At 32.0% G+C, this 144,179-nt stretch overlaps 7 protein-coding genes across 13 annotated transcripts in view; 3 read left to right on the plus strand and 4 right to left on the minus strand.

The window, feature by feature from the left end:
• Window positions 1–1,513: 1,513 nt before the first annotated feature.
• Window positions 1,514–26,404, plus strand: LOC111698142 (monocarboxylate transporter 12-B-like). Its single transcript, XM_023468398.1, is given in 29 exon segments — window positions 1,514–1,827; window positions 2,155–2,203; window positions 2,630–2,705; window positions 2,938–3,046; window positions 6,315–6,346; window positions 9,119–9,162; window positions 9,386–9,465; window positions 9,715–9,782; window positions 10,170–10,229; window positions 10,478–10,531; window positions 11,323–11,389; window positions 11,988–12,040; window positions 12,997–13,062; window positions 14,842–14,931; window positions 15,417–15,474; window positions 16,715–16,779; window positions 17,284–17,384; window positions 18,199–18,279; window positions 18,811–18,889; window positions 19,385–19,476; window positions 20,414–20,752; window positions 20,899–20,941; window positions 21,144–21,186; window positions 21,926–22,041; window positions 22,499–22,639; window positions 24,000–24,115; window positions 25,139–25,256; window positions 25,472–25,592; window positions 25,790–26,404. Coding segments are annotated over 29 exon segments (2,484 nt in total). The 5' UTR covers window positions 1,514–1,774; the 3' UTR covers window positions 25,860–26,404.
• Window positions 21,053–53,628, plus strand: LOC111698141 (thioredoxin domain-containing protein 5). 2 transcript variants are annotated; one of them, XM_023468395.1, is made up of 15 exons: window positions 21,053–21,064; window positions 36,006–36,012; window positions 41,409–41,528; window positions 42,088–42,189; window positions 42,984–43,088; window positions 45,053–45,166; window positions 45,987–46,099; window positions 46,884–46,932; window positions 47,416–47,490; window positions 48,334–48,423; window positions 48,878–49,030; window positions 50,088–50,160; window positions 50,489–50,546; window positions 51,580–51,646; window positions 53,133–53,628. In XM_023468395.1, exons 3-15 carry the CDS (start codon window positions 41,418–41,420, stop codon window positions 53,238–53,240), a joined length of 1,218 nt encoding a protein of 405 aa, XP_023324163.1. In that variant the 5' UTR covers window positions 21,053–21,064; window positions 36,006–36,012; window positions 41,409–41,417; the 3' UTR covers window positions 53,241–53,628. The 2 variants fall into 2 exon arrangements, with proteins under 2 accessions (XP_023324163.1, XP_023324165.1); XM_023468397.1 differs by lacking the exons at window positions 21,053–21,064; window positions 36,006–36,012 and adding exons at window positions 32,300–32,313; window positions 39,379–39,383.
• A 1,286-nt stretch (window positions 53,629–54,914) lies between these two features.
• Window positions 54,915–60,675, minus strand: LOC111698140 (keratin, type II cytoskeletal 8). 3 transcript variants are annotated; one of them, XM_023468394.1, is made up of 27 exons: window positions 60,590–60,675; window positions 60,357–60,422; window positions 59,842–59,889; window positions 59,612–59,770; window positions 59,449–59,538; window positions 59,298–59,393; window positions 59,145–59,220; window positions 58,936–59,027; window positions 58,827–58,877; window positions 58,599–58,760; window positions 58,451–58,534; window positions 58,311–58,394; window positions 58,171–58,249; window positions 57,956–58,109; window positions 57,782–57,889; window positions 57,607–57,697; window positions 57,434–57,501; window positions 57,244–57,376; window positions 57,060–57,184; window positions 56,893–56,979; window positions 56,747–56,822; window positions 56,475–56,675; window positions 56,355–56,414; window positions 56,163–56,276; window positions 55,884–56,104; window positions 55,267–55,334; window positions 54,915–55,188 (listed from the first exon to the last, which is right to left on the minus strand). In XM_023468394.1, exons 1-26 carry the CDS (start codon window positions 60,644–60,646, stop codon window positions 55,271–55,273), a joined length of 2,646 nt encoding a protein of 881 aa, XP_023324162.1. In that variant the 5' UTR covers window positions 60,647–60,675; the 3' UTR covers window positions 54,915–55,188; window positions 55,267–55,270. The 3 variants fall into 3 exon arrangements, with proteins under 3 accessions (XP_023324162.1, XP_023324160.1, XP_023324161.1); XM_023468392.1 differs by having other exon boundaries at window positions 54,917–55,188; window positions 55,267–55,338; XM_023468393.1 differs by having other exon boundaries at window positions 54,919–55,188; window positions 55,267–55,338; window positions 57,956–58,081; window positions 58,200–58,249.
• Window positions 60,676–64,902: 4,227 nt separating this feature from the next.
• Window positions 64,903–73,144, minus strand: LOC111698136 (probable peroxisomal acyl-coenzyme A oxidase 1). Its single transcript, XM_023468389.1, has 13 exons — window positions 73,126–73,144; window positions 70,945–71,040; window positions 70,519–70,611; window positions 70,365–70,438; window positions 69,750–69,803; window positions 69,460–69,580; window positions 68,510–68,602; window positions 67,663–67,791; window positions 67,156–67,254; window positions 66,569–66,690; window positions 65,814–65,909; window positions 65,232–65,337; window positions 64,903–65,112 (listed from the first exon to the last, which is right to left on the minus strand). The coding sequence occupies exons 2-13, from the start codon at window positions 71,023–71,025 to the stop codon at window positions 64,903–64,905; spliced, it is 1,278 nt and encodes a 425-aa protein (XP_023324157.1). The 5' UTR covers window positions 71,026–71,040; window positions 73,126–73,144.
• A 1,000-nt stretch (window positions 73,145–74,144) lies between these two features.
• Window positions 74,145–91,235, minus strand: LOC111698149 (SET and MYND domain-containing protein 4). Of its 2 annotated transcripts, none has more exons than XM_023468409.1 (27): window positions 91,181–91,235; window positions 90,825–90,846; window positions 90,681–90,703; window positions 90,381–90,449; window positions 89,488–89,549; window positions 88,852–88,926; window positions 87,793–87,963; window positions 86,316–86,423; window positions 86,117–86,233; window positions 85,177–85,273; window positions 84,677–84,761; window positions 83,932–84,031; window positions 82,565–82,634; window positions 82,234–82,306; window positions 81,448–81,524; window positions 80,810–80,866; window positions 79,920–80,038; window positions 79,635–79,722; window positions 79,506–79,522; window positions 79,347–79,443; window positions 76,875–76,941; window positions 76,216–76,276; window positions 76,040–76,124; window positions 75,342–75,386; window positions 75,071–75,108; window positions 74,920–74,956; window positions 74,145–74,664 (listed from the first exon to the last, which is right to left on the minus strand). In XM_023468409.1, the coding sequence occupies exons 1-27, from the start codon at window positions 91,214–91,216 to the stop codon at window positions 74,596–74,598; spliced, it is 1,965 nt and encodes a 654-aa protein (XP_023324177.1). In that variant the 5' UTR covers window positions 91,217–91,235; the 3' UTR covers window positions 74,145–74,595. The 2 variants fall into 2 exon arrangements, with proteins under 2 accessions (XP_023324177.1, XP_023324175.1); XM_023468407.1 differs by having other exon boundaries at window positions 79,635–79,717; window positions 79,915–80,038.
• A 4,324-nt stretch (window positions 91,236–95,559) lies between these two features.
• On the plus strand, window positions 95,560–117,545 carry LOC111698137 (uncharacterized). Its single transcript, XM_023468390.1, has 20 exons — window positions 95,560–96,025; window positions 96,335–96,384; window positions 97,836–97,892; window positions 100,070–100,139; window positions 102,245–102,334; window positions 102,847–102,906; window positions 104,460–104,522; window positions 105,413–105,452; window positions 107,654–107,717; window positions 108,221–108,311; window positions 108,861–108,998; window positions 109,090–109,209; window positions 112,382–112,473; window positions 113,897–113,959; window positions 114,035–114,071; window positions 114,385–114,452; window positions 114,984–115,054; window positions 116,015–116,094; window positions 116,628–116,767; window positions 117,483–117,545. The coding sequence occupies exons 5-20, from the start codon at window positions 102,319–102,321 to the stop codon at window positions 117,543–117,545; spliced, it is 1,206 nt and encodes a 401-aa protein (XP_023324158.1). The 5' UTR covers window positions 95,560–96,025; window positions 96,335–96,384; window positions 97,836–97,892; window positions 100,070–100,139; window positions 102,245–102,318.
• Window positions 117,546–123,420: 5,875 nt separating this feature from the next.
• The window catches only part of LOC111698143 (homeobox protein otx5-A), a 34,953-nt gene continuing 14,194 nt past the window's right edge, over window positions 123,421–144,179 (minus strand). The window contains exons 1-8 of one of the 3 annotated variants that reach the window (XM_023468401.1): window positions 130,839–130,924; window positions 126,122–126,326; window positions 125,966–126,050; window positions 125,736–125,802; window positions 125,217–125,660; window positions 124,715–124,810; window positions 124,130–124,231; window positions 123,421–123,877 (exon numbers count right to left, since the gene is read on the minus strand). In XM_023468401.1, the coding sequence (XP_023324169.1) occupies window positions 123,869–123,877; window positions 124,130–124,231; window positions 124,715–124,810; window positions 125,217–125,660; window positions 125,736–125,802; window positions 125,966–126,050; window positions 126,122–126,317 (999 nt within the window). In that variant the 5' untranslated portion in view covers window positions 126,318–126,326; window positions 130,839–130,924 and the 3' untranslated portion in view covers window positions 123,421–123,868. Of the gene's footprint in view, window positions 123,878–124,129; window positions 124,232–124,714; window positions 124,811–125,216; window positions 125,661–125,735; window positions 125,803–125,965; window positions 126,051–126,121; window positions 126,327–126,949; window positions 127,255–130,838; window positions 130,925–144,179 lie in introns of those variants that run through there. The other 2 variants (XM_023468399.1, XM_023468400.1) reach the window with 2 other exon arrangements.

Here is a 144,179-nt window from a genome sequence, read left to right on the forward strand (position 1 = left end):
AGCCCGCTGTGAATGAAATGTCTCTCGCCCCTCCCTGGTCCATTGTGCACAATTGAGCAAAGTGATTTAGAGGTTAAATACTTGACTTAGGGGTATTCAGGAGTAATTAAAGAATAAATACATGCAAAAAAAGGCGAAATATGAAAATAAAAATTTTGCATTTGTTTAATGCAAATATATTTCGAAAAAAAACTTCCAAGATTTAAAAATCATAAAGGAAAAATTCCTTCGACCTTCGATTTACATTTTTTTGGAAATGTAAACTTTTCCAACAATTCTGAATTCTGTAAAAGGGCAATTGCATGCTTTTATTAGGGTGGAAAAAAATAAAAACTATGTTTTGATATTGGTATTTAAAGATACGTGAGAATTTACTGAATACCGTCTATTTGTTTTTGTTTCGAAATCAAAAAATTATTTAATCTAATTTGTATTTGTATTGCTTCTAACATGATCAATCTGGTTTTGTATTGCTTTTAACACGATCAATCTGGTTTTGTATTGCTTCTAACACGATCAATCTGGTTTTGTATTGCTTCTAACACGATCAATCTGGTTTTGTATTGCTTCTAAAGGAATAGGGTTAAATTTTCCCTCAGACCCTTGGAATTTACCTTAAATCTTTTAAATTAAAAATTAACAAATCTGTGGCTAAGCGCCATCCCATTCAAAGGATTTCAAAACTAGGGGACATATAAATCGGATAGAAATATGCTTCCAGATATGTTTTAAGTCGTTTTTAAGTCGTTTTGTCGAAAAGAACAGATTTTCTTTTAATGATATAAGTTTCTTTATTTATAAACATGGATTTAAATATCTAAAGTTAGAAAATCTAAAGTTTTTGATTTCTTTATTGTTAAATTTCTAAAATATTTGTTTTACTGATGTTAAATTGCAATCAATAATTTGAAATTAACACTTATCCAAAAAAAACAGATATGTACTGGTTTGAATAATAGTCTTCCCCCCCCCCCAACCCCCACTCTTTTTAACATAGTATAAAATGTTGATAGATATTTATACATTGGAATTTCATTAGCTGCTGTTTTATTTCATCTAACACTTAAATGCAAATTGGTTAAAATACAGTTAAGATAGCTAGGAATGTATTTAAAAACACTCTCTTAGATCTAAAAGAAATAAAATCACCTTTTTAAAACCCTTTTAAAAATGTTCATCAAAACTCAGCCCCCTTCCTTTAAATTCCTTTAATTTTGGATAGTCGCATTCCCATGGTTTCATTTTCTAATTCATATTTGCAATCAAAGCAAATAATTAAATTGCAACCTACGTGCAGTTGTAGAAATTGTTTTTGCAGAAAATGCGCGAACGATGCATAAGCGCACACAATCAAACCACCAATAAACATGGCCGGCCTTTGTGCCGGACCGTATAACAATAACAATTTTAAATAAACAGGACAGGTTTCATTGAACACATGTCAAGCTTTCAGTGCAATATCTAACTTAATCTTATAAAAATTTTATGTTAATACTCTTTACTTTTCAGATAAATTGCATATGCAAAAAAACTGCAAGGTTCAAGCGTCTTAAATTTGTTTTAAGAATTTGAATTTATGCAAAGTAGACGATCTAACTCCAAGATTTAAAAATATTCTGACACCGTTTCTTGTGATATATTGTCACCAGAGCATCAGAGGAATCTAAAATGGCGGGGATTGGAAATGAGAAAAATGCGGGAGAATAAAGTTTGATTTGGTTTGGGAAAATGTGATTAATTGAAATGATATTACGTGGCGTTACGCGGAGAAAACATGGCGGCGGTCAGAATTCGCCAGAAAATGAGCAGCATTGGAATAGACGAAAGGAAACTTATCTCAACATTTTATTATATTAAATCCTTTGAATTATTTCAAGTTAAAGCCTTGTTAAGATCTAATTCACAGATTAATATTTAGGAACAAGTTTGGTCGACATGTTTTTCTTCGTCCCGGATTCTTTAAGAAATTTTTTTTGTCTCCACTTTAAATTCTTCTTGAAAAAAAACTAATTGACTTTTGATGTTTATTCCTACCTACGATATTTTAAAGTGTTTCATATAAAAAGCTTAAAATTTAGGATTACCAATTTTTAACGAAAAAAATCCCCAAATATTTGTGAGAACCCCTGAGATAAGGATTTGTTTCCCACACAGGAAAATGCTGAGATCTCAGTCTATGCCACATGTCATTGATATAAAAACGGTTATTTTTTTTAAGTTATTTTCAACAATATATTTTATAAAAGACCCCTTTTACTTATTTAAATGTTATTTGTATTAAGTAGAAAATTCTTGAAAATCTTTTGCGTAAAAAATACTAAAATTTGGGCTTATAAAGATCTAGAAAAAAGGGTTAAAACCTGTTTAAAAGGGACTATCCCTCTCCCCCCCTTGTCCTTTCTCTCCTATAATGATACATGAGAAACTATCTGTAATTAATCAAGCTGCAGGTTAATTTAATGGGAGGTTATTAAATCAAGCTAATTAATGGTAATTAATACTTTCAATCTGATTGGTGCAATTAATACCAAATACTTTTCTATGCAAATTTTCACCACATCTCAGGGAAAATATAACTAGTTTTGGATTCAAAATAGATGTAGAATTCTGTATTAGTACTATACTGCAGAAGCTGCGTCTGTTTAAACAGGACAGCACTGTCTCCCAGGACAGTAACTCTGGATACAAGGATAGCGGAATAGAAGGAAATCACGTCCTCAATATATGTCATTTTTATTATTTTTTCTTTCCGTCCTCTTTTTCTCAAATTCAATTTCTTCAAGAATTTTTTTAATTGTTATTAAATCCCCTCCCCCTTTTTTTTGAGTTTTTAAGTGCATATCTATATATTTATATAAAGTTGTAATCTCTGTATTGAGATTTACGGAATTTATATCATAATTGTTTTTTTAAGCCATAGAGTACGAATTTATACAGATGGAGCCCTAGATAGTCAGATTGGTAGTCAGCTAGGCAGTAACTTTGATATTCAGGCCGAATTTCCTTCACTTCCAAGCAGTCATGCACTTCAGCAGGACTACCCTAGGCAAAATCATGTAGAAATTACAAATCAGTTAATTAGATTTGAAATCTTTTAATTTCCTTGAAACGCAAATATGTTCGACAACATAAAAGTGAAACACACACAGCATTATCGCAGTGAAAAGATATCAAAAGCTTTTTTCTCAATTATCAATTAGTATATTTATTATTTTAAAAACTGATTATTTCCAATTGTGGTTTCTCTACAAAGTGACTTCATTAAAACGTATTTGGATTATCATCATTGCACACTTTTCAACCTAGAAAAACGACAATATCTTCGAAATCTTCCACATTAAAAAAATGCGTGTAACTATTTGTTTTTCAACTATAACACCAAATAGTCATCTATGATATAGATTTCTTAGATTTTGTCTTTCTATTTCTCACTGTATGTGGGCCTCACTGTATTTGAATAAAAAAGCGGGTTTTTCACACAATTTTGGAAATTAACAAACCCGACCCGAATTGTATTTATTCATTGGCGTCTGTTGTAAGAGGGGAGGGGGGGGGAGGGGTGATTCCACTTTTATTCATTTATTCGGTCTGAAAATATGCATGAAGTTAAACACAACTTTCGGGGTTTCTTTTTTCATTAAAATATACAAGTAACACTTTTTAGAAGAATTGTATTCCAATCAAGCTATACATGCTACACACTCAAATATTCCTATCTAATCCTCATATCTTTTCAACCAGATGGCGTACATCTTTCATATTTAAAACTTGCATTATTTCATCTAAAACAGACTTTTTGAATCGGGTTGCAAAGATATAGGGATTAGAAAATCTTGTGTTGTGGTAAAAACAATTTCTTTCTTCTTTAAATTATTATTACGGCAACATTATAAAACAAACGGTGTCCCTAAATACATTTGATTGGCAATAATATATTTTTATTTTCATTTTTTTTTAATGGGGGGTAACGAGGAAAAGGGAGGGGAGGGAAAGACAGTGACAACGGAGAAGGAAAAGAAGGGAAGGGGAGGGACGGAGAGGGTGGAATATGGAGGGAGGGGGCTGTAGGGGAAGGGAAGGGAGGGGGGAGGGGCGGAGAGGGTGGAATGGTGAGGGAGGGGGGTGTATGGGAAGAGAAGGGAGGGGGAAATTCCATATGTTTTGCCCTCTTTGCATCCTGTGTCTTGGGGCTTTTTCTATTTCATATCTTTCTGTATCTTAACTTCTTTTTGAATATTTCTTCTCGGGTTTTAAACACGATTATAAACTGAAATACCTGAAATAACCTTGCATGATGTAATTCTTTTTACATTTAACTTTTTATGTTTTAATAACGATTAAAATACGTGTTGGTTTCTTTTAACCTGTTCATGATATACTGTCAACTGACCTTGCTACTTTAGAACTGAATTTTTACTTCTTTTTTTAAGAATGTTAAACACCGTATACTTGATGCAGTATTGCAGTATATCGTGTACCGTGGAGTAAACATACGCTAAACAATAACATCCTGCAAGGAACTTAAAATGTCTTTTTAAATCAGATTTGCTCAAAGTTAAATTCATAAAGATACCCTTTAAACCTGTTTTTGGTCAATAATGTGGAAGATATCATCGTTTTTCTAACTTGAAAAATTCTCAAAATGTCCTCAATTGTTTCTGTAACCTCATGCTCAAGTCACTTTAAAATAACCAATTTTTGTAAAGAAATCATGAATATCTCTTAACGGGATCAGATTAAGCTTTTATAAAGGGCACTGTTGAGAATCAGACATGGAGGCAGAAGGATTTTACTAGCTCTCATAATAGTCAAAAGTTTCATACATTGATACGATTATTTTTAGCTTTTAATTTTTCATCCCGTATAACTGTCCTCATTTTATAACAGTTTTAGAAAAATAGTTTAGCTTTCAACTTTAATTTGGAAAGAACTTTACATATGTTATTTTCTTTTGCGGATGACAGTTATCCTACAGATATTGCAAAAACAAAAAATCAAAAACCTTTTTCATTTATATGCTGTTTGGCTTTCTGAATGTATACTTTATTGTTCTAAATTTTTTCGTTCCACAAGATAATTTTTAGTTATTTCAAATGTCTATTTCTTTACATATTTGCATTTATCTATTTCTAGATAAATAGATTCCTATTCAAATATACACTTTTCCATTTACTTTTTACAAGAATATTTCTTAAAGAGATTGTTTACGAGTTTGTTAAAGAATCAATCAAAACTTTTTAGCATACTTTTAAGTGTAACTTTCTCTAAAAAATGTCATAAACGATTAAGAACCTTGTAAACAATGTTAGAACCTGAGACTGCGGATTTTCCAGAAATTAAAACCGTGGATTTCTATAGCAACACAATTTTTGAAAAGGGCGCAATAAAAGTAGTCTTCGTTCATTCTTTTATTCAGGAGTTTCTAATCGGTATGACTGATTTACAAAGGATGAGACTCCATGCCCCTGTAAACTTGTTTCTTCTTTGTCAAATCATTTAAGTTTACCCTTAAAAAATATACTTAAAGGGAGTGACCGGCTATGTAAGGTAATTGAACTGAGTATGCAGTGTTGTCGAAAACTTCTTTAGGATTCATTTGAGACATATTTCACTTTTTAAAGATCTGTAAATCCTGAGTTTGAGCGCAAATTCGACGTTCAAAACTCCTGATTTTGGGGTGGATACGCTTTCAGAATTAGTTTTTTTTTTAAATTATTATTAAATTACTCTCTCGCAGTAAACAGAATGGAGTCTCTATATCAACTAATGTATTTGAGGTTTATATGTTTCAAGTTAAAGTTAATAAAAGTAATTACAATTCCTACATTGTTATCTATATCACATGATTAAGACAATCATGTTACGTATTTACAGCACAGTTAATATAGGCGCAATTAAGATGTACGTCATTATGTATCCTATGATTAAGCTAATAATGCTACGTATTGATTTAAAGGGTAGTTAAAATGAATAATGGGTTTTATGTAGAAGTTTACAAACGTAGATAATTAACAATATACAATGTAGTCCAGGTTACAGAATATTGTGTTACCCGATATTTATTACAGGCATAGGATAAAATTCTATCTTCATTTCGTCATAATTAAAGAGTTTCAGGTTGTCATTAAAGAGTTTCAGGTTGTCATTAAAGAGTTTCTGGTTGTCATTAAAGTCTCATCATTTGTGGATAACCCTGAATCTCTTAACTCTTTCGAGGCTTATTTTCACAATAATAACAATAATGAGTTAGAAAATTCAAAATTTAAGATATTTGAAAATGTTATCCTTATTTTTCTTAACATGATTTTTATTAGTGGTGATGATCTACCCAATGAACAGCACTCAGGAATTAAATCAATCAATTAGTCACTCAATCAATATTAAATCGCTAAATCAATTAATCAATTGATAAATCAATTAATCAATATATCGAAAAATCAAATAATGAATCAGAAAATCAGGCAATCAATCAATCAATTAATAAAACAATCGATCAATAATTCCATAAATCGATCTACCAATAAATGATTTGATAAATAAAAGAATCAATTAGTTTAATCATTTCTCAAGTGGTTCAATCATAATTCAATATGTACGCCAAATTTGGTTGTCTTGAAAGTGATGTCTGGTCAAATCAAAATAAGAGCTTTACAGTCGTCGTCGTATATATCCATACAATGAAGACGACTTTCTATTTGAATTTTGATTTTTTACCAAGCTATAAAACAGCTTAGATACTTAAAAAATGGAAACCAGGAGAGGCTGTCAGTGTCAATTTACAGAAGCTTTTAATGTTTACTTTTTAACTTATTAACTTATAAAAGCTTGTTATAAAACCTAAATCTAAATAGAAAAGTCGTCTTATTTGTATTGATGTATTCGCCAAACAATTTATTTAAACGTTTTATTTGTTTCGCCAAAACCTAGAGATATTTTCTAAAACGTTGTCTTGTCACGTCAAAAGCGAAAGATATATAATATTTCGAACGTTGTATAGTCAAAAATTTATCCACAATGAGATGAATTTAAATTTTCGAATTTTCTNAAAGAGATTGGCATGTTAAATCCTATTCTCGTTTTTATTAAAACACAAATACAAAAAAAACCAAGGTGATCCAAAATATCGAAAGCATAATATTACTTGTCTTTCAGTTTTTTTATGAGTGCAATAAACAAAGAAAACCCCTTTTTTAAACTGCAAGTTAAAGATTTTTGATATAACCCTGTTAGAGGAAGTTTATCTATCATCAGTTTAAATATGTTTAAGGAGTATGTCTGTCAATTTGTTTTTATTAAGATCTAGGATTCTTAATTTGTTTAGTTGATTTATATATGTTTAGATATTTCAGTTAAATCTTTGCAATTTAAGAAACTGCTTCTCAATCCCTACTTGGTATTTCTAAATTAGATAAACTTACAACTTTTAGAATGTATCCCCATTAGGGTTGTTAATTGTTTTTGAAAAAAGCGATTTCGTTTCTGAAAAAAACAATCGTTTTTGAAAACGAACCGCTCGTTTTTAACTTTCAAAAAACGATCGTTTTTAAAAATACCTGAATGTTTTCGGATTTTCTGACCAAAAATGTATTTTCTCTTTAAAAGGTCGTTAAAGAGGGTTGTCGTTAACGGTCTTTAACGAAGGATCGTCGTTAACGGTCGTTAACGAAGGGTTGTTTTAAAAAACTATCGTTTTTAAAAACTATAGTTTTTTAACGAAAAACGTTCGTTTTTAAAAGACTATATTTTTTTTTAGTTGTTTCCAAAACGAAACGATTGTTTTTTTAAATGGAAACAATCCATCCCTAATCCCTACTTAGCGTGTTTTCTTTCTTCTTCTTCCTTCAATCTCCATATAACCCCTACCCCTTCTATAATCTTCCTATAACCTCCTCCCTTCCTTCAATCTCCCTATAACCCCTCCCCATTCTATAATCTCTTATGGAGGGGGATAGGTGTCAACGACTAAAAAGAAAAGTTACAGCTTTGAGGACAACTTTTACAAGAAAAGAGAAACAAAAGATGGGAATCCTAGAATTTTGCATTTTATTTAAAGGAAAGGGGGGGAGGGCGGAAGGAATTGGGTTGGTGAAAAGGTAAAGAGTGAAAGAAAAAGGGGAATCGGGAAACCGAGGAAATGGGGAGGTGCTAAAAGAGCAAAAAGGAAGAATTAATTAAATGGATTGATTTTTTACTTGTCTTAACACGGACTAAAAATATTTTTAAAAAAATGTTATCTTAGTTTTTATATTATCAAATTGGATTGGATTAGTTTTTATTTTGTTTATATCATCTGCCCAAGTGAGAGTGGAACGCGTAACACTGTGAATTTTTTGTTTTCAAAATGCAAACGGTGATTAATATGCAGCATATTGGGAAATTGGACAGATATTTATATTGGGATTGATAAATATTAGGTTTTGCCCATGATTGATAGATTTTTTTTTTTAATACAATTAGAAAGTGATCTTGATCTGTTTAAAAAAAGTTTTTTAAATTTTTTGGATAAAAGGATAATTAGAACAAGAATCATTTGATATTGATTGAATAGATTGATTATTATTAACAAATTATCTTATTGTTTAATTTGATAAAATTTTTTACTGTTGATCAAATTTTCACTCATACATTATTAGATAATTCAAGCTTCTAAAATACATTATTAGATAATTCAAGCTTCTAAAATACATTATTAGATAATTCAAGCTTCTAAAATACATTATTAGATAATTCAAGCTTCTAAAATACATTATTAGATAATTCAAGCTTCTAAAATACATTATTAGATAATTCAAGCTTCTAAAATAAGTTTTTAAATATTTTTTTTATCAAACTATTTTTTTTTGATAAATTGATGGAATTAATTAATTGTTTTTAAAAAAGTGATTTTAATTTGATATAATATTTTTGATTGATTGGTTTATCGAGCAATCGATTAATTGAATAATTGATCTCTTAATTGATTGTCTGTTTCATCGGCTAATGGATTTAATGACGAAATAAAACATTGATAATTTTAGGAATTATTTATTATTCAATTGGTTGATTGATTTCTTAATTGATTTATCATTTGATTGGTAAAATAGATAATTTATAAATGTTTGATTGATTGATTGGTCAGTATGTACCTGCGACGATGCAGATCATAATCGGCAGCCTGATCAGGAAAATAGCAAAAACGTTAAATTAATCAATTATTAATGGGACTGTATGCGTAATCATATGTGACCCTCCATTTACATGGTTCGAGGTATATCCGACAACAATATATTCTGAAAAATTTGTCTTATTAAGTATGAATTTGATTTATCCATATTTTCAAAATTCAAAATCTAAAAAAAAGATTTAAATTAAGATATATTTAACAAGAAAACGTTGCTATACACAGGTAAAAGTGATCATCTCTAAATCAGGAAACTCTCTTGTGCTCGGCGCCACTGCTGCAGATCAAAAAATTAAAGAATTCAGGCAACACACAGTATCTAAACATATTTTAGTGTCTACACATCCAGGGAAATTGTACATCAACTCTTGAGACCGGGCCGTTATTGATGTAGATCTTAACATTAAGGCCCATATGGATTCTTAAAGGTACAACTTCCAAGCTACACTGTATTTCGGCCCACCAAACCAAACTTCCTCAGATTTAAATTCCAAAATACGGTTCTTTTTCAATAAAAATGGTATGAACTGTACATGAAACTGTGTATGTACAAGGACCCTGAAACAACACTACTATCCTGAGGGGGGATGGGGCTGGGTAGTGGTGATCACAGCAACTCTAGGCAAATTCAATTTAAACAATGTTTTTGGTTTAAATTCCGAAAAGGTATTGATTAACAGACGTATAATATATAATTAACAAGTTTTAAAATAAAACATTATCCTTTTTAAAAAAAGTTTTCATACTTCCTTTCTTTTTTCGACTTTTCAAAGTAATTTTGAGTGATTTCCTTTGTAACTGCATGGCAGTGTTTTTGCCCTAATATTTTTCGCTTTTTCATTCTTAATTTGAATTTTTATTTTATATTGATAAAATATTAAAAAGGGACTGTCCATAAAATTTCTTTTTTGCTCAGATAAAGGTGTACTGTTTCAAAATGGAGGAACACTTGTAAATATGGCAGCAGTCCCTTTAAAGAAAATGAAGGATTGAATTTGCTTTGTTTTAGTACAAACATTAGGATACGGAGTACAGATTGGACTAGCAGTGCTTTTCATTAGACATCTAGGAAAACTTTTCAAACAATTTTCGATTCTTTTCTGAAAATAAAAAAAGACTTTTACCCATTTATGATTTAGTAAACCCAAACCAAAAAGTATGCAACATTAGTTTCACCTTTAATCAAGTATTTAAAACATTTAAAGACGTTGAAATCACTTTTAACCATTGGCAGTTCAAATGTTTTTCTGGAAAATCTCATAATAAATAAATAATAAATAAATAAATAAAATTGAAAAAAGGAAGTTTATATTTTAGGTCGAATACCAAATTATCTAGTTCCTCTTTCATTAATCTGGAATCCTTCCACAGGTCACGAGCTGCAGAACTGTACAACAAACTGTACAACCCCCCCCCCCGGTTTATTACATGTAATCACATATAAACATNGTTATGTATACATATATGAAGCAATTCGTAGTTATGTATACATATATGAAGCAATTCGTAGTTATGTATACATATATGAAGCAATTCGTAGTTATGTATACATATATGAAGCAATTCGTAGTTATGTATACATATATGAAGCAATTCGTAGTTATGTATACATATATGAAGCAATTCGTAGTTATGTGTACATATATGAAGCAATTCGTAGTTATGTATACATATATGAAGTAATTCGTAGTTATGTATTCATATATAAAGCAATTTGTAGTTATGTATACATATAGGAAGCAATTCGTAGTTATGTATTCATATATGAAGCAATTCGTACACATCGTACGCAAAGGCCAAAGATCAGCCCAATGCTGTACGGTAAAAGAATACAACTCCGGTTCATTTAAAGTATAACCATACCGCCTTATAAGTACACACTAAACAGTTTACGAATTGAAAACGGTACATAACACTAACTGAATCATTCCCTTGTAGAGAGAGATTAATTTGAGCAAGGTACAGGGGACTAATCCATTACCATTGTTAACAATTGTGTACTGCAGTTTCGGGGAGAAATGTAAACAAATACGGCTCTAAAACTCTCCTTATATGCTTTCCAGAAACTGCAGTACTTTAACTGTAAACCAGCTGAGATCCTGACGTAATCCTGGGATAATATAATTAAATCAAGTTCTAATTGTTTTTTATTTCTATTTCAGGTTGGTTGGGAGCTTTATCTACTTGTACCTCACTATTCATTTCTCCTGTCACATTTGCTTTCTGCAGGTAGGAGGCATTCAGGGCATCCATCTTCTATTTCAACTTCTAGATATTGCTCTGCAAGGTTATAATTCAAGGAAAGTTTATTGTGCGGTTGCGTATACTCTGCGTACATATTGAAACCAGTTATCTCTGGGCGGAATTTGTAAACAAGAATAGATGCATCAGTTTCGTTTAGTATTCGAGGAGGTTAAAAGCATTAAATTTTTATAATTTTGATAATTCACATAATCGTTTCCTATGACCAGAATATTTCATCGATTTTTTATTTGAAAGATGGATCCCTTGTCAGGCTTCGACATCCGTCTTGTGTTTACATTGCCGCCCAGAGACTGCAGTATACTGCAGTACAAAAGATGCGTACACCTCTGAAATGTCTTTCCTTGCATTTTAACCTTGTTGCTCTATATGTGAGAAATTTTTCTTCATACATTATAAAACAATAACCAAAAAAAAAATCGGAGGATATAATATATATTCAGATGTTTTGTATAATTTTGTCACTAAAACTGTTTAAATTATCAATAGCAGCAAAGAAAACCAAAAGAAGTAAAAAGTTTTTCTAAATATCATTATTAATAAAATAATTATCATTATCTGGTAGGAGGAAATCTACAAGGTTAACTGCAGTGATGGGTGGACTAGTTACTGCATTAGGCAAAATTCATTATTTTTCAAAAGATGTCAAAATTAGTTTTTGAAAATCTTATCATTGATATTTCAAACTTTGTAGACAATTTCATAGAAAAGTAGTTTTAATTTATGAAAACAAATTTTTTTACTTTTGGGGAAAAGTAACAGGGGTAAGTGTATTTTTGATTGATTATGGTGTTGTAATCGATCATTGATTAGATTTCAAATGTTTCTTTTTTCTTTGGGTTTAAAAACAAGGAATTGTTTACCACTTAAAAAAGGTTTTAATCAAAACTTGCTGATGGCTAATTTGTAGCGATTATTTATAGTGATAGTGTAATTTTAATATCTTAAAAGTTTAAATCATCTGTATTTAAAAATTTGGAATTTATGTTAATAATTCTAGACTTAATCTTTATTTCAAACTTTATACCTCACGATCTTAATGTTTAACATATCATAACAGTTTTAAGTATAAATCTATGGTTTATTACAAGAGATGTACATNTTCTTCTTCTTCTTCTTCTTCTTCTTCTTCTTCTTCTTCTTCTTCTTCTTCTTCTTCTTCTTCTTCTTCTTCTTCTTCTTCTTCTTCTTCTTCTTCTTCTTCTGCCTAGAAAAAGAAAAGAGGGTCATGGTATAAAATATGTTGGCTAGATCTCCAGTTGTTTTCCAATATCAATTTGTATTCAACTTCCTTCACTATTATTTATCCTTTAATATCATCTCAGCGTTTCAAGTTTTTTTATTTACATTTTGATCCTTGTCGCCTTCAATGTCTGTTGTTTAAAAAATTAGTCTCTTGGAGCGCTCTGAACAATGTTGAAGCCGATTTTTTTTTTAATAATAAAAGGCAACATTTTTTTGGGCAACATTTTAATATTGACCATCCAAAAATATATGATAATCACTATAGAAAGATGGATCTATTATCTTTTACTATTATTATTTATTAATTTGAAAAATAATGATTTTATCAGGTTGCTTGTTCACATCATTTGCAAGTCAATTTCATCAATTGTTTTTTAGTTACGGACTAATTGTAGGTAAGTGTACTGTTCATTATTTTACGGAACAGTTTGTTATAAATACGCTTTACTGTACTGTACTGTTATTTCTTGAACTGTTCTGTACTATAGTGTACTGTACTTTACTGTACTGTCCTGTACTGTACTGTACTGTACTGTACTGTACTGTACTGTACTGTCCTGTCCTGTCCTGTACTGTACTGTACTGTACTGTACTGTACGGTACTGTACTGTACTGTACTGTACTGTACTGTACTGTACTGTACTGTACTGTACTGTACTGTACTGTACTGTACTGTACTGTACTGTACTGTACTGTACTGTACTGTAACTGTCCTGTACTGTACTGTACTGTACTGTAATGTACTGTACTGTACTGTACTGTACTGTACTGTACTGTACTGTACTGTACTGTACTGTACTGTACTGTACTGTAATGTACTGTACTGTACATTCCATGTAAAACACAAATTCTTGAAATTTTGAGTAATTTACTGCAAACCGTTAACCTGTTATGTTTAGGATGGATTTAATAAAAATCAAACAAATGAAATTAAAATGTCATCACTCAAAAATTTGGTTACAAATCGAGACCAGTCCTTTTATAATATTGTTACTAAAGGTGACATTATTTTCACATCAATCATTCTCAGAACACAGAATAATCATCTTCATATCAGTATTCTGATTCATTCTGTCATATCATTCTTCATTCATTGTCCTTCTTCTTTCTTCTTCATTCCTCATCCTTCTTTATTCCTTATCCTTCTTCATTCCTTATCCTTCTTCAATCCTCATCCTTCTCCATTCCTTATCCTTCTTCATTCCGTATCCTTCTTTATTCCTCATCTTTTTTATTCCTCATCCTTCTTTAATCCTCATCCTTCTCCATTCCTTATCCTTCTTCATTCCTTATTCTTCTTTATTCCTCATCTTTTTTAATTCCTCATCCTTCTTCAGTCCTCATCCTTCTTCATTTATCATCCTTCTTCAATTCTCATCCTTCTTCATTCCTTATCTTTCTTCATTCCACATACTTCTGCATTATTTATCCTTCTTCATTCATCATCATTCTTCATTACTCAATCCTTCTTCATCTTTCTTTATACCTCATCCTTCTCCATTCCTCAAAATCTTCTTCATCCCTCATTCTTCTAAAGTTCATCATCCTTCTTCATTTCTTCTTCATTCCTTCTTCCTTCTTCATTTTTTATATAAAAAAAGTAATTTTCAAGCCTGACCTGCATTATAGTGCATAGTTGTTATAAAGAATTTTTCCTCCTTTTCTTCCTTTTAATTCGCATATTGTCTAATCTGTGTGGTGCAGTGATGAATAATAAAGATCTATCCTATGCATATTAGAGACGAAAAACTAAGTTTATGCATGTTTAAGATGACGGATAGGGGTTGTAAGAAGTAGGAGCACAACCTGTCATGGAAAATACATTTTGCATTGATATACCTGTACATGTTAATCTTTAAGTATTGTACATGGAAATGTAATTAAGGTGTATTCTGAATTTCAAATATATAATTATTATTGATGGCATTTTTTAAATTTTTTTGTTTATGATTTGATCATTTGAGAAAAATGTTGTTTTTGATACATTCTTTTGAAAATTAAAATTTTTGCCAAAAAACATGTAGTTTTACTTTTCCTCCGATGATATAGTACCTCCGATGTATAGTATTCACCACTGACCAACCCTCCGATGAAAATGTTTTCCCTCCGTCGGTGGCCGCTGGGAATTTTTCCATCAAATATGATATTAAAAAAAAATATTTTTTTTCTTCTAGGAATAGGAGTAGGGTTGATAAGAGATACCTCTACTATTATGGTCGGACAATATTTTAAAAGAAGGAGAAACATGGTTGAAATATTAGTAGGTAGGAGAACAAAATATTTTGTACAAAATGATAAAATTTGTTTTGAAACAATTTTTTTTGGAAATACCAATCAGTAAAACATAATAAAATTTAGTGTTTTAATGCAAAATGATTTTTTAAAGTTTTGTTATACATGAACACTGAAAATAACCATTATTTCCCGTTCATGTCATGTGACCCTCTTTTAAACGAGTTCCATAACCGATTCACAACTGTTTTACTTCATCTGATCGAAAATATTAATGATATTGTTGTTTTCTAGCTCGAGCAGAATTTAATTCTGACAGTTTCCCCCATAGTTTCTACAAATCCAAATTTCACTTTTATAGAGAAACCATAATTCAAAACAATTAATTCTCAAACAGAAAAACTTCTTCTTGATCTGGCAAAGTTTTTTAATGGTGATGTTGTGAATAAGACATGTCACTCTATTAAATAGAAGGTGACATAAAACTAAGGTTGGAATTTAAATAACCTTTATTTAGTTTCCGGAAGTGGAATCGGTCTGAGTACAATGTCATTGTTTTTAAGAGGAGCAATCAGGTAAAAATTGTAAGAATAGATATATGTACAGTGTACGTAACTGTACAGTATGTTCATTTATTGTACCTCTATTATTATTATGCATTGTCTACAATGTGCTAGAAAAAAAACTGTCTCTAACTAAAATATATTTATCCAGAGCTGAAAACTTAAGAATTGTGGATATCGAAATCAATCAATGCGTGATCTCCTCTTTTTCTTATCTCCAGATTAAATAAGACTTGTTCTCCTCTTGTTCTTAATCTCCAGATTAATTCACCGATTAGGATTAAGGATATCCCATTCTAAAGTTTTTAGCTCAGTTTTCTTTTACTCTAAAGTTTAATTCGTCTGCTCACTGGTCCTCTAAATCTTAGGCTATCTGCTGCGTTTATCTACAAATTACGCTAAGGGAACCCATCAACAAAATTAGAAAGAGTCTATTGTATTGAACCAAGATAGCAGCCGCAAGATGGCGGGAAAATATCGCGTAATGGCGGATATAAAAAGCGAGCATGTTAGTTAGAATTATTCAGCAACTCACATTCATGAGTTCGCACCTTGTACGGCAGTTGTAAAGGGTAGTTATGAGTAGGGGGGTGGTCATGGATTTTTTTATTCTTTCGTCTATAAAAATATGTACGACGTCAAGACCGGAAATGTTTATATGAACAGTTCCACGCCCCACCGGTGTACATTCGAATATCCGAATGGGCCAACCTTTGCAGTCCTACTTTGGACTGTACCGACAATTTACAATTTCTAAAGCGCGGTTCACACAGTAATCAGAAAACAGAGAAATGATTGTTGTCTTTCTTGTATCTTATCTAATGAAATGATGTTGGAATTTACATGATCTTTTTTCTTCCAAAATACTAACTGTAATTTGTTAATTTATGAATATAAGTTACTTATATGTTTTGAAGATCCTTTGAGATCCGTTACTACAATTCTTGCTAAACAAAAACAAGTTTATTCTATGGGTTTCTATTTAATTCGATGTGCAATATATATATATATATATATACACAAATAAAATACATAACTAGTATTAAGATTAAAATAAAACAAAATTTAAATATACATTTTTATAGCAAGGAGCAATCTATAAAAGCTACCTATAAATTTCTGATATGAAAATACGCCATTATTTTTTTAATTGTTTGTTTCGTTCCATAATATTCATTTCTGTGAAAGAACGATCGTTCTTCAGGAAAGACGCCCAGCTCTATATCCAGTATTCAAAAATATTTTATTTAAGGGAGATTGGTTGGAGAATAGGATTACAAACTGTTACAGGGGTCGTATTCCTCACTTTTATTCTAGGTAAATATGTTTAATCTCTTCAAACTAAATTATAATAATTCATTACAAAATCAAACCTTCTTATTGAAGGGAAAAATCTTTTAAACAGTGTTTAAACTCAAACAGGATGAAAAGACATACTTAGCTAATTCATTTGATATATCAATAAATGATAGCATTGAAACTAAATTTATAACAGCCAAAATGTATTTAGTCTTTATTACAAACTCAAAATTATGGATCTTCTTCGCTGGATTAAATAAATTATGTTGGAAATATAAAAGGTTTACATCATGGGGTTTCGAAGGTATAGGGAGGGATTAGAAAATTGATTTTGTGGCAAAGTCTTAATTCCTTTATTGTGATTTTTATATTTAATGGTTTTCAGGTGAATTATTTATGTTTTATTGTTTATTAAAATGTTGTTTAAGAGTCTCCTAAGAAACTAAACATAAATGTTACAATTGTTACACTTTAAAAATCTAACATTTTAGAAGCTTTTTTTTGGAAATCTAAATAAACTAGGAATGTTTTACCGGTCTGCCACCCTTTACCACCCACAGAGAAGAGCAATTCTTCACTTAAAAAACCAAAAACGAAAAATCAAAGATAAAAACAAAAAGCAGGTAACAACAGAGTTTAAATAAATAAATTTATATTTTTTTTACATTGAATTGAACTACAAACAATCCTCCACCCTCCACAACGCACACATAGTTTCCTTTTCTCCACTTTGTTCCCCCTTTTGTCCCTGATTTGAAATCTACAAGCTGAGTTGTGTCTGATTTGTCCAAACATGCCAGGCTCCAGCGCCATATTTGGAAACAGCTGACATTACTCAATTAAATGGGTAAACGCGTCGCGGATTTTAGTCAAGTAAAATGTCGTCTTTCATTCTACAGTTAATACATTCTACAATTTTACACGTTAAAGTTATCAATATATGTTAATCATACAAATTTAGAGACGACATTTTTAATTTTAGTTTGTCTGTCTCGAGTTACAGACTATTCTAGCCTGCAATTCAGTGAGTTGACTTTGGAATGGCTGACGTTTTTTGATCCAAATATGAAGGGACGCTTAACTACTTCAAAAAAATTCTAGTCATGGTCTAAAATATTATATAATACTATTTTATACTATTTTTTCAAGGATTTTCAGGATTTTACGAAAATCGGAATTTTTTTTTTGAATGACACATGTTTGTAATTCTGGGCATCAAATATCCTTCCCATGGGATTATGTAAGTTGCCTCAAAAATGTTGTGCCCGAACTGTGTAGCCGTTCAGACTTTTATTGGACACAAACGGACAGACAGACAGACAATCAAAGTATGTGTATATATATATATATGGATGAAAGATAAGTTTTTAATAATGTTAAGTCAATTTATCATTATTTGTGATTTTATGTTTACAATCAACTAATCAATTTTAGGAGGAGAAACCACCATTCTTCGACACTTCTTGTCTCAAGAGCAGAACAGTTCAGATCCTTCTAGGCAGATTTACAATCAATCAAATAATAATTGATCAATAAATAATCGATCAATAAAATAATTGATCCATCAAGAAGTAAAATCAATAAAATATTAAAAATGTTAATAAAAATAAACATCAAGTAAAAAATCAAAATTATCGATTACAGATGCAAACCTTTACTAGATTCAAATCAATATTTTCAAAGCTTGCGATTTTTTATCTTTTACTGAACTTGTAAAACCTAAATACTTTTAAAAACTCATTCAATTTCATGAATATAAACATATTAACTAAGGAATTCAACGGAAGGATGAGAAATACGTCTTTTAACTTTTTTTAATATTAAATATAAACATTGCATAAATGTTTCACATGCAGTTCCTCATCAACTTTTGACCCCATTTGACCTTAATGCAATATCAATTTTTGTATTTCTCAATTCTATTTTTTTTGTTGAAGTTTAATGTATATATAAAAGCATAAAACCATGCGAATGCTAAAAGCTTTTAATGCGTTGAAATGTTAAATCAACAATATTTAATTTTAAAATGCAAAAAGTTTCCAAAAATACTAATTTTTATTTAAGGCGCATCAAGCGAGCCAGGAAGGGTTAATTGAAACACAAATTTTACTGTTGCAAACATATCTTGGTAAGCATATTATTTAATAAGTTTCAACTGAATACAGTGAGGCCTATAAAACTGAGTAAGTGTAATAGGAAGACGACATTTAATCATATGTTTCATGTGCATTTAATGTTTTAATAAAACAAATAGTATAACCTGAAGGTTCAAAATGCTGAAACGGGTCTGATGATAACCATTGTAAACTGCAGAATTGCTGTGTTACATGCTTCATGTTCGTTCAGCCGACTTTTCTAAATCATACCTTGTGTCTAAAAGTCGTCTTCCTATTTCACATTTTTAAGAGTACCATTACGTAAGGCATGTCTTATTCTTCAGTGAGAAATAAAAAATTTGTGGAATTCCAACTCATTTCTTCAATTTTGAGGAAATTGTTATTCCTCATTATTCCTACAAATGTCACGGTCCCTAGATAGTGGGATAAAAAGTTTCCAAAGTAAATAATTAGGAATTCTTCTCCCGGTTTTCTAGATTTTTATTCATACATTTTGCATATTAAAGGATTGGCCTGGGTGGTTGGATGCTTTCTTCTTGGTTCTCTAGTTGTTCAAAAATCAACTGATTGTAGGATAGGCAGACAGTATCTTTGTCAGGTATATACTGTACCGTGCAGTGCACTATAGGATAGGCAGACAGTACCTTTGTCAGGTATGTCAGGTATATACTGTACTGTGCAGTAAACTATAGGATAGGCAGACAGTACCTTTGTCAGGTATATACTGTACTGTGCAGTACACTATAGGATAGGCAGACAGTACCTTGTCAGGTATATACTGTACTGTGCAGTACACTATAGGATAGGCAGACAGTACCTTTGTCAGGTATATAATGTACTGTGCAGTACACTATAGGATATGCAGACAGTACCTTTGTCAGGTATATACTGTACGGTAAAGTACACTATAGGATAGGAAGACAATACCTTTGTCAGGTATACACTGTACTGAACAGTACACCATAGGATAGGGAGACAGTACCTTTGTCAGGTATAAACTGTACTGTGCAGTGCACTATAGGATAGGCAGACAGTACCTTTGTCAGGTATATACTGTACTGTACAATACACTATAGGATAGGCAGACTTTGTCAGGTATATACTGTACTGTGCAGTACACTATAGGATAGGCAGACAGTACTTTACAGTACACTATAGGATAGACAGACTTTGTCAGGTATATACTGTCCTATGAAGCACATTATAGAATAGCCTTTGGCAGGTGTGCTGTACAATGAATACTTTACACTGAACACCTAGTACAATCTATATGCTGTGTACTCTTTTAACTGTACACTCTGTACGTTTTACACGCTGTACGCTGTACACTGTACTTTTTTACCCTTAACGTTTTACTTGACACTGTACTGTGTACAGTGTGCATTCATTACAATCCATACACACTTTGAACTGTACATTGCAGTGTACTTTCTTTACAATCTATAATGCACTGCACTTTATTTACCTTGCCATGCACTCTAAACTTTTTACACATTTTAAAAATAACATATCTTTAAGCTAACTATATATTGTAGGCGTGTATCCTAATCTGTGGAATCTGTATCCTGGCTTTAACAGCAGTAGAAGGATATAATGGATATGTTATATTTGTCTGGGTGTACGGAGTCTTTTTAGGAAATTAAATCAACATTTTTTATATCTATTTAAAAAAATTTAGAAATTATGGAATTTTTATAAAACTAAAGACCCAAGCTTAAAAGTTTCTGATTTAACTTATCTTTAACCAAAGTTTTCAACATTACAAATATTACAAAATGTTGCCTAAATCAGGTGGTTATCACTATTCTTTAAAAATGTACGTGTTTGAAAAAGTAAGAGCAAGAAACTTTGGCAGGGCGTGGGGGTATATTCAGGTAACAATGTTAACAATCATAATAATAACTATTCACAGTTTAAAATTGTTAATGTCTTAAATGGCAAGGATTTTGATAATTTTAAAATTATGCCTGAAAATCTTGACATAAAATTTTAAAACACTTTTTTTAAAGCTTTGTTTTAGTTTTCCCAGGCCTTACCGATTGGAATTGGGATCCCAATATCAGGTTGGATAACATTCATTATTAAAAGTTTATTCTTTTGTAAAATTTTTATTTTATTTTTTTAGCTTTAGTTTTTATTTAACTTTGAATCTAAACATTTTAAATGTTGACTTTTTTGATTCAGTTGTTATAACTTTTAGCCTAAAAAAAGTGATTTCAAGTTAAAAATTAAATAAATGTTTAAACTTTTAAATTTTTTATCTAGGCTACATCAATATAGGATGTGGAGGGAAGGCCGGATACTATTTCAGGAATCATTTTGAAATTAAAAAGTCTAACATTTTATTTTTTCAAAGGAAAATTTATTACTCTCTATGACTTCCCTCAAAAAACCGATGATTCAATGAAAATCTGAAACTAACGATTTTAAATTGATAATGTACCAAAAACAACAAATTAAATTGATAATTGAGGATTTTAAATATCAAAATTCTTAAATTTTAGATTCTAAAATTGTCTTTTATCACTTTTATAGTGAAACTTTTATAATCACATTTTTATAATCTAATTTAACAGATAGAAAGTTAATTCATTTGTTCATTTCGTTCATTCACTCATTAACTTTTAAATCAATTCATGAATTTGATTTTTGAAATGTCATTGATGCCCATTCCAAACTTTGCCTGATGCATTCGCTTTTCTGCATCATCATCAAATTAGATCCTGCATGAATTCATTTTACTGAATATTGCATCAAATCATCATCATAAAAGAATGTTTGATTTATAGACAGTGGTTTCAAACAAAACTGTTTCTCTAAAAAGTATTCAAAAACAAATTTCGTTAGAATGGAAAAAATGTGCTATTTATTTATCTATTTATTTTGAGGTAAAAATTCCACTTAAAGAATAGTTTTTTAATAATTTAATCGGCCTTTACTGTAAAATCCTCTCATTGATTTTTAAGAAGACTAAGATTTTTCAGCAACTTAAAATTTAATTTTTTTTAAATCCTTTTACACTGAATTTGTTAAAATGATCTGAATTCTAGTGCTAGTTGTGTTCTGTTAGGAAGTTTTGCTTTGTTCCTAATTGACGTACATAAACGCAGGCTTAGGAAACGTCATAGGCATAGGCATAGAACACTTCATGGAACAGAATCAGGTTTACTATTCATTCTTTCTTTATTCATCATTTTATTTATTGGTCTATGTTGTTGTTTCGTATCTAACTTATTCAAACTTACATCTATGCATAGATAGTATTATCTAATACAATCTATGTTGTTGTCTCGTATCTAACTTATTCAAACTTACATCTATGCATAGATAGTATTATCTAATAGTATTATCTAATACAATTTATGAATCTATTCATATTAATTTTTCTATAAATCTAATTTATTTTATTTTCTAATCATCTAATTATATATCCATCTAATAATCTTTACATACAAATTATCAATTTATTTAGTTACCTATTTTTTAGCCTATCTATCTATCCATCCATATATCCCTACATCTATCTATCTATCTGTCTATCTAGCTATCTATCTATCTTTCTTTCTATTTATCTACCTATCTATCTATCTAACTAACTATCTATCTATCTATCTATCTAGAGCTAATCTCTGAGCGGACCAATGAGACGTCAATACACTCTGCTCCAGATAGAAAAATATCCTTCCCCGAAGACGAGGAATATATTCAGCCCCTTGGTATAGGGTTCCTAGCTAGCCAGAACTCATTAGATGATTTATTAGGTGATTATTCATTCATTTATTCATTCATTCTTTCATTCATCCTTTCCTTATATATTCAACCCCTTGGTATAGGGTTCCTAGCTAGCCAGAACTCATTAGATAATTTATTAGGTGATTATTTATTCATTCATTCATTTATCCTGCCTTTCATCCTTCCATTCACCCTTAAATCTTAATAAATTCTTCTGTTATAAGAACCAGAAATTATTCTTTCTTTTTATTACGAGCGAAGGCTGTTTTTTAACTTGATTTATATCACTGTTGGTACTGAAATATTTTTAGAATTTTCCCAGAGGCTTTCCCATGTTCAACTTCCAAAGTGACAACTACCAAGTGGGAACTTCCCAAATGTGCATTTTCCCAAGAAGCAACTTTCCAAAGGTTATGTTAGGCCTTTTGAGGCGCCGCAGGCTGCAATTGGGACCGATCGCTTGGGTTAGGAGATGGACTAGGGAAGTTACCTTTTGGGAAAATGCACATTTTGGAAGTACCTAACATCACGAAAATGATCAAAATAAGACGACTTTCCTTCCCCTGTTTACTGGTTCTCCCTGTACCTCTGATTGTATGGTGCTTAAAAATGATTGTGAAAAATTACATGTATTCTTCTCTAAATACTTTGTTTGGACTTCAACATAAATTCTTTAAACTAAAAGTGCAAGTCAGGGTTTATAAACATTTGGACATCTACTTGTAAAGATTGCCATAAGAAAAATATTAAAATAAAACTTATTAGTAAGAATTTTTCTTTTTCTTTTATCTTTAATTTTTTAATCCACGACCCCCCCCCCCCCCGGCCTTTCAGCAATCTCCCCGCAAGTCCGTATAAAGCCCCCATTAAGGTTTAAGATCATTCTAAAAGCGATGTTATGAACTGCATCCACATTAATTCAATGCATTTCAAATACCAAGCAGTCACCCAGTCGGATGCATATTTTGTTCAATCAATCCCTCCGTCCATTTATTTAATCTATTTCTGTGATTTAAATTCTTCACTTTCACACCAATATATTTATTTTAAAAACATTTTACTGGCGATTAAAAATGATTTAACTAGAGCAATAATTACACTGTAAGTGTAATTTCACGTGACCTTCAAACTAAAGAATTTAACGGCTCTCTACACTGAGATCTCTGTCCTCGATGATTAGTCAAAGGTTTAAAGGGTACCATTGCAACTCTGGGATGTTCCTTTAAATGGAAAGTCGCGTGAAATTACGCTTAGTCCCTTTAAATTCAAAATTTATGTCACGGTATACCGGTGTAAATGATTGGTTGAAAATAAAAGTCATGAGAAATCTTGAAAGATCATAAGGATCATATTGAATATATTTATTTTATATAAATTTAATTTTATTAGATTTGAAGAAACCTGAGTTGACTTGTATCTCTGAGGAGGGTATAGCTGATATGGATATTCCTGATAACCTTCTTGATGAACTAGATTTCCTGGATAACATTACTTCATGTGCTAAGGTATAACCTCCTTGATGAACTAGATTTCCTGGATAACATTACTTCATGTGCTAAGGTATCACCTCCTTGATGAACTAGATTTCCTGGATAATATTACTTCATGTGCTAAGGTATAACCTCCTTGATGAACTAGATTTCCTGGATAACATTACTTCATGTGCTAAGGTATAACCTCCTTGATGAACTAGATTTCCTGGAAAACATTACTTCATGTGCTAAGGTACAGACTACATCCCCTTTAAGGGGCTGTACGTGTAATTTCATGTGAACCTCATGCAATGTATGATAAATGTTTATAACTTTTATAAATGATTGTTTTCGATTGCGGATTCTCTACATGAGTGACTTGCATGTTTCTCTTATTAGAAGTTATAAAGGCCGAAATTATCAGAATTAAACACTTCTCTTTTAAACTTAGCAAAACGATATTATCTTGATCAGATAAAAGTGTTAAGGGTACCGTAGTGATTCGGGCATTGAAATCTTTGCATGAAGGATCACTTTAAATTACTCTACAGTCTCTTTGAGGATGATCCTCCTCGGTCTTACCGCCAGCAGTGCACCGAAGGAATTCCTCCTGCAGTGAATTAAAACAAGGCTAGGTTTGATATCTTCAAGAAGAGGAGTTAAGTACTGCTTCTTAGAAAATCATCAAATATAAGATCGCAAAAGTTTTCTGACCCAAGTGTACTAAATCAAGTTGTTCTAAAATATATGTTGGTAAAGCTAAAAATCTATTTAAATGGTTCTAATTCAAAGCTTGTATTACCTTTAAGAGGTTACAAAGGAATCTCATATTGTAAAAGTGCATTTTCTAAAAGTGTTATTGGATGTTGCAAAATGTTCATCTAGATAATGCATTATGCAAAATTTTCACCAAACCGAATTGACCATTTTTTTAATTTTTGTCTTTCATCATTTGGAAAAAAAAAATTTGTGCACAAAATTGTAAAACAAATTTTAAAGAATGTAACATTTTGAAGAAACGGAACGGCTCCAGAAAAAAACTGATCTTTATTTTAGGTTGAGAACTGTGTCATGCTGAGTGAGTATGAACAGAATTTGATCATGGATATGGAAGGACCGGTCAGGAAATCTAGAAAATGGTCACTTGTCAAGCAACCCAGCAGCCTTTTTCAAGGTATCTTTTTTCACCTTTGAAAAATAAAAGTTAAAGTTTATCTAGAAATCCCCGTAGAAGCACAGAATGAGCAGTATGGGCTTAGAAGTTTTGGATTTTTGCATGACAAAATTTTAGCTGAAATGAAAGGGAAGGGCCATACGATTTAAATTTAGTATTTATAACCCCTTTTAATATTCGCGAGTACTCCCTTTAATGTTTATATATTTTATCAGGACGGGCACTGGAAACCTTAACTGAAGATGTTGCCGTGAACCATTCTCTACCGCCAAATATTAACCCAGTTCCAATTCTTGAACGAAGACGATCTGGACTTAGAGAAGTTCCGAAGTTTAGGTAATGCGGCATTCTGGAAAATTTATTTGTTTTCACATATCTTTGAAAATGGTGGATTAGAATTGCTTAAAATCAGAGAGAAATTATTCATTACTCCAACAGACACAAAAACTGCATTTGGATAAAGGCAAAGCTACTTAACCATAAGTTTAGACGCTCTCATGTTTAGGGATCATTAAATAATTTGGAAATTTCAGAAATGGACCTTGGCAGCTGCTTCCAGGAGCTAACAGAATGATTACTACAATAGATGAAGCCTCAGGGTAGCTTCATAGCGTTAGCGCAAAATAAATATTTACTGCAGCTGTGTGTTGAATAGACAAGGGATAAGGGGCAGCAGCAACAATATTTATCAGTGCATTGTCTTCATGCTGTTACTGCTGCTAGTGGCATATGGGCGAAGAAAAGTGGTGCTGACACTATCCATTGATGCCGTATGGATTAGAATGCAATGTAATGCACTCAGGAACAGTGATACCACCTTTTGATGTACTGTTGCCATGCGCGCCGGTACAGATGGGTTCATGTGTTTCATTGTGTAGTCTAGTCTTTTATGTACGAGTGAATGTACAATTACAATGTAATATTGAATCCTTGTACCGGATCGGATCACACAAAAATTAGAGCTCTGTAATATCTTAAACAGTGGAAGGGAAGCCGCATCTACCACAGTGACTTTAGCTGTAGAATAAAATAGGAAATACAATACTTAATGGAGCAATCAGTAGCTTTAATCAACATAAATCATAATGAGCTGCATCAGTAATAAACCGGTCTTTCTAATACCAGAAAATGCTCGAAGAATTATTCAATTTTTACCGCATTTGCCATATTCTAAAGATACTCTTTTTGCGCATAAAAAAGTAAAGATTGCATTATAAAGCTTTCATAATTGTTTTCTATTTTCAACAGTATAAAAACTAATTTTAGACAAATATTTTGTGCCGAATTTAATAAAGATTAATGTTCAGCATAATCCAAAAATATAGTGAAACCTTTCTGGTGAAAAAAAGCATTTAAAAATGTGTGTAGAATTATTTTGATTTTTTACTGTTCATCTGTGATATTTGTAAACATTAAAACTAGTCAATAAAAAATGAAAAAAAATTTAATTACTCCATATGGAGAGAGAGAGACCTTCTCGACAAAATGTTCATACATTCCTTTGAGCAACAGGTTTTCAAGATAGATTAAAAGTAATAAAAGTAAGTATATGACTTTTGAATCTAAATTCTAATAAATCAAATTATTTATTTATTCAAAAATACCTTTCGAACATTTGATTTGATATGTTCCTTTTTTTCTAAAGTTTTCTGTGAAGCAATGAAAAAAACTTCTGTCTCATTTATAATAACTATATATTATTTGATAGAATTTTGAAAAGATACAAGGTTACCCACAAAGGATGAGACTTCAGAGACGACTGTACGGAATTAAAACTGTCTGTTTCTCTGGAACTGAAACTTGTTTCTTTCTTCGCGAAATCATTAAAAAGCCATTAACAGACTTTCTTTAACTTTTAAGGCAGAAGACTTAGTTAAACCTTGGATTCGTCATTGTTATTATTAAGGTCGTCTTTACAGTCATATTCTTTGTGGGTAACCCTGAAGGTGTTCGTTTTAACGTGCACAAACCCTCGGTTGAACATGTGTATATGAGATGTAATATTGCTATCTGATCATTTCTTTATACAATCCTTACATCAGAGATATCTTGTCCATCATCTAACTATCTATTTATTTAATTATTTATTTATTTATTATTTATCTTTACATCATCTTTACAGAGATATCTAGTTTATCTATCTATCTACCTATTTATTTAATTATCTATTAATTTATTTATCTATTAATCTTTATATCATCCTTACAGAGATATCTAGTTTGTCTATATATCTATCTATCAATTTATTAATCTTCATATCTATTTATATATTTGTATATCTATCTTTCTATCTATCTTTATATCTAAATATCTTTCTATCTATCTCTATATATCTATCCATCTATATATCTATCTATCTATCTTTCTATCTACCTATCTGTCTATCTATCTATCTATCTATCTATCTATCTATCTATCTATCTATCTATCTATCTATCTATCTATTTATCTATCTATCTATCTGTCTTTCTATAACTACGTACAAAACCTATGGGTCCTCAAACCTAACTACGCTTTAAAACAACTATGTAAAACTTGTAATTACGTTCATTAATTTAACCTCTACCATAGAACTCAAAATATACCTTAGTTGGAATAATACTCTTGATTAGGTTATTAGAGTAATCCATCCTTGTTTAGTAAACAAGACGGATCTGAGTTGTAACTTTATCTTGGTGGATAGATTTAGACTAGTAGAATACAGAAAGTGTTGTATCTGTATTGATACATGCTAAGGTATTATTGTAGACCAGTCAATTCTACAGTAGTTTGTAAATTCTAAAGTCCTATCCAGATTGAAAATGACAGAGTATATTGAGAGAACGAGAGAGATCTAGATCAGTCTGTTCCTAGGCAATACAGACAAAGTTATTGCTGTAGACCTGAGTTCTACAGAGGTTGTATCTGGATTGATACCAACCGAGTATATTGAGAGAACGAGAGAGATCTAGATCAGTCTGTTCCTAGGCAATACAGACAAAGTTATTGCTGTAACCTGAGTTCTACAGAGGTTGTATCTGGATTGATTGATACTGACTTTAGAAACTTCTTGGGTAAACCTGCAGTATGTTGTACATTATTAACTATTTATGTTGTAGACTTATACATAATGACATTATTTATTGAAACTGTGTTTCAATTGAATATGTAACATGATTAGATTAAATCATGTGACATACTTAAATTATGCTATTAACATATGTGGAGAAAGCTTAACTACATTATATCTATTCTCACTTATCTTATAAATATGTACATTAAACTTTAACCATGCAGTAAATATGTAATATAATTGTCTTAATCATGTGATAAAGATCAGCAATTGTAATTATGTCAATTCATGTTAACTTGTGACATGAGATATTAAAAAAAGTTTAGTTTATAGAGTAACTTAGACTGTTTACAGCGAGAGAGTAAACCTGAAACCCTGTTTTAATATGCAGGTGGGATTGTCCCAGGGAGTAAGGAATAGAAGGGAGATATAACTGACTCGGTTCACCCTACCATATGATTATACATGCTTTGCAGACGAGTACTCCATTTGTATAAGAAGTATTTGTCTGATGTACAATGTACATTTACTGCGGATACAATAACCTATTCTGAACATTTCATATACAAATGAAGTACTCGTCTGCAAAGCATGTATAATCCTATGGTAGGGCGAACCGCGTCAGTTATATCTCCCTTCTATTCCCTACTCCCTGGAGTGCCCCCATCATTTGGGATCGATATATAGTTTGTTGAAAGCTAGGCTTTTGTCCCAGTGCGGCAATTAAAGCACTGGACTAATAGATTGTTGGATAGGTATGCTAGTGTCCCTGTATAGCATTTAGAGCCTGGATTAATAGCTTGTTGGATAGTTTTCCTTGTGTCCCAGTGTGGCATTTAGAGCCAGGTGGGTTGTGTCCTGGTTGACTCTGATAGCCGACGGGTTGTGTCAGGATGAGCCAGGTGGGTTGTGTCCTGGTTGAACTATTAGCTTGTTAGATAGCTACGCTTGTGTCCCAGTGTGGCATTTAGAGCCAGTTGGCTTGTGTCCTGGTTGACTATGATAGCCGACGGGTTGTGCCATGATAAATATGTTAGAGAACTTGTTAGGGAGTAGGTGTTTACTATATATATATACCTGAACCGTTCAGTTAAGCAACATTTATATATATATATATGTATATACTATATATATATATATATATATATATATCTTATTATTTATCTTTATATCATCTGTCTATCTATCTTATTATATATCTATCTATCTAACTAACTATCTATCTATCTATCTATCTACAACTCTTCATTAATGGTAGCTTGCAATGAATCTATGTGCTACATTTGCTTGTCTTATTCTTTTTCTACATACATTTAATCTATTTGTAACTCAATTTTTAAGAATTAATTCATCTCAATTCAAAAAATTAAAATCAAGTTGATTTAAAGTGAACAGAGTAATTTCTTAACAAGCTTTTTTCATAATATCTCCCTTTAAACCAATTCTTTAAGAATAAATGAAAAAAAGCGTGGTTTCATTGTTTAAAATGTTGCAAGAAGATGATTTCTAAAATAGTTCCGACACATTAATATCTTTATTGTTTTCTAGATAAGTTTAAATAAGGGGAACCAAGGCATAAGTAGAAAAAGAGAAAAAAATTTACATTAAAAATCACAAAGTACAGGGTGCCCCAAAAAATAATGGAATTGAGTGACGGCTTAGTGATCGTCTTTGTTAAAAATAACATTTTAATAATATTTTTTAAGTTGAAAATTCAATAATTTTTTAATTGTGGCTTTTCCAGTTTTTTTAGTGTCGGAATTTATGAAACAAGACGGTTTATTTATCTATTGTTACTCAGATAGAGGTTTAAAGGGTACCATTGTGAATAATACATGTCAATTAGGATCACTATCCCTTTACCCCCCCCCCCCCCTTACCTCTCCCTCCCCAGGAAACAAATGAACAAGCTCAGACTGTCATCAGATTGATTACAACTTCGTGCCTGAATCATTATCAATTAAATGATGTAAGATGAGAGATAATCTGTTTAAAACATCATACAAACCGTTCAAAATAAATAAAACACAAGTAAATAAAATGAGTAAAAGTTTAAGAATTTAAAAATAAAGCAGTAATATACAATTGATTAGTGTTTATTAAATGTATTGAAACTTATCAGAAGTTGTCTCATATTAAGTTTGTTTGTCATAACTTAAAATTTGTTTTAAAAGGCTGTTGATAGAGAACCTCTGATCTATTTATAAGGGTTCTATCAGAAAGGAAATGAGTTTTGGCCACTAACTCCCATTTATCTTTGCAACCTGATGTCGTAGACCTTTGAAATTTCAAACAACGAATTCTGCATTTCATGTTAAGATGCAGAGGCTCAAGTATTGTGTCTGTGAGGCTCATGGCGGCGGGGGGGTCCCTCCCTTGTTTAACGTGACACCGGGGGGTCCACGGGGTTGAGGGGAGAAAAAACTGATCCCACGTGGTGCTAGTGATTACTGGAGTTCTCACCTTGCCAGCACTTGAAGGATTTGTACAGAAATTATGCCAAAACACAAAAATACCCACAAAGAATAAATCTTTAATGAAGACCTAAACTATTTTAATTAAACATTAAAAACGATAAGTTCGGCTTTATATCGTAAATATAGTCTTTTTAATAGTTATGAAATAAAGGGACTGTAAAGGAAAATGAAAGGGTGGTATAGGCTGAAACCTGAGAATCTCAAGAGTTGAACGATATATATGACATGTATCTGATGTTCCTGTCTCGAGAAATTGATATCAAACTGTGTCAAAATTATACCAAAATGTATATAATTTAGAAGTACATTTATTGCATATCTTTTATTTTAAATGCTAATTTTTAGCCACCAGACATCTTAAAGGAACCCTACCCTCTCTCCAACCTTTCGAAATCTAATTCTTGTGAAAGTTTCCAAGTTAAATTTTGTATTAAAAGACTGATTATAATTTTATAATTTTAATTTTGCATTTCAATAGATAGCATGGGTCTGAATAATTTTGTATGTCCATATCCGGTCGAAAAATTCAAACAATTCCAAATCTATTGTAATAAAATAATCAGATTAAGAAATTACTTAAATTTTTATAAAATTACTTTTTTATTAGGTTTCAATGTGTATTTTGTGCTATCTATCTATCTATCTTTAACCCTATCCCTGCTGGGGTACTTGAAAACCAGGATACGCTGGGGNTCTATCTATCTATCTTTAAAAAAATCCACCAATAGGAGAAAGTTGGCGGCGATATCTAATCTAACTAGTAATCATACTGAGGTGATCAAGTCATGAAACAATTTGTAAAGCTTTGAATCTTCATGAAAAAACAAATCTCAAAAAATAAAGAGGATTATCCCCAATTATCCCTGACTGATGTATACTTTTTAAAAATGTGGAACTGACATCTACTTTATTTAATTCATGAGAATTGGATCATAATCAACACAGTATTTCAAATTTGTGAAGTAACATATATGTTACAAAGTTCTAAAATGTTACAAATACTTTAAATTTAAAAAAAATCTTTTCTAATACAAAAAGGAAACGACAATAATATTGCAATTCCTCCAGATGTTGATTGTTGACTAATACGGTTCCATGTCCATTTCTTGTAGTTTCTGAACAGTGAACAAATCTAAACCTACATTGTTTAAAATGACATATTGACAGTGAGAGGAAGATAGCAAAATGAACTGAGAGTGTTTTTGCTAAATCTAACACCTTGACATTGTCCCCCTCCCCACCCCCTCCTTAGCTCTATGACATACATTGGAGTTGGACAGACATTTTTTTGCAATTTGTATTCATAATTGATAATGGTCAACATTTATAGTGTATATTGTAAGAATCTTTATAATTCATAGATTCCAAGTTTTAAGCATATATATTCATTTTAAAAAATTTCCATGAATTCAAAAATAATGTTTTGTAGGCTTTTGATGTGGCACTTGCAAGAGGATAATGCCGGGCCCGGACTAGGTTTAATTTTTTTAAAGCTCAAATTTTTCCCTCCTCCCCTTGATTCAATTTTGTATATGCTCTATGTTTTAACCCCGTAAAAAAAGATCATTAAAAAACGGCAACTTGGTTAAGAACAGATTAAACCCATTAACTGAATTGAAAGGAACGAACGCGTCTATTTGATGAGCGCCTGCTCGTTCCGTTAATTATCAAATTATTAACAAACGCAAAAAAAAAGTTCGAACGTGCCCAGTCATATTTTTATCAGTGCTTGGATATTGCTAAGAAAATAGTGTCTTGTAAGCGCGTTCTTAGTTTCTGACTTACATGCATCTTGTAGAAATAAAGTCTTTGGTTTAATAAGAAGCGCAGAGATGTATGATGTTGTCAACAAGAAAGGGAAGCTTTTCAGATCAGAGTCCGTTTTAGGTTGGACACATTTTTCAGGATTAGATATATTTTAGACTGAAAATTTTCTAGGATTAGACATATTTTAGTCTGGACATTTTTAAGGATTAGACATACTTCAGACAAAGTGCAAAGGGTTATGCTGTAAAGACTTTATTTAAACACACTCTCAGACAACAATGGAAAAAAAATCTTTGATGTTAATTCTCTTGCCCTGAAAATATTACTCAAATTATTTAATATCCACAAAATTGATAAACACAATTTCTGGTTCAATACGCTCAGGTAATAAAAGTGAGAAATTTCCCCAAGTTCTCCAGATATCCCAGATATGGTGACTTGCTTAGAAGAATTTCCGGAAAATTTCTCATGAACAGGTTCTAGTGACTGATCCCTCTGAAATTCTCGAGAAATTCTCCGGAGTTGATCCCAATTTGAGAGATGTATTGGGGACCAGAGTTTTGTGACTCAGTTTCGAAAAATTCCTAAGATTTTCTCGGGAATATTTCTCCAGAAATTTGTGAGAAATTCTCAAGACTTGGTCAACAATTTCTTAGGAATATTTATCTGGAAATTCCTGAGAAATTCTCAGAACTCCATTACCCATTTTACAGAATTTTTAAGTTCCGTTGTTCTCCTAAAGATTTTCTGAGCTTCCCTTTTATTATACACTGCCCTAACTAGATCTTTTCTTCTTTGAATCTTTATTGATGAAAAATGATAATTAACTTTAGAACCATCTGTTGAAATTTCTTTTTGAAAAGAGTATTAAATTCTTCATTAGTTCTCGATAATTCAGTTGTCTGAAAATACAAAATACAAAACAACTTCAGTAAGATCAAAAGCAACTATAACATTCTGACTCTGAAATTGGTTAAACTTAAAAAAAGTTGAAGGGGCAATATGTTAGTTATTAAGATGTTCACTACTATTAGGCCGAAGTCCTGGTTAGTGATTTTACTCACGAATATGCGGAGAATATCTCAAGATAATCCTGAGGAACTCTTGAGAAAATCTTGGCAATAATTCCTAAGAAATTCCCTGGAATTGGTTCTAAAGAACTTTTCTCAAGAAATTCTTAAGAATTTCCCCAAATTTGGTCGACATTTTCTCCAGTTATTCTCCAAAATTGGTAATAAATCCCAAGAAATTTCTTAGATAGGGTTAAGAGAAATTCCTTGGAATGTGCTACAAGAAATTCCTCGGAATGGGTTCCAAGAAATTCCTCGGAATGAATGCAAGAAATTCCTCAGAATTGGTTCTGATATATTCCCAGGAAATATTCACAAGAAAATCTTCAGTCCCGTCCAAACCCCTGTCACTGTATGGTATTCATCCCAATTCTCAATGGAAAGATTGCTGGAAATCTCCGCTGATTCCGAGGAAAGATTCCTGGAAATTTCCGCGGATTTTCCGCAAAATTGTTACCTGGGCGGGGGATGACATTAAGTTTGTAGTCTTTAGTTATACAAACTGGAACTGGAATTGTGGAAAAAAAACCGATTTTTTTGCCTTTGTTTTCCCAAAATTTTATATATATATATATATATATATAAATTTGAGCGAAGAGCTTTATTATATAGCTGATATGTAAAACATAGTAATAACATTACAATATATAGTAGTTTTGATTTGAATCAGAAGTAACCTTTTGTTATTGTATACAGTTGTAGTAAATGAAAATAAAGGATTTTAAAAGCCACAAACGACGAACATGCTTAGGTAGGAATACTTTTCGTATTGTATGCTTATGATGCATGTGTATTGTAGGGATGGGTAACTTTACTAAAGAATGGTATGTTTTAAAAATTAACAACGGAAGTTTTTGTCAATGAATGGAAAAAAATGTCCACTTTTTTACTATTTTTCTGAGCTAAACTTACCTAGAATAAACTATTTTTTTTATTTAAACCCAAAAACCTTTTTTAGAGATAGAAGTTAACTTTTGTTGACTCTTATTAAAGAAATTGAATGCCTATTTGAACAAAACACACATTACCATAATTTTCAAATTTAGGATCGCAACTAAGCCTATCTTACTTCTCTAAGATGTTCCTAAAAGCTGGAACACTCAATTCTCTTTAATTATGATACAATGCATTGTGCATCATTTGTGAATTTCAAGCATTTTTGTTGTAGATTGGAATTGGACCAACGAATAAGAAAATGTTCACTGTTCAAAACACAAAATTTAATAAACAGGAGAGCCAGAAAACTCTGGAATAGGAAGACAATTAATTAAGACTTCAGGGGTCAATCGTTAACCCCCCCCCCCCCTAACTCTCAAATCAAACCATTAGGTCACGTGATCAGTTCCATCTATCAACCATAGGCCACAGTAAACACTTTCCATACAATAAAGTTATAATAAACCACGAAACATTCAACAAAAAAATCACACTTTTGTTCCCATTTGATTGTTATACAATTACAATCTGCTCATGTTATCTATATCGTGTGTTAGGTAAGGTTGGATTATATCTGGGCCAAGCGCGCTGTGGCCATTAATATGGGCCGAACATTGCAGCTATTTAACACTTTGTTGTTGAAGTTTGCTAACATTTTCAAAACTCTCAAGATCATTAATTCAGGATTAGTCTTTGTTACCCAATTACAATCCAATTACAACCTGCCCATGTTATCTATGTAGGTGGGTAAGGCTTCTTCTGCGAGGCTGGTCGTGGTTTCGTGAATTCTTTTTAAAAATATATTTCGGTTGTAGGCCAAAATTTGACCTGGGGCCCTACTCTCAGAAAATAGCGACGTCAGTTTTAACTTCTGACGGTACAATAGTTTTGACTTTTAACGATGCACAAAAAATGTTGCCGTCTTCCTATTTCAGTTTTCTGGTTCTCACTGAAATAAAATAAATTAAATCTAACAATACAAATTAAAGAAAAAATATTAAGTAAGCAAATCTCAGTTAACAGATTGAAATCCATTCTGAGACCAAAAATAACTTATTTATCGATAGTTTGGAGGTTTTTTTGGCTTAGGTTTCATTTCTGATAAACTTTTTCTTGTAAATATATCTAAAAAATTAAAAACAACGTTTATTAGATATATATTTTAACTTTATAAATCAATATGCGAAGGAAAGTTTGAGTTTTGATCATAGCGGGCCTCAGAAACATCTTTAATCTGCCAGATAGACTTATATTGTTTTAAAATCACAAAAATGTTGATATTATCAGTATTTTTAAGTAGGTGAAAACTCTTCTTTAACAAACTGAACCGTTAACAAACATTCCAGTTAACAAATGTGATAAATATCTTCCATTAACACGGTTAGAACATCTAAATCATTTACAAATACGTTAGATTGAGGAAAGAGAAAAAAGTTAAGTGTACTAGCTAAAAGTTTTTAAAAAATTAAAGCGTGCCCAGCTCTATGCATGTGTAAAGAATGGCTAGAATGGATCTATTATTTCTTGAATGATTTAATGGTTGAGGACAAGAGTGTGGGGACAAGTAGTAATACAATGATAAATTGTTTAGACACGTGGGAGGAATGTTTTACTGTGAAAATATTTGCCACGCTGCACATTCAAAATTTGATAAATCGTCTTTGTTATTTTTTAACTCGAATTCTAAAGTGGATAACCTGAAACTTTTAATACACCATTATAGATCTGCTCTGCTTATCTAAACGTTCGTTACTTTATCCAAATCAAAAATTAGTAAATAAGAAATATTAAGATTGTACACAACCTATTGTAAATTTTGATATTATTTTAATGCCTGAATTCGACGGATATCACTTCGTTTGATTAAATTAAACTTTTTATTTATGATTGGTAAACGCATGAACTGCGCCTATTAAAATGTCATAAAACTTTGATTTTAGAATTTGAAATGTCTTTTAGAATTGACGACCAAATGTGACATTAAAGAACAGTGGAATAGAATTAGCTTATAGGGATTGCAGGTGTAATTCTAAGTTATGTATGATTCATAATTGACCCATTAAATATTTTACTGATCAATAATGTTGAAGATATCATAGTTTAAAGAGCATGTGAAGGTTTAATTTAAACATTTTCTTCGTTGTCTCTGTAGTGAAAAGTACTGAAATCATCAATTTTCAAGAACATGAATATTTTATTCTTATCATGCAAAGCTTTTAAGATAAATTTTGTAAAGAATAATTCTATATCTAGAGAAATCAGTGAAATACAAATATTTCTAATTTTAACAAATAATGGTTTCAATTTAAAAAAAAAACAATTTAACATTTTTTAATAATTAAAATGTTAAAACATATGATTGATTGAGTTAGGGGGAGGGCAGTGTAGTCTATGGGATTGGAGTCGTGTATATTATTCATCTATGACTTTAAAATCATGTTCTTCTTTAACGTTCATCTTTAACCTTAAAGGGACTGTTGAATAATTTCTAGTTAAATTTATTTTTTACAAATAAATTTAAACTTTTTCCGGAAGAAAGTAATAGATTTAAGCCTAAAGAATGTTCTGCTTTTCTAAATAAATATTCTGAACTATTTGCGGATTGTCCCTTCAAATATTTGCTTTTCATTGATGAGCGGAAATATTTAGTGTTCAGTTCTTTGTTTTAATATTTCCTTTGTTGGTTTAACAGTAGATAAATTGTTATCCTCAAAGCAAATTGTGAAAGAGTGGTAGGAAGGGGGGGGGGACATAATCATAACTGCTCTGAAATAAAAGTATACAGGCACGTGGGGGTTGGACCAAAAATTTAAAAAATAAGGTCTTGAAGAGAAGTTTACAACATTAAGGGTTACCAACAAAGGATGAGAAAGTAAATTATAAATATGAGCTGAAACTCTTAATTCATATGACGATTCACGATTGAATATAATATTTTAATGGCTTATTTAATGATTTGACAAAGAGAAACAAGTTTACAATTGCAGGGAATCATGAATATTGAGTACTGTTGTGTAGTATGGAGTTCCTCTTTAACCATAGCTCAGGGTGAGGCCCTAGAAAGGGTTCAGAAGGTGTCCCTAAAAGTTATTCTATAAAAAAAAAAAATATAGAAATATATTTTAATTATGCCTTATTCTCTGCAACTTTCTAGATGCCTTAATGGCATTGATATTCCATTAATTACATTACAGCACTTTTAACGAAGTTATAATGAGAGAAATTTTATCTCCACTTTTTGCAACTGATCTATATACTAATGTTGATTTGTTTTTTGAATACGGTTGTTAGGAAGAAGATTTTCCCTTTAAGAACTGTCGACCTAATAAAGATATTTTTCCACCCTTAAAGAGATAAAAATTCTTCGAAATTTCTTTATTGTCTCCGCATTTTCGCATTTCCGCTAGTCACTTTTATAGGATTACGCAAGAATCGTACATACGTATTGTACTTAGTAAAACAAGAAAATTACAGTATACAAACAGAGTAAACTTATCCCTCTTCACTGTTCATCTTGCGGAGACATTATACACATCTTTGCAGTCTTTTACCTTTTTAATAAAATAAATTCTAACAGACATAATATTTTGGCTTTTAAAATTAGGTATTACAATGCTAATTCATAACAAATTTGATATCGAATTCGTCACTGAATTCCCGTGTTTATTAGGACACCAAAGTATGTGATTGTAGTTGTATTGAACGTATAAAGTGTTGTGTTGAAAAATGAAAATTAAGAAAAAGTATTTATCGATTAAGAATATATGACGGACCCATTTTAAATAATAATTCTCAAACCTACATTTTAATGTGAATTTACATTTTGTAAAGATGTAATTAGTATTCAAAATATGAATATAATTACGCTTGAAAATACCGCTTGGCATACAAGATACAAAACAACATGACAATTGAATCTTCAACAAAAATATATTTTGATCAAAACAAACATAGGACCAAAAAGTAAACAAAAACATACTTTCATAGGAAACAATAACTGCGGACGTTAACAGCCTCCCCCCCCCCTCACCCTGCAACTTTAGCTCTGTCGATCAACCATTCATGTTTTGTAACTCCCCCCTCCCCCAGTCCTCTATATTATATCTATAGTTTTATTCAGGTGTTCAAAACAAGACTACATTCTTAAGGTTTACTTTTCTCATAAATGCTTTTTTAACACAAATTTTGTAATAAATCTTCTTTACTTTATAATTTAATGGTCAAATCTTGTAAAATAAAATAAAATATAATTTAATGGTCAAATCTTGTAAAATAAAATAAAATATAATTTAATGGTCAAATCTTGTAAAATAAAATAAAATATAATTTAATGGTCAAATCTTGTAAAATNTTTGTGAAGGTCAAATCTTGTAAAATAGAATAAAATATAATTTAATGGTCAAATCTTGCAAAATAAAATAAAATATAATTTAATGGTCAAATCTTGTAAAATAAAATAAAATATAATTTAATGGTCAAATCGATGATGTTTTCATTTTTATCTTTAAATGTGCAAAATCTGAAAAAATGAAATTCACTCTGACGGAGGTAAAAATATGAATTTCTAGTTTAATTTTTCAAAGATAATCTTTGCCAGAAAAAAAGCAGATCTGAATATCCTACTTCCATCATCAAGATCACCTAGCCTTTATCTCTAGAACATGATACCTTATTTACTTGCATACAGAATTGTACGAATTTGCAGCAAACCAGAACTTAGGGAATCAACATTCTTAAAACTAAGGGATTTTCTTTTCAGCAGGGATTATAATTCATCAATTTTCGACTCCATGTTATGGTCCGAGCCAAATCTATACCAGAAAAGTTGCTTCAGAGAAAGTGGAGAAAAAGGAGAAACCAGATCGAGTTATAAACTTATAATCTCTATCTCATTTAATTTACAACTGCCTTGTATCTCCTCCATCATACAGAAACATTGCAGAGAACCATTGTATACAGGATCCTTGGATGAAGGAGTTTTTTCAAAATCCACCTTTGGTTGCCTATAGGATTGAGACCTCTTAATCAGATATCTTTCCAGGAAAGATATAATGCGTAATCCACTCTTTTTCTTAATATCGAGACTTACCTAATCTTGTACTTGTATCCTGAAAAGTGTATAAAATTCAACCAATCAGAGTCGCGAATATGAAGCCGATAAATTTGAAATTTTGCGCGCCATTTAAGATTATATACAGAAATGGGAGGAACTCTCTAATTTAGAAAAACCGGGTTTTTATCTTTCTCTGCTATATCCAAGAAAGAACGGTTTAAGATTAAGTAAGATTAAGTAATCAGCTGATTAAGGATATCTTATTTTAAAGTTTTCAGTTCAGGAAAGGTATAATGATTTCAACTATCATGCAAGAATTTAATGATATAATTTGTTTTTTGTATTGTACTGACTAACAATTTAAATCTATATTTACTAAATGTTCCTTGTTTAGATTATGTCTTAATTTATTAAACCATTTTTTGTGTGCAAAATAAACTTTAATAATTAATAATAATGTTCCAAAAAATGTGTCGCACATCTGTGAATTCAGGGGCACCCTAGGGGGGGGGGCAAAATAAACGTTTAAAGATCAAGATTATTAAGAATTAAATTTTAATGAAGGTAAGACATTTTTCATTTTTTAAAATATAGTGTCAACATATAATATACATATATATATATACTAGAAATTCAAGGCGCTTCGCGCCCTTCTTTCTAGCCTAGAATAAAAGAAAAAACGCTCTTACTCGATCACTCAGTTTTAAATTTACTCTGGCCTGGTGAATGGTGATTGGATTTTGACAATTAGGATAAATGTTTCATGTGAATTACACTAGTTCCAGTCTCACCATTACCTGGGGATTACAGATTTCCACAAAAAAATTCATTTTAAAACTTTTTTAGTTAAATATAGTGCAATTTTTCGGTTATGGGCGCCCTTTGAACTTTAAGAGTATAAATGCAGTTACATGGTCCATCATTTTTACTACAGTTTATAATGTTTTAAAAAATTAGATATTTTTAGAGGAAAATTGAATTTATTTTTGGGGAAAATAAATTTAGCAGTTAACATAAAAAGGAATAGCTATTATTTCAATTTAAAACTTAAGAATGATGTTATATTAAAGGTGAAATATCGATTGCACTGATGATCGATAGGACTAACGTAGATGATCGTACTAAAATTCAATCGGACTCTTCGGACTAACGCAATCAATTTGAATATAGCATCTTATTAATAAACATTCGGAATTTAAAAGACGACATTTAGTTTAAAAGTGACGTGTCTCTTTCCGCCGGCACAGGTTTTCATTGGTCCAGATAACAGGGCCATCGACTCGCACTTTTAATATAACATAAATTTTAAAATACACTCAATTTTAGTATATTTAAAATCAATTTTTAAATTACGAAAAGTTAAAGTTTTTTTCTTATCTTTCTCTTTTAGCGTCGCATGAGTGGCCCTAGATTATCAGGAATGAACCGAATGACGAGCGATTTCTCCGAACATTTTTACATTTTAGGCTTTAGAGTTTAGTGAATTTTAAAAGGGGGTCTGTCCTAGTATACGATTTTTGGACCCCCCCCCCCTCCTATCAATTTTGCACATGACCATTTATTTTTCAGCAAATTTATTATTTATTTTTTTGTTATTTAGGGTTAGGTTAGGTTAAAATACTTTCTGGGCCGAGCGCTGCGGCTAGGATGGGCTAGGGGGCCGAGCGCTGCGGCCACAGGTTNTTTGTTTAGTATGGTCCAAAATCTTTTCTCTAGGACAGACCCAATTTAATTCGTTCTTATCAATTGGGTTTTACCTTTTTAAGTCGATTGTGGTGTTGACTTTTGTTAATTTTCAGACAAGCAATGTTGCCGAGATGGTTATGTTTGGTCGTTGTTTGTGTTCTTGGTGTTCGGAGCGAGGAGGAGGAAGCGATGAGCGCCCTGGATTTAGGAGAGTCCAATTTTAAAGATGAGGTATGGAAATTTTTGAAGCTTTTATTTTAGATTTCAAATTTACCAAATTGGGTAGGTCCTTTAACCGTTTTATTAAAAAATTTTCCTATCTTTCATTTTACTTTGCAATATTTTTAACTATAAAAATGGACTATCCATGGTCCATAAGAACGATCGTGTCAATACGTTCGTTTTTGGGTCTGTTCTAGAGAACGAATATAATTCAAAAACAAGTTTATTTCCAATATTTCGNCCTGGATATTGGGGAAATTAATAATTTTGATGCCTTGGGGGAATGAATAAATAAATGGACATCCCTTGTTGATATTTATAATTACCAAAAAATCATTCATTGTCCCTAATACAGCTAGTAAACCGTTCATTACACCTGGGGATAAGTAATTTTCAAATGGCGGGGGGGATTTTAAATAAGAAACTGATCCTTGGTTGGGCTAAAACAAATTACTACTACCTAATAGGCTTATGACAATTAAAGGCCAGATTATTTATCTCCCAGGCTAGCAATCCCCACCCCCAATCTTAGTTTACTCCTTTTGTTGACAACATGATTTTTGTTCAGGTTGGGTCAGGTCCTCATTTTATAATGTTCTTTGCACCTTGGTGTGGACACTGTAAGAGATTAGCCCCAACATGGGAGGAACTAGCGGTTAAATATAACCAGGTGTGTTTGTTAAATTAATATTTATCTTAAAAAATTAAGAAACAAAAACATGCTAACCAGGATAGGGTTAATGAAATGCTATTATCCCTAAAATTTTATATTTAACTAGTGCTTAGGATCCATTTAATTTTTTTGCGGATGCGGATTCTGATCCGCAAACAGGTCATGAACATTGTTTAAGGATCTACTGATTTTCTGAACAAAACAGAATTTTGTATTATTTTTTTTCTTGTTATTTTATTTTAAAACTTAATGAACCATTCAGTAATTTTAAGTAATCTCTTTTTTTAACAGTTCAGATTTGGAGTTTTAGAGCAAAATATTTTTGTCTGCAGTTTATGGTTGACACATATTTTTGCGTCTCCGGATCCAGAAAGCCAAAATGGTGCGAATCTAAAGGATCCGTATCTGGATCCTAAGCACAATTATTAGTACAGGGTGTCCCACATCAAATTAGATCGCGTCAATGGGTCTAAATTACGATTTGGGTGACAAATCATAAAATTTAAGAAGAATGAATCATTTTGAAAAATTTAATAAGGCTAATAGAATTTTTTTTTTTGCAGAAAATGTTAGATTTTTCGAGCATTTTGTGCGTATTTAGGTGTTATAAAGATTGGAGATAATCTAATTTGATATGGGACGCTCTGTATATGAAATAAATTGGTGCAGACAGCTAAGGAAGTCATATGTCGGTGAGGTGATAGGATGGGACAACTAACTTGGGGTTATGAAAGCTCCAGTTTTTTTGTTATTATTGATAATATTATTTAAAAATATTTGAATTATTGTAGGCTGAAGAGAAGAGTGTTGTGATCGCCAAGGTTGATTGCACAAAGGAACGTGCTCTTTGCTCTGCCCAGGACGTTACAGGATATCCCACTCTTAAATTCTTTAAGGTATGTGCACTGTTCTTATTTTTTAAAATTTGTTAGGAAAGTTTAGGCCTTCAGAATATTTATTCAGATTTCTAAGCCTCGTAAAAATAAGTCGTCGGTAATGAGTTATGAGTCAGCACAGCGGAAACTTTTTGGGCTTTAAACATACTCCCATTCAGAAAATTAGGAATTTTTAATGTTAGAACATTTTTACTTCAATTTAAAGGAGACCAATTACCCTCAAAATTAAAAAAAATTATTAAAAAATATCAAAAACGCAAATTTTAGAAACAAATGACTTTATATTCCTAGAGTTTAATCTATTAAAATTGGACTGCTTCCTCCTCACAATTTCCCTTAAGTATGGTATGAAAATAAGACACTTCAAATATCAATCTTATTTTGAATTTTCAACAGAATTTAATTGAAGATTTTTATCAGCAGAACAAATGTATTAATTCTAACACATGCTATGTTTGCAAAAGAACCGAAGAAAGTAAAGCCGATTATACAAAGAAAAGACTAAAAAGTCTGAAAGGAGTAAAAGATAAAATCAGACATAAAGGATGTCAAAAATCGGTGCGAATTAAAAAGATGCTTTAAAATGCCCTTTTTGCTCAAAAAACTATATATTTTCACAACCCATAAAGCCTATTTTATTTTATTTAAACATAACAAATAAAAACAAATAAATCTATCATTTTTATTTGTAAAAGTTGTCAGTTCATCGTCGAAAAACACTAACAATCCACTACTAGTTTATATTAAATATAATGTAAACAATAATCTATACAACTTTCCTTTCCCTTTCCTTTCGTTTTCCTTTTTTTTATTTTTTATATTTTTTTTAGAATGGGGGGGGATATTCCCACAACCTCCATTTTTGGAGGTTTTCAAATATTTTCTCCTCAAACGCTTAATTTTGAATGTTTTTGTTATATTTCATAAATAAATACTTACCTACTTACTTACTATGTTAAGGGGGTTTTATTCACCGAAGTGGAGAAACCACAGATAAAAATAACCGATTTTTATAGAGATTCTCGATATTTTTCTTACTCTGAATAAGCGAATAATGGTACCGTGTCTCTCTAAAAAATACAGATTCACTTTAAACCCAACTACATTATTTAAATTGTTCCTTAAATATTCAGTCTGGGTTTGAGAAGGAGGATGGAGAGAAGTATCGAGGAAATAGTCGCTTGAATCTTGAAATTTGTTTGGTTTGAGAAGGAGGATCGAGAGAAGTATCGAGGAAATAGTCGCTTTAATCTTGTAATTTGTTTGGTTTGAGAAGGTGGATGGAGAGAAGTATCGAGGAAATAGTCGCTTAAATCTTGAAATTTGTTTGGTTTGAGAAGGAGGATGGAGAGAAGTATCGAGGAAATAGTCGCTTTAATCTTGTAATTTGTTATTTAGTCTGGGTTTGAGAAGGAGGATGGTGAGAAATATCGAGGAATTAGTTCTTTAAGTATTGAAATTTGTTCATGTTTAGTCTGGGTTTGAGAAGGAGGATGGAGAGAAGTATCGAGGAAATAGTCGCTTAAATCTTGAAATTTGTTGAGAAGGAGGATGGAGAGAAGTATCGAGGAAATAGTCGCTTTAATCTTGTAATTTGTTATTTAGTCTGGGTTTGAGAAGGAGGATGGTGAGAAATATCGAGGAATTAGTTCTTTAAGTATTGAAATTTGTTCATGTTTAGTCTGGGTTTGAGAAGGAGGATGGAGAGAAGTATCGAGGAAATAGTCGCTTAAATCTTGAAATTTGTTGAGAAGGAGGATGGAGAGAAGTATCGAGGAAATAGTCGCTTTAATCTTGTAATTTGTTATTTAGTCTGGGTTTGAGAAGGAGGATGGTGAGAAATATCGAGGAATTAGTTCTTTAAGTATTGAAATTTGTTCATGTTTAGTCTGGGTTTAAGAAGGAGGATGGAGAGAAGTATCGAGGAAATAGTCTCTTAAATATTGAAATTTGCTCTTGTTTAGTCTGGGTTTGAGAAGGAGGATGGAGAGAAGTATCGAGGAAACCGAGACAAGGATGCTCTTCTCTCCTTCATCAACAAGAAGCTAGGAAACGAAGAAGCAGAGGAGAAACCAAAGGTCAGAATTTCAGAGTTTCGTCTCAAATTTTATACCAAAATGTTAGGTTTTGGGTTTTATTCGCTGCATTGGGGGAAATTCGGACAGGTTTAATTAGATAAGCTTTCCTATTACGTGCAGATTAATATATTTACGGGGAAAACTATTTTGCAAGTGAAAATACTATAGTAGAGTCTATAAATCTATATATATATACATAAATACATATGTACATATATATTTCCATATATATTTAAACTTCTAAAACGTATATTCAAACTGAACAAAGTTAATAATACTATCAGTATTGAGAACTTTTGAAACCCTTGGTTTTCTACAATTGAAGAATATATACAAATATTTATATATATATATAAATATATTATTATGAGCCTATAAAATCGTCATTTTTAAATCTAAAAGCCTAAAATTGGACGTAATGAATCCAAAATTGTATAAAGATTTGAAAAATTGTCTCAACCTTGAAAATCTGATTACTAGCAAGTCTGTAGACCCTTATACAAAATTGTGCAAATGGAGATTATCTTATTTTTACAAAATTACTCACTCTAGTTGGAAGCTTTAGAAGCCTATAAAATTGGTTTTTTTAGATCTAAAAGCCTAAAATTGGGCTTATTGAATCGGAAATTGAACGTAGATTTTAAAAATTGTCTGAATCTTGAAAATCCGATTACAGACGACCCTGTAGACCCTTATTCCACGTTTTTATTGAGACCCTGTATATAATAAGAAAACGAGTGTTAATAACACGATTTGAAGATTTACTGTATCAACATTATGTTTCATGCAATGCATTCTTCAGGATGTAATATATATTAAGGTTGAAGAATCTGGTGAGGTTGTTGTAAAGGAAGGTCTTCATATCCTCACTGCTGCAACCTTTGCCAAGACTGTGGAGAAGGGGGACACCTTCATCAAGTTCTACGCTCCCTGGTTAGTTTGCTAATTTCTCTTTAAGGGACCCTCTCATTTAGGGACAAGCCCGATTCACAGTGTTTCTAAATGCTGAGCTCACAAAATCAATGTTATATTTTACTGCTTGTTTAATCCTTGCGACTATTTATCGTTAAAACTCTTAACAATTTAAAACAATGTGTGTGTGCACATTGCATTATATTTTACTGCTTAATCCTTGTGGGTTTTACCGTTGAAACTCAAATGTAAAACTTCTAGGTGTGAACATTACAGTATATTTTACTGTTTGTTAAATCTTTGCGACTTGTTATCTCTTAAACTCTAAAATGTAAATCTTCTAGTTGTCAACATTGTATTATATTTTAATACTTGTTTAATTTTGAACTTTTTATTGTTAACACTCTAAAATGTAAAATTTCTTGGTGTATACATTGTATTATATTTTAATACTTGTTTAATGTTGAACTTTTTATTGTTAACACTCTAAAATGTAAAATTTCTTGGTGTATACATTGTATTATATTTTAATACTTTTTAATCTTGAACTTTTTATCGTTAAAACTCTAAAATGTAAAATTTCTTGGTGTATACATTGTATTATATTTTAATACTTCTTTAATCTTGAACTTTTTATCGTTAAAATGTAAAATGTAAAACTTCTAGTAGTGGACATAGCATTATATTTTAATACTTCTTTAATCCTGAACTTTTTATCGTTAAAACTGTAAAATGTAAAACTTCTAGTAGTGGACATTGAATTATATTTTACTCCTTGTTTAATCCTGAACTGTTTAACTTCTAGGTGTGGACATTGTATCAAGCTTGCCCCCGCTTGGGATGAACTAGCTAAGGTAAGATTTTTTTTTTAATATATATTTTGTCAGTGCTAAGGATCCATCTAATGTTGATGCGGATGCGGATCCGGATCCAGGTTATTTCTTTAAAATTTACTGAATATTTTTAGCAAAGCAGAATTTTTATATTATTTGTTGTATTTTTTTGTCGATTATTTTTATTATAAAACTTGAACAATTAAGAAATCAGATTTGGGTTTTGAGAGTAAAAGATTTTTTTTGGATTTTTTTGTGTTATTTATTTCTTGGATCTGCATATTTTTGTGGATCCGGATCCAGGAAGCCAAAATCTTGCGGATCAGGATCCTAAGCACTGATTTTAAGTTCTGCAAACAAGATCACTTTTTTAAATTGAATTTTGCTTATTAAAAATTTAAAACAATATATAATAATAATAATGATATAAAAATATAAACAATGATAAAATTTCGAATAGAACGTTTGATAGAAAATGTTAAATTGAATAATAATTAACTTCAGGTTTTCGAGAAGGACGAGCAGGTTAAAATCGCCAAGATTGATTGTACCGAGCATCAGTCCATCTGTCAGGAACATGTAAGAAATATTCTTAAAAATTAACCCTTCGTACAAATATGATAATGCCCTACTCCCAGCGACATATTTTAAAGCTACTGTTGAAAGCTGATTATTTGCTATTGTTGTTTCTCTGCAAAAGTGTCGTGCGCATTTCTACTTGAGGAAATCATAAAGGAATTATGATGTTAAATTCATCATATATAGGAATCATCAGATTTAACACTTAAGCGTCATAATTCTTCCAAATAATTTATCAGAAAGGTTTCTAGGGAACTGTTCTAAATAAGGCATTGCCATTTTCAAATGTAGGGTTACTTGACTTACCTTGTCTTTGAACTATGTTTGACCCAGTAGTGTATATTTTCTTGAAAAATCATTAACCCCCTCCCTCCCCAGCCCCCCTTTTAAAAATTCTTTTGTTCACAAAAAATAAAATTTTTAGAGTTTTATTCACTGTTCTGTAGAAAATAGATTATTTCTGGGGGAAATCAATTAATTTGTGGGTAAAAAGCATAAAAAAGAATGAAAAAAGTTGCTTTCTGATTTCCAATTTTTTTACTTTCCCCCTATAGTTTTTTCCACCCCATATCACCACAAATCTTTCTCCTTTCCACGGGGGGGAGGGGGATTACTTCTGAAAAATATACACCCTTGTTTACCCCCCCCCCCCCATCTATTTTACAGCACTGAATTCTTAGAGGAATTATTTATTCAAATGTTGAAAAGGTATTTGATTGAAAAGTTATCATTGTAGTCTGTATCTGATGTATTTTCACTTGTAAGGTTTGTTTTTTGTGTTCTTACTTACCCATTTATTTAGTATTTTTATATGCGATTTTTACATTTTTTTGTTTTGTTTAGAATGTGCGAGGATACCCTACTCTTGAGTACTTCAGATCTGGACGTAAACTTGAAGCATACAAGGGAGCTAGAGCACTTAACGACCTCAAGGTAATTAAGTTCTAAATCTAGCCTAGCTAGGGTACAATCCGGATCCGATGGATCGGCAACTATTCAACTTCCCGGATCCGGATCCAAGGTGGAAAATATCAACCAAAAACTGTTAAAAAAATATTTTGCTCTCATAACACTAATCTTTACTTGTAAAAAATGAGATTATTTAAAATTGGCTTTTTCTGAAATGTTCATAAAGTTTCAGCATGTAAATAAGCGAAACAAAATTACATTCTTAAATCAGTAAAAGAAAATCGGTAATTCTTAATTAAATGTTCAAGGCTAGGATTTGTATCCGTTTATTTTAAAGGTCAGATCCTGGGTCCGGATCCGCATCAAAATGAGACGGATTTTAGCAATGTCACACTATTTTTTATTCAAGAGAATGAATACCGTTAATTTTTTATATGTTTTATCTCGGAATAAAACATTTACCTAGAACCTATTCTAGGACTGGGTGAATGAGCAGAAGGTTGGGGCGGGAAGCGCCGCTACTGAGGATGGAAAGGTCCCTGACGCCAAGGAGGAGAAACCAAACGCTGTATTGAAACTCGAGAAATCTAACTTCGACGAGAAAATTAAGGAAGGCGTTGTGTTCGTTAAGGTAATATCTAATATTTTTTTTTTGCTTTGTAATATTTCCTTTGGAGTTTGGAGGTCTTGTATTGTGGATATCAAGATCAAGGCTTAAATCAATATACCGCATGGTAACTGTATAGTGTACACTCTGGAGGATTAACTGAAATGAGATAAATCATTACTTCTCAAATTGATATCGAGATCAATTGATCGGAACTGAGTATCAGATACAAGTTTACAGCTCTGAAGTCAAAACTGTGCTTTGAATCTCGATCAAGCATTGACATCCATGTTCTGCTGAATCGCGATCAAGCATTGATATCCATGTTCTGCTGAATCGCGATCAAGCATTGATATCCATGTTCTGCTGAATCGCGATAAAGCATTGATATCCATGTTCTGCTGAATCTTGATCAAGCATTGATATCCATGTTCTGCTGAATCTCGATCAAGCATTGATATCCATGTTCTGCTGAATCTCGATCAAGCATTGATATCCATGTTCTGCTGAATCTCGATCAAGCATTGATATCCATGTTCTGCTGAATCTTGATCAAGCATTGATATCCATGTTCTGCTGAATCTCGATCAAGCATTGATATCCATGTTCTGCTGAATCTCGATCAAGCATTGATATCCATGTTCTGCTGAATCTCGATCAAGCATTGAAATACTATTCACAATTTAATAAGCGCGATGGGATATCGATTTTTGACCTCGTTTTGTTTCTGTGAAAATGGTTAATTTGAGAAGGAAAGATTTATTACCTGAAAATTTAAAAAGAGAATTGATTTATTCCTTTGTTAGTTGGAGGGTAGAATACTGTTATTTGATACGGTTATTTACCTACCCCCCCCCCTTGCCCTGAAAATCTATATATGTCATTGTAATGGGTATTATTAAGTGCGGAAAAGTTTTTGCCAGGATTTTTACTTTTTCTAGTTTGTTTTAGATTAAAATTAAAGTATTTTCACACCGAAGGTAGTTAGAATACCCTTCAAGTCGGATTTCTAAAGGTTATTTTCCAAAGCATCAATTATTTAGATGTTAATTGTTATTTTATCTTTTGATATTTTATTTAGTTCTTTGCCCCATGGTGTGGACATTGTAAAAGACTTGCACCAACTTGGGAACAATTGGCGGAGGAATTTCAAGGTAAACTCGGTTCTTCTCCGATATAGGGTTAACTATTTTCATTTCCTCAGTCCCCACCCTTTTCAAAAATCATTTTTCCCCCCCAGGGAGGGATCGTTGGAATGTAAACTCTTCGACTGATACTGTTATGAAACTCAATTTTGAGGGGTATCTTATTAAAATTGTCGCCCCCTTCCTTCCTTTACCCTTAACCCGATTTCTTAAGTTACAGGAAAATATTATTTTGTCGGAATGTAAGAAACAGAAAGCTTAATTAAATNTTTCCTTCACGTTTGTAGGTTTTCTTAACACCTTTGCACGTGAAAGAATATTAACTTGTTGTTTTTAGCCAGGGATGACGTAACTATTGCTCATGTGGATTGTACCGCTGACAACAATGTGAACAGGTAGTGTATAGATTTTCATAACTATTATAAATAAAGCAGTAATCTGTGTTTATCTGTTTATTTGTAAGTCATGTACCCCATGACCGATTTGCCTTAATTTTAATTTAGTATCTCATGAAAATGTTCTTTAATACACACTTAGTCGTTTTCTAGAGCAGTTTTATTTGAAACTAGCTTGGGAACCCAGCGTTGCCCAGGTTACTCATAGTTGCTCTCGCCGTTTACCCGCACTTGGTCGGTTTTACCGGGAAACTAAATTTACGCTCGAACAACTCATTCTAGAATATCAAAGCCAGTCTAAAAGCAATCCCGTGACTCTCCCGAGTTCCCTAATCAAAATTTGAGGCCAATCGGTCTAGGTGGTCTTTGGTTATAAACTTATGATCGGACAAACAGAGGTCACCTTTATAAATATTGAAAAATACGTCTTTATTTAAGGGTGATTTGTTTTTCGAAATTCACAAAAGATCTAAAATTATAGTGAGCCGAATTTCAGGCTCTTAGGGCTAAAAATGTGACTGCATTGATATAAGCATTTAAAAAATTAAATAAGTCCCTTGCGAGTAAGAAGAATTATTTTACATGTCGATAAATTCTGATAAAAAAAATCGTGTGCAGTCAGTAAATACTGATGTGTTTTGGTTTCGATATTCTTTTTGTATATCATTAGTAAAGTTATCAATAAGTTTAAGACTTCAAAAGTTCTGAATTCAGTGCTTCACTACTGATCCTTTTATATTGATATCGATGTATTTAAAAGAAATTTTTTTTTGAATTAGCTAAGTTGGCAATTTTAATTTGCGCAATATTATTCTGACTGATGTTTTAATGTTCAAAACTAATATTTTGCACAGAAAAATAGTAAAAATTGATTAACCCTAGTCTTAATATTATATGTGCCGCAATATGAACAACAAATTATTAAGGCAGAGTATATTAGGATTTATGCTGGGTTTGTTAAAGATTAAGAATAACGTTTTATCTTCAAAATATTCGAGCCTTTATCTTTTTTCAATCCAGATGTTTGTTTCAGAGAGCTGTGTGACGGACAAGGGGTTAATGGGTTCCCTACACTTCTCATCTATAAGAATGGAGTCAAGGTAGTTCATTTCTACAATAATCGAAAACAGAGTGCTGTTGGATCCGTAATATTTTGGCTTCCCGAATCCGGAAACAAAATCAACCAAAATCCTCAAATCTAAATATTTGGCTCAAAACACAAATATCTGCAGTTGAACAATTTCCTAATCTCTGGATTGTTTTGGGAATGTTTTTTTATTGAATGCTTATCACTCCATCGGAGGGATGTTATATAACACAAAAGACATTAATTACTCCATCAGAGGGATGGTAAATAACACTCAAGAGACTCCATCTGAGGGAATGTAATTAACACTTGAACACTAGTTACTCCATCAGAGGAATGATATTTAACACTCGGGACACTAATTAATCCATCGGAGGGATGGTAATAAACACTCATGACACTAATTACTTTACTGGAGGGATGGTAATTAACACTTGGGACACTAATTACTCTACCGGAGGGATGGTAATAAACACTCATGACACTAATTACTCTACCGGAGGGATGGTATTAAACACTCATGACACTAATTACTTTACCGGAGGGATGGTAATTAACACTTGGGACACTAATTACTCTACCGGAGGGATGGTAATAAACACTCATGACACTAATTACTCTACCGTAATGATGGTAATTAACACTTGGGACACTAATTACTCTACCTGAGGGATGGTAATAAACACTATGACACTAATTACTCTACCGGAGGGATGGTGATTAACACTTGGGACACTAATTACCATTCTTCCGATGGTGTAATGAAGTGTCCTGAGTGCTAATTACTATCACTCTGGTGAAGTAGTAAGTGTCCTGAGTGTCAATGACCATCCTTCCAATGCAGTACTTTGTGTCCTGAGAGCTTATTACCATAATTTTGGTGAAGTAATAGTGTCATGATTGTTGATTACCATATTTCTGGTGGAGTTGGTTGTTCCCTGAGTGTTCATAACCATCATTCCAATGCAGTAATTTGTGTCTGGAGGGCTAATTACCATAATTTTGGTGGAATGATTAGTGTCCTGATTGTTGATTACCATCCCTCCGGTGGAGTTATTATTGCCCTGAGTGTCAATATTCATACCTCCCGGTGAAGTAATTAGTGTACTGAATGTTATCATCCCTCCTTTAGAATTTTAAGCATTCAATAAAACATGTGTATTCCCTCCGTTGGAAATAATTTCCCTCCGGTGGCCTCTGCTCCATTGGAAGGTACTTTGTTAGTAATCTTATACCTATAGCTGAGGTTGGATCAGTTAAGTATTATTAGGCTTGCATTTTTGACCTTGCTATCGAATGTGGGCACTTAAAATTTTGAGGATAAATCTTCAATTTTCCCTGCAGGGTATGACCTACCACGGGACATCGAATTAAATAAATACGTCTGAATATGATCCCGAGATTTACAATACAAGTTCTGAAACTTAATTAATAAAGTTTTTACCTCAATTGATATCTTAAAATGTTTATTGTTCCAATTAAATATTTTATTTCTCTAGGTTGATGAATATAACGGGAACAGAGAACTGGCTGATCTTCAAACTTTTGTCCAGAAGATTGTAACCGGGGAGAAGGATGGAGAGCAGGCAGAGAAGGACGAACTCTAATCAAAGTAGAAGGTGGAGAATGATAAATCTAATCCGTGGAGAAGGTTCAATCTAATCCGTGGAGAAAGTTAATCTAATCCTTGGAGAAGGTGGAGATGGATCAATCTAATCTGTGGAGAAGGATCAATATAATCCGCGGAGAAGGTTTAACTCAAATACATTCTATCTCTATCTGCTATTTTGGTTTGTCATACTTCCAATTATTTTTAACCAGTAACGGGTTGTAATAATAGTTTTTGCTCATGTTCTCTATTTTTTACAATGTAACAGTTGATATGTCCCAACTGGTGTTTGTTATCTTTTTGTGTCTCAAACTGTGATTTATGACACTTCCGTTTTGATATATTGCTTGATATTTGCATTTATTTAATAAAACTAAAACTTTTAATAAGTTTAAAGTTAAATAGATTATGGATAGTTTTAACTTATTGTGCATGTTTTGTGTTTATTTCTTTAGAAAATGATTGAAAAAATGTGACAGACAGAGATGTTAACTTCAAACAATATTCATCAATAGGTTGAATGAATCTACAAATCTAGAGAAATGAACAAGTCATAAAAAAAATTGACTTCTGGTCTGATTCGGATAATAAACGGAGTTGTTTGGAATAGTTCAAAATAGCATCTGGATTACATCAACTTCATTCAAGGTTAAGAAATATTTTTAGGAAATATCAAACCAGGGCTCGTGATGAATGGAATGTTTTTTATTCACATTGAATTTTATACTCAACGGAGTTTTATTCCAATTAACATTTTTAGCTTAACTCTAATTTTAAGCAAGGTAAATTTTATACAATAGATTCTTGTTCTTTTAGCTTTATGCAATGTTAGTTCCTATTCAACATATTAAGGGAAAAATTTAATTAGTGAATACTTTTTTATTCTGGAATTAGTTTTTGGCGCATTTTCAAAATTTTACAAAAATCGAAAACTTTTTGGACATAAATTTTTGCTATTGAGTATTTATAAACCTTCCCTTGAGTCATGTGGGGACCTACACAAAATTTGGGCCTGATTGGTTTAGCTGCTTTGATATCTATTAACCTTGTCTCTTAATTTTCCTTCGAAGAATACTGACCTGTTCATGGGTGGTTTGAAAGATTAATATTATTCCTGGTTTGGACATATATCTGAATATCTAGGGTTTAAAAGGATACATTTGATGTTCATGGTTATTTCGGAAGGCTCTCTATCGTGAAATTGTATGCTCAGTCTAACAAAATTACGAAATTTTCGGTATCTCCCTTATATCTGGAACTATTTAGTAATAAATACCCTCATCTTTCTGTCAATTAGGAGTTTCAATTTATAATTTTACAATTTCACTCCTTAAACTGAATGATAAATCAAGAGTTAAAATGTGACCAAGAATCATAATTTCCAATAAATTATTCCCAAATAATAAACTTGAAATACTTTTTTCCTCAATATTTTAAAGAAATTTAATCTGAAGCATCATAACAGTTCCAGTAGAATTGTATCACAAATGGGTATAAAATTTAAAATTTTCTCTGAAGCTTCCAGGATCACATTATTAGCACAATGTTATTGCTAATAGAAGGAAAAAATTAAGCTTATGTAGCTTTGCATGCATTTCAAGAAGTTAAAATAATACATTTTACACTAAAAATGAAGTTTTTCATTTATTGATTTCATACATTCTTTTAAATCTATCATTTAGATGATATTTTATTGAAACAAATTAAAAGTCTTTTCTAATCACAGTCATTAATCAAATCAAATTACATCTAATCAGAAAGATTAGACTTGTCATATTCTTTCCATAACAAAATAATATACATATCAGTAAAAAGTTATAAAATGCCTATATCTAGTACACAAGATTTTTTGTGTTAGAATTAGCCAACATCATAATTAAATGTGAAATTCTCCTTTTTCGACTTCTGATCTTATATTGCTGAAAACATCAGAATACTGAGAGCTCCTATAAATAATACTGTTTAAACAATCTGTTCATTATAATTTCTTTTACAGCTCCATCCTGGCATTGTTAGATTATTACCTATCTAGAGTGCCATCTGGGGTCTTGTTCCCTGGTGTCTTTGTTCCTGGGCTGTGGTAACCTGATTCCTTTCTAAGTAAATGATAATTAACACATAATTATATATCTTGGAAATGTACATAAGGTGTTAAAAACAATTACTTTTTGATGCCTTTTTAACCAATGTTCAATTATTTGGACATATCTGATATCTGAGTAGAATTTTGACAAGTTTCTTTTATTTTAGCCATTGTCACTGGCTCTTTCTCAGTCGATGTGTAACATGTTTTCTTTTACTAAGCAGGGGTCTTAATTTTTGTGCAAAAATGTTTTGGTTTCAGTGAATCATTTAATTTATTGACATTAAGGTGAACAAAATTGATGATACCTCTAAAAATCTTAATAGTATCAAAAAAGGTGTTATTTTCCCAAGGCGGCAACTTCCCAAAGGTTATGTTAGGCCTTTTGAGGTGCTCCAGGCTGCAATGAGGTCCTGTCACTGCAGCTAGGATGGGCTAATTAATTCACGTAATTAGATATGAATATATTCAAATTTTGTACTTCAGTTCATATTTTAGGGTCTGGCTGGCATTGAGTAAGAGTTTTTTGGAGACATCCTTTATTTTCTAGAATTGTACCTGGTCTTGGTGGAATAAGAGGAAGAGTATCTAGTTGATGTTGCTGAACCTCCTACTGTGGAGCTGTTGTAGGTAGAAGAGTGCCTAATGCTATTGTGTGCACCCTCAGGCTCTGGATCATAGTAGACCTTAGTGTTGGACTCCCTCTTGTAAACTGGACCAGAATTATAGGTACTTCGTCTCTTTGATGTACTTACTCTTGCAAGGCTCTGTTTTCCAAACTGCAATTAATTATAATTTAAAATAAGACTTAACTTTGAATAATTCTGTCAATCTTACCATTGAAGATGCCAGACGTTGTTCTTCAAATTCAATGAGTTTTCCATAGATAGCAATTTCAATCTGCTCTTTGCACCAAGCATTAAAATCTGCACCATATCTGGCAAACCAAGACTAGAAATTAATAGTTAAAAATTTGCTAGTGTGTCTTCATTATGTTTTGATGCCATTTAGAGTTATACTTTAAGATACCTGAAGGTCTAACTCAAATCTTCTTCTGAAGCTCTCAAATTCCTCATGCTTTGACCTTAACTAGAATAAAAAATGTTTAATATTTTTCTAAATGGCTCACTTAAGGTATTTAATAAGTACCTGAAGCTCAAATTCAGATTGCTTATGATCATGCTCAACTTGAAGTCTCTCCAATTCAAGTCTGAGCTTTGAAACTTCACCTTCAACGCCAGAAATGTCACTTCTGTAGTATCCAATCTTTTCCATCATGCTTGTCCTCCTATGGGCTTCTAGGCTTCCCTTTTCTTTAGCCATGACAATGTTGTCATACATAGCCAAAATCTTTGTAAAACTAATGTCAAGTCATGTACAGTTGTAGTTATTAATGTGATATTCAGATTATAATATTTTACCTGCTTGGACTCAATGTGAAGTTTTCCAACTGACTTAATGTAAGTTTTCCTTTTGGCTTCAAGTTCTTTAAGCATCCTAGATTTAATTCCATTAAACTCAAGTTTGTTTTTGATAAACAAATCATTTTAAAGTATCATGTGTGTACCTTTCTTTAAACTGGCTGTAGACGTTGATGGGTAGTTGTACCTCAGAGACTCGCTTTTCTATTTCTTCCTCAGTTTCAACTTGGAAGCTAGAATAGTTATGAAACTTTATTTCAATGTCCAATAAAAAATACTTGCAGACAATAAGGATTCTTTTTTTGGTTTTTACCTGGCTTGCATAGATGCTCTCTTTAAGTCAATGTCTTTTTGATACTCCTTGACATCAATGGATTTCATAGTGTGTCGAGCCTCATTCATTTGCTCTAAGTAGTATTCTCTTTCTTGATCCAAAGACTGAAAAGGATAATCGATTTGGTTTAAAATTTCATTCAAATTGATAGGTTTAATATTACCAACTCAAGTTCCTTCATTCTTGTAACCTCATGTTGGATCATTGTGCACTTGCCCTGTAGAGCCATTAGCTCATTTTCAAGATTCCAAATTGAGCGATCCTTGTTTGTCAGTGCCAAAGTCAGCTCCTCATATCTGATAACACCATATTGTTAATCAATGAATGATGTTAACATTTATGTTTATACTTACTCTTGATTCATTCGTCTATTTTTCCCCCTCAAACTCTCAAGCTCATCTCTTGCCAACCTTACTTTTTCCTAATAAGAAAATGGCGTTTATAAAATGAACAGCAGGTATTAAAAGGTCGAAAGCACCAGTTGAAAATTGTCTACATCCCTCAGAATTTCAAGACGAAATTGTACCTTGGCTTGTGTGATAGCAGGAAGAAGAAGATCATGAAATTGAGAGTTGAATTCAAAATCATTACTCTGCTTGCTGTTCACATTCTCCTCTCTATATAGAGAAAATTCTATTAGAGGAATCTTAATAACACCTAACAGAAATTTATCTCATATAAAAGGTTTTATAATTACTTACAAATTGATTCCATCTGGGATGCTTTGCCCGATACCATAGGCTTGAGCCATGATTCTTGCTTTTTCAATGTAGCTGACCAACTTGTTGTTGTTGTGACGAAGTGAATTTCTAAAATATGTTAATACTTGATTATAACTAAACCATTTTCTTTTTTATCCACTTATTGTAACTTACCGGCCATCCTTATCATCATCATCACTTGAGCTTGAACTAGAGCTTGAAGAAGACCTAGATCTAGGTTTTTGCACATGCTTGACATGGGATGTTGTGACATGGGAGACTTGGGAAAACCTCTGGGAACTATTACCAGATAACCATACCTTACCACCTAAATAGGCCTATATACTTTTTGAGTATTTTTGGAAAACTTAAATTGCAATCTTTCATACTTTGTTTAGATAGATGGTATGGAATATCCCTAGAGGTCTTTTTGATGGCATAAGTCATGATGTCCTTAACTTCAAAAGGCTGAAAAAAAGTCAGAAAGTTATTACATCAAACATATACTTTTTTTTTGATTTTTCCTCACCAAACCATGAGTTCGTCCACTGTAGAGAGGCACAGTAATCTCAACTTCTGTGGACAAGTTGAAAGAAGACATGGTAAAAGCAACCTAATCAAGTTGATCATTATTATGTAATAGGTTTAAAATATCAAAATTTAACGTACCCCAGCTAAGAATTCATCTTTTCCGAAGTCATCATCCCAGATTTCAATGATAGTTTTCAAGTTTCTGATCAGTTGTAAATTCATCTAGTATAAAATTGTTGTTACATTGACAATGTTACAGTCTGTTTTTCATTATTATTTGATTTACCTTGAACTCAAAGCTCTCAAAGAAGTCTGGATTTTGGGTATTCTTCTTTGTTTTAGTCTTTTTCTTCTTCTCATGATCAATAAATGCGGTTCCAGCATCATCAAGAAGGTAGATCTTTGCATATGGGTCTGATTTTCCGATAAGATCTTTGTCAGGAAGTCCCTACATTAGTAACATAAGTTGATAATTACAGAGCATTGCATTAAGGTCTTCATTCTTGTTTTATACCTGAGCTCTAGTCAAGAAGATTTTTAGAAATCCTGTAGGATCAAAAGAAACCTGAAACAAAGGTTATATAGTATTTATGTGAATCCTGCAAGTGTCAAGTAAATCTTACCGTGAAAGTCACAGACGCAGCTAATCTCTCTAAAACAGACTTTGTCCTCTCTTTGATAGCCGGGGATGAGGATGAAGAAGAAGATGAGCTGACTGCAACAAATCAGATAAAGTCATTTTATTTTGGAATTTACGTTAAAAATTGATCATAGCTTTTAAACTACATATGCAAATATTTTATAAAAGGTAACACTTGATCAGATTGTTTTCCTGAGGCTCTTTTCATTGAAGTAGTCCCTTGCTGGTTAAAGAACTGTGTCACAGTTGCATGACTCACTTCCAAAGGCTAAAAGTAAAGAATTAAAATATCTTTAATGCAATTCATAATAAAGAAATGTAAATGATGTTAACCAGCCTACTTACATGTCCATCTGTGAAATGAGGTTGAAGATCAGCCCAGAATTGAATGCTCAAGTGACCTTTTCCATCGTATGCAAAATGATCCATGGAGACTCGGATCTAAAAACATATTTGTTAAAGTTTTTTTTTCATAACTGCGTAGTTAAAAACTTACCCCACACATGTACTCATCTTTTCCAATCATGTCCTTGTCCCAGATAGATATCACAAGCTTGGAGTTAAACAGGGTAGCCTTGTCAATCCCCTATTCATTTAAAAATATTTAGTTCATGTTTTCTAATTTGATCAGATTTTTTAGATGGTTACAAATTCAATACCTGGAACATGAAAGTTTCATTGAATGTTGGATTAGGATTGTTGTTGTGGGTTTTGGTTTGTTCATGACCTTTTACGAACAAAGCTGATGGATTGGATTGCATTAGGTAAACCTTAGCATAGGGATCAGAGCTTCCAACTAGGTCTTTAGAAGGCAGTCCCTAGAAGTAATAAACTATAAATGTCATTATTATTTCTGAAGTTCTGTGGTTCATGGCTAGTTTCTACATACCTTAGCTTGACCGAGAAACACTTCAAGGACATCCCCTTTGTATTTTATCTAGTAAAAAATATTGATAAATTATTTATAAACCACAAGGCAGAGTTTGGGATACAGATCTGAAAGGAGTCTTTGCCACAAACTCTGATTTTCTAATCCCTAAATCTTTGCTACCCAATCTCGGAGAGCTTAGATATTTTTTTAAACTAAGAATTCTGTTAGATCAATTAATCTACATAAGTTGAAATATTTCAGGTGTACAACATTGGGTTGCAGATGCAGAGATATAGGGATTTAAAAGCAAGGACTTAATTCATTTTAAATTGTCAATTCAGTTCTATTATAAAGATAGGGTAAACAAAGAAATAAAAAAAACAATTAAAAAAATGAAAAACTGAAGAAATATTGTTGAGCTCGAGTAAATCTTTCACAGGAAAGATCCAGGATTTGGATCAGGTCTAAATTAAATGGGTTTTAAAATTTAATAATGGTTGCAATGGTTATTTCTTCTTTGTTCAAATAACTACCTGCAGCTCAAGTTTTCCTAAATTTTCCACTTTAGAGCCAAAACTAGTTCTTCCAGACTTGGCGGCCTGAAACATAATATCTTAAATCTTTTCATATTAAAATTATTGATTTTTTTTCCCATCTAAAACCATATTTATGCATTACCATACACTCCAGGTAAGAAGCAGAAGTTTCTATTAATTGTAATAATTTTATTATTTTTATTTATATTGGTAAAATTATGATTTTCTACCTTCTTTGAAAGTCGTTCAGCTCCCGCCTCCACCTTTCGAATAATTCTGTCTCCCATTCTTTCTAAAAACAAGAATATAAAAACCAAAAGTAATACAGACGATGTTTTGTTTTTATCCCAATAATCGGATTCGTTTTAATTCACAATGTTTTCTGACTGTTGGCCATCATTAAAAGAAGAATAAGTTTTAGGAGATTAATAAAAAGAATTTCAAATACACATTTTCCAAGATTTATCAACTTTGGAAAAAAAGTTTTAATTAGTTTTTTTTTTCTAAAAGCTTTAGGATATCACTGAATTCTGGGGGTAATCCTTGATAGGCACCGACCAAGCTCAGCTATGATCTCAGACTGTTTAATTTATGATTGAAGCTTGTACTAAAACTTCTTATCTGGAGCAAACAATGACTTTACCTTGGCATTCTTGGGTAAATAGAAAAACACAATCTTGGCTTTTTAATCTCCCTTTTTCTAGAAAGGTACAAAAAATAAGACACCCCCCCCATTATGTTTGTACGCATTTCCCTAGTTCGCCAAAACAGCAAACATATTTTGCTGAAGAACCGCATTGGCCGTTGGCACCAGGTTTTCGTAACAAAAGAATTTTGCCACAAATAAGTAAAATAAAGTAAGAAAATCACATTATAGAGGGTCGGAAATAATTTATCCTTGATTTTTTTTATTTTTATAAAAATAAGATATTTTAGTTGTTAGAGCAACACAACTGATGGTAAAACATTCTCTGAAATACAAATAATTAACTTGGTGTTATCTTTTTACAACGATTGGAACTTTTTTAAATCCAGAAATTTATGATCTGTATGTTTTTGATTTTCTTATCTCAAATATTTCAATTCTGCTTAATCTAGAGCTCTCAAACATATTTTAAAGGTAAATTAAAAATGTTCTAGCCAGGGATGGTAATGTTTTACTTCTTTTATTTACTTATTTTGTTAGTTTACACTTTAGATAGCCAACCATTGAAACAGATTTAAGAAAAGCATGAAAAGTTGTGTGTTAATGTTCAAGGGCTTTTAAGGCTTGTTTTGTCACTTTAATACACACATGACTATTTTGTAAAACATTTCAAATAAGTTTAGTATGATTATCGTTAACAAAAAAAAAGATACAATAAAAATATGTTATTTGACACCATTTCTAAGGTTGGGAAGAAACTTTTTTGTTTGTTAAACTAAAATTTTAGGAACATTTTAATTCCTTTAACTGGGGATTTAGTTTCTCACATTCAGCAATACAAAAAAAACTATGTAAAAAAAAAATCTTAAAAATTCCCCCCCCCCTCCCTCCCAAAAAAAAGATTGTAGTGCAACAAAAATGTAAAAAGCCTAAAATGCTAATTACAAATTTCCCCACAACGTAAGTGCGAAATAAAATCCCTCCCCCCCTACCTCATAGATTAAACATCCTTGAGGCAAACGACGTAATTAAAGAATTAGATAAACTCGAATATCGAGTATCATGAATGCTGTAAAGACCAAACTAAACGAGAAAGATAAGACAATGTTTGATTTTACTTAGGAAAAATAACATTAGGATAAAATTATCCAGAGGTTGGAACTTTTGAGTAAAGTTGCGTAAATTTTGAACTCTTACGAGTACATTTGTTTGGGGGGGAACTTTTTGCGCGCGCGCACCAAAAAATTTGTGCCCCCCCTTAAAAATCCCTTTTTTGAGAGCATTTTGATAACTTTTTTAACTATGTAAACTATTCGATCATATACACACTTCCATATAACAAGTGTTAATAAATTATTAATGTAATTTTCTTAATGGACTCATCAGACACTTCCTCTTAATACTGTGGTGTAACTGTAAGCTTCAATGGGTGAAAAATAGAGATGGAAACATTTCTTTAAAAAATCTAGATTTTCATAGAGACTAAACATGTATAATTATTATAAATAATGATATCAAATTGATATACTTACGCTGAAGGCAGTGTTGATTAAAGCTTTTTAATGAAACTTTTTTAGCTAAAGGCAAAAGTGAAATTTTAAAGTATTTTTATATGGGTGTCCTCCCTCCGGGGGGGGGGGGACGCGAAGAGGGGGGTGGCCCTCCCCTTGTACGTCCCTGTAAGATTGGAAATGTTGCCTGATTCCGAGATTAAAAACACAAAAGTTCTGACTCCAGAATGTTCTAGATAAGCTCTAAAGTTCAATATTATTAATTTCTATAATATCTAACTGCATGCAGAATAGATTATATACATTGCATGAGCAAAATGCTTTTTCCTACATTGGTAGGCGATTATATCAATACAATGAAGACGACTTTTTATTTGAGTTTAAATTATTAACACGCTTTTTTCGAGTTTACTAGTAATCAAAGAGAAGCTTTTTTATTGACATCTTCACTTAGCTTTCAAGTTTATGTGCATCCATGCTGTTTAACAGGTTGATTTGATTAAAATTAAAATTGAAAGTCGTCTTCATTGCATTGATATAATTGCTTATAACTGTATACGGCATTTTGTAGTTTATGGAGAATAATTTCCAGTTATTTTCAGGAAATAAAAAGTATATTTTTTCTTTTTCTTTTTCTTTTAGGACATGCCGGATTATATGCCGGATTACTGGTCCTTTAAAAGGTTGTCAAGTGGCAAAACTAATTTAAATTTTTTTATTTCTGCTTTGTCAAATAGCAGGAAATATCTAGAAATATTTTATTATTTCTGCTTTGTCAAATAGCAGAAAATATCTAGAAATATTTACATTTTACAAAGATTTGTGCAGAAACATTTCATAACAATACCTATTACACTATTATTTTGACATGGACAGTTAAATTTGATCTCTGTAATCTGTGTAACATACAATCCCTTGATATCGTTACAATCCCAGACATAAATCCTAGGGAAATCAAGATCAATCGTTGTCCCCCATCTTTGAGGGTTAATGCAAGACTTCACTTTCATTCCCAGTACCAGTTCATAATTCACCCAAACCTCTCTTCTTGTGTATAATATCTATCTCTCAAGGTCTTGAATAAGTGGGTGGTTTAACATTACACATTTTATTGGTACAAATATATCTGTTAATATCTATTTATATTAAATCATATTTCATATATTTGTAGAGTTCTGCAGTGGTGAATCCAGTCTCCACTAGCTCTTATATAGAAGAGTCCCTCAGCAGTTAAACAAGTCTCCACTAATTCTTCTATGAGGAAGAGTCTCTCAGCAGTTAAGCAAGTCTCCACTAACTCCTAAATATGAAGAGTCCCTCAGTGGTTAAGCAAGTCTCCACTGACTCTTGTATATGGAGAGTCCCTCAGTGGTTAGGCAAGTCCCCACTGACCCTTATGTAGGAAGAGTCCGTCGGTAGTTCATCTGAGCATCTGTTCCCTGATGGGCTAGATGTGGTCTCAGCTGATCCTTCTATAGATAATAAAACTGGTGATCTCCTGATCAATCCTAGCTATCTATCAATCTGCTACAGACCTATGATCTTCTCCTGTGATACTTGTAACTGGTGATATAAGATCATCCTAGTTCTCTGTCAATCTGCCGTAGATCTATGATCTCATACTTGCAGTTCTCCTGTGGTTCATATAGCTGGTGATCTTTGTGATCCATCCTAGCTCTCTATCAATCTGTTCTGGATCTCTAGTCTCCACAGTATCTGCAACTTCCACAGTATCTGCAGTATCCTCAATATCCGCAGTATCCACAGTATCTGTAGTCTGCTCTGCATCTCTGTTGATCTACAGTCTGCTCTATATCTCTGTGATCTGTTGGATGTTCTGCATCTCGATTGATCTCCCATCTATTTGATATCTCCTTGATCTGTAGGATGCTCTGCATCTCGGTTGATCTCCCATCTACTTGATATCTCCTTGATCTGTTGGATGCTCTGCATCTCGATTGATCTCCCATCTACTTGATATCTCCTTGATCTGTTGGATGCTCTGCATCTCGATTGATCTCCCATCTACTTGATATCTCCTTGATCTGTAGGATGCTCTGCATCTCGATTGATCTCCCATCTACTTGATATCTCCTTGATCTGTAGGATGCTCCGCATCTCTGTTGATCTCCCATCTAATTGTTATCTCCTTGATCTGTAGGATGCTCTGCATCTTGGTTGATCTCCCATCTCATTGATATCTCGTTGATCTATAGGATGCTATGCATCTCGGTTGATCTCCCATCTAATTGATAGACCCTCATGATCTCCTTTCACCTGGATTCATTGGCCTGTACTATCTTCTGAGTCCACAGTGTTTCTAACCATAGAAACACCTGGAATATTAGAGGGTTTAGGGAGTTGAACCAGCTGTATAGAGGTGGAACTACATTGCTCTGATTCTATTATCCATTCTATAGTTCCAGCAATCCTCGGAGCCTCCAGTGTTTCTAACCATAGGAACACCTGGGATATTAGAGTGTGTAGGTAGTTGAACCAGCTGTATAGAGGTGGAACTACATTGCTCTGATTCCATTGTCTGCTCTTTAGTACCAGCGATACTCGGAGTCTCCAGTATTTCTAACCATAGAAGCGCCTGGAATATTAGATTGTGTAGGTAGTTGAATGAGCTGTATAGAGGTGGAACTACATCTCTCTGATTCTCTTGTCTGTTTTATAGCTCTAGTGATCCTTTGAGTCTTCAGTGTTTCTAACCATAGAAACACCTGGAATATTAGACTGTGTAGGTAGTTGAACCAGCTGTATAGAGGTGGAACTACATCTCTCTGATTCTCTCGTCTGTTCTACAGCTCCAGCGTTTCTAACCATAGAACATCTTGAGTATTAGAGTGTGTGGGTAGTTGAACCAGCTTTACTGAGGTGGAACCACATATCTCTGATTCTACTGTAAACCTGAGCTATCTGTCTCATCAATGGTTTATTGTATTCCTGAAGATATGATCATGTAAGATATAATCATGTAAGTCCACATGTTGTAAGCCTTCTGAGAGCTGTCCATGAAGTGCCCGTCCCCCAGCCTTGGTTGAACAAACGGAGCTTGGCTCATACGTCTGTTCTATTCAAGGATCTGGGGTGCACTGTTGAATCTTGATGAATCAGTTCAGGTTAACTACTCTGCATTCATTAAAAGAACAAAGAGATAAAGGTGTGAGGCTGGGGGAGGTTTTTAGCATGAGTCACCTATACTTTAAATATTACATAATTAAGCTCCAATACTTGTCACATGAAATTATTGAAACTAATATAAAAAATTAATTGTTGATCTTAAAAATTTACCTAGTTCCAATTGTTAATGCTTTCCTAAGCTGCACAGTAATATCAAGAGCTATGGCTGATCTTACAAACACCATAGTTGCATAGTTCAGTTTAGCCCTGGAACCAGTTTAAAGTATAGTTTTTATCCGTTTTTTAACATCCAAGGGACTGTACACGGAATTTCTGAAGAGCTCAATTTATACAAATTATTCTCTGATCAAGGATGAATGATCGATAGCCTTATGTTCCAGGTGAAAATTGATAATTTACATCTGTGGTTTCTAGATAAACGGGACAATGTTAAATTCTGACAATTATACTTTCAACGTGATTCTGTAGCAGAAACTCGTAGAATAGAAGTTAGAAAGAACAATTATGTGAGTAAGTGAAATATATTTACCCCTGATATTTTTTAAGGCTCCGATGTATTTTTAAAAATATTTGGAAAAAATTGATTTTTTTTAAATTGTAAAATCTATTCATCCCTGTTTACTTCAGAAATGGTCTTGTGTTTTTTTGGCGTCGGACGGCGGGCGGTTGACAGCGGACGGCAAAACACACGGCGTTCATGCAGAAACGCGAAAGTAACAATATAAAGAAAAAAAATGAGAAACTCTCTTTAAACTGTGTTTAAAGGGAGTGTTCAAGAAAAATGAAAGGAGGTACAGGCTTAATTTTCGCCGCAAGTCTATACCCCCTTTTATTTTTCGCGAATAATCCCTTTAATTGGACATCTTGAAATTACAGTCCCTTTAAATGTATTCTAAAAACTGTGCCTGGGAGGTGATATATATGACCCATCAGGTTCAACTTGACTGTTCTTACTGAGTAGAGCCGACAGGGGTATTCTATACTTTACAAAACCAAGATATCCATTATCATTCGCATTCATACCAAGCTAAACAAAATATTAGAATTTTTTAATATTTTCTAATATGTATATAGATTTTCAACATTAAAGGTTCACTCGCACCGCAAATTACTGTCAACTGGTTCCAATATTTCAAAACTCTATTCTGTAAAACTTTGTTTCTATTAAGCTTTGCTAAATTTTTTTAATTTAAGAGAAAAAAGATCCAAAAAATGGTTTTTTGTATTTGTTTTTTACATATAACTTTGAATTTTAAAACTTCTTAGATTTTGTTGAACCTTTAAAATTGCCATAATGATTAAAAGTAAATAGATACTTTAAAAAACTTGGTAAGCGCATCCAATTAAACATTGTCATCCATGGAATATGATAATACTCTGCATAGCGCTGGCGAGAATGCATAATCTCTCATATCACTTGTGCTACGATGATTAAGTATATTCAAATCAGTGCAATATCTTGTTTGACACTCATTATAAAGGGAAAACTTACCTTAGGACCTATTTCTCCGACCAGAACTCCTGGGAAGGGTTTATAAGTTTTCTCATCTCGAATTTGAACCAAAAATGGATGAACACCGCGCTTCTTTCCCTGAAACAGTCATTAGTTTTTAAGCCAGTGTTTTAATTAAAATATCTTGGATTTTAGGCAACCTAGAAACATGTGTCACATCTTATTATTTTTCAAAAACGCTTGTTTACACTTTTCCAACCTTTTTCTTTGTCATTTTTTAAGAACCTTCTTAGCAGAAGCACCCTAACCAGTAAAGTTAAAGATCTAATTTCTATTGAATGAGCTGGGAATATGAAGATAATTCAATATTGTGGGCTTATAGTTATGCAGTTCTCTTCCCACAATTATCAAAAAATATTCTTATAATAAAAAACCTTTAAATAATAAAGCTTGACTTTTGATTTACTTACCTATGGACCATGCTTAAAAAGTATATTTCCTTTAAAATCTTAAAGTCAAGGTTTTTAACCTACATTTTTAAGATACCTGAGTTGTAAGTTGAGCCATAACAACAGCATGTGTTGCTGTTCTACCGAGGCCTCCAGGCCACCATTTAAATGCAGTTAAGCTGGGAGAATGCAACTCAAACTCTTCTGAATCTGCATGATACTCTGCCTGAAAATAGTTTGAAATCAGAATTGAATTTTCATCAATTCTCTCTAAAAGGGCATATAGGTTCGTAAAATTAACAAAACGGAAAGGCCCATTAACCACGACACAAAGCAGACAATTATATGCATATTTTTCTAAAAACAACTTCAAGGTTCTTTCTAATCGAAAATAAAAACAAAAACATGTTTGTTTCTGCAGTGCTTAGGATCCGCAAGATTTTGGCTTCCTGGATCCGGATCCGGATCCGAAAAATATGCAGATCTATGGATCCGGATCCAAGGGGTAAAATATCAACCAAAACTGCAAAGAAAAACTTTTTTACTCCTAAACCCCAAATTTGAACTTTTGAAAAAAGAGAGATTATAGAAATTACTTAATTTCTGAATGGTTCACCAAGTTATAAGATACAAATAAACGAAAAAAAAATGAAACAAAAAATTTGAAAATTATTTTTTGTTAAAAAATTCAATAAATCTTAGAGAAATGACATGGATCCGGATCCGGATCCTAATCCATTTTTTCCAGTGTGGATCTAGGATCCGGATCCGGATCCGCATCAAAATTAAATGGATCCTAAGCACTGGTTTTCTGTAAGCCCCATCTACGGTTCAATATTAGAATTCATTCCATTTGTGAATGGATCATTGTCCATCCATTTAAATTTTTTTGATAATGAAATTTTTCCCAACCATATTTACCTCTTCATTAGTTTACAATTTACCTGAAGTTCCAGTCCTCTGATAAATGTTCCATGACCTAACTCCGTTTGGGCGTAAGTTCCAACTATATCCATGTTCCAAGCTCTTCCAAGCACCTAGATTTAAAAGTAAGTTTTAAAGTGATTTTTGTGTATTTGTATTCGAGAAAAAGAAAAACTGTAAGTCGTTTATTGAATAAATTACTTAGTGTGGTCAGAATGCTATGTAGAGTATAATTTTCCCACTAAATTATGCCCTTTACTTCCCAACCCCCTAATGGTCGGAGAAAAAATGTCAGTGATCTTTTTGAATTTTGTTAATAAAAAATTTAAAATTTAAAATAAATTGTTAAAAAAAAACTTCCCAACCCTCTCTTTATCAACTTTTCCAATGTTTAGGTCAATTTTCCCTAAGTCAGATCGGAGGGATAGGCACGTTCAGACTTTATTCAAGCAGCTCGTTGATGATTTGATAAAATAATAGAACAGACCCACATCTGAAGAAGCTAGGAACTGGCCGTCAACGAACGGACCGTTCGTTGACGGTATTTTTCGTTCTTTCTCAAGACTACAATGCGTTAAAAATCACAGTTTTATTAAATGTGTCAACGAAAGATATTTAAAAACTTTAACAGCACCAGCAGTTAAACAAGCCTTTTGATTTATTTTAAAACAACTTTAAACCTTAAAAAAAAATTTTAAGTTTCCTGCTTTCTGGATAAAAAAAATTACGGAAGTTGCTGTTTTTTCAAACACATCCGTTCGTTCTTTTTTTGTCCCCATTCTTCTTTTTTAAGAAACAGATATTTTTATTTATTAACGATTTCAAAATTATTGTGTTTACGTCTTTCTTTATCGGAACCTTTCATTAGTTTTCATAAACTTGCCGTCGTCAGTAGAACGTTGGCCAGGCCTTCAAGTACATAGGATAACATTTTTTCATTTTATTTTTTTTTACAATAATTTGGTCTTACATCTGAGATTTGATCTGGTGTTCCTTGTCCCATGAGTGTTGGAAGAAACATCACAAAGTGTAAATTGATTGGATTTCCATCCGGTAAATAAGCTGCTCCTAGTCCAGCATTAAACATACCTCTACACATGTCAGTACTATTTTATTTACACGTTTCAGTGATTTGAAATAAGAATGGGATTTAGAAAACGAAGATTTACTGGATAATGGAATAGTTCTTTATTTATAATTTTCTCTAATATTTTTTTTTAATTATCTAATATTATGCTTTACGAGTTTAATTTATATTACCTAATTGCATGGTTATGACCTGCATCTTCTGCTTCCTGAGCCACGATCATCAATCTAATAAAAATAAATTATATTAATGGGACTTTTAAGCAAAATTTTAAGGATGTTATTGCCTGATATAATACTCTACCCTTAAAAGCTGACTGGTCCTTGCAAGGCTAAAGAACTCTGTGTGATTTAATATCTCATCATCATGTTAACTTCAAGAAAAAGGTAGAATTTTATTTCTAATCTTATACAGTCCTCAAACTTTGGTAGCCATCAAATGATCCCCCATGCAAAGATGGCAATGCTCATTTACAGAGGTAACCCTACATGTTTTGTCTGATCAGATTTAAATAATTACGTTTACTTAAACTGCATGATTTTGTTTCCGGTTTTCTAAAAAGTTATTTTCACATTTTTTTGCTTACAAGAAACAATCGGGAAATTCACAGAAATAAACACTTTTCATTGTAGAAAAAATTTATATAGATTAATAATTCGATTTCTAGGGAACAGTTTTAAATAGGGAACTTTTATATTTGCATAGAGGGTCAGGTTACGCTTACAGTCCCTTTTAAAAACTTCAAATTGCGATGTTTATAATGGATAAGTCCTTTATCAAATATTTACCTACAAGCTAATTCTAGTTCATAATTATATCTGTCCTCATTACTCAATGTCTCAACAACCAGAACCTTCCTTTCCTACATTATAATAATATTAATAATAATAATAGTAATAATAATAATAGTAATAATAATAAGGGAAATACAATTGTAAATACCTTGAAAAGTTTATGATTCAGAAAAAAGTTTTCTAACTCTCTCCTTTCCTCGGTTAATTGTTTAGACCCATCCAGGAAATAAGTCAGCTCTTCCTGCAAAATCAATAAAAATTTCATTATTTAACTTTTAGTATTTTTCTTAGGGATAGAGTATGCAGACTTGAAATATTATTCTTTTTTGCCCATTTGTATGTACTTAACTCTACTAAAGCTTCATTTTTTACGTGAAAGTGAGAATGAGTGTACTGTTAGAAACTTTAAAATTCTATGCTAAATACGGAACATACCAAAGGTAATTAAAAATGTTGATCACAATTATAAAAACTCGTAATTTTAGTATTTCAATATTTATAATTCGAACAATATTTTAGAGCTGTTTGTTTATCTATATTATACAAAAAATAGCCCAATCGGAATATGATTTACCTGTTTAAATACAAGGTTTGTTCTTTCCTCTGCTAAGTCTGGATTGACTCCTGGTGGTTTAGAAAACATGGAACAGGACATCTTGCATCTAAGACCCTGAAAAACTCATTATTTTAACCTCGTATCTGTATTTTATTTACATACAGTGTAACCTACAAAGAATGAGACTTTAAAGAGGGTGTTCACGAAAAATGAAAGGGGGTATAGGCTTATGGCGAAAAATAAGAGCTTTTGATCGCTACTAATCATACTTCTATCTGCTGCGTCAATCAGGAGAAAATTTTTAAAAACGACTCATACCCTGAAGAAAGTAGCGTCCATACAAATTTCAGAAAGTTGCAACATTCAACTCAAATCGTAAAATATCAATTTAATTCCAAACAAATCAATAAGATATAACAATCAATATTCATCGATCATTTTTCAACGTATTCGTATATAGTTGATATTTCATGATATTTTTATTTTTTATGATGTAAAAGTTACTTTTAAAAACATTTATTTTTGTTTCGAGGATTTTTGGCAATGAAGACGACATTTTCATATTTTCCAGAAATGTTCGAAAATCCAGCGCCAAGCCAAATATTTTAATAAAAAAAAATAATCAAAAATATCATGAAATATTAACTATAAACGAATGCGTCGAAAAATAATCGATGACTATTGGTTGTAATATCTGATTGATTTGTTTGGAATTAAATTGATTATTTTACGATTACGACCAAAAGCACTTCTTTTTCGCTTTAAGCCTATACCCCCTTTCATCTTTGCGAACACTCCCTTTGAAGATGATCTACAACTCTAAAACAAAAACTTTTCCTAGAGTTGCAAGAGCCATAAATGTAATAAAAAGACTGAGTAAATACCGTCTGGACGTCTCTGAAGGCTCGATAACTCTGTATGTACATTTATAGGACAATTACTCTGCATGTAGATCATTACATGTATAGGACGATAACTCTGTATGTACATTTATAGGACGATTACTATGTATGTACATTTATAGGACGATTACTCTGTATGTACATTTATAGGACGATTACTCTGTATGTACATTTATAGGACGATTACTCTGTATGTACATTTATAGGATGATTACTCTGTATGTAGATGTATAGGACGATTACTCTGTATGTACATGTATAGGACAATAACTCTGTATGTAGATGTAAAGGACAATAACTCTGTATGTAGATGTATAGGACAATAACTCTGCTTGTAGATGTATAGGACGATAACTCTGTATGTAAATGTGTAGGACAATAACTCTGTATGTAGATGTATAGGACGATAACTCTGTATGTAGATGTATAGGACAATAACTCTGTATGTACATGTATAGGACGATAACTCTCTATGTAGATGTATAGGACGATAACTCTGTATGTACACGTATAGGACAATAACTCTGTATGTACACGTATAGGACAATACCTCTGTATGTACACGTATAGGACAATAACTCTGTATGTACACGTATAGGACAATAACTCTGTATGTACACGTATAGGACAATACCTCTGTATGTACACGTATAGGACAATAACTCTGTATGTAGATGTATAGGAAAATAACTCTGTATGTACACGTATAGGACAATTACAAGTTCTAAATGTTACTAAAAAGTTTCTAAATTTTATTGTTAACTATTCATGACACTGTTATTTTGGTTCGCTGCAGTGTTATAAAGATTTTGGACAGAATTTTTTTCTTTATCGAGAAGGTTCAAGCTCTTTTAGATTTAATTTGGCCCAAGTATTTGCAAGGGACAAAATATTATCTAAAAAGGCGAGAACATTAGAGATATAGAGACAATTTCCAAAAACTTTATAGCACGTCGTGCCAAAATAATAGTGTTCTAGGTAATTTTTATGAAACGTTTCTGTACTTGTCTTATTTCAATGGCTGTTTCTAGATCAAATAAGCTTTGAAACAAAGCAGAAGTCAAAATATAGTTTTGATTTCAATTTTGTTTTCATTTCAATTAAAAAGAAAATTTTTTAAGTATAATAAATTTTTCGAAGAAAATCCGGGAACCAATCAAAACTTTTTAGCACACGTGCTATACTGTACTGCATATTTAACTTAAAGTACACAATAGTTTAATAAATAGTTTAATTAATTGATGTTCTTGATTTTAGTATACAACTGTTACTCTGAAAATCTAAAGTTTTTTTCAACCTAATTTGTAGTTGACTGTAACTACATAGATTTTGTAACTAACGTCTTTATCTTATCTTACAATGTGTACTAACTAGATACAGGTTGTCTTTCTTTATACAATTCAGATACCTCAATTTATTTTATAATCAAGGACACATAAATCATTAATACACAGCATATAAAGCATCTGTAAAAGAAAAATAATTAATTTGACATATATTTCAACTATATGTATATCTATGTATCCATTTACATATATACATTATATATATGTATATTTAAATCGATATCTTCTCTTATCTTAATTTCTCAATGCATCTTCGGAATTTTATTTATATTTAATTGAAACAGTATAAACAATAACTACTCCTCTACATATAAAATGGCAATTCATTAGTAGCTGTTTTTTTAACAACAGTTTCCAATGTTCAATAAAGTTAATATTCTAAAGGAATTGTTTATACATTTAGGCCAAGTGATGGCTACAAAGTACAAAGACATACATATGACATAGCATGCTATAAACAGCCATGCGGCGAGCGATGCTTTGATACTTTTTAATTTGTTTTCATTCTCAATCCAAAGTATTTCCTCTACTCATTCTCCCCTTTAAAAACTTAACTTCCTCCCCCCCCCCCATCCTAGTTGGCGTTGGGACATTTCCTAATAAGGCATTTTATAGATAACAATATTATATATAGGACATTTTACAGAAAGGACATTTCATGCATAAGACATTTCATAGACAGAGAAGATTTTTCATAGACAAAGGAATTTTTTTTAAAAAATGATATTTTTTCTTTTCTTTTCATATTCATATTTACCTTCGTCTATATAGCTATGAAATGTCCTATCTATGAAATGTCCTAGCTATGAAATGTCTTAGCTTTGAAATGTCCTATCTATGAAATGTTTTTCTTTTAAATGTATTTTTAAGAAATGTCCCAACGCCCTTTAGTTGTTTTTCCTGGCAATCTTATTTTTTACACTATTACCTAGAAATTTTTAGGCTTTTAAGGAATAGTAATTTCCATAGATTCAGATCTCATAATCTTTATTTTAAGAACGTTAAAATATTGTCGCACATTCTTATAATAATATGAAATTAATAAACACGGTATGATGTTTCTATGATGTACAAAATTTTTTTCAATAAAAAAAATTTATTTGCTTTATTCTGATAGAAAAATTATGAAAAAATTTATAAAACTAAAAATGAATAATTGACAATTTCAATTGTCCATCAACAATTCTAAAAAGTGTAAAAAATTATGAAAAACACCTTTTTTTCCTTTTTAAATAAGATACCTTATTTTAAAATTTTGTTCAAAATATTTAATTTAAAAATAAAATGTAAAAACTAAGATACATCTAAGTAGTGTACTTGCTTGTCTGTACTCTTTAAAATCAAGAGTAGCTTTTCCAGGTAAAAAAACTAACAAAGAAAATTGCAAAGTTACTATTTAGGTAATTTTTAAATAGTGTTTTTCAAGTCGCTTTATTCCCCCACTGTGACCACAGTGAACAAGAGAGGAGATGACTTCCTGCCTCATAAGCCTGCAAATAATTTTGAATGTAAAAGTTGTTACAAAAAGTTAGTGTTGCGCTGCCCCCCCCCCATCCCTGCTCTTGTCCATGTTGTTAAAAAAACATGTAAATTTGAAAATCATGTTAAGTTTCAGAGCAAACCATTAAATTTCATTTACGATCCCTTTATTAAAAAAGTTTTTAACAATTAAATAACTTGTGTTCAATTGTTGTTTTTCTATTGCACTTTTATACGTATACAGGGACCACTGAGCTTTTTTTTACCTTATGTGGGTGCTTAAAGTTCTTTTCCTGTAAAAGACTGCAGAAGAAAAAACTTTTCTGTTATTTGTTCCAAAATTTGATTTTTCAATTATTATAAAATTCTAAACTTTTTTTACAACATAACTAAATAATGAACATGATAGTTTTTTCCCTTAAGAATTGTATTGTAGACTGCAAACAGGCCGGATTCTTAATATTTCAAATTAATCTGCAAAGTATAGAATATTTCCTGATAAGATTAAATTTGTCTTTCCATTATAGTGATTGAAGGGATTTTTTAAATACGCATCTAAATTCTATTTTATTAGTCTAGGTTTAGATAAAAGATAGACATGCTGATGTTCCTGATTCGTAAAAGTCGGGGGAGCGTTTTCTATGATTTGAAAGAAAAAAATGTATTTCCATTAATTTCAAATTAATTCCTTTGTTTCCAGCTGCTTTCTCACCCGTTCCATTAGTTCCTTAACCTGCAGATTAAATATTTATTAATCTTTATCATTTTAACTAATCCCTTTATCTTTATCCTAAAATCGCGTAATTTTTTTGTGGAGTATTTTTAATCTTAAAAGTCTGATCTCGAAATTCAATATAGGCAATTTTAAATTTTTAGGATCAATTTCTAGGATCACGAAATGTCGAAGATGAATTAAATTAATCCGTGAGTTGAATAAGATGCTTTATCCCAAAATTGAAAACAGAAAAGTTCAAACTTCTGATGATGTAAACTGTTTATATTTATATTTTTTATTTTTAATCCAATAAATTAATTTTTCTAAATATAAAAGGTTACGTAATTAAAGTTGGCAAATAAATAAGGCTATAGTGAAAAACCATAAAACTGTGGAACAGGAGGACGACGTTATTGCAACCCTAACATACAGTCTAATTGATGTGTTTCAAAGAAAATAGAGTTACACGTAAATAGTAATTTATAAAATCACTTATGAAATCATTACATTCTGTGTCTCATGTTAATTGGACAAGTCATAATTTGAATCTAAAAGTCGTCTTTCTATTCCAGAGTTTTCTAGTTCAGATCTTTATGTAAATACTTTTTAATGTTCTTTTTAAGAATGCTGTGAGGCAATGGGTGCAGTACAGTACAATTGTGTTTATGTACCTGTTTGCTAGTTGTACTTTCTAGACCTGCTAGAACTGGATAGTTTAGTGTACATGCAGTGCATTTACAATCAAAGTTGTACCACCTAAATAATAATGATTAAGGTACTAAATCAATAACAATCAATAAATTAATAATTAAAATAAAAGGATTAAATATTGTTTTCCTATTTTAACCTTTTTATTCTTCTTTTTCGTTCTTTAGTTTCCAGTGATGTATAATGAAAACCATAACAATCTGAAAAAAACACCTTTTTTGTCTTAAGATGACATATTTCTTTACTAAACATTTTCGATCTATTGTTTACAAAAAATGTCGTTGAAAACATTCCTCCATAAACAATTGCACTAAGAAAAAAAATTTCTTTTTAAAAAAGGGACTGTACGTGTCATTTCAAGTGACCCTCCATTTATAGATGGCAATGCCTGATCCACTACAGTACCATTTTAAAGCTTTGCACTTTCAAGTATGAATTATATATCAATTTTATAAAGCTGCTTACTTTAAATTGGGGGTCTTGCGCATTTCTACATATTTGAACTATCATAGTTCAACACTTTTAACACTAGAAAGACGACGACAATATCTTCCAAGTTCCACATTATTGAAGAGAAAAAGGTTTTAAAGGTACTGTTGTGAATCGGGCATTGCCATTTTTATATGGAGGGTCACTATAAATTCACGCTTACCCTCCCTTTAAAATTAGTTTTCCAGGTTCTTTCAACAGTTATTTTATGAATTTGGTAATTTCTTTGCGTGTGTTGTTAAAACAATTTTAAAATCATTAATAATCCCTTTCTTGAATAAATGAATTGTTATCCCTGAAGTTATTGACCTGAAATCTCCTGATTCTGAAATATATGTCGTCTTGATACTAGGTACACATCCTTTCCAATATTCAACTACGAGTAAACAAATGTATAATTAACTATTTTTCTGCAATCTGATTTTTCTTCAAACAATTCTTTGCAGTCCGCTGTAAACACTAAACATATCTTATTAAGGATAAAGCTAACTGTAGAGGGACTACACGAGTTACCTACCCTAACTGTAGAGTGACTACACGAGTTACCTACCCTAACTGTAGATGGATAATATGAGTCCCTACCCTAACTGTAGATGGATAATATGAGTCCCTACCCTAACTGTAGATGGATAATATCAGTCCCTACCCTAACTGTAGATGGATAATATAAGTCCCTACTCTAACTTTAGATGGATAATATGAGTCCCTACCCTAACTTGTAGATGGATAATATCAGTCCCTACCCTAACTGTAGATGAATAATATCAGTCCCTACCCTAACTGTAGATGAATAATTTCAGTCCCTACCCTAACTGTAGATGGATAATATCAGTCCCTACCCTGTCTGTAGATGGATAATATGAGTCCCTACCCTAACTGTAGATGGATAATATGAGTCTCTACCCTAACTGTAAATGGATAAAGGGTGTGGTCATAGTTTCACCAATTACGTTTCACTCAATTTTAGGTAAAATAACGTTTCACCCAATATACGTTTCATTCAATTCACGTTTCACCCAATACTACATTTCACCCAAATTATGTTTCACCCAACTCAGGTTTCGTCCAAAATACACATTGCACAGTAATTTATTGTCCAATTTCCGCTCAAAACTCATAAAGCCTAAAGGATAGATTTGTCTCAAATTTTGATTGGGGAACTCCGGAAAATCATAAGAAATGTTCTTAGCTTGATTTAAACATCTTAATCTGAGTTGGTTGACTTACATACAGTGAAACCCTTAATAACGAATACATCGGATGAATTTATCAAATGTCGTATTGACAATTTTTTAATGAGTTTCATACTATATTTCGTAAATTTCAGTATTTGCGAAAATAAATAAATAGCCATGAATATGTGGGAACAGTTTTAAAGAGTTCCATAATCGGAACAGTTTTAAAGAGTTCCATAATCATTTAATTAAAAAACTAAATATCTGCAACATTCCATTATCAAAAAGTGAAGAATACGACATTTGATGAATTCTTTCGATGTATTCTTTATCAAGGGTTTCACTGTATACAAACAAAGCTGGGTTCCCGAGCTAGTGATATATATTAATGCAAATTGTTGTAAATCCACAACTTTTTTGTTCAAAATCTGCAAACCACACTTAAACTCAACACGGCGGCGCAGTTACATGTAGCTAAATACATAAATGTTGAATAATATGCTGACTCTCACATTATTTTGGGCAAGGTTAGGTTAAGACAATTTCTGGGTCAAGCTTTGCGGCTAGGATGGCCTAGGGGGCCGAGCGATGCAGCCTCTAAAATGTTTATTAATCGGCTGTCCTTCACATTATTTTGGGCTTGGCTGGGTTAAGACAATTTCTGGGTTGAGCGTTGCGGCTAGTATGGGCTGAGGGGCTGGGCGATGCAGCCTTTTAAATGTTGAATAATGTGCTGTCTCACCAAAGAGAATAGAATATACATCATGTAAATGTTCACAAATTATATGCAGTATAGTACATTAATACAGTATGCTCCCAAGACTATCCATTTCAATTTCTAATTTTTCTAAGCTTTTTCTAATTTTATATTGAATTAGGTGAATAAAAAACATCATTTGATTTATAGTTATAACGGAAAATCATCGTTTGTAAAATGAAAGGCATAGAGTCTATGTGAAATGGTCATAGGTCAATTATGAAACCAGCCTATTTCATAATTTGTTTTTTTTTAAATATTGATTTTAAGGTTATATAGCACAAATATGTGAAGTACACCTGCAGTATGGAAACAGTACAACAAAATGGCCGTTTTACACTTTTTTCTAGTAATTCCCCTCTAATATATATTCTATTCTCTTTGTATCTCACGCATTTCTTGGGGTTAGGCTTGGTTAGACAATTTTTGGACTAAGCCCTGTGGCTGTGAATGGGCTAGGCAGATAGTTCATGCTTGGACTCTGAGAAGATGCCTAATTAGTGAAACGTTTCGGGTGTAACGTGATTGGGTGAAATATGATAGGGCGAACCACACCCGGAGAAACAAGTACCTAAGAGTAAGACTGATAAAGGTGTACCTACCCTAACTGTAGATGGATAAAAGAGTACCTACCCTAACTGTAGATGAATAAAAGAGTACCTACCCTAACTGTAGATGAATAAAAAGTACCTACACTAACTGTAGATGAAAAAAAGAGTACCTACCCTAACTGTAGATGAATAAAAAAGTACCTACCCTAACTGTAGATGAATAAAAGAGTACCTACCCTAACTGTAGATGAATAAAGGAGTACCTACCCTAACTGTAGATGAATAAAAGAGTACCTACCCTAACTGTAGATGGATCACATGAATGATTGCAGGAGGTTGCAATTCTAGGATAAACAGCTGAACCAAGCTCTACAAGGTTTATGTGGGAATCAGGCCTGAGGCAAAAATAAAAATAAAAATTATAAAAATTGAAATTTTTCTATAATAAATTATTCACCTGATAACTCCAGTTGCCTGTAAAATTGTAGAAGCATTATTTCTTAATCAAATTTAGTTTTTCTAAATAGTTTAAATTAATTTTGGATTTTTATATTTTTTTTTTATTCTGTACTGCAATGTTTCTTTCCTGATCAATTGGATGAGTGTTGTACTGTACTGCTTGGATTGTTTTGTAAACAAGTTCAGCAATGTCTAGGTTCTCATTGGACACTTGAGGATTACACAAACATTAATAAATTTGTGAAATAATGTAGTTAAAGTAGCTAATTTTCAACTTTATCAAAATGTGTTTAGAAATGGCCTATTTAAAACTTTCCAAACCATTTTCCAATTTTTAAATGATTATAAAAGATATTTGAAAATTAAATTTTAAATAAAAATGTTGTAAACGTTTTGTTTGTATATTCCTAGGTCCCCGTCTAAGTATCCACACTGCAGCAGAAGTTTAATAACAAATGTCGTCTTCAAACAAACAGATAGAAGGTCGGCTTTGTTTCTAACTTCCTTATGCCGAACCATACCAAACACGGTCTGAAGTATAGAAGATTTTTCTACTTAATCTTTCGTACAAATGCAAAAATTATCGATACAATCTCAAAACATTTAGGAAATAAATGTGTCAATGAAATAATTTAGATTTCAAATTTGTCTTGTTTCTTTCATTAGCATATATAGGGTTTCCATGCGCAAACACATTTTATTCAATTTCAGGAAAGTTTACAAAATTAAAATAACTCCCCTTTAATAATGATAAAAATATGTTCATACATGTTAATCATTAAAAATGTAGTTTTGAGAAAATGCACGTCTATTGCTATGCAAAGATGCGCAAAATTAGTATTATTCTTCTGAAATCCATAACAACAGAGACACTGGAAAATAAGTTTGTGTCCTATCATAAAAAAGATTTTGAATGTGTACAGATAAGTTAGGCAGCAACAGTTCAAGTTTTCTATTATAACACATATTTCGAATGGAAATCCGATCAGCATAGATGAACCATCTGCTGATAATGTTATTATGTAAGGTCAGGCTATAACGACACAGTATTTTAGTAAAAAGGAACATTTACACAACAATCTCAACGTTTTTAATTCATATTTTCAACAACAATAAAAAGCCATATAAGTATAGCAGGCAAACAGATTGCAAAATTCCCACCGTAAAACCAGAATCTGTCATAATAAAATGTCACAATTTATATAAAAAAGAACATTGGCATGCTGGATTTACAAATTGGATTTTCAAAGAAGAATGTTAAATTTTGAAATATAATATTTTAAAATTTTTATAAAAATGAACCTGAACTCTTTCAAGCTGACTGCTAAACTCTGGCACTAGTTTTTCTTCACTTTGCAACTAAAATACAAATTATTTAAAAAATCATTAAAATTATAGATATATATATATATATTTGTGAAGCAAAAGGCGTATGGATTTATTCATAGATATTTTTAACAAATTTCAAAATGGAAAAGAAAACTTATGTTGTGTAGAGATATTAAATCTTGAATCCCTTGATCTCGATATCCAAGGTGGACTCTTTTAAATTTGAGAATACATGCTTGATCCTTAAATTAAAGTTATTGTTGCAGTGTCTGTAGAGGAATTAAACTAATCTATATCCGAGTTTCACAATCACAACCCAAATGGTCAAATTTTTAAAAAGAAATTATAAATTTTTCGGGCAGCAATATTTTGGGTACCATTGTTGGTTGTTTAATTTTAGTATATATATTTTTGATCAAGACAAGTTAAAGAATGTTGCCATTTATATTTTTTAGACTTTATATTTTGGGTGGTTGTACATTTGATGGATTTATTAATATATAGACGTACTTTAATAAATGTCTGTTGAGAAAAACCGAAAAAATAAAATCACGTTTACCCAAATGTGAGAAAAATCTCTGAAATCCATGATAACAGTAAAAATATCCTACCTGCATGAAAAGATGTTTTTTATGCTGTGTAAATAATCTGAGAGTTAAAAGTAAGCCACCAGATATTTCATCACATCCTAAAATTTATTAAACTGCAATTCATATTTACCATTACCTAAAGAAGCTGTAGACTAGACATAATTAACTGTAACGCTCCATTTAAAAATTCCCAGATGACGGAAATATCCCTTTTTTCTTAGCTAACAATTGAGTACCGGGACCAAGTTTCTTTAATAAGGTTGGTTACTTTGGATGCGCAAAATGTCCAGGACATGTTGTCTCCTTAGCATAGATAGATAGAATTTGAATATGACGTCACTCTCGCCTCTGTATTAAGTGACGTCATATGCGGATTCTATCTAGCTATGCTAAGGAGACGACATGTCCAGTACATTGGAGCACATCCAAAGTAACCAACCTTATTAAAGAACCTTGACCGGGACACACTAGTGTACAGGGACATTAAAATGAGGATATCGAAGACAATCGATAAGAAATATAAGAATAAACAAAAATAAGAACATCCTTGTCATTTTAAAAGACAACTAGCTAAAAAAAATTATTTCCGATTTTAAGATATATTTACCGAGCAATGTGATCTTTAAAGATAAAGAATGTAAATTTGTATAATTACACATATTATTTAGTCTAGCTTTGTTTCAGTATTTAGGGCTGTATAAACAAAAGAAAACTAATAGAAGCCATCACATGATATTAAAAAATTAATAGTCTTATTAAATTCTTAAACAATCCCTTTTTTATTTAAGAAAAAGTATCTTTCTTCACCTTTTCCTTCATCCATTTGAAATATTTTCTTAAGGTTCAGTTTAGACTCCCATGGCAGATAGGTATCAAGGGCCTAGCAAACACTTAGATTAAAAATTTATAATTTCAGAATTTTATAATTTTAGAAGTTTAAGATTTTAGAACTTTAGAATATTTTAGAATTTAAGAGTTTTAGAATTTTTGAAACAACCGTTTTAAAAAGTATCGTTTTTAAAATAAAAAAACGAAGCACTAGTTTTATTCTCTAAAATTCGTTGTTTCGTAAACGAAAATAGGTAGTTTGTTTTTTATTTTGACGATCTTTAACGATGGTTAACGAAATTAAATTTACCTGTTTCAGACATGTCAGGGAGCAGAAAAGTGCAGGATCAATTCCAAACAAAGGATTTGGATAATATGGCCTTTAATGTACATAATATTTGATGTATATTGGGTTTTGACTTTGTGTCCTGACGTTTGAAATGAAATTGGATTTTTTTAACATAAAAGAATTTTTATGAGCTTAAGAATTGTCAGATAGGGGTTTCAGCTCCTTCCGGTTTCAACAAAACTGCAAAGTATCGTAATCGCTTCTATTCTTTTTCCTTGTTCATCTTAGTTTTTGGTAAATAACTTCAGCTGAAGACAAATTCCAACATTAGACACCTCGCCCCTACTTTGATTTTCTTTTCTTTTTTGATGTTTTCTTTCTCATATCCTGTCTCTTAACCCCCCCCCCCCCCCCCTCCTCCTCTGTTTTCGTTTCTTTTCTTTTCGTTTCTTTTCTTACTTTTTCTTAAACTTATCTATCCTTATCCATTTTTTGTTAAAACCTTTCTCGTTCTCCTGTTACTGTACCTTTTGAGAAACCAACTCTAGGCCCAACAGAAGTTTTATCTTTTTTATTTATTCTTTTTATTTTTTTCCCTTTCTTTTTATCTTTTTTTTGGAACGATGTTTTTTTTTCTTTTTTTGTTAGTTCCTTTTTTCTAGATCTCTTTCGTTTTATTCTTTTATTCTTTTTTATAATTATTTTTTGTTTTGATTTAACTTAATCTTTTTTTGTTTGTTTTTCTTTTTTTCCCTCTTTTTTGGTGGGTTTTTTCAAAGTTAGTTCTTCTCATTGGGGGTTTATGAGGGTTTCCATTTCCGGATTCCCTGCCTGTTTCCAGACTGACTGAATTTTCCTTCTTATTTCTCAGGTTTACTAAGCTTTTCTTCTTACTTTTTATTTTTGGTTTACTGAGTGTCCTTCTCACGTACCTCTGCCCCTTTAGTAAAAGTAAATTCAACATATTTGAAGCATAAAGTCTGACCGTGTCAACCTTGTTGCACTGGCTAGTCCTGTTGATTGTTTTCTTTATTAACTCAATGTCTGTGCGGTGCAGTACAAACTGGGACCGGAAAGGTTGACTCGGATCGGAAATTCAAATGTACTACGGCTGCCTGTGCTCTCAAAATATATATGTTGCACCATTTTGTCTCTTTCCCTTATTACGCTATTTCTTACTTAACCTTGCATTATAAACTGCATCTTAATGACCTGGTGTTGCAATTCGCATAAAATGAAAAAGGATTAATTAAGAACGAAACAAAAAGAAGCAAAAATATGCATAAAAAGTTGTTTTATGAAATTAAGGAAAGCGAAAAAAAGAACATTATGCAAATATATAAAGAAATTTCTAAAGAAAATTAAAACTAGAATGTTCAAGTATTTTCCTGTTGATTGTTATTGCAGTACAGCAGTGTGTACAGTTTGTTGCAGTACAGTTGAAGGACAGGAACCATGTGACAGGGGTATCCTTCAACAATACACAACCTTAAAAGTAAAAAAATAGCAAAAATTATGTTTTGATCAAGAATCATAAGAAGAAGAGGAACCTCGATATTTTTGTTTAGATAAAAATGGAACTGCAGTGTTTTTATTCCTCCTAGAAACTGTAAACAATGATATGAGAGTGCCTACCCTGGTACAAGGTTATAATGCCAGGAAAATTATTGCAGAGGTGTACGCATCTTTTGTACTGCAGTGTACTGTGTCTGGGCGGTAATGTAAACACAAAACGGATGTCAGAGCCTGACACGTGATCCATCTTTCACATAAAAAATCAATGAAATATTATGGCCGTAGGAAACTATTATTTGAATTATCGAAATTATCAAAATGCTATGCTTTTATCCTGCTAGGATACCAAACGAACACTGTGCATCATTTCTTGTTTACACATTCCGCTTAGAGAGAACTGGTTTCAATATGTACGCAGAGCATGCAATTAACTATCCTTGCATTATAACCTTGCCCTGGTATATCTTTCAGTTTTATTCATGCTTGTTTCAGCAAATTTAATTTGACTTTTTTGTGCTTTTCTGACAGTTAAACATTACTTATATTTTTGCAAAAGAACTTTTGTTTCAAATTAACTTTATGGTTTAAATTTTTTTATTTTTTATTTCCAAAAATTACCTGGGAGAATGTTATCTTGTGTGACTGTAAACCTTCCTTTTTCCTCAGTATAGTTAACCTCTAATGCTTTGTTTATATTCTCACACTAAAGATTATATTTTTCATTAAAAAAATATGATGACAAAAAAACTTTAGACAAGCTTCCAGAACCTTTAATTTGAAGTATGGTAGCGTAATATTCCATTCACACCGGCGCCCTCAAAACTTTTTTTCTGACCGTAAATGATTGAATTATCCTTTTTTATCAAAAATGATAATTTTCAATTGCGGTTCTTTATTCAAGTGACTTGCGGATGTATACACTAGGAAAGGGTAATTGTCAGAATTAAACACATTTCCGATAGAAAAAAAACAACAATATTTTTCTCATTGTTGATTAGAAAAAGGTCTAAAGATTACTGTTGGTATTCCGAAATCCACTCTTTAACAAATTATAGGTAAATTGAAATTATGTCTACACTCTACAGTCTCCATCGATGGTACTTAAAAATATTTTGTTCCTCTGGATGTGGGTCTGTAACGGTCAACTGCTCTTTAGATTGTTTTTTGGTTTCTTTCTTTTCAATTTTCTTGTTCAGCTCAACCTGTACCCCTTCTCTAGACCAATACAACCAATTTATTTACATCTTTTGTTAAGATTGTTTATTTAATATGCGTTTGTTCAAACAAGAACCAGATTTTATGAATAGCGAGGCGTAGTTGAACCAGGTAAACTACTTTGAACCACTAGGCTAAGCTTTCTCTGGTGCTCAAAAGAAGTGGGTTGTCTATAGTTTCGCTATTCATTAATCTGGTCCCAGGGCTTCACATAGGATATGTTTTATAGTAAAAGGGAAGAAAAAAGTCTCATTTTTGTTTGGGGCCAGTTATATATGTCCCGAATGGACATGCCTTCCAAAAAAATATGGGCAAAATTTTTGTTAACACTGAACACTGTTCATTTTGAGGATATTACAATTTTTCTAACCTAAAAAGCTGGAATATTTTCTCCCATAGAATTTGACTTTCTCCTGCTAGGATTTTTAAATCAAGCGAAGAACATTCCCGTGATTCTATCTAGTTCCTTAACAAATTGGTCTAGGGGTTTATGAGTTATGATCACACATACAAACAAATAGAACTGACTTCTTAAAAGAAAACAGACAGTTAACTCAAAATGAATGCAGGGTTCAGAAAAAACAAGATTTTTTTTTATAAATAGTTCTCCTTGTAAAAGTGGCTAATTTACAAGAACAACCCTTTTTTTCAAAATTAGCCAATATATGATTGAAAGATGTATGAAAGATGAACAAGATGAAAGCGAAGAAGAAATATAGAAATATCAAAATACTTTCATCTGATATCATATAAATATTAAAAATGTTGTAAAATTTAATAAAAATAAATTATAAAAGTTGAAGAACTGACATCTTTGGATATAAAGATAAATAAGCTGTTTTCCTGAATTTCTCAATATCTTGTTTACTCATCCCACTTTGAGTCACAAGATGAAGAGACTGGGTTAGACAGTCCTGAGCCTTCTGCTCCAAACCTAGGTTTATGTAGCACCTTCCTTGCCTAGTCAAACAGATATAACATGCAATTTGCACTTTGTTTGGCAAATCACATGATATAACACAACTTTTTAATCGTTAATTACCTTTCTAATATTTTGTACTGCATATTTGCTGGGTAGTGGAACAGTATACAAGCCTCACAATCATTTATGCAGTACATGTACTCCCTCTGTTGGAAGTAAACTGCAGACCTAAAGGATTGCATTGTTAAGTACAAGAAGATAGACCAGGAACCTTGGATTGTAGTGTTAAGTACAAGAAAGATAGACCAGAAACCTAGGATTGTAATGTTAAGTACAAGAAGATAGACCAGGAACCTTGGATTGTACTGTTTAGTACAAGAAAGATAGACCAGAAACCTAGGATTGTAATGTTAAGTACAAGGAAGATAGACCAGAAACCAAGAATTGTAAAGTTAATTACAAGAAAAATAGATTAAGAACCTGGGAGTGTATAGTTAAGTATAAGGAATATAGACCAGGAACCTAGGATTGCATAGTTAAGTACAAGGAAGATAGACCAGGAACCTAGGATTGCATAGTTAAGTACAAGGAAGATAGACCAGAAACCTGGAATTGTATAGTTAAGTACAAGACAGATAGACCAGGAACCTAGGATTGCATAGTTAAGTACAAAGAAGATAAACCAGGAACCTAGGATTGTATAGTTATGTACAAGGAAGATAGACCAGGAACCTAGGATTGTATAGTTAAATACAAGGAAGATAGACCAGGAACCTAGGATTGTATAGTTCAGTACAAGGAAGATAGACCAGGAACCTAGGATTGTATAGTTAAGTACAAGGAAGATAGACCAGGAACCTATATAGGATTGTATAGTTAAGTACAAGAAAGACAGACCAAGAACCTGGGATTGTAAAGTTAAGTATAAGAAAAAAAACCAGATACCAAGAATTGTAAAGCTAAGTACAAGAAAAATAGACCAGAAACATAGGATTGTAATGTTAAGTACAAGAAAGATAGACCAGGAACCTTGGATTTTACTGCTTAGTACAAGGAAGATTGACCAGAAACCTAGGATTTTAACGTTAAGTACAAGGAAGATAGACCAAGAACATATCTGTTACATATATTTTTCAGTTAATGTTTAAAAATCTGTGAAATATTTCAACTTTTTCATAATTGTCGAGATACAACAAGGGTATTTTGAGATTAGGCATTTGATCTATTCCCATTTTACTATATATAGAATATGTACATTTCAAATTGCTACGCGCACGCACATATGAATGCCTGGATCCTAAGTATAGCTTCAGTAAGGCCTAAACCAACCATGGACGCTGATGTAAACTTACTTTGATTTCTTTCTTAATAGATGACATTCGTGTAAGTAATTATATGAAATCATTCTAAAAATTGTTCTTGTCAATGTTATATTGTTGCAATAATACTTCAATCTATTTCAGTTAAACATCCAAACTCTCTTCAAACAAATAACACCATCTGAATAAAGAATTAAAGAAAAAACAGTTTATATAGTGAGAGTAGTTTGAAACCGGTCATTCTAAAGAAATCAATATAATACAAAGGGTGGCATTACCTGTTTGCAATCGCAAACCCTAGTTCGTCTCCCCTTGATGTTCTGATTGCTTGGTTATAAAGCACTAATGCTTTACTAAATTCACGTTTTTTAAACTCTTTATTTCCATCTGCTCGGTAGGATGAGATAGAACTGTTATTGTTGTTGGTGTTGTTAGATTCGATGGCAGGCCTAAAATATTATTATTTTAATCAGAAATGGACGGGAACTGCTACTTAAAGCTAAAATATTATTGTTTTAATAAGAAATGGGCGCGAATGGCTATAACGTAAAGCTAAAATATTATTGTTTTCAGCAGAAATAGGCGCGACCAGCTACTTAAAGCTAACATATGCTTGTTTTCAGCAGAAATGGGCGCGATCGGCTACGTAAAGCTAACATATTATTGTTTAAAACAGAAATGGACTTGATTGGCAAGGCAAAGATAAAATATTATTGTTTAAAGCAGAAATGGGCGCGATCGGCTACGCAAAGCTAAAATATTATTGGTTTAAGCAGAAATGGGTGCGATCAGCTAAGTAAAGCTAAAATATTATTGTTTTAAGCAGAAATGAGTGCGATCGGCTATGTAAAGCTAAAATATTATTGTTTTAAGCAGAAATGGGCGTGATCAGCTACGTAAAGCTAAAATATTATTGTTTTAAGCAGAAATGGGCGTGATCAGCTACGTAAAGCTAAAATATTATTGTTTTAGCAGAAATGGGCGCGAATGGCGTAAAGCAAGTGATTTTGTTTTTCTAAAATGTCTACAAAAATTAAACTAAGTTAGTAAGGTAAAATTAAAAGACTACTGGTTGCAAAATTTTGACAGCTGTCCTGTCTTGGAAATGAATGCAATTTTTTATTATTTTTATTTATTTTTAAGTCTGGATCTATTGGACCCAGTATTTTACTTGGCATACTTTTGGCGGTATCAGTGGAATCCAGAAGTTTTGTAAACAAAAGCAATGCAGTTGGGAGATGCTTGTTATATTTTTAAACCTTTCTTCAAGGGCCATTCTTCTTTCACGTCATTTCAAAACATAATGGTCTAAAACCCTTTCTTCGTTTTTGACTTACTGAATAACAGATTGAATCTTCAAATCCAGATGAGAGTTAGTTGAAACCATTTCACCGATACATTTAACCTGGTCCCTAATCAAATTAATGTATTGATTGATTGATTGATTGATTGTTAACATTGATGCAATGAAGTATCATCCAATAAGATGTTTAAAAAATAATTTTAACAAGTATTGCTTGAAGTAGTTTTCGTTTTATTCTTGCTTCTAAGGAATTGAGTCTTTGCCACAAACTCTTATTTTCTAATCCTTCTATTTTAATAACTGTTATGTTGTATGCGCTATAGATATTTCAAACTATGAACTCTGTTATACCAAATGATCCAAATTTTAAACCATCAGATTGCATAGAGATATAGGGATTAGAAAATTTGAGTTTGTGGTACAGTAGAACCCATTAAACAGTGGAATAGGAATATTATGTACATTTAATGTTATTGTACACTGTACAGCGAACAGTATGAAAATTTATTTATCAAACATAAAGGGTCTGTGTACAGCGCACAAATGTTATGCTTCTTGTGAATTGAATTATTTAAATCATAACTCAATTTTAACCGTCGTCCTCTTTTCTTCGGGTTTTACTGTATTGTAAAAAGTTAATAATATCAATTATTAAATCATTAACTAATCCCTTATTGAATGTAATGTTTGAAACTTCTCCCATACTGGACTTGTCTTCAAATATTCAATAGCCTAAACATTAAAATAATAAGGAAATATTTGTTTAACGTATTATCATGTATAAATGGTATAGAGGGTTAACCGCAGAGAATGAAACTTCAGATAAACTAGGCGAAAGGAATTGAGTCTTTGCCACAACTGCAGATTTTCTGATCCCTATATCTTTGCAACCCAATGTCGTAGACCCTTTAATTTCAAACTAAGAATTATGTTGAACCAAATAATCTAAGGTTTACCACCACCAGGTTGCCAAGATACAGAAATTAGAAAATTTGAGTTTGTGACAAAGACTCAATTCCTTTATTCCGTTTTTTTTTTCATATATGCCTTGCAACTTCTTTCCTTCTTTGCCATGAATCATTAAAGAAGCCATTTAAAGAAAACATCCAAGACAGAAGACTTAATTTAAACTTAGGATCGTCATATTCGAAGATATTAAAGTCGTCTTTATAGTCTCATCCTTTGTGGTTTACCCTGTAGCACACCATATAGCATACACGTCAGGACAATAGCAGTCATAAAGGAACTGCAGCATCGTAGGTCCTCTAGTTTTGATTTTACGCACGAGGATAAGAGATGAAAATGTATTTTGTTACACATTATCAATTCAAAACTATTTTTTTCTAAATATATCTTTAATAAAAGCATGTTTGCTTTCGATTTAACGTGACATTTACTTTAATTTGAGAAGATGTTGTAATTATCGTAGCTCTTGTAGCAGATAAGAAATAGATAAATTATTTTCTTTCTCAATTAGTTGCTTGTTGAATTTTTAATTTAAATAGATATTTTCCTTGTCATGAGTGTAAGAAAAGGTGTAAAGCCAGCATGCTCTGGTTGTACCTGTGTCATGAGTGTAAGAAAAGGGGTAGAGCCAGCATGTTCAGACCGCTGAGCTACCTCCAAAGCATCCTAGGCCACACAAATAAATAAATATTTGTACTGCAAAGAGTAGTTGTAAACATTTCAAGATATGGTATTATGGTAGATTAAATAATCTAAGTTTGAAATATCAAAGGTTTACATCATCAGATTGCAAAGATAAAGCGATTTCAAAATTTGAGTTTGTGACAAAGGACCAATTTGTGTCAGTCTTTAAACAAACAAGAAACAGTGAATGATAATCAAGTGTTTATATAATACCTGTATATGGGACTCTGACACACCTAAACCCCCAACATCAAACAATAACAATTAAGAATAATAATTTTTTCTCGTTCCTTAACTTATTTTAGAGTTAGAAATACAAAAAATATTTTTGGTTTTGAAAAATGTATTATTTGGTTCCTAGCTGCTGCATAATTTGCGCCTAAAAAATTATAATAAATATTAAGGAGAAACATAATAATATGTTGGTATATATTCAAAATGTAAACAATAAATTTATTCGACCTAATTAAAAACATGTTTAAGTATACACCATCTTATAATAATTCATATGTGTGTGTGAAAATAAAAATGTTGGTATATATTTATCCCTATAATGTAAACAATAACTTTAATTATTCAACCTGATTAAAAACATGTTTTAAGTATACACCATCTTATATTAATATAAATTTGTGTGTGAAAATAAATAAAAAATAAATAAAAATAAAAAGAAGAAAATGTTTTAAGACCAGAAACATAAATGTTAAAAATACCTTAACACTGTCTGGAATATTCAAATTCGAGAGCATTTTTACTATTTTAGTAACTTTTTCTGAAAAGTTGTTTTCGAAAAATTATAATCTTGCATCATATTTACGGAGACAGTATTTTTACTTTGCTAGTAATTAGGAGTGTTGTTAATATAAAAAAACCTGGTTTTAAAAAAAAATCCATAAAAGATTAAACTTATATTTTTTAACATTTAAAGTTCCCTGTAATTGTAAACTTGATAATTTCTTCAGCAACTTGCATGGTGAAACACAAAAAGATAAAATTTAAGGCAGATCAAATCAAGCGGCATAATTTAAATGTTATTATTAATGTCGTATCTTTTACACAGTGGGAACCAAAAAATGTGGTTTAGGAACGACATTTAAGCTCCTGCAATGTTTATGAACAAGACAGTAATTGTGTAGTGTACACAGGCTCATATTAAATAACAAGTTGATGTTCATGCTATATGACAACATATTAAGCGACATTTTCCTTTTCCAGTGTTTTATGGGTCTTACTATAGGTAACCATATTTTTAAATTTTTTATTTGTTTACATATTTCAACTGTTAAATCAGCTGACATGTATATATATATATATATGTATATTCATCAACAGTATAACGGATACACAGTGTACAGTGTATTCACTCTGGCTGAATGGGTCAGCTTTCCCAGTTGTTGAACATAGGAGTATGTATCAGAGATATATAGAGATATAAGACGTACCAAATAGAAATAGAACCAAAATACATAATGATATAATACACCATGAGATTAATTACTATTTCAAGTAGATAGATGAATAGTAAATAATTGTAATTCTCTATGTGTCAGTTTAAGTTTATACTCTAAGTTCCCTGCTTTCTTTTTATATTATGCAACACAGCATGTTTATAAATAATAACTCCACATGGAATAGATCATAAGGAAAAGAGGAAATAATGAAAAAGAAAAAGGAACAGTTAGAAATGAAAAAAATGAGATTAAAAAGAAATGAATGATAAGAAAGACAACTGATACGATGATAAAGAAAACGAATACATCAATAAAAAAAGAAAGAAAAAACATAACAACAGAATGGGGAAGAATACAATGATAGAATAAGAAAGGATACAATAATGGAATAAGAAAGAGTACAATGATAAAATAAGAAATAATACAATTATGGAATAAGAAAGAATACAATGATGGAATAAGAAAGAATACTAGGATAGAATAAGAAAAAAATACAATTTGAATGGGAAAGAATACAATGATGGAATGGGAAAGAATACCATGATGGAATAACAAAGAATACAATGATGTAATAACAAAGAATACAATGATGTAATATGAAAGAATACAATGATGGAATAAGAAAGAATACAATGATGGAATAACAAAGAATACAATGATGTAATAACAAAGAATACAATGATGCAATAAGAAAGAATACAATGATGGAATAAGAAAGAATACCATGATGGAATAACAAAGAATACAATGATGTAATAACAAAGAATACAATGATGTAATAAGAAAGAATACAATGATGGAATAAGAAAGAATACCATGATGGAATAACAAAGAATACAATGATGTAATAACAAAGAATACAATGATGTAATAAGAAAGAATACAATGATGGAATAAGAAAGAATACAATGATGGAATAACAAAGAATACAATGATGGAATAAGATAGAATACAATAATGGAATAAGAAAGAATACAATGATGGAATAAGAAAGAATACAATAATGGAATAAGAAAGAATACAATGATGGAATAAGAAAGAATACAATGATGGAATAAGAAAGAATACAATGATGGAATATAAAAGAATACAATAATGGAATATAAAAGAATACAATAATGGAATAAGAAAGAATACAGTGATGGAATAAGAAATAATACAATGATGGAATAAGAAAGAATACAATGATGGAATAAGAAATAATACAATGATGGAATAAGAAAAAATACAATGATGGAATATAAAAGAATACAATAATGGAATATAAAAGAATACAATGATGGAATAAGAAATAATACAATGATGGAATAAGAAAGAATACAATGATGGAATTTAAAAGAATACAATAATGGAATATAAAAGAATACAATGATGGAATAAGAAAGAATACAATGTTGGAATAAGAAAGAATACAATGTTGGATTAAATTAAAATCTTAAAATTAATATATGTACTTTTCCATTTTTTAAATCAGAGCGAAATATTCCCACAACCTCCTTTTTGGATGTTTTTCAATATTTTCTCCTCAAACATTTTATTTTTGTTATTTATTATAAATAAATTATTTACTTACCAATTAAACGGTTTTTAATTATGAAGCACCGCAGTCCAGTTTCCACGGATCCTAATTTCTCAAAAGTATTTCCTCAGTTGCGTGCTAAGGTTCAAGGTATCCACACCTAACGCGCGTATATTGTTAAACGTGAAATTTCGCGTACAGCGCCCATGTGAAGATTTTGTGATAATTAAAAATGATTTTGTTTTCTACAATATTATTGTGTTGCATGATCTTTAAACCAGTAATGGGTGAGTAGATACATATCACCCCGGATTAACCAGAGTGAGAAGCATTCGGTTTTATCTATTTGAAATTAAACGTGCTTTGGTCTATGAGGCACAAATCTTTGAATTTACGGATTTGGTGTTCTATACTTTTTTACTCAAAATGCATATGCCGACTAAAAAGTATTTAAGAATAAAGGCTAAAAATTATGTTTAATGGGTCAAATTGTGATCGAATGTCACAGTTATCGGGAGTATTGGCAGAACCTTTAAATCCACGTGATATCAACGTATCGGGAGTATTGGCAGAACCTTTAAATCCACGTGATATCAACGTATCGGGAGTATTGGCAGAACCTTTAAATCCACGTGATATTAACGTATGTGTCTGTAAGTTCATTTAAAATTTTACTTGTGGGGCAGAATAAATAGTTGGCGCTTTTTTTTTGCTGCCGCTTTAACATTTATGTAAAGGTGCTTTAAAGAGTCGCAACGGTTTTTTTTACACCGATATTTTACGTAAAAAACAAGAACAACGAAGTGCTAATGTCTGCATCAAAATAATTAAGTCATATTTTAATTTTTTATTCAAAATCCGTCAAAAATACACCCTTCCTGTGGGGTTTTTTAAATAATTGAAAACGTTTTACGGACGCTTAAAATTCTTCATTTTTTCAACATCACAGTTGTGAACAATGGTTAATAACTTTATTATTAACTAAGCTACATGGATAAAATTTATATAATTGAAAAGCCTTTGAAAATTAGATGTATTAACATGTGTCTCATGTTAATATTTGGTAAAATTAAAAATAATTATTTTTAAACATTTTTCCGACGTAGTTTTTGAACTTATTTATTGGTAATGAGCGGCCTTGAAAAATTGGACCAAGGACATGTTTCACACTCCCCTATCTTAACTCTAATGGCAAAATCATTGTGGGGGGTGGGGAATGGAAAACCCCTCCCCCCCCCCCAAGCCTATTTTAGTTAAAAATAGTCCAATCGGGAAAGGGTTATCTCAGTAAAAATATATGAAATAGCAAATACGAAAATTTTAAAGAAGAAAATTTTACCAACGAATTTCAAAACTTAAAAATAAGTGTTTATATTCTATAATTGTATATGTTTAGGGCTACAAAAAAATAAGAGCGTTCTTGCAACACTTTAAAGTCATGGCATATAAATCTTTTTATTGAGTCACTATTTCTATCTAAATATGAACTTTCCTAAATCTTCAGGATGTGAGGGAAAAAGCTGTGGATCAATTTACTGCAAGGAATCAGGAGCAAAATATTTGTTTTTAAATGGATTATGAACATAAGTTTCCGACCAAAAATTAGAATTTTTAAATTTTGTTCCGGTGTTTTTCTCGTCTCAGAAGTTAGAAAAAAGTTTTGAAAAAATGGTTTTAAAATCAATTTAAGCATGTTTAAGACCATGTTGTTCTTTTTTTCCAAAAAGCTTGTTCAAAAAACAGATGCTATTCATGAAAACTGTATCGATCACCTCTAGATTTGTATGTTTACTCTGCATGTCTCCATTTCTCTGTGATAATTGTCTAGGGCTACAAAATGTGCTGTAAGATCAAAGCCCAAGGCGTTGCGACCGTTCAAAATCAATCCAGTCCTGAACATGTCAGAGCAGTCTAAATCTATGTGATTGTCAGCCGCTCTAATTGTATCTTGTTTCATAACGTTTCCCGTTTGCGATTCTTTGGCAGACAAATAGACACACAAATATCAATTTTAGGATACAATAAATATTACCCTTGAGTTGACAAACATGGAAAAAGAATACGCTTGAAAACGTCTAAATAAATATATCTTCATGTTATACAATCCAATATTGGGGTATTTACAATACGCAGAATTAGTAATATTTTTTTCGCGCATTTTCAAAATTTAACAAATATCTAAGACTTTTGGATTCAAGTTTTGTAACTTTGAGCATCCATAAGCCTTCCCTGTGGTCTTTTGAGGTCCACCCATTTGGGGCCCAATCGGCTCAGCCGTTTCGGCGTTTATTGGATACAAACGGACAGACAGACAGACTTGCAAAGTATATGTAAAGATGTCATATGCTGATGAAAGTTTTAAGCCCTTTTTGATTTGTAACATTTTTTAGCCCCATGTTATGGGGTCAAATTAGAATCAAAAGACTAATAAAATTTTCATAAAGAACAATCTATATTTCACAAACAATCTATTGCCCCGAAGAATCATGAAGAGAGGTTTGGAACATGTCTGGACTCTGCCAACTGTAGTCCCAAGGCTGGATCTTTTTCTGAACTCTGTCTTAGAAAAAACCAAGTTTGCTGTGTCGGTGAGATAAAATGGATTTTCGTTTGGGTCTGAATTGATATGAGTAAGAAACGATGCAGACTTCTTTTGAAGTCATTTTTGTGGGGGGACCGGGGAAATCAACTCTGTCAATTTTCTTTTGGAAGATTTTTCGCTTTTCCACCAAAAATTTCAAAATGTAAATCTGAAATTATCCAGGGCTACAATAAAGTTTGAGTACAGTAAATCGACTTCAAAGTAGATCCGACTTTGGTAATTGATGCATAATTTTCATGTCTGTCCGATCTCTAAGTAATTTAAATTTGATTGTTAATTTTTGCTTTATTTCCAGCTGAATATAAATGTGGATCTATAACCTCTGATCTAGTTTCTTACTTCCAGGTAAGGAATAATATATATAGTGTAATTTAGTCGAAAAAAAAGTGTAAAACGACCATTTTGTTGTTCCGGTATAACCGTATTACAAGTGTACTGGTATAACCGTATTACAAGTGTGCTGGTGTAACCGCATTACAAATGTACCGGTGTAACCATATTACAAGTGTACTGGTGTAACTGTATTACAAATGTACTGGTGTAACCGTATTACAAATGTACTGGTGTAACCGTATTACAAGTGTACTGGTGTAACCGTATTACAAATGTACTGGTGTAACCGTATTACAAATGTACTGGTGTAAAAGTATTACAAGTGTACCGGTGTAACCATATTACAAGTGTACTGGTGTAACCGTATTACAAGTGTATTGGTGTAACCGTATTACAAGTGTACTGGTGTAACCATGTTACAAGTGAACTGGTGTAACCGTATTACAAGTGTACTGGTGTAACCGTATTACAAGTGTACCGGTGTAACCATATTATAAGTGTAATGGTGTAACGAAATTACAAGTGTACTGGTGTAACCATATTACAATTGTACTGGTGTTACCGTATTACAAGTGTACTGGTGTAACAATATTACAAGTGTACTGGTGTAACCAAATTACAAGTGTACTGGTGTAACCATATTAAAATTGTACTGGTGTTACCGTATTACAAGTGAACTGGTGTAACCGTATTATAAGTGTACTGGTGTAACCGTATTACAAGTGTACTGGTGTAACCGTATTACAAGTACACTGGTGTAACCGTATTACAAGTGTACTGGTGTAACCGTATTACAAGTGTACCGGTGTAACCGTATTACAAGTGTACTGGTGTTACCGTATTACAAGTGTACTGGTGTTACCGTATTACAAGTGTACTGGTGTTACCGTATTATAAGTGTACTGGTGTAACCGTATTACAAGTGCACTGGTGTAACCGTATTACAAGTGTACTGGTGTAACCATATTACAAGTGCACTGGTGTAACCGTATTACAAGTGTACTGGTGTAACCGTATTACAAGTGCACCGGTGTAACCGTATTACAAGTGTACTGGTGTTACCGTATTACAAGTGTACTGGTGTAACCGTATTACAAGTGTACTGGTGTAACCGTATTACAAGTGTACTGGTGTAACCGTATTACAAGTGCACTGGTGAAACCGTATTACAAGTGTACTGGTGTAACCGTGTTACAAGTGTACTGGAGTAACCGTATTCCAAGTGTACTGGTGTAACCGTACTTCACCCATTTTTGCTCTAAAACATTTGTGGACCCTGCCCCGGTAGTCCTTTATTACCATTTAATTACGAACAACAATTAATGCGTTTAAATTTTTAATCAATTATTGATCTAGGAGGAACTTTGCTCGAATAATAAAGTTACCCTCCTTTGTTACAGGGGCGTGTTTAATTTACAACGGTCCCATTTAAAATCATATGAAATCTTTTTTTAATTTTTTAGAACTTTGAGTTTCCTAGAAATATTGAGTCTGCCTCACTTTGCAGTCATATTGTCAAGGTAAATAGAAAACATTCACTTTGCAGCCATATTGTCAAGATAAATGGAACATTCACCTTGAAGCCATATTGTCAAGGTAAATAGAGCATTCACTTTGCAGCCATATTGTCAAGGTAAATAGAAAACATTCACTTTGCAGTCATATAGTCAAGGTAAATAGAGCATTCACTTTGCAGCCATATTGTCAAGGTAAATAGAAAACATTCTCTTTGCAGTCATATTGTAAAGGTAAATAGAAAACATTCACTTTGCAGTCATATTGTCAAGGTAAATAGAAAACAATTACTTTGCAGCCATATTGTCAAGGTGAATAGAAAACATTTCTTTGCAGTCATATTGTAAAGGTAAATAGAAAACATTCACTTTATAGTCATCTTGTAAAGGTAAATAGAAAACATTCACTTTGCAGCCATATTGTCAAGGTAAATAGAAAACATTCACTTTGCAGTCATCTTGTAAAGGTAAATAGAAAACATTCACTTTGCAGCCATGTTGTCAAGGTAAATAGAAAAACATTCACTTTGCAGTCATCTTGTAAAGGTAAATAGAAAACATTCACTTTGCAGTCATATTGTAAAGGTAAATAGAAAACATTCACTTTGCAGCCACATTGTCAAGGTAAATAGGTTACATTCACTTTGCAGCCATATTTTCAAGGTAAATAGAAAACATTCACTTTGCAGCCATATTTTCAAGGTAAATAGGATACATTCACTTTGCAGCCATATTGTCAAGGTAATTTTTATTCTCATTTTGTAGCAATATTGAAAAGATAATTTTTACAATCTTTTTGCAGCCATATTGTGAAGGTATAACGTTACAATTACTTTTTTGCAGCCATATTGAAAAAGTTAACTTTACAATAACTTTGCAGCCATATTGAAAAACTAAACTTTACAATCACTTTGTAAAGGTAAATCTTATTCTAATTTTGCAGCCATATTGTAAAGTTAAACTTTATTCTTTTTATGCAGTCATATTGTAAAGCTAAACTTTATTCTTATTTTGCAGCCATATTGTAAAGGAAAACTTTATTCTTACTTTGCAGCCATATTATCAAGATAAAAAGTTTGCAATCAGATTCAGCTTCAAAGGTGGGGGTGGGGTCTCTCTAAAAACAGACGGTAGTTGGGGTAGTTGGGTTTAACTACCCTATCTATATAGAAACTACCCTCACTACCCCAACTACCTTCAGTTTTTAAAGAGACCCCATCCCCACTCTTTGATTATTCTTTGCGCATGGTATACAATAGACAAAAAAAGGCATTTTGTACATACAGATGCAGCCTCCCCCGCACATCACCCTTGAAGCTAAATCTGAATGGCAACTACCCTTACTACCCCAACTACCGTCTGTTTTTAGAGAGACCCCACCCCCACCCTTGAAGCTAAATCTGTATAGGAACTACCCTCACTACCCAAACTACCTTAAGTTCTTAAAGAGACCCCCCGCACTCTTCTTTACGCATAGTATACAATATGGGTATCGATTCTCATTAAATCAATTGTTTTAAGCGTTTCTGGCATTCTTAACACTCTCCGACCTTAACTAACCTCACCATACACCTTCTGAAGGGTGCACATTTCGTAGTCATATTATACATACAGCAGTTCCTTTGCACCCATATTGACAATGTAAATAGGTTGCAGTCCCTTTGCAGCCCTATTGTCAAGATAAATAGGTTGTAATCCCGGTTTGCAGCCATATCGTCAAGATAAATAGGTTGTTATCCCTTTGCAGCCATATTTTCAAGACAAACGGGTTATAATCCCTTTGCAGCCATATTGTCAAGGTAAAAAGGTTGCAATCCCTTTTCAGCCATATTGTCAAGGTAAAAATGTTGCAATCCCTTTGCAGTCATATTATCAAGATAAATAGGCTGTAATTTTTTGGCAGCCATATTTTAAAGGACAAGATATCAAGTTTGTTTTAAGTCAAAAAACAAAAAAGCCGAGGAAATTATTTAAAACTTCAGAATAAAAAAAAAAGTTTATTATTTTCTCTTCGGATTAAAAGAACAGATGAAACCTTTTCACTAATATTTTTGCAAAAATATAAAAAATTACAAAATGGTTTTCCGTTTCTTATTGAAACCATGTTAAATTTTTAAAACTTTAAACGATCATTATAACCTATTTTTAAGTGAACAATCTCTTTAATTATAATTTCTATTTAGATTCAGCCTGGTATCTGTAGTGCTCAACTATACTTTGACTCATTCTCTATAGGAGAGCGTGATCCTGGAGGTAGAGATAGACATCATATCTTTATTTAAAATTTTTTTTTTTTAACTAGAATTTGAGCAGCTTAAAGGGACTGTAGGCCTAAAATCTGAGCAGCTTAAAGGGAATGTAGGCCTAAAATATGAGCAGTTTAAAGGGACTGTAGGTCTAAAATCTCAGCAGTTTAAAGTAACTATAGGCCTAAAATCTGATCAGTTTAAAGGGAATGTAGGTCTAAAATCTCAGAAGTTTAAAGTAACTGTAGGCCTAAAATCTCAACAGTTTAATGGGACTGTAGGTCTAAAATCTCAGCAGTTTAAAGGGACTGTAGGCCTAAAATCTGATCAGTTTAAAGGGACTGTAAGCCTAAAATCTGAGCAGTTTAAAGGGACTGTAGGCCTAAAATCTCAGCAGTTTAAAGGAACTGTAGGCCTAAAATCTGATAAGTTTAAAGGGACTATAGGCCGAAAATCTTATCAGTTTAAAGGAACTGTAGGCCTAAAATCTGAGCAGTTTAAAGGGACTGTAGGCCTAAAATCTGATCAGTTTAAAGGGACTGTAGGCCTAAAATCTGAGCAATTTAAAGGGACTCTAGGCCTAGAATCTAATCAGTTTAAAGGGACTGTAGGCCTAAAATCTGAGCAGTTTAAAGGGACTGTAGGCCTAAAATATGATCAGTTCAAAGGGACTGTAGGCCTTAAATCTGAGCAGTTTAAAGGAACTGTAGGCCTAAAGAATGAGCAGTTTAAAGGGACTGTAGGCCTAAAATCTGAGCAGTTTAAAGGAACTGTAGGCCTAAAATATTAGCAGTTTAAAGGGACTATAGGCCTAAAATCTGAGCAGTTTAAAGGTAGGCCTAAAATATGAGCAGTTTAAAGGAACTGTAGGCCTAAAATCTGAGCAGTTTAAAGGGACTGTAGGCCTAAAATCTGAGCAGTTTAAAGGGACTGTAGGCCAAAAATATGAGCAGCTTAAAGTAACTGTAGGCCTAAAATCTGAGCAGTTTAAAGGAACTGTAGGCCTAGAATTTGAGGAGTTTAAAGGGACTGTAGGCCTAAAATCTGAGCAGTTTAAAGGGACTGTAGGCCTAAAATCTGAGCAGTTTAAAGGGACTCTAGGCCTAGAATCTGATCAGTTTAAAGTGACTGTAGGCCTAAAATCTGAGCAGTTTAAAGGAACTGTAGATCTAAAATCTGAGCAGTTTAAAGGGACTGTAGGACTAAAATCTGAGCAGTTTAAAGTTACTGTAGGCCTTAAATCAAGTGGCCTTTCGTTTTGTTATTCACTGAGCAGTATGAGTTAAATATCCTTGTCCATCTTTTTGAAATATGATTATTTTCAGTTGAGGTTTATAAAAGTGATTTGCGCATTACCACTGGAAAACAATGGGGAACTTATCAGTATTAAACACTTTTCAAGAATTTTAATTGTATGCTAAACAAGTTTTGGTTTTACCCACTAAGCTGGCACAAAACATGTTCACTTTGACAGAAGATTTACGCCTGAATGATTTTTCAAATCGCTACTTCACTATAGTTTCAGTAGAAGTAAATATTTCCATTTACTGATAGTGCCGATTAAAGGGTTCATGTCTCTAATTAGAGAATGCAATAGATAGAAAGATAGATGTTACTGCCATACTATTTCTATTGGTTCAGACATGACTGAACCCTGATTGGATCAGGCACTAATGGACTCAGCATACAGAAGTGACTTAGGTTGCTTTGTAAAAATTATGGTTTCTCTGTGCAGTAGCAACATTAAAGTTAAAATCCTAAGTGTAAAAAGGGACTGTAAGCGTAATTTTACGTGACCGTTTCCATACAAAGATTGCAATGCCATTATCTGATAAATGACCGGGGTTTCTAGACTTTAAAGTGTTTGATTGTGATATTTCCTATATAATTTACTGCAGTAGAAATGTGGAGAATTCACAATCAAGAATAATCAGTTTTTAAAATTATAAACATTAATATCTAATAAATACTTGATTTGAAAAAAGGTTTCAAAGTACCGATGTAAATCGGACATGCCACTTTATCAATGAAGGAATACCTTTAATCAAAACGACAGTCCCTTAAAATGTTTTTAAAAATGGTTGAACTATGATGACTAAAAACTACCTGTAGGTGTCTGCTCCCATGACTGGTTTACTGTTATTGGATCAGCTGACCAGCAGCCGGCTCCACTACTTTGCGGCCAGATGGATTCATACTCAAGTAAGTCAAAATAGGGCTGCTAGCGGAAACAAATTCCCCGAAAAAGTTGGCGCAAATTTGCTTACAACTTCCGCAAATTTTTGCATTTTTGTTTTACAGTAAGTTTTGCGGAAGCATACGCAAACAGTGCACAATTAAGCGCAAAAAAATCTCGGAAATTTTGAAGAAAAACACTTTTACCAAAGTTGAAATTTATATTTTCCGTCCAGCATTGGAAGCTAAAAAAAATATCTTAAAATCTGATTCAAAGTTAAACTACAGGAGTTTAATTGATCAGTTGTAAAAGATAATTGTTTCCTAGTTGGCCGCTCTTTCTCTTTTAAAGTTTTGTCTGTTTTTAGTTGAGGATTTCTGAGTTTCTTTTAAATAAAAAAATTTGTTGTTCAGCAAAATACTTTCCTGGGGTCATGTGAGTTCCCACAGAAAATTTGTTTATTAACGATCCAGCTGTTTTGACGGTTATTGGAAACAGACAGACAAACGGACACACCACGTACATAGATTTTGTTCAGTGATAGTTCCTGTAGTGGAAGATCAAAATCTCATAATTAGCGCTGGAATTCAGAGTTTAGGTAAACCATTCATTTGAGATAATATAGATATAGATATAGATATAGATATAGATATAGATATAGATATAGAAGATCAAAATCTCATAATTAGCGCTGGAATTCAGAGTTTAGGTAAACCATTCATTTGAGATAATATAGATATAGATATAGATATAGATATAGATATAGATATAGAAGATCAACATCTCATAATTAGCGCTGGAATTCAGAGTTTAGGTAAACCATTCATTTGAGATAATATAGATATAGATATAGATATAGATATAGATATAGATATAGAAGATCAACATCTCATAATTAGCGCTGGAATTCAGAGTTTAGGTAAACCATTCATTTGAGATAATATTATAGGATAGGATAGAGTGGATAGGATCACTGAAATTTCAAAGCACAGACCTTGTAACCTTTTTAAACTTTCTAGATATAACCAAAGAGAATAGAATATATTGTAGCAGGAAAATGATGTTTTGATCTTTCCTGCGACTGTAAATAGCATTTTGTTTATCATTATTTTTACCCTTCGTTCGCACTCAACCCCATTTTGCCTTCCCCCCCCTTACCCTTACTGATATTTAACGGGTTTTCTTGTTTATGTTTGGTTTCTATATTTAACCCAAGCCACGCGGAGAAATCCGTTATCTCCGAACCCGGGAGCTGGTGAGCTGGCCGGCCAGCTCACAGGGCGTGGGGTAGAATGCGAACTAAGGGTGGAGCGAAACAGAGGGAAAAAAGGCAGTTGTGATTCAGCTCCCTTGAATTAAGGTTCCCTTGAAGAATTCCCCTATTTGACGAAACTAATTTGATTAACAATATTTAATTTGTGTAAGTGAGACGATGAAAATGAAAATGTAAAATGTCTCCTGTTTGATAGATCTGATTAGATTCATAATATCTCGTTTGTATTAGTATCGTTCGATTTAAAGTTTGTATCTTTTGTATATAAATATATTGTAAGAAAAACCGACGCGTTGAATATTTGAGAAACTCAGTGCATTGCTTTATTGATTTTTATTCATATACTATAATATATTAGAGTGGAATTTACTAGAAAAAAGTGTAAAACAGCCATTTTGTTGTACTGTTTCCATACTGCAGGTGTACTTCACATGTTTGCGTTGTATAACCTTTTGGGCCCTGGAACATCATTTTGTAGAAAATCTAAAATTAATAGAAAACCAAATTATGAAATAGGCTGGTTTCATAATTGACCAATGATCATTTCACCTTTCACTTTACAAACGATGATTTTCCGTTATAGCTACAAATCAAATGATTTTTTTTATTCACCTAATTCATTATAAAGTTTATTTAACAGCTTTAAAAAATTTGAAATTGAAATGGACAGTCTAGGGAACATACTGTATTAATGTACTCTACTGCATATAATTTGTGAACATTTACATGATTTGTACACTTTAAACTCCCTTTCAGGCTGAAAGGGACTGAAAAAGGGATTGTCTAAATTCAACTCTAATATATATTCTATTCTCTTTGGATATAACTATTAATATTAATTGTTATTATAATAATAATATTATTTTTTGAACGTTTAGGTGGTAGATGGAATATTGGTGTTATTCAGTTACCTTGTATCTCTCAAGTTTATGAAGTATCAGGTATATGCTATAATACAGAGTGTTCCAATAAGTATTACAAAAAAATGGCGAATTCAGAATATTCTTATTCGCCTTATGCATATATTTGTAATCTAATAATACTGGTATAACATACTGACAACTGTGCAGTCGTCTCTGAAATGTAACCATATAAAAAGTTTTCTTAAAGGAATTGAGTCTTTGCCACAGACCTTGATTTTCTAATTCTTATATATTCGTAACCCAATGTCATACTCGTAGACCTTGGATATTTCAAACTTTGAATTCTGTTAGATCAAAAAATCTAAGTTTGAAATATCAAAAGTCTACACCCAAAGGTTGCCAAGATATAGGAATTACAAAATTTGAGTTTGTGGCAAAGACTCAATTTCTTTAGATTTAGTTTTTGAATTCTATCTGAATTCATGCTAGATATTCTAATTTGAAATATCAGTTTATATAAGCATCATGTTGTAAGCTAGAATATTGAGTTAGAGAAATTAGAGCTTGAGGCAAGAAATCATGGTACTTTTGTAAAAAAACAGTATATAATATACTGTAGCGACGAAAGGAATAAGACCAAATGAATAAGACCAAATGAATAAGACCAAATAAACTGACTGAATATATATTTATCAAAAACAGTATTTATACTAGATGCAGTATATCATAATCTAAACAATAACATGTGAAGTATGAAATATGCTGTGTACTGCATTCCAGGAATCCAGGGGCGCCACAATACATCATTTAAACCTACACTTTTTTGACATGAAATCATAGAAACGCAATTAAACGATTTTTAAAATTATTTTTTATAATTCTTAAGAAACCTATAATGTATTTAGTTCTGAAATAAAAAAAACTTATTTTTAATTAGAATATTTTTCTAACATTTTTACAATTTGTAGGGTTAAGTGATTGCCTGGGTTCGATACAAGCTACAAACAGGTTAGCTAGCTAGTTAATCTCTTGATAGACATAGGATAAGGTCAAATTTATGCGACATTATTGGTATGACTTTGCGACGCCATGGTTCCTCTAGTTTAGATTTTGTGCACAAGTATGAGTAAAGCAAATTCTTCCGGATACTCATGAGAAATTCATCTGGATACTCATGAGAAATTCATCCGGATGCTCATGAGATATTCATCAGGATACTCATGAGAAATTCATCCGGATACTCATGAGAAATTCATCCGGATACTCATGAGAAATTCATCTGGATACTCATGAGAAATTTATCCGGATACTCATGAGAAATTTATCCGGATACTCATGAAAAATTCATCCAGATACTCATGAGAAATTCATCAGGATACTCATGAGAAATTCATCTGGATACTCATGAGAAATTTATCCGGATACTCATGAGAAATTCATCCGGATACTCATGAGAAATTCATCCGGATACTCATGAGAAATTCAACACATGTTGTGCTTCTCAATAGCTCTTAAATAAGAGGAGTTAAAGAGACCGTAAAGGAAAAATGTAAGTGGGTATAGGCTGAAACATTAGAATTTCATGAGTTGAACGATACCTATAAGACATCATCTGATGTTCTTGTCACGAGAAATTGACATAAAACTGTGTCAAAATTATACCAAAACGTATATATGTTAGATATACGTCGGTATCACGTGACCAGAACTTCCTCCATTGGCAGCGCAGTAAACTGGTCACGTGATACAGACGGAGACATGTGATAATAATACTACACTGCCATTGATTGGAGTTCTGGTGACATGTTCCGGACGCATAAATAATATTATCAATTATATCTATTAAAAATGAAAAGTTATTAAATTCCATTAATAATAGGAGCAAACTTAAGTTTCTCTAGCTCCTCTAAGAGTTCGTTGTTTTCAGATTGGTTGCGTATGTGTTGGATATGATCTGTTTAATACTACGAGAATCTTATACAAAATCTTACATATATACGTTTTTGTATAGTTTTGACACAGTTTTGACACAATTGCTCAAGACAGGAACATCAGATAGAACTCTTATATGTCTGAGATTCTCAGGTTTCAGTCTATACCCCCTTTCATATTTCCTTTACAGTCCCTTTAAGTTCAGTTTGGCGTTGGAGACATTTCATAGAAAGACGTCACATAACATAGATATTCGTAGATTTAACATGGACAGAGACAAATCTGTATTATTTAATCGTTAAATAATCTATAATAAACTATTTATAAAACTGTTATTTTGGTTCGCAGTGTTGTAAAGTTTTTGGACAGAAATTTTCTCTTTATCAAGAACCTTCGAGATATAGAGAAAATTTAAGTCCAAGAACTTTATAACACTGCGAACCAAAATAATAGTGTTATAGGTAAATTAATGAAACGTTTGTGTACTTATATTATTTCAATGGTTTTTTCTAGATCAAATAAGCTTAGAAACAAAGCAGCTGTCAAAATATAAAGTTGATTTCAATTTTATTTTCATTTCAATTGAAAAAAAATAATTTTTCTGGAGAAAATCTGTGAACCATGCAAAACTTTAAAGAACAAGTGCTTTAATGTACAGCTAATTACTTTATAGCACGTTCATTTTGAAATAGAGCCAGGAAGAATGATAAAGTACACATTAGTTTCATAAATTAATATATTAAGATATCGAGAGAGTTAGTTTGAGAAAAAGGAAATAATGAATTGATTCTCTGATGTCATAATCCTTATATCTTTGCAATCCTTATATCTTTGAATTCTGTTGATTAAATAGTTTAAGTTTGACATCTGAAAGGTTTGCAATATCAGACTGAAAAGATATGGGGTTGAGGCAAATTTGAGTTTGTAGCAAGAACTTAGTTCCTTTACTTTGTCGATCTAAGAAAAATCTTCTCTATGTATGAAACGTTAAATCTGAAATGTCTTTGAAATTTCCTTTTTATAAAATGTCTTTCTATAAAATGTCTCAGAACCTGAAAAATATAAAGAAATGCTTATTTTCTTTCTGAAAATTTTTAATTTGCGATTGAGGTTTTAAAGTACAAATAAATTAAGTTCTAGCCACAAACTCTAATTTTGTAATCCCTATATCTCAGCAATCCATTGTTTTTTGTTATAGTTATAGTATAGTGGATGTTGAACTAATATGCGCAGGACAAGAAATATCTAGATTTCAATATTAAAATGTTATTTTTTAGACAAAGTCGTGGTTATGTAGAAACTTTATTCTCACAGCAAACCCAACGACAACAACCGTTCAAGGTAGAAGCAATACAATTCTGAGACGATAAGTTTATGAATGGGGTTGTTAATTTGGTTCAAAGTAGACATAATAATCCAAACATTTAGAAAATTCCAATTTACCACTCTGTTCTGTCAAGCATTTTTTGTCAGAAACACATGCAATGGGCCATACTGAATTAATGTTCCTTGAAATGTTGTGTAGAACAATTGATATATTCCCAAATGAAAATCATTAAAGGTGAAATGTAATGAAATTTATGATAAAATATCATTATTCTAGTGGAATGATAAAATCAAAAGTATTTTTTATCTTACTTTTTTTGGATATACTTTAATGATAATTATGGGAGATTTTGGGACAAAATCTTTGCATATTTTTTGCAAATATCTGACCGTCTCGTTTTTGCTACAGTTTGCAGAAACACACATTTTTAGGTAAATCTTAGATAGATAAATTTAACCAAAAGATTTCTTAAATGTCTTAAGATAATATATATTTAAACTAATTTTCTTTTGTTAAGATAAACTTTAACGGCGCAGAATATATTTATCACAAGTCCTTCGGCCAGCTCCATCCAGAATATTCAGCAAACCTTAGACATCAGAATCCAAGTAACCAAGGAAAAAGAAATATTAAAATAGACATATTTTGTATTTTTAACCGATTTTTAACAGTCAAAACTTATCTGTTAAATGGCGCGAATCTTTAACGATTGATCTGGATATCTATTGTGATAACTTTTGAATTTGATAGTGCTATCCTTTTAATTTAGTTATCCTTGCAGGGTCTAATCACCACGGGATATCCAAGAGGAATTAATGCTGGATTCCTAGATTTACAATACAAAAGTTCAGGATACATTGCAAAGCTGTAAAAGCTACAGATCACTAAATAAGTAGCAGTTATTCTGTAATAATATATTACTATCTTTGGTAGCTAAACTAAAACTAATTTTCCCCAAAACGTCAACTTTCTTTTTTAAATATTTAAACCATGCTAGGAACATTTGTCCATATAAAATTAAGGCAAATCGGCCAAGGGGTTCGTGAGTTAAAAAATACTTTAAATATAAATGATTGCATATAAAAATGTTGTTTGTCAGGGGTATAACCACTACACAACATTCTTTTAAACACCAGGAATGAATATTTCTTGCCAAGGAGGGACAACCGAGCCACCTAAACTTATAACATGGGGCTCAGTGTCCCAGATGAGAGACCTCGAAAGGAAATCCAATACCAGAGAACAATGGAAATCCAGCAATAGCAGACTATATTCTAAATATATTATTCCACTAGGAAAATAGAAAAAAAAATTAAAAATTAAAAAAAATTGATAAAATGAAATTGAATCTTTAGAAAAAATGAAAAGCAATTTTTTTTCTCTTAGTTAAAGGCGATGAACATGAGGAAATTCGAGAGATTGTTTCAAATTTAAAAGAAATGGAACCTGCACAAGAAGGGGATCTAGAAGAAAACAAGAGAAGAACAAATCTATCCAAACAGAAAGGTTAGCTTAAGCTTAAGCATTCTTTTAAGTGAACTTCCATTTATACATCGAGACTTTTTGTTAATATACGGAAATAGCCGCTATAGAAAAGAAATTAACGGTTTATAAAGAAAATAAAAACGGTGTCTTTCGTTAATTTTTCATCCTAAAATTGCATACAACAGAAAATAAAAAATGAATTTTGTGTATTTTGACGTTGTTTGACGTGTTTTTTATTGTTGTCTTCAACGTTAACATTTAAAAATAACGGAAAATACTGTTAACGAACGGAATATTCCGTTTTTAGGTAGATAACGAATGAACGGCTACCTATTAAGTTTGTTTGATGATTTTTAATAACTGTTAACGAACGGAATGTTTCGTTTTTAGTTAAATAGCGAACGATCAGCAACCTAAAAATTTTGTTATTGATTTTTACTAACTTTTAAAGAACGTCTTGAAAAAAGTTTGAACTGTGAAAAATCACGTGCTTTTAAAATAAAAAGACAATTTTATTATTTTAATCAGTTTGCAATCTTTTATTTCATTTTATTTATATTAATCAGTTTGCAATCTTTTATCTCATTATATTTATATTAATCAGTTTGCAATCTTTTATCTCATTTTATTTATATTAATCAGTTTTACTTATTTCCCCCCCTCCTTTTCCAGATAACCTAGGCTAAATCCCCACAATTTTCACTATTCCCTAACCTAAACAATCTCCTCATCCCCCCCCCTCAACCCTCCTAAATATTAAAATAAAACCATCTACTCCCCTGCCACCCAAACATAAATCTAAGCCTTGAGACCATATGGTTTGATATCAAAGCAATTAATGAAACTATACATTATGATGCATAATTATGATTCAAAGATTTCAAAGATTGAACAGTAACTGAGTTGCAGATAGCAGATTGAAAGAAGTAATTGATGAAGATTCGGATAGTTGTACTACTTCTATATTCTGAAGTTTATTTGGGCAAACGTTATAATAAAATTCGATAAAATAAATGTTACGATGCATGTTCTAATAAAAGTTAAAAAATGTAGAAAACTATTCCAACACTATCTGTATTATTTCTGTTTTGATAAAGCCATGTCAAGGATATGTTAATATTTTATACATTTCATATAAATGTATATTCATTAACAATTCCTAACAATTTCAGTTTTTAATTGTATTTCTTAAATTTGCGAATTTAAAGCGTTCTAAAGTGTTCGGGGAATTTTCTTTTAAAATTGGCACATTTTGAATATTTCATAAACCTTCTTTTGGTGTTATTTGTTTGCTACAAAAACATTGAGCCTAATCCGTTCAACCGTTTTGACGTTTATTAGACACAAACTATGTAATATAGGGTTTGCGCACTTTTTGCTAGCGGTCCTAATACATTATTGCAAAAGTGCGCACATCCCCTTATCCCCCTTTTAGTATACTCACATTGTTTGACTATAGTTTTATTCAACTGCTAAGTACGCTTTAATCTATTTGACATATGGTTCATGATTGCGCAGAATTTTGAATTAAGTATTCAAATTTTTTATTCATTCTTATACAATGGTCGGACCAGGGTCAAATAATAGTACAGTGAAATTAATCTTTTAGATAATTAAACTCTTGCAGTTGCACACCGCACTTGGGTGTATTATGCAAGTATTATGCAATCAAAATACAAGACAATAATATTTTGGGGAAAGAATACAAGAGCAAATGATGTCATGAAAAATTGTAGGTTATAGTTTAATTCTTAACATTTTCAAATTTCACCAATATCTTTAAAGTATAATTATCTATCTACTCTATAGTATATTTATTAGGCATTTATAATGTCTGTTTTATCTAACAAACATTAAAACGGCTGAACCGATCAGGTCAGAATTTTCCAAGGCGAATATTGATTTTTGTAATCTGCAAAATATTTAGTTTTGAGATACACACAATAAAAGTGGCTAGAAAACCAATGGTCTGTCTAAATTGAAAAGCGTTTCCAAACATATTTAAATTTCCTAAAAATGTTGGAAAATCACGAATGCGGAAAAATGTGCAAAATTGTTCATTAATATTACTAATAATGTGCGACAAAGAAAGAAATCAAAAGTGAATTGTCTCACAACCACATTTTGCCAATTTTACAATCTTTATTAAAATAATAATAAAATAATATGTAATAAAACAAGACATTCATATATATGTTGCGTATAGCCAAACGGCTGGACCGATTGGGCTGAATTTTTGTGTGGACACTCATAGGTGGTCGGCAAATTTTTTTTTTTTCCCCCACGGGCAACACCGGGCCCTTCAGCTAGTATTTCATAAAATTATAAAATCAAATTAACACATTTAAATGTTTTTTATTAACTTGTAGGATGCAAATATTAATGGTGATATATCTAACAGACTTATCTTAGATTTGCTTTAATAAATTGTGGATAATAAAGAACATAATGAAATAATAAAGAACATAATAAAGGATATAATAAAGAACATAAAAAAGAACAATAATTGGATAATAAAGAACATAATAAAGGATATAATAAAGAATATAAAAAAGAACAATAATTGGATAATAAAGAACATAACAAAGAACAATAATTGGATAATAAAGAACACAATAAAGGATATAATAAAGAACAATAATTGGATAATAAAGAACATAATAAAGGATATAATAAAGAACAATAATTGGATAATAAAGAACATAATGAAGAACAATAATTGGATAAACTAATCAGCTCCTTCTCCATTTACTGCAATATGATGAACAACAACACTCTAGTTTTCCATCAATTTGGTTTTATAGAAAAAAATGGAGTTCTCTGCCCACTGATCAGTCAAATGTTTAGAGGGTAACATTGTTGAAAATTTACATGCAGACCCTTTAAGTTCGTATCGGTGAGAGGGGGGGGGGGGAATAATTTTCTCCACTATTTACGTCTAACAAGCGGAGAAAATCCTTCCCCCCCCCTTTCTCTCCAACAACGTTGTCAATTCATCTTCTGTCAATAATTAGTTACTTCATATAAGGATGTTGTGTGTCCATTGCATTGAAGACGACATTTTTAGTACATTGGAGCACATCCAGAGATCTGACCTTACTATGCAACCTTGGTGCCAACTGAGTATAGCAACTCAAAACCTAAGAAACGTTAAACTTTTTATATTATTTTTTTATAAAGTAACTTTTTTCAGTTGCGGAGAGAACCTTAATGAGTAAAGGACGGAAGGGAAACGGAAACAAAAAGAGAAGAGAGGAAACTAAAAAGTGCGATTGTAACAGAAAGGTAAAGTCTTTTTATATTCAGTTAAACCCTAAATAAGCAAAAAAACGAGAGAATTTATTAAATGTCGTATTCTTCACTTTCTGATAATGGAATGTTGCAGATATTTAGTATTTAAATTAAATGATTATATAGAGCTCTTTAAAACCATTCCCACATATTCATGGTTATATCTTTATTTTCGCAAATACCGAGATTTACGTAAATAGTATAAAACCCATTAAAAAATTTACAAGACGACCTTTGATAAATTCTGTCGATCTATGGAGATAATTACGGGTTTAACTGTATAAAGTTGTAATTTCTGTTCGTCTGTTCGTTTGTATGTCCGATCATAACTCATGAACCCCTTGACCAATTTTATTTGGGAAATCAGGAATACAACAGAAATGTTCATTGCTTGATTTTGAGGATCTAAGTTTAGTGGATCCACTTTTAAAGGAAAAAATAGCTAAAATCGTAATTTTCGACCACGCGGCGGTAAACGGCGGGAGTATGCGTCTATGAGTACCCTGGGCAACACTGGGTTCTCTATTTGTTAAAAGAGAATATTTATACATTATTATCAATATGTATAAAATGAGTCTGTGTACAATTAACAATTTGTATGTTTCTTTTACATATTACTGTTTACAATCAAAGCTTTATAGCATCATAGCTTCGTTTCCTATTCCACTGGTTTTTTTGGCGTCTTCCTGGAGAATATGGAGATATTTTTTTCATAGACAAAAAGATCAATTGACTGTAATCTCAATTCATTTGATTATCTGGTATATCTTTATAAATTTAGTTTAACCCAGTACTGCTGAGACATCAAAATAAAATTTAAAATTGTCGCTTTTTAACTTACTAATAATGGAATGCTGCAGATATCTTTTTTAAATTTAATGATTATACTGAGCTCTTTTAAACTGTTCCTGCGAATTCATGTCTATTTATTAATTTTTCAAACTACTGAAATGTAGGTATACTAGTATAAAACCCCAAAAAAAAATAATCAAGACGACATTTTATAAATTCTTTCGATGTCTCCTATAAGTATTGGGTTAAACTAAATATTATTTTTTTGCTGCATAAAGATTTTTAGTAAATTAAAAAATCAAAAAATGCATAATAAAAAGATTTTATAATATTCAATAGTTTTTTATATGAAATCTAGACTTAAGGGAAAATTTTCAAGGTGCTCTTTTTCATCTTTCTCAAATAAACACAAACGTTTGCCGATTTTTCTGTTGAAATGGCAGAATTTTAAAAATAAAAACAGTGTTTGGTCTAATTTTTTCAATTTCAATCGGACATAAACCATACCTTAGGTCGTGTTAGTTACCAAAAAATTGGGTCCGTTCGGAAAATCGTTTTGACGTTTTTTAATACAAACGTCAAACAGACAAGGAAATTATACATATAGATTAAATTGTTATCCTAGGAACGACGACCGAGTACTTATGAAAATCTGCGTGGGTTTCCTAGCTCTGAATTTCCTTGGATTGTAAGTATAAAGTAATATTGATAAATACCTAATGACCACATGAATGAAACATCCGTTTTCAAGTCTATTATTTAGGTTGGAATAATGCAGAATGGATTTCTGATGTGTACAGGTAGAAATGAGGATCATTGGCCATTTTTTTCACAGTTTTCTGCTTATTTTTTTTGGCATATTTAGAAGAGTTTAATTCTGTAAATTACGCTCTTTACATCTGCTGCTAAAATTCCGAGATTAAAAGTTATTAATTTTTAGATTTGAAAAAATTAGGATATTTTAACAATTTTTTTTTCGAAAAAGTTCACTGGATATTTACCGTTTGTGAATCGGACATGGTAGCCTTTGAATGCATTGTTATTTGAAATTAAGTTAATTAGTCTCTATTAATGTTTGAAAACTTAGGAAAAATTCCCCATTTTTGTTCACAGGCCACGTGGTTTCACAAACATTCATACTAACCTCAGCATCTTGTATTCTATCCGGGAACACAGGACAGGTAGGTTGTGTTTATCTTATGGGGTAGACAATAAAACCTGGACATCTGAATCACCTTGTTCATGTTTTCCCCATTGCACATTTTTGATTTTATGTGGGTTTCTGTAATATGAGTAATATAATAAGTAGTAATCATAGATTAATAAACAATACAGATAGAACAATAGATTAATAAACAATACAGATAAAACAATAGATTAATAAACAATACAGATAGAAAAATAGATTAATAAACAATACAGATAGAACAATAGATTAATAAACAATACAGATAGAACAATAGATTTCGTCTTTCCAAGATTTAGGAGTGACACAGCTTTTTAGGGAATTTCATCATTTCAATTATTATTCAATTATAAAAAAATTGTAAAACAATTTTATGACAGCATTCAAAAAAATTTTGCCACTGAAATTTGATTTATGAAGTAATAAAAACATAATTGAATTTTACAGTTTTCTTTATAAATGATATTTCTTATCATTATTTATTTTCAAAAACACAGTTATCCCTGTCAAACATATTTTTGTTTAGATTCCATATATTCAACACACTGAGGATAATTTCTCTGTCAAGAAAATTATCATTCATCATGGTTGGGATAGGTAAACATCATGGTTGGGATAGGTAAACATCATGGTTGGGATAGGTAAACATCATGGTTGGGATAGGTAAAACATAAACCAATTGGTTGCTACATCCAGATTAAAAAAAAATGTGTAGTGCAGTACATTTTTTTTTTTGGGGGGGGGGGGGTTTCAACATTTTGTGATATTTTAATTTTATACAAAATAAGAAGTTTGGGAAGAAATCATCATCATTGAAGCTTCTCAGACTTTATAATGAGCTGTTTATTTTTTTTACCTGGGCATAGGGACTAGGGAGACATTAGAACTCCTTCCAAAATAGATGCGAGATTCAAGCATTTAAAAATATTGAACATTTTGTTCGAAAGTAAAAGCAGAATATTGGGAAGTTAGGAAGAATTTGTGAGAATATTTAAACCTTCTGTTCAAAATTTCCTAACAAAATGTTCGCAACATCAAAATTAAAAATGCTATCGGTAGTTCGATATCATACGAACATTTTTAATAGATATAATTAATAATATTATTGATATCTATTAAAAATGAAAAATTATTAAATTCAAATAATAAAAGGAGCAAATCTAAGTTTTTCATGCTTGTCTGGGATATCGTCGGTTTCAGATTTGTTGCGTATTGATGAATATGATCTGTTAAAACCTACGATTTTTACACAAATATTTATATTTATATAAATTTTCGTATAAATTTGACACAGTTTTATATCAATTTCTCGAGACAGGAGCATTATATAGAAAGAACTCTTATGGGTCTCGATTAACTCCTAAAAAGCTTAGGTTTCAGCCTATACCCTCTTTTATTTTTCATTTACAGTCCCTTTAAGATATGAATTTGTGAGAATTCTCAAAAATTCTGTTCATAATTTCGAAGGCAATGTTTGCAGTGCAGTAACATTTGTTTCTGAATGAATTTTGCCTACATTTCTTATTCTTAATATTATCTAAATAATATTTTTTTAAGATTAACTGGACTAAATGATTTTGCTCTGCTGGAGATTACATCTTTTATAAATTCGACCATTTGTATCAAAACCCAACAAGGTAAATTAATGTAGATAGAAGTCTGTTAGATCATGATTAATTTTACAGATAAAGCTTTATGTTCCTGTTCTGTGATTGAGCGGAAATAAATTAATTGAAACATTTAAATTTTAACCATAATTTCTTAGTTTATTTTTTTTTCTTTAAAATTGTAATTTTGTACATTTTTGTTTTTTGTACAGTTTAACCCAGTAGTTCGGAGGCATCGAAAGAATTTAAAAATGTCGTATTCTTAGCTTACTGCTAAGTGTTAATAGAATGCTGAAGATATTTAGTTTTTTTTAATCTAATGATTATATGGAGCTCTTTAAAACTCTTCCCGTGTATTCATGGCTATTTACATATTTTTCCAATTACTGAAATTTAGTTTAAAAAGTAAATTTAAAAATTGTCAAGACGACATTTTATAAATTCTTTTGATATCTCCGAAGTACTGGCCGGGTTGATCTGTAGATAAAATCTAAAAAAGTAACAAAAAAGATAGATTTTTTTTAAATAGGTCTAACTTTTTGTTTTTTATCATTATTTTCTAGATAAAGAAGCTGATGAGGTGGATGAGGTCCTGATAGGTCATTTTAACGCAAACCCTCGTAACTCTGTAGACACTGTTTACAAACAATCAATAACCGGTTCCTCGAGTCTAGAGGAGAAAAGGATCTTAGCAAACTTTCTGGTGAATACATTTTTAATTCAAAAAATATCATCATTGATTTATTAAAATTCTTATATCAAAAACCTTCTATGCATATAACTTCAAAGACGACTGGACGGAATTATTTCTTTTTTCTACATTTTTGATTTTACTGCAACCATAAGATTGTTTGTTTGTTTGTCACATCATTTAGTTTAGCTTAAAAAATAATTGTCCAAATCTTTGTGGCAACTCACATGACGTATAAAACAAAAATTTTGTAGACATTTCTATTAAAAATGCACCAATTTAAACAGAAAAATCAGAGCAATAGTTAGAAGCTAAAATTGTTAAAATTGAAGCGCCCTAAAAGCCTAATTTGTATACAAACAAGGTCCTCAAGGAATAAGGATGTAATGCAAGGAAAGTTATTTCAGAAGTATACACATATGTTGTACTGCAGTGTACTGTCTCTGGGCGGTAATGTAAACACAAAATGGATGTCAAAGCCTGGCGTGATCCATCTTTCACATAAAAAAATCAATGAAATATTCTGGTCATAGGAAACTATTATTTGAATTATCAAAATTATCAAAATTTAGTGCTTATAACCTCCTCGGATACTAAACGAACACTGATGCATCTATTCTTGTTTACAAATTCCACCCAAAGAGAACTGGTTTCAATATGTTAGCAGAGTATACACGACCGCGATTAACTTTCCTTGCATCATAACCTTGACTGTCCCTATGTTTAGGTTGGAGGAGGTGGTCTGGTGAGTAAAGTTGGAGATAAATATGAACTACAGGCACAGATTTAATAGTTTAGATCCATCCACATTTCACTCTTTATAAAAGGTTATCATAATCATAAACAAATATTAATATCAATTCACTCTTACCTAAGCTTTAAGATTTGAGAAAAGTGATTTCGTTAAAAATTGGAATTTTTGCAAATGGAGATTCAAAATTAGAATTGTGTCTACAGTTTCTTTGTGCCTTGTCATTGTTCCGTGTGTGTTTATAAACCTCAGTTCGGTAGTGGAATTTTTAGCATTCGATGAATCTGTGACTTGAACAGGGTATTCTGGCAAATACTTACAGCAGCATTCAACCTACACAATCGATAGGAATAATATACAACAAAATAATTATAACTTTATTATAAAGGATACTTAAACTTAAAAAGTCCTCGAAACTTTGGGGGTCTAAATTTATCAAATTATTTTCTTTCTCTTTTATTAATGCCAAAGTACTTTTATTACAATAGGCTTTCCTTTTTTCATTTTATGCGCGTCAATTAAAACTAAACATAAATAGATTAAATAATCTGAGATGGAATTTAAAGAATTTGAGCCGCGGTTTAAATATGCCAAAACCCGGTTTAAATTAAGCGCCGGCTAAAATCTTGAAACATTTGATACATTTTTAAGTGCAACCATATTTAAACCGAGGCTTAAATTTAAACCGCCGCTCAAATTCTTTAAATTCGGCCAGAGGTTGTAAAGTTATAGGGTAGGGACTATAAAATGTGAGTAGGTGGCAAAGAATTAATTCCTTTCTTTAAACATTATTTACAGTGAGGACTAATGAAACTGTGGAATAGGAAGACGAGATGCACGTGCATTCAAAATAGTTATTAACCAATATATTATTGGGTCCGTCCTAGTATACGTCCTATCAATTTTGTACATGACCACTTATTTTTTCAGCAAATTTATTATCATTTGTTTTTTATTATTAGGGTGACAATTTCAGGGCCAAGCGCTGCGGCAAAAACAGGCTAGAGGCCTAGCGCTGCGGCTAGGACAGGCTAGGGGGCCAGGTGCTGTGGCCATGACAAACTTTTTCCATGTGTTAAATATGAGATGCATGTACAAAATTGATAGGAGGGGGGGAAGGGGGGAGGGGTACACAATTTCGGTGTTTCATGTTCATTGGGCAATTTAAAGCCAAAACTTGAGTCTAATATTCGTCTTCCTGTACCACAGTTTTATGGGTTCTACTGAAGAAAAATAATATAAATTTTTTGTATATTTTATGTATTTTCAGTGACATTTACAAACTTGCATATATCCTGGATGTCGTCTTCTATACAGAATAATAATTTATTTATGTGGAACAGCTCTTAATTTGTTAATAAAAGAAATAACAAAATTAGTTTACTCTCCATGTGCATATAGTTTCAGTAGAAGTAAATATTTCCATTTAATGATAGCGCCGATTAAAGGACTCATATCTCTATAATTGGATAATGACGAGATGATAGAAAGATAAATGTTACCTTACAACCATACTTTTCCTATTGGTTCAGAATAGACAACAAGCACATGACTGAACCCTGATTGGATCAGGCGCTAATGGACTCGGCATACAGCAGTGGATTGCAACATAAACCTTAGTACAATGGAAATAAAAATAATTGGATTAGAAAGACGACATTAAAGTAATCTTCTTCATCTTTTTTGCAAGTCTGTGGATTTGTTTGTATCAAATTAACGTCAAAACGGATGAACCGATAGGGCCAAAGTTGCGTGTGGGACCTCACAAGAATAAATTGTTTACTCCAAAATATTTCGATTTCGTAAAATTTGGAAAATCCATTAAAAAGATAAATCTACTAAATATACTTTTTTAGCAGGCCACATTTATTAAATATTTACTTTTAAACCTCTAATGCATTACTTCTTCTCTTAGGAGTTAAGTTATTGCCACAATTGTCTAATCCCAATATTTGTGTAGATGATGGTGTAAACGTTTGATATTTCAAACTTAGAATATTTGAACTGACAGTGTTAATAGTTTAAATTACCAAAGGTTTACAAAATAGAGTTATCGGATTCAAAATCTGAGTTAATGGCATCACTCCATCATTTGAAGCATGAGGCTTAGTTACGAAGCTGTTTTCATTTTTAAAAATTTGATAAAATTGTGAAAACAAAAACCGTTAAATCAAACAGCTACAGGGTCCCACGAACTCAAAAATGTTAGAATTGCCATTTCCAAAATATGTTGTCTGTCTTATTTTAATTGTTTCAATATTATCGGATTCATTCAGATTCACCAGTTCATGGTTTTATTTAATATTATTGAAATCTAAAGAAATTTTTAATTTTGACAGCACAAAACTGCAGACCACATTATTGAAATGATGACTTGAAGAATTTTGTGGTTCTTGTTTCAAGAATCATATAAAGGTTACAAAAGTAGGTTGACTACTGAATGTCACAAATGAACTCAGATTTTGAAGACGACATTTAATTCGTCATATTTCGTGAGATATCTTGCAGTTTTTATTTAGAAAAATTGTCCTATGCGCATCTTTTAAATATACACATTTGAATATTTTATGTACATACAATGTGTCTCGGCGTCATATTATATTTCTTTGCTAATTTCTAGGTCTCCTAGGTCAAGGCATGTAAATTATAATTATGTTGATTGTTAATAGCAAAGATTAATAAACATATAAATAGAGCACTAGATGTCGTCTTTTCAAAATTTAGCTCAAAGGAATTATGCGTTGAATGACAAGACAGATAGAGAGCATGCGCGAGCGATTCATGGTTTACATCCATTTTTTTCAAATATATAAACTTTAGCTCTGTAGCTTAACTAAAAAAAGTTATTAACCATATCTTATTTTTTAAAAAACCGACCCGCTGCTTGACTGTCCTCCACCCTACCCTATGCATCAACAAAAAAAGTGTAGTTAAAAAAGTGAAGAAGTTTTAGAATAATAATGTCTACTGTTTAAGGGGTCCACCCCCACCCCCATTGTGAAAAGGTGAAGAATGGAATTACATTTTTGAAATCATAAGTAACCCCTAAAAAATCTTAAAGACGCGTGTTTCAGCGTTTGTTTACCTTATCACGATAACGTGAACAAAAGCAAAAAGATGTTTTTCATGCATAGGGTAGGATGGAGGACTGTCAAACGGATGATCGGTGTATAAAACAAATCAGGAAATAACTTATTTTTATTATTAATTAAGCTACAGGTCTAAAACTAATTTGACTGAAATTGGTTGTAATTACATGTGTCACATGTTAGTATTGTCAAAAGTAAAATTAATAGTATTCTTCAACATGGTTTTGGCGTACTTTTAGTAACATGTAACACGCTCCCCTATCTAAACTCTAAGGGCAAAATCAAAGAGTGTGGGGAGGGTTTACCCCCCCCCCCCCTCAGGATTTGGTTAATTTTTCGGTGGCATCGTTCTTGGGCTCGGGAAATCCGTTCGTTCTCGTGAAAAAAACCGGTTGAATCCAAAAGAAAACTAATCTTTTAGACAAACAAGACCCGGTTATTAGCTATTTTGCTATTCTGCAAAACTGAATAACGATTGTTTAAGCAGTGAGATGTCTTATCCTTGAATCTTATCTGATAGATGATAAACAGTAGACGTCTTAATTGGTCGGCCATTGAGGTATTTACCCAAAAATCAGAATTGAACTCAGTGGTATGGAAGACGACAACTGAGTGAGGCTCTTCCATATATGCTAGAATTACAGCGTCTATGGATAAATCAGATTGTATGATTTATCTTCAAACATTGTTTTAATTAGTGGTAACCAGAAAACATTGTGTTTTGATTGTCTTTTTATTTGTATAAAGTTTTGATTCTGACGTCTAATAACAATTGCAGATTTCCCAAAAATATGATTGAGAGTGAGACTTGACATTCTTGATTAGTTAGTTGCAGGATTTTTGCCAAGGGGAGGTTGCGAGAAGACTTGCCGAACACTTGCATATTGCATCAATGTTTATCAAGGGGGTGGGTGGTAATTTTAGTTGACAAAAAATAACGTTAATTTTGAAAATAATAAAAACAAAATGTAACTAATTTATTTGAGAGAAAACATCCCTTTTCAGATGGGGGTAAGCTCATCTTTTAACCTTTGCCCCCTAATTGAGGGCTATTGCCCCCCCCATGTGTAAGTTCGAGTAAAAGGTTAAAGAGAAGACATACGCTGAACTCCAACCTTCGAGTGAGCGAGGTAGGGAAGACTTCACTGCCGCGCTTAATTAAAAGCATGATTAAGGGAGGATGACATTTGTAGATCGAGATTGAATCCTAGCCGCAGCGCGATCGGCCCAGCAAGAGTCATAACTTAACCTAACCCGTGGCCGCAGCGCTTGGCCCCCTAACCTGTCCGAGCCGCAGCGCTCGGCCCAGAAAATGTCTTAACCTAACCTAACCCTAAATAAAAGAAAGTGTCATAACTTAAGCAAACCCGTGGCCGTAGCGCTCGGCCCCCTAGCCTGTCCTAGCCGCAGCGCTCGGCCCAGAAATTGTCTTAACTAACCTAACCCGTGGCCGCAGCGCTCGGCCCCCTAGCCTGTCCTAGCCGCAGCGCTCGGCCCAGAAAGTGTCTTAACCTAACCTAACCCTAAAAAATACTAATTTAATTGAAAATTGTTGAAAAAGTGGTCATGTACAAAAGTAAAATCTGCAGTGAAGTCTTCCTCACCTCGCACACTCGAAGGTTGGAGTTCAGCGTTTGCCAACGATTAATTGAGAAATGTCATTTTCGTTTATAGAATTCCACGGAATTGGAAGGAAATATTAGTAATCATTTGTAATTTGCAATATTTGAAGCACCAATCAAAATTCAATTCAATAATTTACGGTTTGACTAAGTGTTATAATGGAGAGTTAGCGGTTTGCCTAAGTGGTATAATGGAGAGTTTACGGTTTGACTAAGTGGTATAATGGAGAGTTTACGGTTTGACTAAGTGTTATAATGGAGAGTTTATGGTTTGACTAAGTGGTACAATGGAGAGTTTACGGTTTGCCTAAGTGGTATAATGGAGAGTTTACGGTTTGACTAAGTGTTATAATGGAGAGTTTATGGTTTGACTAAGTGGTACAATGGAGAGTTTACGGTTTGCCTAAGTGGTATAATGGAGAGCTTACTGTTTGACTAAGTGGTATAATGGAGAAATTACGGATATTAAACTTTTTCAACTATTTGTTCATTATCGATCGACGATGATTAAGGTTGATTCTAATGAAGAAAATATTTATATAGCAACAATTAAATGTAGATAACAAATCAACACAAGAAAGTTCTCTAAAAAGAGTTTTTTAAAATAAGGTCTTAAAATTTAAAAGTCCTCAAAATGTCTGGGAAAAATGTTTATTTTCTTTCCCAAGTAACCGACACAGCCTCACAGGACTTCATTTCCAGGGTCAGGTTATATTGGAACTTTAGTAAATTGCAACTTTTTACCCCAGTGGACAGTGCTTACGATCCGGATCCACATAATATGCGGATCCATGGATCCTGATCCCAGGGTCAAATATTAACAAAAACTAAGAAAAAATATTTTCCTCTCTAAACCAAAATCTGAACTGTTGAAAAAAGAGAGTTTGTCAAAAAGTCCCTTCTCTCTTTGAGGTTCAAGTTTTAGCATTAAAATAATAATAAATAATAAACAAAGGTGAAAGTTTTTTCAATTCTTCTGATGTTGTTACAAAAATTAGTAAATTTTAAAGAATGTTAATGGCCTGGATCCATTTTTTCTAGTGCGGATCCAGGATTCGTATCCGCATCTAAACCAAAAACAAATGGATCCTATGCACTGCCAGTGAATTATTTCAAGAAACTTTTTTCCCCATGACTGCAGATTCGTTTGCAATGCAGTACATTTTTTGCATTATTATTTTTAAATATTTTGTTAAAAAAGACTTATTTTCATCACATTTTATTAATTCATTTCAAACATGTTTACAGTTTACGATATAATGATTGAAAGCTAAATTTCCTGATTTCTATAAGTTGAATTAAACTCTGTCCTGGATATGCTGATTTCTATCACTTGAAAACACGAGGACACCCCATCCAAACATCTTAGATTTTTAGCAGTTTATAGCACACAGAACAATAACATACTTTTCACCCTTTCAGCGTGGAGGAAAAGGCAGATGGACTTTCTGGTCCCCATTTTCTTTGTAACTGAGATAGATTAATTTCAAGGCGTTCCAGACCACTTCCGGTTCCCCCACGTGACAAAAGTTTGTAGCTGCCTACACTTCCGGTGAGGGGGTCGCCGCCATTTGCTTTTGTTGTGGGACTGTCCTTTTATTCCTATTGTGTGAGGTGTCAGCGCAAATTTCTATTTCCTTCCTGGATATCTTTACAGAGCCTGAACAGAAAAATTATAAATAGTTGATCAGAAATGTCAAGAGAAAATTATGAAGGGTTAGAAAAATAAGGTCAAATGTTTCATTTAAACGTTATCAATTCAAAATAACCTAATCAAGAGGGTTTTTTCTTTCTTTATATTTTCAATCTAAGCAATGCAAAATTCTAAAAGTCAATTGAAGAAAACCCGCGAAAACTATGTGTACACTTTACAGTACACACTTTACAGTATACACTGTACAGCTGATTTTACCTGATATTTATCCTGATATGCCTCGTATTCTGACATATTACTGGAAAGTCCAGGTCTGAAGAAAGCTTGATGATTCCCCATATAATGAGATCCAGCGTAACCCTGAAATTATTTTTGAAATTATTTTGTTTTGATAAAAACCTTATAAAACAGACTTTCTATCTGTCTTGTAATTCTTTAGAGAGAGGTCCTGTTCCACGCCGACTACGCGTAACCTCAGGGTTATTGTGAAAAAAATACTTATAAATCTTGGAAAGCCGACATAGAGTGTCCGTTTCTGTTATTTTAATCAATCTATGAGCTATACAATTAGTGGTTGTATTAAAAAATTGTTCGATTTATTTTACATCTTGAAAGTCCAGACAAACAGAGTTGCCCAAAAATGGATGAGAACTGAGACTTCAATAATAACATTTAACTAATTTTGTGTTAATGTGTTATTAGAATTCGTATGCATTGAATACAGCTGATAAATTAAAAAATTGATGAAAGTACAAAATCAAATCTGTACTATGTATCTATCTACAGCTAGGGATCAAGTTATGTATTTTTCATGCACAATGTATATTTGTACTGCGTACATACCTGGTAGTATGGCAGTTCCATATTGTTGTACCCAGGGTAACCGGAGTACCCATTGTAATTGCACAGAGAGGGAGGAGAAAGGTTTCCAGTCTTAACCTATACAAATAAGAAAAAACTAAGTATTATTGATATTGAGCTATTTTTATTTTAAGAACTTAAAACTGATCAATTTGTTTTAAATAAAAGTGTACTGCAGTCTCTAGGAGGAATTTCAACATGGCTGAGTAGAACTATTTTTCATTCCTCCCTGAAATGCAGTGTACACTTTTCCTGGGAACAAACACTTTTGTTCCTTTATCTTACATACAACCAGAAATTGATTGTATCGAGGTTGCGTTATTTTATTTAGAATTATCACTCAACCTCGAATACAAATATACCGCCCGACTTCAGGAATAGAAGAAGACGCCATAGAATCGAGAATTATTATTATTTATAAGACAAAAATAAATTTTTTAAAAATGCCTTGGAAAGGCATAACATTAAGAAAAAAGTACTATACCTGCATCTGAACTAATGTAGGTGGGGCTCTACTATTCCCATCTTTCATTTCTTGTAGACGAGAATCAAAAACACTACCAGGGCCGTCCAGGCCTTCAGGCGGAGTTATCGGCGACCAAAACGACGAAACCGCCGTGGGGGTTGGGTAGTCTGACCCGGGAGTGAGAGCGGGTGAAGGATAATCGCCGATGGAAACTTTTTCTCGTCCGCTGGCGGAGAAAATATATCCTGAGCTGCTGTCGGCGGCACCGGTTGGGGATCGAGCTTCGGTTTTAATGAAAGATGTGGATGAAGGCGGGGTAGAGGCGGGGACAGGACTCGAGGATTTTTTCAATTTTGGCGGGCTTTTCGTCGAGTTTGCCGCGTCAGATTCTGAATTGGTTACAATAGGTTTTCCTTGGGCAGCTTGCTGGCGGATCTTAGCACGACGGTTTTTAAACCAAACCTGCATTAATCAAAGCTAAAAAATATTCATTTTACAATTTACTAAAAAAAATTAAGTTAAGAAAAATGAATATACCTGTACACGCGATTCAGGTAGGTTAATCTTCAGTGCTACTTCCTCTCTCATAAAAATGTCTGGGTACCTGAAAAAAAATTTTATTTTTAAATTATTGTATAAAACAATTGTTATACACATATTTAATGTGTCACTAAACAGGTTATATGATTAATAAATAATAATCATAAATGTTTCAAAAGAATTTTGATTGAACATTTTGATTTAATTGTAAATATTTGAAACTTTACCTTGTTTTTTGAAAAAGTGTTTCCAGAACATCTAATTGTTGTCTTGTAAATGTTGTTCTTTCCCGTCTCTGCTTCTTTCCATGCACTAAAAACGAGTATATAAAAAATCAATTCAGTTTTTTGTTGATTTTACTTGTTTTTGTTTACAATTCTTACTTTGATTGCTGTACTGTACTGCGTGCATTGGATCCAGACCCATTCCTAGAGGTCCAAGGCCCATGTGATAAGGCATACCTCCACCAGACTTTAGGTACATAGAGGACATTGAGGACATAGATGAGGGGGAGAAGGAGGACGGAGAGAAGGATGAAGACGAAAAGGAGGACTGTGAGAATGGGGTTGAATACGCCATGATACTGTCCTGAAACAAAACAGAAATTATTACAAATTCAATGATTATGATTGAAGATTTAGAATTTAGAAATATAAAACATGTTTAAGAGGCTTTAAACAAAAATATTATTCTTACAAATATATTTATTGTTTAAAATTTATTTCCTATTATTATGTCCCCTAAGAACCATATGTTCTATCTAAAAGTTCCAACTCCCAAGAGTTCTTCTTATGTATAGTTGAACAAGTTCTCAAGTTTCAGATAGTTAGACAGAGAGTTAGTTCAGAGTAAGATAGATAGATAGATAGGTCTCCAGGGAGTGTATATCTAAACCAGCGGAAAATGGTTGGTTTGCAAACAGAGTTCTAAACCATCTGGAACCAATGGAGGGGGGGGGGAGTGAGGGGCTTAAACAAATACACTGGAGTCATTTTTAGACATGCATTAGTTAATAATATCTTATATAGGGACAAAGTGATTACATCTAGATTTTAATTTCTTTTTCAAAATCGTATGTTTCGACTAACTTTTCTATCACTCGCTACTGATCTTGATGTACATTTGTAACAATGTACATACCTAGCTTAATAGTCCATATACAGTATATAACCCTACTCCCCCCCCCTGTATAATGTATAAATGTTCTGAACCTGGTTGATTATATTATCCGTGATATCACTTATACACCATCACTATATCGCATTAGCAGTATCAACACTAGACCGAATTCCCCAGTAAGCAGCTAGGAGGGGGAAATTTATCTAAAAAATCCTGGGGAAATTATTCCCAGGACAGTGATAGAATTATCACTTGCAAGAAAAGGTGGATTATTGGCCGAGTTGTGTATCCGGGTTGGATTGGTGTACTGTGTACTGTTGGCGCTAAGGGGTGGAGAGCGCAAAGAGAGCTCAGAGATGTGAACGGTAGCGTGGTTCAAAACCAACTAAACTTCCAACCTTAACCCTATACAGTAGTCCACCACCTGAACATGGTAAGTAGGGAGGGGGCGAGGGGGGGGCTGGAATGAAAAAGGGAGGGGGGGGGCTACCTGTCAATCATCCCCTAATTTTAACCAACCCCCCCCCCCTCTACTCTCTCATCAAATTTAACCCTTCCTTGCCTTCCCCCCTTACTCCCATTTGGACAGATTGGACAGTAGGATAATCCATGGGAAGGGGGGGGGGAGGTAACCTGTATTTATCCAAATTAAGATGTGAAAATAAATGAGTCTTGTTGAGGAAATATTGAACAGATTTTAGCAAGCAATACAATAAAACCTTTTAATAATTAATACTATTGCACTAGGTTTGCAAGTCAATTTCTGTTCTTATTTTGAAATTTAAACCTAAAATGTATTTTTTAAAGCTATGTTTATAGTTCTCAATATTAATAAATGCATTTAATAAATTTTGAAATGTATTTTACTCTTAAAGGTCAAGTTGAACACGCAAAAATGTTTAGCAAAAACAACTAATTAAAAGACCAACATTTCATTTGCAAGAATTTGTGATTTATAATTGTTGCCCTTCTATTCCATCCATATTTTTATGAAAATTTGAACAAAAACGTGAGATTGAGAAAAAAAAAATTTTTTAAATATTAGTTTTTGATATTGAAGTTAGTTTTAATCAGACGAAAACAAATTTTAAATATTAATATCTAGAATATCAAAAGTTTTCTTTTGAACTTTAATCCTAGCTTAGAAAGTATTTTACCATGTCATGATATAAATTAAAATTTGAAAATTTTACAAGTTTTCCTCCGAATCCTGGAACCAAAACTCGGAGAGCGGAAAATTGAAAATGGGCAGAAATTTGGGATTAAGTGATTAAAGGGGGGCGGTGGTAGGATGGAGAGGGAGAAAAGGGGGTGAGGGGGGCTACTGGTTCTGCATAGCAGGGGGGGATAGCTACCTAGCCACCTTATTATCAGCTTGTTGTAACAGTATATCATGATAACAAATTATTAGCAGATAATCCGCCAGTTTCCACCATTTTGTTTAGGACGCCATCTTTGTTTCTAGTTTTAGGTTTATCCTACTTAGTCCTCATATACTTGTCACCATAATACCAACCCAGGTTATTATTCAATTATATTAATCTATAATAATCTTAAATAAGCAGGTAGCAAGATTAGGCCCCACACCTTGTAATTCCCACAGATATATATATACATATAATAGATAATAGGAACACAGAATTATTAAAAACTGTTCCAAAAAATCGTACAATCATCTGAATAATATAATGTCAAATATGGCGAAAGTAATTTTCTGGGAAAAGGCATGATACAATACAAGTTTTCAATGTTAAAAGAAAGCCAATAATTTTGTTCAAGTTGTCAAAATTACTGAAAATATTTCAAAATTGAGGACGTTTTGTTCCAAACAGCGAACAGAATGTTAGGGGTTTAAGGAATGACACAATAGAAAGATGTTTCTAACATTTAGTTCATATTTTTGAACAAAATGCCCTTGGTTTTATAATAATTTCGATATTTCGAAATTGCGATCAAAATGTCAGGGTTTTCTGACAGTTAGGTATGTTTTGTTTAAATTCCCAGTTTTCGATAAATTAAAATAAAACTCCGCCAGAAATTGATATTATGTGTGCGTTGAAAAAGGATTAAAAATTGATTTGAAAAATGAATGGTAAAAGGAATAAGATTTAGCGAAACCCCCCACCTTCTCCATCCTTACATTTTGGCTCAACAAATTTTCTTAAAAAATTATTTTTTAAATATAATTCTTTGATATTTCAAACTTAAATTGTTTGATCCAACAGAATTTATGGTTTGAAATATCTAAGGTCTTTGGCTTGCAAAGATGTAAAAGATTTGAAAATCATATTTTGTGGCAAAGGCTCAATTTATTTGCTCTTAATTCTGCGTGCACTCGATTGATTTATATTGACAATATCTATTTTGTACATCGGATTTTGCCCCAAAAAATTGCAGTAGATTGCTTTCTGATTTTGGTATATTTGAATACGTATAGCTCTCAAATTATCAACATTATTCGTTTCCTCATTTCCTATTCTTCTACAATTTAGTCCAATTCTGGGATAATCTCTTCACCCCGCCCTAAATTTTTGNCCCCTACCCCATCCCAATTTGACAACAATGTGTAAAAACGTAGGTATTTTGATTTAAATACACTCTAAGAAATATTTAAAATTTTCATCAAACTTTGCTAGATGAAAATTTGACATGTCTTAGAGTGTAATAAACAGTGAAAAATAAACATATTTTATTTGTTGCGAGAAAAAAATTTGATTTTCTATCTACTGTTCTTCTTAATGTTTTATACCTTGAAATTAAAAAGTGGATCTATGTAAATAAAATTCTTGGATTTTGGACAATTTGTTGGGTTTTTTCTCCGAAAAAAAGGTTAAAACACAAATAAAAAATGAATTTTTAAAAACAAATGGTGAATTAAGTATAAGATTTGTCAACGATATTCAGGAAACAAAAGAATTTAAATAGATTCATCAAAAAAGGAGGGGTGGGGGTGTTAAATAGGCAGTTGTTCTTGCGCGCGCCTCATTTCAATGAAGAAATAAAATATGACACACACGAAAAGAAAATTAGTTCATTTAAAACAGTTTTGTCTTTTATCGATAGCTCTTAATGAAAACATATAATATTTCAATCTTACGTGAAATTTAGTTCAGTTTGAAGTGTTACGTCATATTTTACAAGAACGTTTGTTTTAACTTTGCATGGAGTTGGATTTAGTAAGATTATACAGAGCGTCCCATATCATATTAGATTATTTCCAAGCTTTAACGCCAAAATAAACACATAATACTCGAAAAACCTAGCATTTTTTAGAAGAAAATTTTTACATTAGTCTTATATAATTTTACAAAATGATTCAATCTATGATAGGGGACACGCTGTATTAAAAGACGCGTTAAACTCAAAGCTGGCTTTATGGCATTACAAAATTCTTTGCCAGTACGGCTAAAACATGTTTTAAACAGGGGGCGAAACGTCATAGGGGTGTGTCTGTACCAAAAGAGTGTGTGTAAGTAATAACGAACCGAAGGTATGTACTGTTAGTTTATACAGTACATCATAATCTTGGCATTTGTACAGTCTAGATGAGTATATTTGTTTATTGTTAATTGTTTAATTAAAAATAAGTTTAATATACATGTATTTAAGTCATTTATATATTTAAGTCAACACTATAAGCCACATTTTCATGCAAAGAATATAATTTGATTAAAGTTTACAATAAGCTACTCGTTATTCAAGTTTAATTATAATTGATGACATTGTCTGTAATTTCCTTGACTGTAGTCATGTTGTGTGTCTGTGCCAAAAAGTGTATGTGTGGAATAACGAACTCGTCTGCAAAGTAGTGCGACTGGCTTTCTTATGCCAGACCAGCGCCATTTTCCTTCCCTTTATTCTTATTCCCTGGTTTTAAATTGTGAGCATTGAATAACTTAAAAAAAACGGACACAATAATATCCAAAAATGTATCACTAAGCAAAAAAAGCGAAGAATTGTTTTAATTTTTAACTATTTTACCACGATCACAAAAGCTGCACTCTTAATTTAACTTAAATCTTTCTTTAACTGTTTAAGAATTTGTTATTTATTTTGATTTATATGCGTACTACAGATGTACAGTATATTCTTATTCAAGAAATATATATAAGGAAGATTCATGTTGACTTTTGTGTACTGCAATGTTTATTTACGTTTATCCAACTAAAATTCAAATAAACTTGAGATATGAAATTGGATTGAGATTTTTAGTTGATGAAAAGAAAATAACTTCACTGTTAAAAAAGTTTCCTAGAATTTTTGTTCGAACTTGAAAGAATTTTGAAATTATGAACTTACTTTGGTTCGAAATGTTATTGATGTCTATAATGTTTGTCAATCTGTCTGTCTATTTATCTGTGTAAAAGGATGTATTCAAGATTTAAACAATTCTCAGAATTATCTGTTTTTAATCGGTTTCAATCCTTTTGTTTTGAATACTTAGTTCATAGTTCTCAAGTTCGGGGAATTAAATAGAAAAACAAACAAGAAAACAAATTTCCTCCTAAACCCAGCAAACACCACCTGCAGTTCTAGCTGCAGCCTAGCATAATGCAAACTGGGTCCTCTCAACCATTATGGCTTGGCTTCAATGCAACCATGAAAAATATGTCAATAAAAAAAAGCATGTTAGCATTAGCAATTTATGATTTGAAATATTCTTTTTCTTACACCCCCTCTTAAGCGAATAAAAAAACTATTTGCTTAGACACAGAGAAAGTAATTATTACTAGACACACTTTTAAAAATACCTTTAAAAGGTATTTTTTTCTTAATTTTTCTGCTGAAGCCACTAGAATCCCTACAACAGAATTCTAACCTTCCAAAAATACCTACAATACCTTGGAAACTCCTCTAACCTCCCTCCAACTAGGGTTGTTAATCGTTTTTAAAAACGATCAAAAACAATGGGTCACAATGAACGAACCATTGAACTTTTTAAAAGTTAAAAACAAAACAACGATACGATCGTTTTCTTAAAAAACGGTCGTTTGAAAAAAAAACGCTAATAAAGGTGTCAATTACTTTCAATTTGTTTTTTTTTTTCAGGAGGATAAGTTTTTCAATGTTTTATTTTATAGAGAGAAATTTCCTGAATGTTTCTAAGTTTTTTTCTGATCAAAGGGTTTTCGACCAAAATGTGTCTTTTGTCTAATGACCGTTAAAAATTAAAAACGACATACCTTCGTTAACGAAACAACAAACTAAAAATTAAAAGACGACTTCTTCGTTTTTAATTTTATAAAACGATCTTCCTCAAAAACTATCTTCTTCAAGACGATCATCTTCAAACACGACCGTTTCGTTTTTCGTTTTTTCTTCGTCGCTAACAAAACGAAACGATCATCTATCAAAAAGTAAAAATTATCCATAACTTGGCTACAACCTCCCTCTGACCGCCTCAAACCTCTATCTGACCGCCTCCAACCTCCCTACGACCGTCTTCGACCTCCTCCCACACCCCTCCAACTATCCCACGCGCTGATCTCCGATTACAAACCTCCCTGAATAGCCAGGACAAGCTGCTCCTATACACTGAAATAAGACTCCTTGGCAAATCCTACTAATTTCTCACTCACAGACATTTTCACTTTTGTGAGAAAATATATTTAATCCACAGTGTGAAAAATTCAAAATTTGTAAAGAAAAAAAGAACTAACAAACCCTCAAGTTTAGAAATAATATTTGCAAGTTTAAAATTCGGTGATGGTGATGGACCAAACCTCTGAAGAGTAAAAAAGTAGATGTTACAGTTCCACATTTATTGAAAATATATTTCGGTCTGGGTTGACCCTCGTCAGTTCTCAAGCAAATAAATTGAATTAGAACAAGAATAGAACTAGAACTAGAACTAGAACTAGAACTAGAACTAGAACTAGAACTAGAACTAGAACTAGAACTAGAACTAGAACTAGAACTCCAACTTAATCCCAACCAAGTATTGTAGCAGGCATGCCCTTGCAATATCCTACAAATTCTAGGCTTGTATTTCCAACTATAAAACTATCAATATGTTTTCCGTTTCAGTATTTTTAACCATCATAAACACTCATAATGACCCCTATATAATACACGCAAATGTTAAAATAAATTTGTTTGTCAAAAATTTATTTATGTTCTCGCTTTTTTCATGAAAAAATGTGGGAAGAGATGAAAAACTTCGGTCTCCATTTTTTAAATTGTTTATGAAACATTTGATTATTTTGGTTTACACACTCGTATGTAGACAAAATTAAATAATGCATTTAATTTATCAATGATTTTATGGCAGATTTTTTTTTTTTACTCTGTGTTAGTAATAAATCTGGTATTTATTGATGTGTTTAAATGTATTGTATGCAAATATTATAAATAAACCTGGTTAAATAGAATTTAACAATGTTTAGATTAGACTAAACTATTTATTATTGTTATTCTTGGCTTCAATCCTTATCTATATACTTTCTTCAATTCAAGGGGTGTTACTTCTCCTAAAGCTACTGTAGTTGTTACTTCTCCTAAAGGGACTGTAGATGTTACTTCTCCTAAAGGGACTGTAGTTGTTACTTCTCCTAAAGGGACTGTAGATGTTACATCTCCTAAGGGGACTGTAGATGTTACTTCTCCTAAAGGGACTGTAGTTGTTACTTCTCCTAAAGGGACTGTGGATGTTTTTCCAAGTGGAACTCATTTATGTCGTGGCATGTCCGATTTACAACGGTACTTTTGAAAAATATAATTTTTTAACATGTTTAACTATGTTTTATTCTAGCAATATCTTTTATTAATTCTGCAGCAGAAATCCGCAAGTCACTTTTACAGAGAAACCGATATTTAGAATAGTCAATATTAAAAGAGTATAAAACAAGGATATTTTATTTATTTAGTTGTTAGTTGAAGATAATTAAAGAGAAATTACGATATACAGCCCCTTTAAATCTATAAGCTTACACTTTTATATAATTTCCTAAATATTTTATAAAAAACACAAAATAGTAAGATTTTAAGAAAAATAATTGAAAAATTTACCACTTAATTTTATTGTGGTTTTATTGTGGTTTTATTCTATTTATTTGTTTATTTATCTCAATTATCAGCAGTACACGTGCCGTACTGTCTCTTTAATCCATCCTTATCTTCCACTTTCCCCCTTGCACACCATCCCCCCCTTGGCCACTTTTCCTTGATAGTCATATTCCCCACCTAAACATTATTTCCCCTGAATAGTCCAGATCTAAACAAATAATAGAGTTGTTTCAATTTTCTTCATTTTCAATTCATTTTTTTAATCGTCTCTTTTTTTAGTTCAGCAAATTTGTTTTGCATTAAAATACAACTTTTTTGATCAATTCGCTGGATTAATTTAATATAACTGACTTTATACTTTTCTCACAGAACAGCTTATAGTATAGAACCAGCACTGACGCGGACCGCCCTGCCATGAGTGGCTCGAGAGGAAAATTACTAATCATACAGCTGCATATAGGTTTATATTTCTGAGTAATCAATCAATCAACCTGTAGATTTGGGGTCATTGTATATGTTGTGTACATTATTGTCTGCACAAAAACTCTCCACAGTGGTTCCAGTGGTTTTGGGGAGGGAGTGTGGCTAGAACTTAGTCTTAGTAATTATGGAAAACAAACATTTTCTTTCTTTAAGCCCATTGTGCATTTTTACATAAACGTTGTGGCATTGAGCACCTTCTAACGACACGTACCGGCTTATCTTACGCCGGTACGTGTCAGTGCTGATTCTATACTAACTGTTCTGTGACTTGTCTCTATAATGTTCACTTCAATTTACGTATTTCAATATCTGTTTTATATAAGGTATTTGATAATTATCTAAAACTGTTTCTACAATATTTAAAATTCAACGATGATATAACTTTAGCTTGATTTTTGATTGAAGTTTTTTTTGCAAATTTTTTTCTCCAAAAGTATAAAAATAATTGCTGAAATAATCTTTATTATAAAAAATCTGATTGTTTAAAACGCAAACCTAACTCCCCATCCCTTAGGCATTTACTTTGTGTATCTTTTCCACCTTCTCGTCTTCTATACTCCCTCCCCCCTCCCTCCTTACATTTCTTGGTATTGTATCCCCCTCCTGTACCACCTTGGAAAAACATGGAATGTTATTCTTTCAAACATGGTACATTATCCCACCCTCCTTCCCTTCTCCCTTCATTCCTTTCTTTCTTCATTATCCCACCCTCATTCCATTCTTCCTCCATTCCTTTTTTTCTTACTTCTCTTTGTACATTATTCCAACCTTATTCCTTCTTCCTTTATTTCTTTCTTTCTTCATATCTTTCTTACTTCTCTTTTTACATTATTCCTACCTTATTCCTTCTTCCTTTATTTCTTTCTTTCTTCATTTCTTTCTTACTTCTCTTTGTACATTATTCCAACCTTGTTCCTTATTCTTTCATTTCTTTCTTTCTTCTTTTCTTTCTTACTTCTCTTTGTGCATTATTCCAACCTTGTTCCTTATGCTTTCATTTATTTCTTTCTTCCTTTCTTTCTTACTTCTCTTTGTACATTATTCCAACCTTGTTCCTTATTCTTTCATTTCTTTCTTTCTTCATTTATTTCTTACTTCTCTTTGTGCATTATTCCCACCTTGTTCCTTATCCCTTCCTTTCTTATTCCTTTCTTCCATTCTGCTTTTGATACATTTTAATTTTCCTTCCTGCTTTCTTTTCTTCCTTTCTTCTCGTGGTACATTGTCCCACCCTTATTTCATTATCTCTTTCTTTCTTCCTTTCTCCCTTTCTTATCTCGGTACATTATCCTTTACTGTGTACCTCACTTTGAATTATTTTTTCCCTCTCTTTTTCTTTCTTCTTTTGATCTTTCTCTTTAATCTTTCTTTGCTTTTGATTCTCGTTTCCCTTCTCCCGTTTTACCCCCCCCCCCATCCTCCTAATCCCTTCTTCTTTTATTCATCAGTCTTCTTGAGTCTACTCTCAGAATAAAACATAAAATTAAATCTTAAATCTGTTTCTCTTAAAGCAGAATTTTATTTGTCATCTTCATCATTATTTATACACTGCAGCTTCACACCCTTCTTTGGAAATCTAGTTGTGTAGTATGCAATGGGGTGTATGGTCGTGTGTAGTGTGCACTATTGTGTGTATGTTAATGTGTGTGTACAATATTGTTTGTATGGTCGTTTGTTGTGTGCAATATTGTGTATGGTCGTGTGTAGAGTGCAATTTTGTGTGTATGGTCGTTTGTTTTGTGCAATATTGTGTGTTTGGTCGTTTGTGGTGTGCAATATTGTGTGCATTGTCGTGTGTTGTGTGCAATATTGTGTGTATGGTCGTGTGTTGTGTCAGGGTTAAATCTAGACTAAAGAAATCGGTAGAACAGGGTTAAATCTAGACTTGAGAAATCGGTAGACCAGGGTTAAATCTAGACTAAAGAAATCGGTAGAACAGGGTTAAATCTAGACTAGAGAAATCGGTAGAACAGGGTTAAATCGAAACTAGAAAAATCGTTCACCCCGGACTAACAAGAGTGAGCAGCATTCGGTTCCTTCTATTTGAAATCAAACGTGTTTTGATCTATATATAATTCAACAATCTTATACCTTACGGATTTGTTTATTCTTTACTTTTTCATTCAAAATTCATGACAAAATTCGACCAAAAAGTATTTTAAAAAAGGCTAAGAAATTATATTTAACGAGTTAATTTGTGATCAAAAGTCACAGCTATCTGGAATATTGACAAACCCGTTAAATCCACGTGCTTTAGACCAGGGTTAAATCAAAACTCAAGAAATAAACTTTCCACAAATAAATCGAATTATAAAACTCGGTTTACTAGGGTTAAACCAAATTTCGAGGAATAATCGGTAGATTCAATCAAAACTCGAGAAATGGCTAGGATTTAGGATAGGATTTAGTTTGCGGCATGCAAGGGTTGAATCGAAACACAAGAACTTGGTGAATCAGTGTTTAATCGAATCTAAAAATGCGGCATTTTCTGATCGTATCACGTTAAAACCAATTATAATTCCATCCTGTCTGAATCGACTTCATTTCAATCATATTTAAATCTCTGATTCAAAATCCGTCGAAAATAACTAAAATACTTTTTTAGTAAAAAAAATTAAAGGCCTTGACAAAAAAGTGCAATATAGCAAATACAAAAAAATGTAATTAAACCGATGAAGATGGGTTCTAAAGTTGACTTAAAAACCAGATTAAACATACTCTACACTTTTTTTAATGTTCAGTTTTTTATTAAAACATGATTAAAAAGGGAGAAAAATAAGTTATACTTAAAAAAATGAAGAAAACATTGCGTCCTCAGATTTATTAATACGACAAACCTCCTGAAAAGAATATGAATAAAAATGTTTATTTATTTTTAAAAAGTACGCCATTTTGTTCAAAACATGCAGTGTTATTTTAGGTAATTTTTTAACAGCACTAAAATTTTGAGTTTTATTATGTTTGTATTTATTTAAAAAATTCTGTGTAAGAGAGATCGAATAAGCAAGGGGAAAGTTTTCCAATTAAAAAAATATTTTGTCATTCCGGCTTAAACCTCTACATCATGATGTGTGAGAAGCGCCAGGAGAAAATAAATGCCACACCAAATTCTCCTCTGCTGCCGCCAAGACATGGCCGCCACCATTTTCAAGAAAATCCGCCAACTTCAAATATTATTTGTATATTTTAAAATGCGAGCTGGGATTAGCAACAACTTTTGAAAGAAAAGGTTTTGCTTTTAAACAATTTTTGTTTTTACTTTTCTAACATAGAAGAAGAACCAACATGTTTGGATAATTTGATTATTTGTTATTATTTTAATCAACTGATCTGACGCGTCAATCAACCATTATTTAAATGCCAAATACCAAGCTTATATCTTCTATAGGTTTAAATATTCCCAAAAAAAGCTATGACCGTTAAATTTCCCTATAAAGCATGTAGTAGCAGATGTCAGATACGGCCATGTTGAATTTTTATTGATTTAAAAAAAACAAGCGCGACCATGTTAATATTCACCCTTGGTGTTTACATTCTTACCATTAGTAGCTGTACAATGTATTGGGCCTATCATGTCATCTTTATTTATCTATCTATCCATCCATCTATCTATCTATCTATTCATCTATCTATCCAATATGTATCTTGTAAATATATTGTAAATATTTGCTAAGATATCATCATCGTAAATTCTTCAGCTAAAGTGTTAAAAACATCAAGGAATTATAAACAAACAAGGGTTTCTCCAAAGGAGATGGGGGGATGGGATGGAGGAGAGGGGAGGGGGGGGGGGTTCCATGATATACATGTTATTGATAGCAAAACACTAATTGAAAGATACATCTACTTTAAGCCGAAGATAAAGCAGATAAGTTGATTAATATTGATGAAGATTTTAAAAGATGAGAACCCCCCCCCCCCCCGGGATTCCTTGAGCTGTAGACACCCCCTGGGATGTTGGTGACAGAATAATGTCACCCCTGGGGAGAATTATTAAGTTTCATGTTTTTTCTTTAACACCTTTTCTGTATACTTTCCCTTTAAACACGCGTAATCTGCGAACATTCTTAAAGGGTGTGTTTTGTTTTTCGTGGAACACTTTTTAAATTGTATAGATTATTCGTATGTATGTAACTTAATCAGGTAAGTCCGACCCATATTATCTCCCCTCATCGGTTTTAAAATGTTGTGTTTTTCCTCGACCCTTAAAACCTCGACTTTAATCAACTTTTAACCCGATATTATTGAACTTGTCAATTTAAAGCTTAGATATTTTTAACAAATATTTTCTTGTTTTATTTTTCTTTTCTGTTCTGCTTCCATTATATGTTTATTAATTTACTAGGAGACTAGTTTGAGCTGACTATAATACCTCGCTATCTACTGACTATAATTCCTCGCTATTCTGTGTCTAATTTATAGGTGTCTCATGTCTACTGACTATAATTCCTCGCTATTCTGTGTCTAATTTCTAGGTGTCTTATGTCTACTGACTATAATTCCTCGCTATTCTGTGCCTAATTTCTAAGTGTCTCATGTCTACTGACTATAATTCCTCGCTATTCTGTGTCTAATTTCTAGGTGTCTTATGTCTACTGACTATAATTCCTCGCTATTCTGTGTCTAAGTTCTAGGTGTCTCATGTCTACTGACTATAATTCCTCGCTATTCTGTGTCTAATTCCTAAGTGTCTAATGTCTACTTACTATAACTCCCTCGCTATTATGTGTCTAATTCCTAAGTGTCTCATGTCTACTGGCTATAACTTCCTTACTATTCTGTGTCTAATATCTAGATGTCAAGTATATATATATATACAAGGCCTCTCTATTCTGTGTCTAATTCCTGTAATCTAGTGTTTACAATGCCTCGTTATTCTGTGTCTAATTCCTATAAATGTCTACTGTCCACTGCCTACTTCCATGATAAGTCTAAGTTTTAATACGAGGAACTTTGTTTGTTTGTTTGCTGAAAATTAAACCCATCACGATTATTCCACATATTGGAGAGTGCTACGAAAAGTAGCTCTATACATATGTATGATATTGTTTGATTTTTTCGTTGTTTAATAAAGTTGATAAGAAGAAGAAGAAGTTTTAATACCTGATAATTTTGATTCATGTTCAAGAAACGATTTATAACTATTTTGAACTGCAAATAATAGAACAGAAACAAATATTTGATAGCATCCATATGTTTAAAATTTACTTGTATATTTTATATATCGTAGAAAGGTTGAAATAAAGTTTTATAAAAAAGATAGAAATAAAGATGTATATAAAAGGTAGAAATAAAGTTGTATAAAAAAGGTAGAAATAAAGTTGTATAAAAAAGGTAGAAATAAAGATGTATAANTAGTATCAACTTCTCTCCCATTTCTCCTTTTCATTTTCTTCTTTTTCATTCTTGCATCCAACTCCTATTATCCTATACCACTTCTAAAACTTCTCTTTTTATCATTATTCCTTCCTCTTTCTTCTCTCAATTTGTGTTTCTATTTCACTGCTACGAGACAGGAGGAGAAGGTAACATTGGTACGATTTTATTATCTCGTAGCTCCTCCAGTTTTATTTTACGTTCAAGTATGAGACATGAGACAAGCTAAATTATTATTGAAAATTCAAACCATTTTCATTCTTCTCAATAGCTCTTAAACAAGAGGAATGATGAATGAAAACGTGTGCAATAAACTTACATGCTTACATCCTGTGCCACGGACCCGTTATCCCTTTGTAACTCCCATCCTCTACTTTGATTAAAGATCCAGGCCTTAAATCCTATGATTAACTTTTGATTAAATTAGAAATTCTAATTTTTTCCCTCTGTTCCTCTTCTGCCAATATTTCCCCTAAACCCCCCTCTTGAATTCTTCCACTAATTGGACTGTTCAGTGAAATTTTGTATTTCTTAACAACAACTAAGTGGCAGGTCCGTTCCTCCTTTTCCCCTTTTTCTTCAAATAGATATTTTATTCCAAAAGCGTTAACTACAGTAAACTGAATCAATGAGTGATTTATTAACTTACTAGTTCAGCTGTTTGCTTTGTGACAGCATCAAATGCACTCCAGTGTTGCTTTAATGTCGTCTTCCTATTCTACACTATTTCTGGTTATCACCAGGTTTGAATTAGACAAAAATGAAAAAATGATCTGAGTAAATTAACTATCGTTTTTCTGCTCTAAATGCCTAGAAGAAATAATATTGTAATAACAACTAATTGATGATGATGATGATACTAATTATATTATGAAATAATCATTAAATGGTTTAACTTGTATACATATGGTAATGATGCAAAGTGTTCCTAATATATTATGTACATTTTACAGTTATTATGTATGTTATGTATGTTATTCATACCATCCAGAAACTGCAGACCTATACTTTTTAAGGAAGAAAGATTTTGGGGTTGGTTTATCTTTTACTCGCGGCGGTTTTTAAAATGTCGCGCGAATTTTGTAATTCTTTTTAAGAACAGAGTTTCATATTCGACATTTAATTTCCATGATTATTGTAACACCCTGTATAAACAAGACACAGAATTTGTTTACATTCCTCCCAGAAACTGCAGTACACTTTTTTAAATAAACAAACATTTAGGGGACGTTCCCATGGTGTATCTTCCTATATGTAAATGTCGAGCTCTGTCTTTCTTTTGAGATTCACTATTTCTATAATAATCTGTAATTAGAACATTTATTTTTTTAATCTTACTTTCCTATCTACACCCCCCCCCTCCTCCCCCGTTTCCATCTATCTATTCATCAATCTGTGGATGTATCTATCTGTCATCTATCTATCTTCTATGAATGGATTTGCTGACAGGCCCCATCAAGATATGGATTCAACTATTTTTAGTTCAACCAACAATTAGATTTTGATGGGAATGCAAAATTCAGATTTTTATCTAAAAGAATTAAAAAGAAAAAAATACATTTTCCAAAACTTGGTTTTACTGTTACAACTTTTCTGATAAAATATATTCAAATAGTGAGTAATTAGCATATGAACAGTAAAAATTAATTAAAGAAATCGTAATTAAATGATTAGTGACGAAACATATGTATAAATAAAAAATATTAAAAATACAAAAAAAATTTCGAATTTTTCAGCCTATCAGTCCTCAAAAAATTTCACCTCTATCGGTCCAGCCGTTGGGCCGGCTATACGCAACATATATACGATTATCTTGTTTTATTATATAGATAAGTTTTTTCTTTCGTTAGTATTTAAAAAGAAACTATTTCTGAAAGCTATCAAAATGTATAAAACTGCAGCCTGTCTTTTTGTAAAAATATATTTTTATTTATGTTTAGCGTGTAACGGTGTACACTTACCCGTTGTTCAGGGTTTTGAATAAATCTGTCAGTTTTTGTGGTTTCTTTGCACAGCATTTTTCAAGAGTTTTTTTCTTCAGAAAAATGGTCTTTGTCCGATGCATAAAGGGGGTCTATTTGTGACCACCACCAACGCTTTAGGGGCATTTCAAAATATGGCCGGAGGGGGGTAGCGTGTATCAGTATAGTGAAAAGTCAATTAGAAAGGTTTTTGAAGTGAAATAAAAAATAGATAAGAAATCTAAAAAGAATTTTAGAAAATGTTGTCAGGCCCCTGGGGTTGATTGCCTGAGAAAACTCTGCTATGGGTTTTGGGTGAAAAAATTCCTGTAAAATTTTTCTTTAGTTGAAAGAAATTAATCCTTTTTACAGTGCACACATAGTATCGGGAGGGGGGGGGGGGGTGGAAAATTCACCTGTTTTCTACGACGTATTCTCAATCCCTAACATAATTTGAGCAATTATGAAGAAAAGCATTGAATGAAGCATATTTGAAAAGAATGGGTTCTCGTTTTTCAAGTCATTTCTATCATTTATCTCAATTTTTAAAAGGCTTGTTTAAAAGTGTCATGACCGATGTCAAAATAAAGTCATCAACTGCCTTGAACTGCCTAAACCTTGCTGCCGGGGCCCAGCCAAGCATGAGACAATCTTTTATCAGAATCATTGATCAAAATCAGGCAATAGGGCAGGCAGTCAACCAGATTCTTGGAATTTAGACACACGGCAGGAATTTTTTGCTTAGTAGGAATTTGTCATACGACAGGAATTTATAAACGGTAGGAATAAAACACAAGACATGAATGAAATACTCGTAAGTGATTTATTTCAAAGCAGGAATTTGTCATAAGGCAGGAATTTTTCATAAAGCAGGGGAATTCATTGCTCGGCAGGAATTTGTCACGAGAAAAGAAATAACATGGCATGAAGTTGCTGTTCGGCAGGAATTTGTTACAATGAAGATAGGAATTCACAATACGGCATGCAGGCCTTCATTTTCGGCACAAAAGCAGGAAAGGAAAGTGGTGACAGGAATTTTTTAATATTTCCTTCAACATTTTCTTAAATTTGAGTTTTCTTTTGTATTGAAAGGAGAGGGCAAATGTTGTAAACTGAGGTCAAATGCTTCCCCCTGGTTGGGTATAATACCCAATATATATATATATATATATATATATATATATAATACATATGAAGCATAAGGCCAATTTAACCCAAGGAATTTATTTAAGAAATCCTCCCTAGATTTAGAAAGACCAGGAATCAAACTAAAGTCCTAATCTAATAAACATTCTATCTTTATTTTAGGAAAAAAAAAAAAAAAATCTCTTTCAATTAATAAATACATCACAATTGAATTATTTGATAAAGTAGAGAAATAAGAACTACAACCCTGTGTAATCAGGGTAAATATATATTCTAATAATCCTGAACTAATTGACCGGGTTTAAATCATGCTCTTAATCTACCAATGAATCACAATTTTAAATTCCTTAAAGCCAATTATAAATTGATCTTTTTTATTTTACGTTTATGATACAACTTTAGATTTTTTTCCATGGCAAAATTGGATAAAAGAATGGAAGGAAGGAGGGATGAAAGAATGAATAGGTAGAAGGAAGGATGAAAGGATGGAAGACTGAATGAATGAATAGATTGTGGGTTTGATACTGTAAAGGTTGACACATTGCTACAATAACCATCAAGCTTAACAATATACAATAACTACCAGGTGACATCCATCTTTACATTATACGAAAAATAAAATTTAAAAAAATAAATAATTTTTAAAAAGTTATTTATAATCAAATTTTTTTTTTGAATTTGTGAAATTCCCAACAAGCAACTTTGAATGACAGCTTCGAAACTCTGTTATATAAAGATTCTACAGCTTCTGTNCCACCCTCCACTCCGAAAACGTCTGAATACAAATGTAATTGAAACAAAATTTAAAAAATAGTTTTTTTTCTAAAAACAAAAATTGCGAAAAAAGCATAGACAACAGTTTAAGGGAACAATTAAGTGCAAAAAAGCTAATTAGTCAAACTACGATTTAACAAAATTTGTAAAAAATATCTACCCCTGGGATCCCTTCTCTGTAAAAGTGACTGCTACTAGTCTTGAAATATGTCAAAATTTGTCCATTTTTGAGCCCTGTGATAGGTTTTCAAACATCTTTAGACCTGTCAATCTAGGGCAGGATTCAGAAAACCCCTGGAAACCTTGAATCAAAAGCTTGAAAACCGTATAAAACCTTGCTAGAACCATAGGCTTGAGAGGAAACCTAGCTAGAACCATAGGTTTGAAAGGAAACCTAGCCAAAATCATTTGTTTGAAAGGAAAACTAGCTAGAACCATAGGCTTGAAATGAAACCTAGATAGAACCATAGGTTTGGAATGAACCTAGCTAGAACCATAGGCTTGAAATTAAACCTAGCTAGAACCAAAGGCTTGAAATGAAACCTAGCCAGAACCATAGGTTTGAAATGAAACCTAG

The sequence above is a fragment of the Eurytemora carolleeae genome, unplaced genomic scaffold, assembly GCF_000591075.1.
Source record: "Eurytemora carolleeae unplaced genomic scaffold, Eaff_2.0 scaffold235, whole genome shotgun sequence".
Taxonomy (NCBI): domain Eukaryota; kingdom Metazoa; phylum Arthropoda; class Copepoda; order Calanoida; family Temoridae; genus Eurytemora; species Eurytemora carolleeae.

Excerpts from the sequence above, each read along its gene's own strand:
- LOC111698141 (XM_023468395.1), top strand. The coding sequence starts at position 41,418 with ATGTTGCCGAGATGGTTATGTTTGGTCGTTGTTTGTGTTCTTGGTGTT. Across the intron at positions 42,190-42,983 it reads TAGCGGTTAAATATAACCAG|GCTGAAGAGAAGAGTGTTGT; the intron begins GTGTGTTTGTTA and ends GAATTATTGTAG. Across the intron at positions 47,491-48,333 it reads AGTCCATCTGTCAGGAACAT|AATGTGCGAGGATACCCTAC; the intron begins GTAAGAAATATT and ends TGTTTTGTTTAG.
- LOC111698140 (XM_023468392.1), bottom strand. The coding sequence starts at position 60,646 with ATGGGAGACAGAATTATTCGAAAGGTGGAGGCGGGAGCTGAACGACTT. Across the intron at positions 57,502-57,606 it reads CTGCTATCACACAAGCCAAG|GAAAAAGTAAGGTTGGCAAG; the intron begins GTACAATTTCGT and ends TTTTCTTATTAG. Across the intron at positions 56,980-57,059 it reads AGAGCATCTATGCAAGCCAG|CTTCCAAGTTGAAACTGAGG; the intron begins GTAAAAACCAAA and ends TAACTATTCTAG.
- LOC111698136 (XM_023468389.1), bottom strand. The coding sequence starts at position 71,025 with ATGTCCTGTTCCATGTTTTCTAAACCACCAGGAGTCAATCCAGACTTA. Across the intron at positions 67,792-68,509 it reads TCAGAGGACTGGAACTTCAG|GCAGAGTATCATGCAGATTC; the intron begins GTAAATTGTAAA and ends AACTATTTTCAG. Across the intron at positions 65,113-65,231 it reads ATATTCCAGGTGTTTCTATG|GCGCTTCTATGGTTAGAAAT; the intron begins GTTAGAAACACT and ends CTAATATTCCAG.
- LOC111698149 (XM_023468409.1), bottom strand. The coding sequence starts at position 91,216 with ATGCTCTCGAATTTGAATATTCCAGACAGTGTTAAG. Across the intron at positions 86,234-86,315 it reads CAGTACAAAATATTAGAAAG|GCAAGGAAGGTGCTACATAA; the intron begins GTAATTAACGAT and ends CTGTTTGACTAG. Across the intron at positions 79,723-79,919 it reads TGTGGATACTTAGACGGGGA|TCAAGTGTCCAATGAGAACC; the intron begins CCTAGGAATATA and ends TTTGTGTAATCC.
- LOC111698137 (XM_023468390.1), top strand. Across the intron at positions 104,523-105,412 it reads TCAAGTTTATGAAGTATCAG|GGTTAAGTGATTGCCTGGGT; the intron begins GTATATGCTATA and ends TACAATTTGTAG. Across the intron at positions 108,999-109,089 it reads TAAATATATTATTCCACTAG|TTAAAGGCGATGAACATGAG; the intron begins GAAAATAGAAAA and ends TTTTTCTCTTAG.